Source organism: Sylvia atricapilla, chromosome 6, assembly GCF_009819655.1.
Source record: "Sylvia atricapilla isolate bSylAtr1 chromosome 6, bSylAtr1.pri, whole genome shotgun sequence".
In the NCBI taxonomy this organism is placed as follows: Eukaryota; Metazoa; Chordata; class Aves; order Passeriformes; family Sylviidae; genus Sylvia; species Sylvia atricapilla.
The window spans coordinates 55,369,055-55,513,233 of NC_089145.1; the positions used below are offsets into that span (position 1 = coordinate 55,369,055).

General features: G+C 40.5%; 1 protein-coding gene across 1 annotated transcript; it reads right to left on the bottom strand.

The window, feature by feature from the left end:
* Nucleotides 1–37,786: 37,786 nt before the first annotated feature.
* LOC136362967 (neurexin-3) lies at nucleotides 37,787–119,330 on the bottom strand. Its single transcript, XM_066321976.1, has 5 exons — nucleotides 119,033–119,330; nucleotides 112,190–112,351; nucleotides 79,898–80,336; nucleotides 74,494–74,877; nucleotides 37,787–38,440 (listed from the first exon to the last, which is right to left on the bottom strand). Exons 1-5 carry the CDS (start codon nucleotides 119,318–119,320, stop codon nucleotides 38,184–38,186), a joined length of 1,530 nt encoding a protein of 509 aa, XP_066178073.1. The 5' UTR covers nucleotides 119,321–119,330; the 3' UTR covers nucleotides 37,787–38,183.
* Nucleotides 119,331–144,179: the final 24,849 nt, after the last annotated feature.

Here is a 144,179-nt window from a genome sequence, read left to right on the forward strand (position 1 = left end):
TCTAATTCAACATTTCTAGGCTACATATACTTAGATATTCATAATTTTAGGCTTTTTCTAGAATTTTGTGATATGAACAAAACAGAAAAGCAATCAAAAGGCAGTAAGGCTGTAAGGAAAACTACAGCAGACATAGATAGCCTTCTTCTACACTAGTTGTGGCTCAGTACACACATAAAAGCCAAGATGCATTCTACCTAGACAGCAAATGAACTGATTGAAGCAGGAACCTTTAATTTCATGCTTTTTTCTCATAAGCCATCCAAAACATCATAAATACAATAATCTCAAATCCCCGGGCTTTTTTTACTTTGCTGTTATAAAGATTTCCTGAGTAAGGAACCTTCTTAAAGTTTGTATTTTACGACCAGCTTCAGACCAGATATTGACAAACAAAGCAGCACCCCGTGTTTTCTGCGTGACAAACACAACCTGACTGAATCCTTAAGCCTACAGAAGCACTTGAACTCTTTCTCAGCAAGAGCAGTGCATGGTCCTTCTCTGTGCTGCTAAGAACCCATGGTGGTGTTAATACACCTTCAAATAAACAATCAAAAACCCAGTGTCCAGCAGGGGAGTGTCCCTCATGTCTCTACAGGATAGGATGATCCTTTGCATCACTTGTCTTTTCAGTAAGAAGATATATTGCTGTAAAAGTAATCAATCCACAGAGATATACAGCAGTATTCATAACAGACTGCATCAATCATGTGTTACTGAAACACTTCAGGGAGGATGGCATTAAAAAAAAAAAAAAATTAAAGTGCTTTGAAGAGAGCTATCTCCTCCCCACCACCATGAAATCTCACATCAGTAGCATTCATCTCAGCTTTAAAATTATAAATATGCTTAGAAGCAAAGATTAGTTTCAGTTAATTTCTACTCTCAGTTATTTACTAACACTCAAAACCTATCAAGAAATTTTGTAATTCTATAAACGCTTCTTTAAGAAAAATTCAAATAAACACTAACAAAAAAAGGTAACAGCCTTTGTTTTATGAAACAGGAAACTGAAAAGTGTTAAGGTGCATGAAAATCATAAATTACTGCCTGAGCTAAACTGAAATCAGCTGCCTTGTTTTCTGACCTTTTTCCCCTACCATCAACGTGTGTATTCCTCTGGGAGTGTAATTCTGAGAGTTGTCTCATATGACTCTGCTTTTCAGAAAGAGAAAAGAGCTATCCAAACTTCATTTTTCCACAGAAACAAGGACACTGTTTATGCATCTAGGAAAAAGGTTTAGGAAACAACAAGTAACACTCGTGGACTGTTTACTAACAATGAGAATTGTGAGTCACATTAATGCTTAGAAGAATACACAACACAATGAGAAAGCTGTGCCCAGTTTATGGGAGCCATTCAGAAGATGATGCACATCAGTCTGCTGAGCTAAATCAACAGCTCTTCATAGGAACATGCTTTGAAGAAAAGGGAATAAGCAGGAACAAAGGAAAAAAAAATAATCAAAACTACCAAGTATAAGAAACTATCTATTGGTGAAGACTGAAACCAAAGCCAAAGTGACTTTCAGCTACAGGAAGAGACGTGCAGTTGGATTAGAATGAAGAACAGGACAAAAGGACAGAAATTAATCAACTCTCAGAAAAGTGCCAGCTGAGATTAATTTTATTAATTAAAAAAAAAAAAAAGAAAAAAAAAAAGAGGGCAGATAAGAGGAGCTGCATGTTACATTCCAGTAAAAAATAAAAGCTGTCACGTGTTCTGCAGCACACAGGCAGTGAGTGGTGGCAAGCAAAAAGCAGTATCTGTTTAATTGTGTTAGAACTGCCATCAGTGGAGTTCTTTTCACACTCAGAAGAGCCAAGTAGCAAGTGTTCAAAAAGAAGGATCAAAGGCTGACTACAAACACTGCAAAACAATAATGAGAATTACAGAGCACAAATGACTATGACAAAGAAGTTCCAAGTCCCAGAAGAAGTTGCACCACATGATAATATAACCAGCTTTGGAGGAGACTGGTGGGAAAGACAAAAACTGAAAACAACTAAAGACTAGATAAAAAGGCCAATTACCTGGCATCATTTAGATGTTCAAATTGAGAGGCTCCCTACAAGACTGTTCCCCAACCACATGTGCTGAATCAATACCTTAAAAATGCTCATTCTCACTTAGTACTAGTTGTATTCAAAAGGAAACAGATTTCAAGCATTTACCAGCTGGATCAGCCAGCAAAGGTATTACAGGACAGCAGTGAAACAGCACACAGTACATCTCCTCTAAAGTCTCTACTGAGTAAACATTACAAAAAAATAGCAATGTGACTGTATTGAACACCTGTTTGTAAAAGGAAAGGTGAGAGGTTTTACCCTCTAATGGTTTTTATTCCACAGAAATGCAACCACAACACCTTTAAGACACGCAGGAAACTAACTTGGCTAAACTACATATTTGGTGGGAAGGTGAAGCAGAATATCAAGACTTCAATTTCCAAAAAAGAAAAATTGGATTTCAGTACTAAATTTATTGTAAATAATTCAAGATGGTTGGGAAGAAAATGGACTTCATATGAACCCACCCTACTCTTCAGTTTTTCATCTTTTTTTACTCTTCATTTTTCATGATTGGCTTTTGGGATGTTTTTGGTTATTAATTATTTTGCTCCAGTTGAAAAAGATCCCTTTCTCACTATCAGACCTGAAACATCTCTTTATTCCTTCAGCCTAGCACATCTATTAGCTTCATTTTCATGTCCTATGGTCATTCAGACATTAGTCTCCTGCTGGAGAAGTACATTTTTACATAAAAGCACTCATCTAGTGTCTGTTCAACTTTGCAGTTTGTCACACCAGAACTCGGCAGCTGCATCCCCAGTCTAAACCAGAAAGGTGTCATACAATCTTTCTGGTAAGTTTCTGGTATAAATAAGAAAATATATGGCTGATCAGGCAAAGGCTCGAAGAGGTAGTGCCATACCCCAGAGAACACTGAGCAGATTGAGGACCACTTATGAACAGTGACTCAGACTGTGTCTCAGAGGAGGGTACCTCAAATGAATGAGGCAAGTGTGCTAGCTGCAAAACTACAAGATGTCACCACAAGAAATAGTTCAGGGTGCTGACACCAGAAAACTCCCATGTGGTTCAGATCAACTCCAGCAAAGGGAAGCTTTGTCCAAATACTCTGACAGAAAAAAATTGTAAATTTCAAAAAAAAAGTTAAAGCATAAAATAAAGCTAGTGGAGTATTGACAACATTGCAGAGAAAGGATAAGGGTAGGCCTGATAGCCAAAGCAATATAATGACTATACATCAAAAACATCCATCATTCCAACCTTTATTTTAGGCAAGTTCTGCTCTAAAAATAAAATCCAATATGCTTCACCTTTAGCCAAATGTCCTGAAGAAAAATTATTTGGGCTTTTGCATCTGTCCACTCAGTTTGGTAGTAGGCACGTGGTTATAATGGATCCTTTCTCCATTGCCTGAGATGAGGGGCAAGACATAGAAATATCATGAGGGTCTCACTCTTCTGCAAACACTCCTGCTGTTCAAGAAAGGAAGCAGCCCAGCAGAATGGAAAACTCCTGTCCCTCCTGCACACATCCAAATTGCTCTGAGAGTAAGCACAACACAAACACTCATGCCCGTCAATCCTTCACCTTCAGCGAGCACCCTCTCATTTTCAGCAGCCTCAATTAAAGAAAATTTAAATTAATTTAGTTTTGGTTTGTGCCCTTTTGACTTGACAGTAGCCCACAGCAAAATGCAAGGGTGGCACAGCAGTACTCATCAGTAAGCTTTGGACACTGGTGCCTTCAATATTGAAATAAGAAGTGCCAGTTCTACAAAGGCTCATGCACTGGAGAGGACGGACCACAGAGACACCTCAGTGTTGACTCCAAAATGGAAATCAGGACGTACAGAGGCATCAGAGCAGCAAACAGACATGGTTTTCTCTCTTCAACACACCAAACCGCCTTTCCTGCACAGGTAATCTAGTATTTGAGATATGAACTGAACTGTTTCTCAGCTTGGTGAAAGGCTTGTATCTGTTATGTAAAATGTACAGAGGATTATAATGATTGTAGGTATTATAAACCTGCTAGAAGTCAAAACACTATGCTTTTTTTTCCAGCATTATGGAAACTGCCTCCCCTGGATATTCTGGACCTGCAGAATACAGAAAGTACTACCTAAAACTAACAATTGTTTTCTATACCTGATATACTGTGGGTGAAATTTTAGAGAAAGAACCAACAGCAGTTACTGAAGCTGGATGGAGCTGATGAGTTCTGTGCCAGAGTCTTTAAAGCCCTCTCTGCCTTGTCAGAATTATCTTGAACATTACCCAGGGTGACACAACCTGACTTAAAGCACTTTCTGACACGAAGATTTGCTTCTTCCAAGACATGAGCAGTGTTTAAACACCACAAGGGCACACCACTCATAACCCAGGACTTGCTTATTCATTCACAATTGCTCAAAGATCACAAATTATAGCTTAATGCCATCATCAGAAAGAATTACAACCTTTCCTTCTGTCAGCAAACCCTGAACCCTGACAGAAAATGCCTGATTTCCAGGTGCTTACCATTACAGCTACACCACTGAAGTGGTAAGAAAGTTAAAAGTGACTGAACTCAGGGACTTAGGTTGACCTGCCCTTTCATATCTAAATGCAAGCTTCTTGTTAACAAACCAGTAACAGTACTCACATCTATCATTAATGCTGCTAAACTGTAATTAGAGCTGGCAAGTATCTGGCTTACAGAGAGCAGCAAGCAGCAGGTGTCCCACCAAATGATGCCATGTTCCCACCCCTTCAGTCTTTGCTACAGAAGCTCCTGGCATTGCTGGGTAGGGGCAGACCAGGAGAAAAGTTCTGACAAAATTTTCTGTAGCTTCAGGGAAGCCACACATACAGCCATCCCAGCAAAGAGACCACAATTTCTAGTTCCATACATTTCCTGACAGTATTTCTGCAGCTTTTCTATATAATAATAAAAGCTATTCCGTCACAGCTTTTATGATTAATCATTAAGGTTTTGTAACCTCAGGGAGGCAAATATCGTTTGTTTACACATAAAAGCATCAAGTTTGAACAAGGTCAGTTCCAGAAGAGCCAAGAACGGATTAATACATTTTTTCTGGGTAGACTAAGTATTGTGACCATATGCACTGACCTCCTGACCAATGCAAGCACAGCACTTCAGCCAGTAATTTCAACTTTAGTTTGAAGTAGAGCTTATCTTTTAGAGAGACATTCAGCCCTGATTTAGAGACTCCAGGTGATGGAAAATCTTCTATCCAACAAAAACAATCATTGCAGTCATTAATTACCCACACTGTTAGAGATGGGTTCCTTATTTTAAGTCTCAATTCGCCTAGCTTTCACTTCAGTCATCAATCCTCATTACATATTGTCTGCTCCAAAAATATGAGGAATCAGTCTACAATCAGAGATCTCTTCCCTGAACAAGTATCTGCAGGCTGTCTTCAATTCCCCTCTTCACCTTCACTTCTATAAACTCTGTAGAGTGAGTTTCCTTGTGTCACTACTCAAGTTATGACACTCCCAGAGTACACATCCTTAGGAAACAAGACATCACATCATTTTTATAGCCTCCTTCTGAACCCTTTCAAGTTTGGTAGGAGATGCTACTTTTGACGCAAAGGACAAAACATTAAATCCTTACTTTGTTAATGGTCTCCAATGTCACATCCAAGGTAGTCCCAATGCATGAATATTCCTCTACTTGGACAGCCCAGTCTTCTCAGCTACAGAATTAGCAGGAGCATATGTTGAACTGGCTAAAAGGTTTCTCAGCTCCCTTTCCAGAACTACTGCTTCCAAAGTAAGAAATGCATTTTCTTACTAGGAATTTGCCACAGACTTTATTAAGAAATCAATTACCCAAATGAGCCCACCTCACCAGCTATTCCCAGAAAAATCTAGACTGATTCATTTTCCCACATCAGAATTTGTCTCTTCATTGCCTTTTTTGGTAATTTTAACAGCTGTGTCCTTTATTTGCTTGTAACATTTCACCCATTGCCTCTTCCATGGTCTTGACAAAATAAAGTGGTGCATGTTTGGCCCACATCATCCACAGTGCCTTCTTTCCCCTTTCTCAAGAGTGCCATGGACACTGCTATTAACCAGCACTGCCTTTTATTTTCCATTGTCTAAACTTTACAAGAAATCAGAACTGATATTTTACAGATCAATTGTTTCATCTTAAAAAAAATATTTTTGTAATAAATATTTAGGTCTCAGAAGCTTAAGACTCACATATGCAGTACACATTACACATGCAGGATTTTCCATGATCACTGGCACTGAAGTGTTCTGAGATCATAACTGGCACTTTCCCAAATACAGAGTAAGGTATTTGGTGATTACCATCCCTTTCTCTACACTACAAGTGAACATTTTAGATATTCATCACTCACACTCCATAATGGAATCTTTTTCTAAATAAATCTTTCAGAATTTAAACTCATTCACCATAGCCAAGTTTATGGCGAGGTATTTTTTTTATTATGCTTGTTTGTGTTTTAAATAAATCCACATGTAATTATTTTTCAATTTTTTTTTTATTTTTTCAATTTTTTTAGAAATTCTTTTTCAATTTTTTTTAAAATTCTTTTTCAATTTTTTTTAAAATTCTTTTTCAATTGCTTGCACTGAATCTCCTAATTTCTACTTCCTTCCCTTCAATCCAAAAAAGACCATACTCTAACTCTACCAGAGGACATTTAAGCACCACACAGAAAGCCACAAGGACTTTCACACATTTCACTATGCACAATCAGTCTGAAGTAACATTGTACTTCATCACCCTTCTATGTCCCCGACACACAAAATAAAGGAAAACGCAAACAATTTTTACAAATATATTCCTTCAAAATAATAAGAAAGGATCATGATGTTATAGCTACACAGCCCAGATATATTTGGTTCAGAACTGAATACTGACAAATGAAACATTGCCTGTTATCTAGTTTTGTCCAAACAGAAATCCTTCAACTTCCAAGTCAGGAAGTGACCCAGAGAAACTGGGGGCCCAAATGCTGCACAGCTAGCTACCAATGCACATATAAAATCCTCCTCTGTAGGAAGATTTTCTTCAAATACTATCAAGTTTCAACTACTTCATTCTGTGGATTAAAAACTTTAATATTATCAAAAAACCCTTCAAAACAAAAATATCTGGGATACAGGTCCAGTTAACAACATATCACCAGGCTCAATACAACAATTCAGAAAGTTCAAGTTATTCCCATTAAATACTCAAGAGAGCTACATAAAGTACTTTGGTTTTGACTTCCATATCCAAACCCACTATCATGTTTTCCATTAGGCTGCTCTAGTCACAGCACATGCAGAAAATAAAGGACCCTTGCTCCCTGATGGTAGGGATTCAGTTAAGCTCTACAGGAAGAACTCCCAGACCAGAAGCTAATTATTAAGCCCATTATTTGCAGCAAATGACAGAACACTAAACAAGAACAGCAGCTTACCATCAGGAAAAGGTGAGGGTTAAGTGCAGTTACCTTTGGCAAAAACCAGATTCATACTGGAGTTCACACGTAAACCTTTTTAAACTCAAGGAGACTTTCTGAAACCAGGTTATCTTATTTTCTTCAGGATAAGGTTAAAGCAAACAGAAAGCAATTCTGAAGTGTGATGGCCTATGATACACCAGAGTTCAGGCTACAGTGTCATAATGATTCCTGCTGGCTTTACAATTTATCAACGTGGCTTCAGAGCCACAAATGCTGTTTACACACTGAAGAGGAAAGGCACTCCCCCACAGAGATGGATGAAATCAGTGTTTCATTTTCTCTCCTTTTTAGAAAGTTGAACTAATCTAGTAACATTGACCTTCTATATTTAGCAATATTTTACAATGTTCACAGTTTACAAATTCTATTCTGTTAGTTTTCTTCCCTCCCTGTGTTAAATACTGCTTTACCTGCTTCTTGGTCCCCTTCTCATTCCTTCTCCCTCCTTGTCTTCCTGCATTCATCCCCCTTGTGTTCAACCACCTTTCTCACTATCAAGAACCATTTCCTTAGACTCTTTTCATCCCCATACACACGTGCTACTTAACAGATGATGGGAACAGCAGAGGAAGGAAAAAAAGTACATCTTCAGAAACGCTGTGAGTCAGCAGGGCTGGTTAAAAAAATTACTTCCACTGATAACATGCCACAGGAGTCTCTCAGGCTACTGTCTGTCCTAATGAAATGAGTAACACATGAAAAGGAAGGAGGAAGAGGCAGTTTAGACTTCATGCTCTCAGGTAGGACCGCCTCTACTGAAACAGCCCTCTGAAATTTGCCATTTCAAGCGTAATACAGAGAAAAACGTTGTTTCACCTGTGTGCCTCAAGTAAATCAGAAAGTTTCATGTGTGCTGGGACAGCTCCAGTGGTGCCAGTGTGCACCTTGAGGCATAAGGAATGCAGAGCTCTGAGCACAAGCCCAGCTGTGCAGCCCTCCCACACCAATGTGGAGAAAATAGCCTCTGCTAAGTAAAATTATATAAATGAGAGAGCAGATAGCAATGAAACATTCACCCAGGAAAGCAGGAGGGATGCAGAGAGCCTTAAACTGACTGGGAAGTTTCTGAGTTCAATTGAGAGGGCTGGAAGAGTAAATTCAGTTATATTCAGGACAAGCAACCACAAATTAGTCTCAGAAGTGCAGCACTGGAGCTTAATGAAAGTAAGCAGCATTACACAATAAAAGCAAACACCAGCTTTCATCCATCTAGCATCCTAGGTTATTAAATGTTTCTTAAAAGTTGCATCACAAGAAAGATTAGCACAGGCTAAAGCTCTGAATACAAGAAGGCTTTAAAGCCCCACTTTCACCCCCTGTTTCATCACTCCTCTTGGAAACCCCTCCTGTCCCAGGCACTTGCTTTGAGCCCACCCTTCCCTTCTGTAAACACACAACTGACAGCAAAATGTCCAGTCTAGAAAGAAAAAAGGGGGAAATTCTAACTAAGGCAGCTGAATTATCCTGTCCAAACCACAAATCATCAGCATACCCTCCCTTGCAGACTTACTTTTACTACAGTTTAAATTCTACAGGGGGAAAAAAAGAAGCGGGAAAGAACTGTGCACAGGAGAAAAACCCCACAGATTCCCAGCACAGCCAGACCCACAGGCTCTGCCTGTCTCCTCCAGCCCCACTGACCTGCTGCTGCACAGAGCCTGTCTGCCCACACCTCCTGCTCCTGGAGAGAGCAGACCCAGGTCTCCCACAGGCAGCAGCATCCTCAGTACAGCTCTCCCCAGGGGCCTCAAATGGCCCCACACCAGCTGAACTTCAGCACTTGAGTGTTGCTCCACTCCATCTGCTACTTAACTGGAGAGAAGACCCTTCAAATTATTTGGCCTTTTAATAGCAGAGCCAACAGACATGGATGAAAATGCCTCAGTGTGCAAAAGCAGTGACAATAGCATATTCTAGACAGTGGTGAGGTATTACTGCTGTTGAAGGAGGGGGCAGGGAGGTGGGGAAAAGACAGAATATCACAATGCAGAGACTGGCAGAAGCTCCCACAAGACACAGGCAGTCACTTCCAAAGAAAAGGCAGTCCCTGAATGGCTGGAGACAAAAGAAGAGTGTCATGCCATGAGTGGAAGGCCTTTATGTGGGCAGTCAGGACTTCTATCTCACTTTCCCAGCTGTTGGGGTCATACTTTTGGGAAAGGAAATGCCTACATAGCTTCTGTCCCTACCACTACTGAGTAGAGTTATTCTCTGCATGGTCTGACCATGCAAAAATGGTACCAGGTCCCACCTGTCCCACCTTGATGTCAAGGCATATCCCCATTCACTCCCAAGAGCTATATCAGCACTTGTTTCCACCTCTCTCGGTGTATTCTGACTAGATTCAGGGTTCAAGTTACTTTTCTTCATACCTTGGCAAGATCTAAGTTACAAACCAAATCCCACATTCCTGCAGAAGGCCCAAAGTTTTATCAAAAACCTCAGGGAAGACTACAGCTCTCACTGAAGTCTCTGGTGAAGATCCACATGGTATGGGACAGACTGGTCCAAGCTGAAGACTGCACAGCTTTTTGTAAACTCTAGTTAAAAAATGGCACTGAGCTGGTCTATAAAATGCAGTGTCTGATGTCAAGTCACTAATACACTAATGTATCAAACCCCAGTGGTACAATTCAGGGCACTGCTATTCCAGTAATACTACCAGAGGATCCAAACAATGCCAAAAAGGATAAGCACTGAGGATAGGGTTCAGTGATTATTGGTTCTGAAAAAAAAGGTACATATACAAGATTTGAATAACTTGGACTTAATATATGGCTTTACTACATATATTTCATGTGTAATTAGCAAATGTCCCTTATGATTTCAAGGGACTTGTAAATCCGTATTGTAGATACAAACTTTAAGAGAAATGTACTGAATGGTGATGCATCCAGATACAAAATATTTCTACACAGATGTTTTGTAGTTCAAAGGACATTTAAATGCAAAAATGAGTCCTGTGTCATATGGGAGGTTATATGATTATATATATGATATATATGATTATCTATCATATAATCATATCTTATATGATTATCTACCATAATGGCATCTTCAGGCCTCAAAATACATGATATAAAGCAAATGATAATGCCTGAAGATGTACCAGTGAAGCTGAACTCCTGAAAACAGATAATCATAGGCAATTCAATGTCTACATGTTTTGCAGAAGATGGGTGACTCCATGGAGTATTTAAATTTGTTGTTCATGACCTGTGTGTACTAATGTGGATTATGTGACTTCCACGGTCATTGTCCCAACACTTATAGGGCACCTCACTTGCTCCAGTGTCTTGTACCACACTGAAACTGCTTTTTCCATGATTTTCAAATCAAACTAACAATAAGTCTTCCACTTTGCATTTAAGACTAACTCTGAAGCATAACATCTGAATTTGAGGCTTGCTATTAGTCACATATTCCCATCAGGGTGGCAGTTAACAATTCAATTCCCAAACCTGCAAGGCCTCTTTCTAACAACACTTTTCATAGAATCTCACCAGCAGTGATTCACATCCTTCCTAGTCCTTCTCAGTTTGTGACTAACACAGAAATACTGAAGTACAGGATTACAAGCAAAACTGTCTACTCAATTTGTATGCCCTTCTAATGCAGAGACACAGTCAAGTCTGAATTGTGAGACAGCAGACTGCCCTCAGTTCTTTTTCAGACAAGCTTAGATTATCAAAACTGGTATTTATTTCTTGACATACACAGCCTTAGGAGTATTGAACACAGAAAATCTCCTGACAAAGATGGGAGCTGGAAAACCAACCCCACATTTTGGAAAATGTTGATTCCCTGTCATCCTGAGATCCCCTCTCTAAGTGGAACATTGTTGCATTTTATTTTTAATTTATTCAACATCCTCTAGGTGCTGTAAATGAAAGATTAGAAGGTTGTAATTTAAATATTCAGTGTCAGTATATAACAAAGAGCCAGATTCCTTCTGAGAATAAATATTTTTTAGCAGCAGTAGTTCAGTCTGTGGATTATTTTTTCCATGTTTATGTAAAGGGGGAGCTGCTAACAGATACCACAGTTCAGTGTTTAGCAAGCTACAGAGTGCCAAAGAATTGTCACCAGATGAACTCTGCAGCAGGTAGACAATTGGTTCCATTTAGAACTACCTGCTCTGAAACTTTCTGTCCAAAAAACTCTTCAGAATTCTCGGCTCAAAAAAAAATTATCAACACAAAACCAATTAGCAGCAAAATTGTACTTTCCCAGTTGGATCCCTTCTAGATCAAAATTAATCTAATTCATAGGATTAATCTCTCATTACTCAAAAATCAGGAATTTGAGAGTAGGATCAAAAACATGAAGTATTTTGAGGGAACTAATTCTCTGTCTGTGGGGAGGCTAGAGGGAAGTGAAGAGCTTTGGCATGAAAGGATATTTCTACATTCTTTCTTCTTGCCTTTTTAAATCCATATGCCAAAAGTTAAATATCAGTTTCAAAAATCTTAGCCCATCTGAAAAAACATCAAGGACAGTCTTCTGTCTCACGCTTCTGATCTGACTTTGGAAGGTCACAAAGGTTGAGCAGACAATTCTGCTCATAAAGTCTTTACTTCCTACAATTAAAAAAAAAAAAAGGTATATATAGTGACCAGAACCACAACTCAGCAGGCACCACCTTGACATTACTGGTCCAGAATAAAGCTGCTTGAAAAGTGGAAGGATAGAGCACAGACAGAGAGTGGTATTTCTGGTATTTCTGAACACACAGGGTTCAGCAGGCAGCCTGAGTTCAGGTGTGAGTGCCAGCCCTATGGCCAGTGAAGGAATAACATTGGAAAAAATAGAAAACTTAAATGGACTCCTAAGTCCATTCTGTTCAGCAAGCAAAGTCATTGCTTCTTAGTATTAAAGAAGAAAATCTCCTTTAAAATGACTGAAACAAAAGCTTGGGGAAAGGGCACTGGATACCAGCATGGTGACAGGGGATGGAGGACAGCAAGGATCCTGGAGAACTCGGCTGCTGGAGTCACCTTTGACCTTATTTTTACTAGAAACCCAAAGCCCTTGTCTTTTCACGTGCCTTGATGTACCTGCTTTTAGTTGCCTGCATCAGCACCCCAACTTTTTTCTCAAGCCGCCCAGCAGCTCTAGAAGTTGAACTTCACTGACACTGCCTAATTTATACCTTTCCCTCAGCAAAAAGCAGCTGAAGCCATGGAAGCTGCAGAGTGCCATGGAGAAGGGAAAATTCAACGAGGAATGTTAGGCACAGATTTTTAAACCCGGTGCTTATTTTTATCTAGGGAAAAAACAAAAACAAACAAACAAAACCAAAAACCAAAAAACAAAAAAACCACAACCAACCTTGTTCCTGTTCAAAATCTCTCTGCATTAGCACTCACTTTTTTTGGCTGTGGTTTCAGTGAAACTAGAAACACAATCTTAGACCTGCCTTGAAAAGAAAGGACACGCAAGCTCTCAGCTGGCCTGTTCTAGCTATTTACAAAGCAGTTAAAATGGCTTCTTTCTTCGATACCCTTGGCATGGACAAATCAATAAAAACATAAAAAGATTAGACGGTGAAAGAATAAATGACTGACTGACAAGATAGATTCTGTAAAGACACAAAAGCATGCAGAACCATTAAGGCCCATATGCCAATTATTAGATGCAATCAGTGAACATACACTGTGCAAGAGTGTTCAGCAATTGCAGCAGAGAAATTCTAAAGACAGAGGCTTTCCCAGAAGTCAGGAGGCAAAGAAAAAAGTCTCCAATCTATAACAATAAATTACACACACACACACATGCTGTGGTTTTGAGCATTATTTCCTCTTTTATATTCCAAGGCTTGGATGTTGCTTTGTATGTTCAGATCAAAGCAGCAGCTGTCAGAGCTCTGGTATTGTTTGGCATTATTTATGGAAGGGCAGAGAACAATTATTCTCAAGGTACACGAGGACTCCAAAACAAACAGGTTAAGATCAAGCTGAGTCTGAATTTGGAAGCAAATTTGCCACATGTTCCATATTATACACCCAGATCAGCAGTACAAGTCCTCATTCTCTCTCTGCTCTGACTTGAGAATACTTGTTCACTTAAAAAAAATGAAATTAATATTCTATTCTCATGACCAGATGACCCCCCCTCTCATATATTTCTGATGATTCCCTACAGTGAAAAAATGACTGCACTCTACTTTTGGACATGTAAAATCGACCTTGTCAAAACTACAATTTTTTTTTCTTTATTTTTGGATCTTTCACCTTCACTTGTTATTTAAAACTGGCCTCTTCAACCTCTTTCTATCTCCTCACACATAATTTAGTCTCTTCTGATAAAAAAGTATTCCTTCTCTGCATTTCCTCCTGCCTTTTTTAACTAGCTAATAGACCACATCTCTTCAAACCTCATCCAAGAACTTATTTAATTATTTTATACAGGATGCACATTACAATTCTTTTCCTGATAATCCCTGCCTTTGTGTTTCTAACTCAGATTCAAAATGAATATTGCCTTCTTACTCCAGTAAGAAACAGAGTCATATTCCAATGGGTGTAACAAGGCCCCGTATGTACATACATCTCTCTCTCTCTCTGTGGGTCTATATGAAATGAAATGTCAGGAGGCAAGAGTTAAAACCAGAAAAATTCTGATCATAAATACAGAGTTGATAATCACATGAACACTCCTGTATAGCATGACGATGCTTATGCCATTATTACATAATTAGAAAAAAGTTTCAGTAACAATCCACTTGAGTTTCATCTCAGATTCCAAAACAAAAATCTCATCAAAGCTGTAAAGTTTAATGTCAGCAAAGTTTCACTGACCTCCCACCTCTTGCCAAGGCATGCCACAGGAGCCACAACTCCAGACATTTCCATGAGTGCAAAGAGAAAGCCAACTGAAGAGGCACAGCTTCAGTCACAGCTGCAATGACATTTCCTAGTGCACAGGCCAAAGGGAAAACACTGACATAAAACTCGTCACAACATTTAACAGGGTAAAGAGCTCATACTGTCGTGGCACATGGTCAGCATAATCTCTTAGCTTTTATTTAAGGAATTAATCATTTTTTTTAGCACAGAAGTCAATTTTACCTTTAGTATTTCTTCCTACAGCAACTAAGAGACTGCCACGTCTGTAAGGCAGCTATCTGGTTCTGGAGTACAGTAATGAAAGCAAAACATCATATATGGAGAGTATCATAAACCAGGTAACCTGTTACAATGCAGATATTGCAGCCATCCAGAGGATGCAATTATGTGGAAGCCAGCATAATTTCTTAACGTCAACCTCAGTATTCTGGCCTAATTATTCTGTCAATTTTATGGAAATGATAACTGAATACAGTACATAAACACTAAGCCTAGAGATCCTTACATACTAACCACATTTACAGCTGTCCAGTTCTTGCTGATGCAGGAGACTGAGTATTTGTTTCATTGTTGTTTAAGGATGAAGTTCATCACTTCACACTGTTTCTGAAGATGAAGGGACTGGTGTAAGAAACAGTTATCTCCCTCAATGTGCTTTTCTCAACAAATACACAAAAATTAAAGCAGAGGATGGAGAAACTGCTAAGAACACTTTGAAATTTCATGCTAATATTTGATCATGTATGAATGGAACATTGCACACACTTATTTTTGTAAATATGTCCACATCTTCCTGCTCATTTAAGTTCATTTTCTTTACTGCTGTTTAATCTGGCATTTTTATTCCCATTGGTGTGGCATTTTTCATTGACTTGATGGTATGTCAATCTAAATAACTGCATCTAAAATTACACATATGACATGGATTTGATTTCTTTGATTTTTTCAGGAAACTAATTGCCACACATAAAAGGGAAAAAATTGCATGTTGTGATTCCACCAAGATGAACCAGCTGAACAATCTCGCCTTTAACATTTTGAAAAACATTTCATCTTATTGCCACTTATTACTGTAATGTTGTGGGTAATAAATACATATTCACAATTCTTTCACAGGCACGAAAGATATTTGCACAATACCTTTGTATTTATTATATTAAAGCCATTACAGACATCCATGACTTCAGGTCCTAAAGCCTTCTGGCAAGAAGGTGACTATTATTAGCTGCACACCACTGGAAAGATGCAATCCTGGTAAATAAATTACTTGCCCAGGGTCTTGATAATGCAGAGTTATTATTATTATTATTATTATTATCTGGGGACTGTGCAGCGATGCTGATTTGAGAAGCCTCGATCAGGCAATGCTCCTGACAGTCACCAGGAGGTGCAGGTGGCTCCAACCTGCCCAGAGGAGGAGGCTGACAGCTCACAGCTTCAAACCATTCTCTGGAAAATCTTAGTCCTCTTCACTGACTAGTGTCAACAAACTAAATACTGCTTAATTTAATCATTAGTCTAAATGTGAACGCGCATACACTCTCTTTATGCCTTTTATCCTTGAAAACATTTGGATAATAAAATCTTCAGAGCTGATTCTGTCTCTAAGCCATCCTGTAAAAATATGTGGCTATCCATACCTAGATACTATTCCTATCAGCAAGAACTGAAACTATGATTTTCTTCACACAGACCTGAAGCCCTTAATATCAAACCAGAAGTAGGATTATCCTTCACTCTGAAGGCCCCAAGATGATGTTTTTATCAAAGCAAGGATAGCCTACCTGTCTACTATGACAACATACTGGTATTCTCTCATATTAAGCAATCAGGTTACAGATGTAAATTATTTCACCCACCAAATATCCTTATCCTTATCCTTTTCAAATACAAGCATTCTGGTCTCTCTTGCCTGTGAACACACTGGAGCTGGCCACAGCAGAAGGCTGTGGAAGTGAGGTAGGAACAGGGACACTAGGCTCTGTCCCTAGCCACTGTGGCATTCCTAGAATATATATAGATATAGAATATATCTATATCTATAGAATATATATAGATGGAATTCTCAGTCCTCAAAGAAAATAACTTTGAAGTATGGACCAACCAAACTGGAACAGAGTTGGTGAAGTGGACTGATGATTAAAGTGATTTAGAAATATCTGTCTCTTTAGATCAACAGTTCCACAGCACAATGAACCTTTATGACTGGTTCAATAACAATTATTATAAACTAAGAGTAAGCAGAACAATGTACAGCACTGAACACCACCTGATTTTCCACTGTGAGATTTTCCATACTCAGTAACAACAGACTCAAACTTCCCTACAGTCTCTGATGCTTAGAAGTTAGAGTTTGTTTCACCTCTGTGTTTGCAGCCAGAGAAAGTGTATACCAGTGATTTTGTTAGTACTTCAGATCATTTTCTTCAGAAAGTGCTGATTTTGAAATGTGGTTTCAATGCTCTTGGGAATTTTTTTCCTAGATTCTCCTTTGCCCTTGAAAAATCTGTACAGGTTTTACACTGGATCTACAGCAGTTTCAGAAGACTTACTGCTACTTAGAAGCCAAAGATCTGAAACTATTGTCACCTGAGACGGAATGTGAGGTTTTATTCAGTACTGATGCAAATAAATGTTCACATTTCATGGGTAGTGTTTTATCCCTAACTGATGAGTTTCAGGTATACCTGAAGGTAGCAGCTAAGCACTTTTCTTTCAACCAGTACGCAGCCTGCAGGTTTCCAAAAAGTGCACTGGCAATAAATTCAGTCACATATCCTCCTTACAAAAGTAGAAGTTGGATCCCTCCATATACTATTGGTAAGGAAACAAGAGTGAGTAAGAATGCATAATCTTTCTTTTTGCTCATGCTTCCCTCTCTAACAAAAACTTGTAGAGTAGCACCAGGGTTGAGTGGCTGCAACAAAGCTTTCCATCACTGTCAGAAGTGCTTGAATAATGGTACCATGTTAGGGCAGGGTTGAAAGCCCATAATATCACTGCTACTGCTTCTGCACATTCTGTCCTTCACTAATTCCCCACCACTATTGCAGCCTTGTAAGTATTAAACCATCAGCATCAGTATAATACTCTAAAGATAAAAATTTGCCTAAGAACTTCTTAGAAAGGGTTTTAAATTTTAGGCTGAAATATTAACTCACTATGAAACAGAATCAAATATTCTTTCAGTGCTGTGACCAAAAATAAGGTGCTAAAAAAGGCAATGCCTTTGCCCATTTTCAGATTAAAATACTTGTAAAAAAAAAACAAAAACAAAAACAAAAACAAAAACGGGGGGTTAAACCATTTTACTATTCTTCCCTCCTTTAGTTTATCAGAACTGCAGTTCTACAGGTATCTCTAAGTTCTTCTATATTCCCAAAGCTCTCAGAAAAGTGATGTTTCTGTTACATTTCTGGCCAGAAAAAGCAAAAGCAGAAATCTTACATGAAAATATGCTCATGTTTACCCTTGGAGTCTCAACATGATACAGGTCCCTACAGGTAAATCTGCAACACATTAAAACACACAGTTTTGCATTCAAAGCCAAGTGACTGAAATCCTCAGTATTCTCAGGCCTAAATTGTTCAGAGCACCGTGTCTGAATTATGCATCAAGTGTTCCAACATGAAGACATACTTGTACCAAGAACTTGGATTTACTTCATTTACCTCATGACAGAAAAAATATATAGAGCCTCTAATTTGTCACACTTTCAGTTCTGAAAATTTCCCCATAGTATCTGGGGGTAGATCTGTTAAGGCCTTAAGATTTGATTCTTCACAAATGCTGAACATCTAAAATCCTGTGAAATTTGACAGGGGCTGACTACACTCAGTATCTCTGCAAAATAGAGCTAAAGCAGAAAAACATCTTAACAACCTCCTAATGGACTACTGAAAATCATAGCTTCAACAATCAGAATGACAGAAAACTGGCTCTTTTCCCCTTACAATACAGAAATAATTGACATTTGAAAACTATAAAAAGGGGTGAAAGAAGAGGAATAGATTTGTATTTTAACTCCATTTGAGTGAATTAGACAAAAAGGCTTTGCTTGGAAGGGCAAAGGAGAAAAGTGCCTCTCAGAATAAGGAAGAAATATTTTTTTTATGACGTAAAGTTTGCCTGAAACAGGAAAATACCTTTTACTTTTCTACTACCCATAGTGAGGGAGGTGGCTGACACTCATTCAGAGTAACGTTTTCCCACACTCCAACTGACATATTAACACTTTTTAATTTGACGGGAGAAATTCTCCAGCCCTTTGTGCTCCCTAAACAAATTTCAGAGCCCAAGTCCTTTGTCTTGTTTTTCAATAACTCCCTTGCCAGAGTCACTCTTTGTGCAATGGTGAAACACACTTATTTCTCAACTTTATTGTGGCTCAGCTCAAAAAGTATCAGGCTGAATTTATGGTAAAGAAAAGCACAAGATCTTGTAGAAATTTAAAGTCAGGGGGTTTTGTTACAAAATGAACATCAAATGAAGTTCCAATAATAGCTTAAAATGGACTTCGTATGTATTCGTTAATTACTCCTACTCAGAATTCTCAGAGAGGTTCCAGCTGCTTCAGCTGAGGATTTGGCTTTAAAGCAGCATCATGTCTTCCATGTGCTGCCCTGGGTTTCTACAGCTTCATCAAGGAAACTCCTTTCTCAATTCATGTCTAGTTAGGAATGACTGAATATCAGCTATGGCAATATAACCGGCTTTAATAAATATTTTCTGCACCTTCTTAGCCTAGTAGAAGCCCTCTCCCACACTTGACTGTTCCTATTATGAAGGATTATCCACATTTCTGTATGAGTTTTTATAAAATACTTCAGTTCCGTAAGTATCCTATGAAATTTCCAATCTCAGGAGGTGTTAAACATTTCTATAGGTATTCCAACTGATATATTTTGTTAGGGATATTCTGTGCATACTTATATATGCATACTTTTCTTATTACGTCAAGCCTGATCTTAGTTATCACTACCTTTCTTGAACTTTTGGAATTAGATGCAGATGGCAGAAACCAATGTTTTAAATGCAGTACAGAGTATGTGGATGCAAGCTCTAGGAAAGAATAGTGAAGCTGGGATAACCAGATTTGGTGCAGCTGTCAGAGACACACAACAGTAGTTTCTGCTATGGCCTGGCAGTGCCCTCAGTCTCCATTGTTCTGTTTACAGAACAATGGTATTTAAGGCACCAAGCTCCAGCTGCATATCACCAGCTGTTTTCATCCGAGGCAAAAGCAGTGACTCCAAGGAAGCAGAGCACACAGTTGTTTGCTGTGCTGATCACTGCTGGCCTCTGGTACAGCCCACACTTTGCCAGAGTCACTTGCTTCCTATAGAGCATAAAAGATGTGGTAGCCCAGTGCTACTGTTAAGCACATCTTTGCATTCAAGTCTCACACAGCTCTGCCTGTGAACTGAATCTTCATCTTTGCAGCTTTCTGCAAAGCTCTCTGAACACGCCTTCAAGCCTTTCACAGGTAGAAAACAATAACACAGCAAACAGAAAATGATCCTATCACTTTGGAGATGTATTTAAGCTGCTCAGCACATGAACTGAGGACACTAGAAATATCCAGCTGCACCACGAGATGGTGCTCAGCTCCCTCTCTAAGAGATACATGGAGTACACCAGAGTCAGGAAAGTCGGCTTGAACTGGGGACTGGCATTCCCAGCATAAGCACACATGGGCAGTTGGGCTTACAAATGATTCTTTCTATGAAGCCCTGCTGGACACAGCATTCCCTGAAAAATATCATTGGGCTGCAGAACAGGAAAAAAAAAAAAAAAAAAAAAGAAGAAGAAGAAAAAAAAGGGAGAGAGAGAGAGAAAAGGTTGTGCATTTTTAAATGTTTCTATGTTGCTCCACCTTCTCTGTTGCATTTTATTATGCTTGAAATAAATTGAAGTGTGATTAGTGAGTGAAATATTATAAACCTTTATTACAACAATAAGTGGTCCATTTTATTGGTGCTGCTTTCAGTGACAATAATTTAGAAAGCAAGTATCCTTTAATCTAAAATTATCCTAAGCTAAAAAAATATATAATAAAATAAACTGGAAGTAATGATCTTTCATTCTTTCTAATATAAGAAAGCACAGAACTAAATGAGGCAAGTTTCTGTCAATCACAAAAAAAAAAACACGTGATATTATCCACACTTGTAGCATCGATATTTTGGCAATTCTAGGACTGTGACTGGTATTTTCACAGGAGAACTCAATCTGGTAGCAGAATAGAATATTGTAACAGCGTGATTGGGGTACACGCAAATAAAGTTACAGTATAATGGTAACTACTAGTGTATGATTTGGCCAACTGGGTACTGACCTCTAAAATCTCTGTAGGCCTCTACAAATATGCTTCTACCATCCTGCACTAAAGTTCAGAGTTGCCACATGATGTTTGATACCATCTTTCACAACAGGACTGGCTACACATTAGCAGCAACAAATATTTAATCTGTAAGAGCCCTTATAAACTCCTGGCTTCATTCTCTATCCAACTAAGCAAACATTCTGTATGAGCCCACAAGGAAAAAACCTCCCCCATTTCTACACCTCTTACCAGGGGCCTCTTTGCATTAAAACATTTTTATATTATTTCTGTCTTTTAACGGGATGATGAAACTCCAGCAACATTTGCACGAGGCAGTTTTTTTCTCTTGCACTGAGTGCACAAAACCACTTGGTTCAAATCAGAACCTATTCCATTATAAACTACACGTGTCAAATGTAATGTAGGGAACCTGTTCAATACCTAGAACTCCTCACATATGTGCATGTGGACTTGGATTTTGGGACCATGAAATGTCAAACATGACATCCTTCCCCAGCTCAGGTAAGAAAGCCTCGTGGTTTTGCTTGCAGCAGAACAATTTGGCAAATACTGAAAATTGGTAGATACTCCTCTTGAAGCTATGAGCCAAACTCCACAAACTCAGGAGGAGAACCATGCTAGATGGAAGACTGCGACTTTAAATTGTTGAAGTGCTTTGTTTAACAGCTTGGTAAAGTAGCAACAGGTTGAAACCTAAAAGATGCTCACATGACCCAAAAGCAGTACCATTTAAATTTTTTCTTTTCCTTACCAGTTCAAAACAGTTGGGCTGAATAAATATGATTCCCCCTACATGAAAAAGGGGAACAGAAAACACACTAATCCAAATGATGTCAGCATGCTACTAGTTCATTAATATATAATTAAACCCTTACCCGAACCTACTCTTGCATTAACAGGTAATTAACATAATCAATTCCCTCTTTTGTTTCAAACTTTCTGGTGATCCTGTACTCCGATTTCATGAGCAAACAAAAAAAAAATAAAATGTCCTTAGATGATTAAAAATCTACCTGGGGATTTGATTTCCAGTTCATAGTCAGTCCTGGACATAGGGAAATCCACCAGAAGGAAGAAGTTATTTTTCCATAGTGAAGTGAGCTCACATGACTGTTTAATACAGGAATCACTGAAGTGACACATAATCAAAAAGATATTTAACTCAGAAAATCACTTGAAAACTTCCCGCAGGCTTTCTAACTTTTCACATTCAGAATGAAAATGCTCAGCATATTGCATTTTCCACTAGGTAGAAAATTATTTATGATGACATAAAGAATCTTCACCACTGACCAAACACATTTGTGGCATCTTGGTCAGGTTTCTCCTGCCATCAAGGCATCCCACATATTGTACTTCCTTTGCACAAAAGAAGCAAGAAGGCAACAACTGTCTTCTTGGCCCTGAAATCTCAAGAATCACCTTTTTTTTGAAAGAAGCAGAGGAGAAGACATTAGAAAAGAAAACATTACTGCTGAGAGGTTTGCTTAGGGCACGTTTCCAGAGATGCAGCAGCAATGGAAGCTTGCCATATGCATCATACACCAGGGTGCACCAGCCTGACCGAGCAAGAACCTCTCTGGGAAAAAAAAGGGTTGTTGTGTTCATGATGCCTTTTGTCTCTGCAATACCAGCAGACATTTCTAAACTGCTCCTTTCAGAGGCAGGCCCCAAATCTGCAGCTCACCTCTACCCAGCTCACTTCTCAGCAACCAACATTAAAGCACAGAAGCATCAAAGGATATTTTTTAAGTGAATTTCTTATTCTTACTCCTGTGCACAACTGCAGTTCTCTGCTCCCAGAGAGAATCTTCTAGGAGCAGTGCCTTTTGCCAGACAAACCAGCCTAGCAGTGGAAAATACAGGCAATGTGATGGGTCACAGTAGCAGTCACTGCTGAAAGAGGTGGGGTGTGTGAATATTGTTAAAGCTGGAAAAAACCTCCAAGCTGTGGAAAGGCAACTTTTCTCCATTATCAACCCTCTCACCAGTCATGGGAACAGTAGCCAGTACTGAAGTTCTAACGCAGACTCTATTTGATTTTAAGATGGTCAAGAGCCTGACATCTTAACCCTGGAAACAACATATTTCATACTCTTACACAGCTTCCTGGTGCTACCTCTTGCACAGCAAGTTTGCTCAAACTTAGTGCCTTGTGTAGAAATAGAAAATCAGTGAAATAGAAAGAGAAATTACTGAATACTTGATGGCTGGACACCATAAATGACATTGTTTCAGTCTACCTTTAGCCCTCTATTTCACTGTATGGCAGCAAAAGCATCGCCTTTTTAAGTTCTATATCAAAACGTTCACAAGCTTTCAAGGATGTGTTCTTTTCCTGAGTGTACTGGATCTGGCTGAGAGCAAGTTAATTTTCTTCAGAGCAACACACACGGTGCCATGTTTTGGATTTGTGAGCAAAACAGTGTTGATAACACACTGGCAGGCAGAGTGTGAGAGCAGCTGTGTGCTTCTTAACCACCTACAGGGGTTAAACCAAAACACAGAGCAAAGTGCAAGTGATGGCAGCAGATCTGAAAAGAACACAAATCAATTTATACAAGGAAAGTGGCCAAAATAACAAAATGAGGTGCTTACATATTTTTCTATCAAAGGTTTTTTTTTTTTCCCCCAGGCATCCTGACTGTGACCCTGCAAATATTGCAATAGAAAAGGAAAAAAGGAAACAAGACTGGTTTTTTAGACATGAGAAAGGAAGCTGATAATATAACAACTGGTGGATAAGAGAGAAATGTTGCTGACCATGATTAGTTAATTCAATGTATCATTAAACAAAACTCAGCATCACAAGACTCCTTCCTAGGTTACTCCAAGCTTCACCAACAGTATCTTTATCCTCTAAAACTAAAGTTTAAAAATTTTAAAAAGTTAAAAAAAAACCTACCTCAAAATTTTCATGTTTCATAACCTTTGTTAGAGCATCCAGGATCTCAATACTTAATTAGCATTTCTAACATTAAGTAATGGCTATCTATCTTAGTGACTGACAGGATGATTGGTATGGTTTGTTTTGACCTTCAAAACAGTTCTCCTTTTTAGTTATAATCCCACAGAAGGGGTGAGTTACTACAGGAATTGAAAATTACATATTTACGAATGTACAAAAAACCACAAAGATAATCTCTTCAAACATCAAAATGAATCAAGAAAATTTGCTGGGGTAGGAATGATAGCCAGTAAACCAAGAGTGGGTCACTGATTTCTGACAGATGACAGCGGAGTTTCCAAGGTTAGTTTTCTTTCTTGTGAGGTTTCACCACAGCAATTTAGGTAAAAATAACACAGAACACATTCTGCCAAGCTCTGCTTTCATCATTGCCATCTCTCCATCCTGATGTTTCTCCCTGTGTACTGAAACTGAAGATGCAGAACTGAGACTTTCAAAGCACGGGACAGTATGAGCAGGAAGATGAAGGCTGACTGATGTTAACTAGCAGCTGGGCCCAGCTGAATTCTAGCAAACACTGACCTGTGTTTGTAGCCCAGATCTGTGGCTCCTGATGAAATATTCTGGGATTCAGGGACTCTGTGATAAAGCAAACCACAGTTTAGGATTGCTCAAACCAGTTATGCCAGAGCAAAACCTTAATCTTCATGGCACTGTCTGGATAAGGAGGATTAAAGACACTGTGAAAAGACTGTGCTCATTAAACCCAGTGTTCTGCCCTCAATAATGGTAATCACTAGTACCTCTTTACCAGTCACTCCTTATCCAATATCCACTGATCCTTAAAGCTCACTGATTTGGCCTTAAATTTACAGAACAGGTGGCACCCATAGCAAGCAGTGCTCATGCTGATTGATTTTTGTCTTTATAACTATTTAAAGCCTCATTAGAGATGCTCTCTCTGAGTTGTTCGCAAACAAAATTAATAGCATATAAAATACTGGCTTCCTCCTAGATCCCGAGGCATGAGTCTTCAGTTTTGTGCCAATGCTCTTTGAATAATAAAAAAAGGTGAATGTTCTGGCAACTAATTACACCACGTAATCTACAGAAGACATATTGTCTAGACAATCAGTGACGTGGAGCAGTTTCTCATATGTGCTTTACGTTTTCTCTCTCACCAGACAGAAGATGTCCATGTGGAGCCCAGCCCCAAAAGGGACTTTTACCCTCCCCACTGCAATTGATAATTGCATGGATTCTGCTGCTATCTTTGTAAAACAAGCTCAGAAGCACTACTTCACTTTATAGGGGTACCAAAAAACCTCTGAGTTGAAAATGTGTCCTGGTTTGGATTAAGGACAGGGTTAATTTTTTGCAGTAGCCATGAGGGTGGGGCGCCTGGAGCTGTGGGGGCATAGCCACGGTCCTAATATTATTCAACACCATTTCATGTCATTGCCAGGGCAGGGAAAGGGACTCTTTTTCACTCCCTCTTGGGAAGACTATTCCTTTCTGGTCACAGGGAAAGCGTGGTGGGTGAAGGGTCTGCTTGCCATCGTCTCAGGCTTGGTGGGTATTCTGCATGTAAATCACCCTTCGTACATTTTTCATTATTGACATTGCTGCTGTTCATTTCCTTGTCTCATGGATGATTCCAATAAATGGTTCATAACTTTCCTCTGCCTTTTGTCTCCCACTGAAGGGGAGAGAGGGGTGTGGCTCATGGTTTTCTTTTCAGTGGGAGTACTAAACTGGAGAACACCATTCCTAAACTACAGCATTAAGTCAAGAGGGTATTTTTCCCACTAGAGAACTGGAATGGGCTTGAATCAAAAAAGTCTGAGACAAAGGAGGTCACTCTGTGTTAGCTGCCACAGGGAAGAGGAATTTGTTGTGTTATGAAATAGAGTACATCCATAAAGGAGCTCAGAGAGACAGCATCGGGGGGGAAGCACAAATAATATCTTCCTGGGTAATATCCAGGCCATCAACCCACCAGAGACCCATATGCACAAGCCCAGAGGAGCATGGGGCACAGCAGCAGGTGGGAGCACAAATCACAGACTCCTGAGCAATAAAAACCTTGTCCAGGTCTCTTCCAGGGCTGTTTTGGCCGAGCCATTGGTTTGTGTCCCAGCATGACACTCATCACTATATGATAGCTGGACCAGATCTTGAGATCACCTTTTAGATTAAGGGGACTGCTGCACAGGGTGGCACATACCTAATGTCAGGGAAAAGGACTTTGGAGTCAGACAGACTTACTATGGGATGTTTAGGGAGAAACCAAAGGCACAAAAAGGGAGAAGTTCAGGTGATTTGGGGAAGAGCAAGAGTAGGAAAATAAATATAGGGGTAAAGGGATAAAAAGGGCTGAGCATGTAAATAGTTGCAGGTCAGCATGTTTATCTGATCAGTGCAACCTGTCCTGTCTCCTTATTAAATTCCTTTCTATGTCTTTCCCAGCTGAGAGCTCTTTATTCTCTGTGCATGAGGGTGTACAGGGCTTTGAGTGCTGTGACTGGAGTCAGACCACGGGGCCAACAGGTCCAGATGTTCATGGTGCCAGAGACTGGAAAGATCCATGAGCAGGCATGTGAACTCTAGCAATAGGGCTGCCAAGGACACATCTTCAGCTCCCTACAAATAGAACCTGGGAGCAAGCAGTGGCAGTAGCCTCACCTCACTTGGGTTGATGGATACAGCAGGGCAGGTTCTCCTCTAACAGAATTCTTATCTGGCCACCTGACAAACATCTGGGAGGACTACTTTTGACCCCCTGACAGAAATCTTGCAAAGGCAGGCTTGCTCCCCTATTTTCCCATGCACTGTGGTGCAGCAGCAGCACAAGGCCAGACCAACATCCCAAGTGTGAGACTGCTTAAAGGCAAAAACATTCTCATCTGGGCTGTGCAGATGCTACAGACAGCCACCAGCTCTGCTTTCACCATTACAATATGACATACTACAGACTTGACACTTTTCAGGCTGCATAAGTATTCATTTCTTCCTGATTATGTTCAAATGGAGCTAGGAGATACTACAGTCACAAATATGATGCGTATGCTCAATCACTTTCAAAGGAATGTTTTCTTGTTAGAGTACTATTAAGATTATATTAAAATGAGAGCAATATCACTAAGAATCAGATAAGTGCATTTGTTTTTACAATATTTTGATTAGAGTTAGCACAGCTTCCTATTTACTTATGATGATAGAGAAGGAGAGAAAATTTTAAACCTCTCCCAGAAAGTTACACATCATAGATTCGTATTTTATGTTGTTACAGTGGCACTTAATAAAATGAAGCATTAACACTGCATTGAATAAGACAGGAAACACAGTAAGCAGCAACTGAAACAGGAACACTAAACATATTCTAGCTGCCATTATTTTCAAAACTTAATTGGATTTCAAACAACATGTTAAATGTGAGATCTCACAGAGACACAAAATCTATTGTGCAGTAGTGATTAGACTAATTTTTTATTCTCTTCCATTTATGCTTTTAGCAGCAGGTAAGAGAAGAAGATATGGAAGTTTTGAGGCATCAAAAGTGACATGAAAATAGAGGATGGTTTGCCTGGCATGCTTAAGTGAGAAGAAAAAGCCTCATTATGAAATAACAAGCCATAAGACAGAAGTGTTCACTGTCCCAAAGAGCTGTTTTTGGCAGATCTCTCATAGAATTAGTGTCAAAGTACGCAACTGAATATTGACACACCGCACATAAAAGGCTTGTGAGGAGAAAGAACCAGACCAAGAGTAGTAGCCTAAAAAGAATATAGTGTGAAAACACCTCCAAATTCTAACAAATCTGTAGCACACACAGCTCTGCCCTCCACACTTAATACTCAGTAGAATGCACAAAACTATCTACATCTGATCTGATATGAAGTGGGGTCATGGATAAGAATAACAAAATTAAGGACCTTTGCTAAAACTAAGAAAAATCAGAGCATCAGATGTGACACAAACTATAAAACTACCACAACTTCATCTTTCTTCAAAGTGAGCAACGCATTTCAATAAACAGATTACAAGAGATGGACCATTTTCTTAGGAAATCCTATTAAAAAAATAAAATATATGTAGGCAAAAATCCAAGAGACTTATATTTAGACTATACCGATTTCTCCCCATGAATCCAGTCAACAAAATAATCATTCAAGGCACCTTCACACAGTTTATTTGGAGATCCAGGTCCTGCTTTCGGTTGTGCTGATTTCGCACGATTTCACACTCAGAGGAAAAGAGAGTTATTATACAGCTAGATATGGGTGAGCAAAAGCATTGTTGGGTCCTTCTAAATGTGCAGAAAGAGAAAAGATCAGTTTAGATATCTTCAAGAGTGAAAGGAAAGGATGAGATGAGTATTAAAGTAAGTAAAGAGACAGGTAAAAGCTATGAAACACAACAATGATGAAACACAGAGAGAAGGTAAGAAGAAATGATGGAAAACAATACTTTACATCAGATATACAATAGCCCAAAAATATATAGGAGAAAAGTCCTCCACCTTTTCAATGAAAATTAGGAGCAAGTATAAACGCTTACCTGGGACAATAGGCAAGACTCCTCTCAAGCAGCATGAACTTCAATGCTTGAAGCAGTGGGCTCTTAAGCTACATGTTCCATGACACCCCAGGAGTACATCTCTGTTTACCTTGAAATGATGGACTGGGTCCCTTCTATTCAGTTACCAGTGGTGACTGTTTGACCTGGAACTCTTTAACTGCTGGGAAGCCCATTTGCCAAGTTACTTTAAAACATTTCTGCTCATTTCAACAGACCCTGGCAGAAATATCTGTACGTGGATAATTCCCTCTGCACAAGTAAATGTCAGTGTGCCTGCAGGAATGCTTACAGTGATATCTGGTCTGCTTCTGCCTAACCATATTTTAGTCATTCAAGGGTACAGTTTTCACCAATCCCCAGCAGGTTCTCTTCTAAGAAACAGGACAGTTGACCTGAGTTATTGCAACAGGCAGCAAAAAAAAACAAAGTATCAGAGGGACTAAGAGTAGAGATGCTCATTTTCAGCAAAGCATCATAAAAAATAAATTAGGAAGAGCTGAAGTGTTTTAAATAAAGAAATAAATTTAAACCCTCAGAGGAAGACTGTATTTAAAAATGCAACAGGCTCAACTATTAAAAATGCATGGTAGCAAAATGATTCAAGATGCTTTGATGCTTATGGGGAAACTAACAAAAACATGGAATTCAAACTGTCCTCCCACTGCTTTCATTACAGGATTCTCTTTCCTCTCTTTTTTTTTTTTCCCTTGTTTTTTTCCTTAATGTTTCTTCCAATTAGTGCTAACTTTTTATTTGCATAAAAACCAGATAATTGCTACTTGCTACTAAAGCTGACTCCCCACCTGAAGATAGTCTTCCATAGCTAAGCCTTTCACAGGCAGCTGTCATCAAAAGCTGAAGATGGTGACAACATCAGATTGTTGTCCAGCACCAGAGGAAATAGATCCTCAGATGACAAACATCAAGAACTGTAGGGCAAGTGTTCTGATGGAGTTACAGGTGGCTAAGCAGCAAGAGCATGTGAACTCCTATGAAGCAAAAGATCCTATTTTTATGTAAATTTCCCCGCCACTGCTGTGTAAAATCCGGCAATCTCAGCTCGCACATTCAAGATACTCTTTCCTACTGCACATTCTATCTTGAAATTTAGTGTGAAAACTTTGAAAAGCAAAAGGAATTCAAGACCTGTCAAGATTTGAGTCATACACTGACTAATCCCACTTGTAGCAGTTTAATCCCATACAACAACTAAGCACCATTCAGCTGCTTGCTCCCATCAGTGAGATGAGGAGGAAAATCAGAAAAAGGTAAAACACATAGGCTGAGATAACAATTTAATAATTGAAATAAAGTAAATTATCATGAACAAGCTTTTGTAGCATATCAGGGTTTCTCCCCAGCTACAGGCTCCCAGGGACCACTTCCAAAATCCAAAAAACTAATTGCTCACACTTCCGTGCAAAGAAGGGTCCTCAATCAGCTGGCATCTGCCCTTCATAAATACTTGTACACAAAATCTAACACAGAGACCCTGCCAGTTCAGGAATCTGGTCAGAATAAGTCAAGGTAAGCCTTAAAGCACACTTGAGAGCTAAACAGCTCCATTGTTTGGGGAGTGCTTTTTACTTTGAGGCCTACATCAACTTTGATCAGCTCTTTGAAGCAGAACAGAAAAGATCTGGCTTGCTCAGGCAGTCTAGAAATGGATATGATCTTTCACTATTATTTTTCACAGAAATTTTATAATCCTTCCTCCCTACTTCTACATACTGAAAGGAATCTAGGTGACTGACCCAGAGGTTCATACAGAATTTCTTACAGAAACGCAAGAATGGAAAATACCATATATATACACATATATATGAGGTACATATAATATACTCTAAATGAAAAATCTAGTTTTTCTTTATTCTATACCCACATGAAAACCACCTTGAATAAATATCATGTTGTCACCATTCTGTAATAAAGCAAGAGTTTGAAGCTTGTTTTCTTTGTTTTTAGAAATGCCTGCCTTTTTGTAGTGGAGAAGTGCATACAATACCTGTTGTTATTCTTATGTGGCTCCTTAAAAGTTTTCATAAAAACAACAGGTTACCAGAGAAATGTAATATCAGCTCATCAGGTTCCTCAGGTGCTCTTCTGCAAAGCTATGAAATAACAGTTCATCTCCTCCTTGGAGAAACCAAATAAAAAATTTTCCACATACAATCACCTTAAAGTGTTCCCTCCTCCCTCTCCAGCTTCATATCCCACCCAATCCTTCAATTTCAGAAGACTTTTTTTTTAAAGAAAAGAAAAATAATGAAAAAAATAAAATAAAACCAGCTTATAAAACAGCAAAGAAAATAAAGTTATTTTAATATATATAGAAAGAGAACAAAATGAAACTTGAGGGGAAACTTACTGGCGTTACAGTTTATCCTGATACAGTCTAGATGGGGAAAAATAAATGAAAGATGAAATTGCATCCTTCAAGGTAACAGCTGCAGACATCCAAAAACAATCAGTCCACCCTTCCGGGGACAGACACACGCAAAGAGATGTGGCCATTTTATACTTATACACAGTCTGTACAAGTTCAGGAGTGGGTGTATATGTACAGTATATTCTGTGTAAATATCTGCTACATAAATATATATATTTGTATATATATACATATGTATAGAGAAATATACCAATATATATACATAGCCACATGTTGACACAGAAAGTTCTTTTCTTTTTATAGGAACCTAGAAATCTAAGACTATCTTCCACTCCAGACCATGAACTGATATGAATTACAATTAAAAATTTTATAATTAAGGCATAAAAATCTCCCTCAAGACACAAGTCACACTCAAGTGTCATTTTGCTTTTTAGAGACGTTCAGCAATTTCTCTGAGAAGCTTGAAGCTCAAAGTGAACCTTTACACTTGGTTTCTTTTAAATTAATTTGTATTGTTATTGCATAAAGACGCCATCTGTCAAAAGAGAATACCTGTAAAATCAGCCTACGAGACTTTTGGTGCAATATTTAACCCTTTCCAGCTCTCCTAAAGACAGACCCTCTTCTCATTCCCCCAAAGCCAGCCCAGAATGGTTTTTAATATGTGCACGGCCACGTTTTGACACCGTCCGCTCAGGCGAGGAAAGGGTTAACATACTGCCCAGTTGTGTCCTATCATAAAATGGCCACTTGCAAACAGCTAACCGCACGAACGCCCAGCCCAGATTTCAGCTACTTCTGGAGGTTGGGAATGCTTTTTTTATTGTTGTTGTTGTTGTTGGGCTTGGCAGGGAGAATGGGGGTTTCGTCCAAAGGCCCCCAGCCCTGCCAGCTGCTCAGAGCCCAGTCTCATCTCGCTGTCTGAACGCTGAGACTCAACGGGGCCTTGGGAACGTTCAGGGAGAAGATGAAACGGGCAGTGAAGTGGCAGATCTGGGAACCTTTGCTGGCCCTGCTTCAGTCAGAGGTCACAGGTAAGGGAGGGACAACGAGAGGTGAAAGGATAGAAAAATAAAGAGTTATGCCTGTGGAATCTACTAAATGGTAACTGAGGAGCCTCCGCAAAGAAAGAGGTAGGAGAGCCTGAGCTAGAGGGCTTCTGAGCATTGCTTCTCTTTTAACACACTAATGCTCAGCATATCTCAGGATACGATCCATAAGAGGATCTTTCATTTAAAAATGCCTATTTACAGCCTCGTGAACACCCCCTGCTGTGGTGTCCAACATGGGTGAGAGTTTCATGTTAGTGCTATTACGTATCTTGGGCTATGCTGACCTTCTCCCAGGAAATCAAGGCCATGAATAATAGCACCATGCTAGTGGACATATTGTCTGGACAACCTGAGCTTTAATCACCAGGAATATCTGGATTTATTACAGAGATATGGCCCAGCAAGGGAGATTATATAGAATGGCAGAGAAATATAATGCGGTCTGCTTCTTAACTGGACCAATTTTATGTTTGCTCGGACAGATGTAGGAAAACTATTTCAGCAGCTCAATGTCTCTTAAAAAATGAAGGAGGGGAAAGAACAAGAGTCTATAAATAATAAATAAAGAGTTGTAATGAGCAGGGACATACCAATCACGAGGTACATAGCCAGAGAGAGTCTGTTTTCAAGCAGAACTTCTCCTGAGAAAATCTGGGTTTGGTTTTGTGCGATTAGGTTTGTCATGTGTCGTCAACCGCAACAGAAAAGTGGGAGCAAACAGCCCTGGAGCAACTGCTACGATCACCATACAGTGGTGGCTATATCCCTTTACAGGAGTCGGGTGGGGTAAAGGGAGCTCTGAAGCACATGCAAGGGAACTTCCCTCTCTGACCTGATGAAGAGTGACAGCAAGAGAGACACCCGAGTCTCACCACAGGCAAGTGAGGTCGAGAGAGTTGCTACAGCTGGAACATGGGAATCTCTTAAGGACTAAAGAGCAAGTATGCTGGAAAGGGAAAGACACATGGCTGGTCCTCAGCAACATTCATCAAAGAGACTAAAATCACTCTTGTGTTATTGATGTCTGCAGAGTTTTGTGGGGTTATTTTTTCAGTGATACCACAATATCAATATGTCCTAGGGCTTGGCCTCAGGCTGAGGCACTACTCCAGATGAATGGATAGATGTTTCAGACTGAAAACCAGCGTAGCCCTTACCTTGGCTGCAAGATTCCTATTTCAAAGAATGAGTCCAGGCCACTGAGAGGGCTGCCCTGACAAGTACATGGCACTACTACATCTCCAGACTGTGAGCACAAAGTCTGCAATGCCATGTGATTGGGAGCCAGACAGAAACACCCAGACACCAAAAGAGGCATCCAGGTTTAATAGGTTTAATCTAGCTGGGTCAGTGGGGATCCTGCAGTTGGGCAGCTAAGAGAGGGTATCTGCTTGCACTGTTACACCAGCACCACCACACCACCATCAAAGAATGAGCATAGGCTTTTTTTCCTTGTCTTAAATTTGAGCCTTGCCCAAAGCAATCCAAAAATTTTTCAGCCATTAATACATGAAGCTGTTGTTTCCCTCTTAAAATCAGTTTTTGAAAAGGAAAACATTTATGTTCATCTAAACTAGTACAACAGTACAAATCCAAAGCAGAGGAGGTTTTTCCTGGTGGTGAGGGTGCAGGGTAGCCTGGTCTTAGGTGCTCAAAACAACAGCATCTGGTTAATTCATGAGTAACTAAAAAAAACTCCTTGGGATTCTTCCTGCACAGTACCAGGGCAACAAGACTTCCATTAATCATTATCTGGGGCACTCAGCCTTCTTATCAAGGCTGGCAGGTTTTGCAGATGAATATGCCTGGGCAGCTATAAATCCAGTCACTTGCCAGTTCAGCAACTGGATGAGGAGTGTGGTGGATAGTAGGGAAGTGAAAATAGAGTCAGTTACTGCATGAGGAGCAGTATTAGCTGGGAAGATCTTCTGCAGTTACCTTCTTTTCATTAATTGTGTAATGTAAACCAGAAGCTCCTTCCTTAGTGCTCAGATGAAAGTTTTTCCAGAGCCTGGAAAACGGGCCAAAGACACTCTCCTTCCAAAAGGTTAAATAGCTGAACTGCAGTTAGCTAACACAAGGGATCCATTGTTTGAATGGACATATCTTTAGCAGCAGAGATCTGCAATTTAGGCCTATGTTTCTTACCATTTTTATCTTTTTGTCTGAAAATAGCAATATCTATTTGATGCTGCTAAAGCTTCAGGCTGTTTAATCCTGGAATCAAAAAAGAAAGTTACCTTTACTGTGTGAGGACAAAATGGTTTTTCCTTTGGATGAGCAGCCATAAGTGGCTATGGAAGAGTACATATGGGCCAGTATAGGACAAAAAAGATAATCAGGCCCCAATTGTTTCTAAGCTTACTCTGAGTTATTTCCTATGGGAAAACTAGATAAAGTCCTGTGCATACTTACCCTACGTTATACTGAAGCTCCTTGCCTCTCTCCTACTTGTGCTACTTTTATGTTGAAATGACAAAAGAAACTTTCCCTTTTGGATGGGCAGATGTGGCTCTGACACCCTTCAGGATTTCTCTCAGGAAAAGAGATGTGAAAGACATGATTACATTTCCTTAAATGAGAAGAGGTAGGAAATATTTATCCTAGTCACCAGTGACCTGAGACATGCCAGGCCAGGAAGAAAAAAATCCAAAATACTCTTTAATGAAAGTCAGTAAAACATTATAAACCTGCCACTTAGCAATGAGAGGAAAGATGTGAACGTGGATCTCCCTATGAGACCAGCCATTTCTTTCCCTTTCTGCACATCATGTCAGCATCAAAAATTATTCCCAAGCATGTTCCAAGATATGATTTGCTTAATTTCTATCTCTCTCTCTCTCCTTCCACTCCAGACCTATTTGTTCAAAATCCTTCTCAATAGAAGTGAGGTATGCATCACATTTGGATTTCTATTCTTAACACAACAAAAACTTTTAAACTACTGAGCCTCACGCTGTCAACATGAAGATTTGCAGTGCCTCAGGCACCCACACTGTAAAAGGACTAAAGCAACTTCCTCACCCCCTTCCTTAGGGAATTACTGATTGCTGCTCTTCCTTTCCCTCCCACCTTCTAGAGCAAGCTCCAAGCTGCCCATGCCCACCCACGCCCGGTGTCTCTCTGTCCCCTGAGTGGTGTGGACCCTGGGTGAGGGGTGAGAGGGATATGCCAGCCCCTGCAGGCTGCTCTGTATGCTCTGTTCTCAGGGCTGTTTGCCGTGCGGGCCGCAGGCTTCAGGCCTTTGAAGGGTCGAATACCATCTTTTGATTTACCATGGCTGATGGGCTATGGGAAAGCTTCACAACCAAAACACACAGAAGAGTCAAAAAATAAAAAAAAATAATAAAAAAACCAAACCAAAAAACCCCCCCAAAAAAACACCCAAAAAATTCAAAAAGAAAAGAAAGAAAAAAAAAAAAAACACACCATAGGACAGACCTTAATAAAGACACAGGTGATAGTAAGTAATCGAATGGAATAGATCAAAGAGAAGGAAGAGACAGCTCTTAGTAACAGTATTTAATGACATAAGAAAAGCACAATTAAATAACTCACCCCTCAAAACAGTCCTTTTTCACACACCTCTATCATGGGTTAGATGCTTGGGGGATACTGATATATAGCTAGTCAGCACTAAGCATACTCAGATGTTCAGAGGTGGTGTTGATGACTGTTTCTCATTGGTAAGGAGATTTTGGCAAGGTCAGATAAAGATTTTGGGTTGGTTTGTGACATTTGGGCTATGGGCAGTCTCCGTACAGAATTACTGTGACTTAAACAACTGGAAATGAATGGCTCTGGTAAGGTGATTCCTCCTCAAATTCTGTTCTTCAACAGCAAGGCAACTGCTGTTCTGGTGGAAGGAAAGCCCTGTTTCAAGGACATTTGCTGACAGTTTTATAAATCTGAATAAAGGAGAGGTGAAGCTCAATCTGGGTTCCAGCAGTTTAAACCACCCCTCTGTTCAGTCAGACACAGGAGAGTGCTGACAGGTTTCCACTGATCCAGCCTACAGCCACTCTGGGGAAGATTCAACCTCACAAAAATTTACAGCTGAAAACTGGCAAAGTGTGGCAGACTTCAGTCCCCGCTAATCAGCCTTCAGCTTACACAGAGGTTTGTTTAAAGATTTTGTCCCTGCATTAAGCTGTCAACAACACATCTTTTCTGGACACATGCAGACCATCTGTCAAATCTTCAGCCACATCTTTTAGGTGCCAGACAGTAAATGCTGAACAGTCCATCTCTAGGCTGGGTGATGGCATCACAGAGCCCAGCTGAGTGCTAAAAGTGACTAATGCCAATCAGGCATATAATGTTGACAGGCCCTGAGGGAAAATACTTCCTATCAGCATGATATAATGAAAATTGGAAAGGAAAGAGAAAGCTTTAAAACAAGTATATTTAACCCTAAGTATATTTAGGGTTATATAAATATACCCTCCATAGCCACGTAGGGTCTAAGAGGCTCCAAATACCCAAAATAAGCAATTCCCTTAATTTCCATTCATTTTTACGGAGATATAACAGAATCAAACAAGCGGTACCTTTCTCAGAAGAAAAAGTGACAATTTTTGATGAAGTCTGGCAATTTTCATGCTGTAGTACTTCTCATGTGGGAATATCAAAGGTGATAAAATCAGCCCTTACTAAAATACTAGCACATCCCTCACAGGGTGCAAAGAATTCTCCTTCCAACAAGTAGAGAAACTAACACTTGAAAAGTAAAAGAACAATCTCTGGGCTACAATAGGATACTGTAGAGATGGGCAGATACTCAGTTGCCCCATCACTTCCCCAACAGAAGCACGCCACTACCAGCCTTTCAGTGATTAATTTTATTTTCTGAGAAAAAAATAGCTAGCCATAATTTTCAAGATATGAAATGGGGAAAATATAATCTCATTTTTCTTGATTATTAGCAATAACTAATTAGATCAGAAGAAAATGCAAACATATATAGATAAACAAATGCTCTGAGGTTCTTTGGAAGATTCTTTTTGCACGTGTAGGGAGGCTCAACAGCAGCTCTTTTGAGTTGTTCTCCAGAAAAAACCCTGCAAATCTATGAAATTTCCCTTCTCTTAGAGTTAATACAGGCAGAGATGGCTGTCATCAGAGTGCTGTTTCTCTTTTATTTGAGGAGTTACTGTCAGAGCTGAGGTTCATCTATTCCATCTGTCCTACAGGCCAGTCCTGACAGCACAGCAACCTGCTCTTATGCAGCTACAGACTCAATAGTCCTTTATGCTTCTTCAGTCAAGCTAAGCAGAGCAAATATGCAAAAATATGGGGATTTTTTGGCTGGTGATTTGCTTTTATCTACTAAAAGGCAAGAGTTTCTATACACTTTTAGATGGACACTTTCCTTTTAAGAGAAAGAACTTGTTTGATGCATCTTCTTCCCTTCACTTTCTTATTCAAAAAGTAAATAATAGGGTCTGGCTCACAATTTCAAAGCCAAAAAAAAAAAAAAAAATCCACTAGATACCATTTTAAAAAGCAAGCTAGTTCCAGAGGACAACATATTCTACAAACAAAGCTGCTACATGGTTTGCTCCTGATAGCCACAGCAGGGCTCTGAAGATGCTGATACTATTAGCTTAAAAAATATGAAACTCGTTCCAGTGGGCCTTAGAACTTTAAAGCTGACAGAAGCTTTCATGGACCATAAACATACTTTCATATAAAATAACCTACACATTGAGAGGTATAAGACTATGCACTATTCTGTTAGTTCTGCCCCTTTCAGTCAGAACTTCTTTTTAGTTATATTCCTGAATTCACACGAAACAACAAGCTGCATCACTGAAAAGTGGAAGAAAGCTTCAACTCATGTATTTACAATCTTTAAAAAATTGTCATTCTGTAGAATACCTAAAGACTGGAAGGAAAATTAATTGAGGCTAATCTAATAGCACATTCATTCCCAATTGTTTTTGTATTATAGTTATTGTTAGACTTGTTTCTAATTGTCTTTTTTAATTATTTTCTGGCAAAGTGTAACTCTAAGGAGACAGAACACAGCCCTTTGGGATCAGGGGGTGCATTTTTATTATTGTTAATTTCTTTTTTATAGAGGCACAACAAAAACACCAGGCTTTTTTTATTAGATATATAAAAATATGGCAAGTATCAAATGCTGCCAAATTATGCAAAGGGCAGGGGTTTCACAGGACTTCTGCTTGCCACCACATCCATTTTGTTTCCTTTCCATGTTTGCCTTTGACTGTTTTGAGTGATGCTGGATGAATGAGGGATGTAACTGATCAAAAGATGGACCAAGTAGCATGTTTCACACAGAGCTCACCAGTCCCAGACCAAGAAAGGAAACTTAAAAACTCAAAGACTTAAAAAACCAACACTGTCCATAACGAAGAACCGACAGCAAATCTCCATGCAGCAAAGCGGAAGAGAACGCCCCTCCGCAAGAGAATATAATTATCAAAGTCTCAGCGGTTATTTTCGAAATCAATCCAATCAAACCAACAGAAAAATAAATAATTTTTAAAGAAACACTAATCACAAGCCCAAACTAATAGTGGAGAGGGCAGTGGGAGGTGTGTATACGATACCTAGATTGACCATAAGTTTGACGCGGCCTCCGTCCAGCTCCAGGCGCAGCGTGTCAGCCGAGTCTCGGGAGGTGGTTGCCATCAGCAGCCCATACGCACGCTGGGACATGAAACGGAAGGACACGTCTTCTGCTTCTGTGTGCATGACCATAGGCATGATGATCTTCATGTACATGCTGCCATCATAGCTCAAGATAGAGGCCTCTGCAAGGAATCGGCAAACGAGCGCAAAAAATGAGAAGTGACACCTCTGAAAGGCTCCCACATCTACCATAGAGCACTATGTCTACAGAAACCATAGCACTTGCCACAGAAAGGTATGGAACTGGGGGTAAAATGCAACACACATTTAAACTGCATCTAGAAACCCTGTGGGGCAAATATGAGCAGTAAAGAAAGATATGGTGTTCACTGCAACTGGTGACAGCAGTACCCAGGGACACATAATTCCCAAGGTCAAACATGTTAGGACAGAGCCCTTTTGTGATTACAAGTGAGCAAGGCCTGCATTTTCCACATCTTCCAGGAAATGCAATCTCCTTCAGTGCACTGAAGTCCAGCCTTCCCTAGGACTAGCAGTAATGACTAGAGTAACTAGAGTTCTAATTTGATACTCTTGCTGTTGCTTATTTAGAGAGAAATTTCATTTCATCGATATCACTTTAAAGACAAAAAAGCTGTGTACAGTGAATTTCCTAATAGGTCTTTTCTAAATCAGATTTGTTCCGTTTTGTGATTTCATATTTTTCCACAACTTCCTAACAACCAGTGTTAGCAGAGCTCTGCTGACACAACCAATGCAAATGAAGAAAGGAACAAACTGAACTCCACTCCAAGTGCCATTCAAATGCAGAAAAAGTTAGAAGATAGAGGCACAATGCAAGCCAGGAGGAGGGGAGAAAGAAGCAAAGAAAGAAGTTACATTTTTCTATCACCTCTGAAGATGTCAAAGAAAATTGGAATTTCAGCTGAGGAAACGGTTAAATTTAGCATTCCCTATTTTTTCAGGGTCTTGCCTGTAGAAAGTGATATTCTCCTCTAAGGGGTAGAACTGAAGTCTTGTGTTATAACTGCAGCAAGCACTACAGCACGGCAATCATTGTTTTTTCACGGAATATGCTCAAAAGCATTTTTTTCTGCAAAATTTACAAATCTACATAAATATATTAATGTATGAATCAGAGCATTCCTATTCCTCACAGCCAATCCCTACCAAAGGCAGAGCTGTAGAGATGGCTCCATGTACAGCTTCTACCATAAAACTACAAATCAAAATCTCAGAGTTAAAAAAAAAAAATGGACTGGTTCAGCTTCCTAGAAGCATGGATGGATTGCTCCATAAAGCTCTCTTACCAGCTCCATACCCAGTTCAGTTCAGCTGAAGTTTTCTCAAATTATTAACTGGGATTCTCTCCAGGCACCACCCGTCCCACCACCTCCCAGAAAATTAACAGCCCATCTAATTTAACCAACTGCAAAACATGTCTTTGGAATGCAGATGTTCCCCTTATGTTTCAGCCCTTTGTCCCATTTTTCTCAGCCGATGAGAGCGGAACTTCCATCAGGAAACAGCAAGCTTGGCAGAACCTTAACCTTACATCCTCTCAATGTCTAAAGTTAGATGCTACAGCAGGCTAAATCCATGGGGAACTGAGGAACAGCCAAATGTCCATGCCATAAAGCACCCATGGCAAGCTCCAAAATTGCCAGTAACAGAACTGCAATGCAATAAATATGCAAACGAGGTGGTAAATAAAGATCTACATATCAAGCTGACAAAGTGGCAGAGGAGACATCAATACGGTTCCAAAAGATTTGGTGAGGATCATTCCAGTTGTACAGGTACAGCAACCCACCACACTAACAGCTGGTGTGCAGCCCATCTGCAGCCACTTGACACACAGACACACCAAGAAAACTTTTCTGGGAGCACCATTAGGATGTCTGTGAATACCCCTACTCACCAGTTTTCTTAGCTGCACTCACCACACACTGCCATGGTCTGTACATGGAAAGCTTTCTACACACATCACCCACTCAGCCACTACATGACACACGTCTCTGGTACCAGCTGCCAGCGCTGCCCCATCTTCGTTTGGCCAAGAAACAGAGAAGGAAAAAAAGCTTCTTTTTCAAGGTGGAAGAATAGTTTCTTCCTTTCAAAGTGCAATTTCTCTTCCCCCTCACGTCTGCACCTCTCACTTGCCACCCACAGCTGCAAGCTGGAACTAAATGTACTGTATATTATACATACACTCAAAGGCAATTCCTATGTACACACAAACCTTTCTTGCTCTCTTTCCCCTCTCTCGCTGCAGATTGTATTAGAAAATGCAGCCAAGCATGAAATGGCTCTTCAGCTCAGATGTGCCCTGCATGAAACAGTTGCTGGCCCTAGCACATGAAGAGCTGTGGGAAGGGGGTTGGAGGATATCAGGACTACAAGTGGGAGTAGCTGACACGAGTGTCCCAGCTCTGCTGCTTACTTCTCCACAGTGCCATGTGTTTTAAAACCAGGTGCTTTAAAAACATGAGTTTTTCTGCAGTGACTAGGGTAAACCAAAAGCATGGTAATAATGAGTCAGACTTGTCCTTCAGCTTTAGTGATCCCATTGCCAGATAATTACTGTCCTTAGACAAGAAATCCCAACCCTTACTATTGTATTTAGGTAAGAAGGACCTGAAGAATACTCAGAATTGCTGAAGATAACATAAAAGTCTGGACATTGTTTCAGCTGACCTCACACAGTAGCCTAAATCAGGTATTACTGTCCCTCCTCCAGCCAGTATGCTACAAATATGATGCAATGAAACCCCATAACAATTAAGCAGATAAAATTAAATATCTTGAAACAGTTGACCCAGGCTCCACACAACCCCGGGAGACAATGTTCTGCTCTTGTGTGTGCCCTATGCACTTGACATATTTCAAAAATGACAAGATTTCATTCTCACTTTACAAACCTTCACAGTCTGGGGTATCTGAGAGCCTTTCAGCACATCTTCCAAGCAGACAGTTCCCTCCAGCTACGAAAATACCCCTTCAGAGGAGGGTATTGCCTAGTAGCAGTCATACAAATAAACCTACTTCCTTTTCCTGACACTCAGTCCCCAAAGCTTGAGAAAAGCGTGTTACAGCTGAGTAACACATACAGCAAACGTGCTCAGGGTTGAATGTAACCTGGCAACAAATGCATGACCTCAGCCTCCCAGACACCTCCCAGTGCTGGCAACTTCTGCCTGAACACAGGCATCCATTCAATTGTCCTCAGCCATCTGCAGCAATGGGACTGTAATGCTTTGTTCAGCACCAGAAATACAGGCAGCAGCACAGTTATCCAAGTTTAAAACACATGCACATTTCTGCCACCCTTCTACTTTTAGGGTAGCTATTATATTGGGTGCAAAGGAGCAATACGTGAAAGCGTGTTTGAGACCCCCACAGATTTGTACAGACAAAAAAACTGAGTGGCATTTATTTGTGATCCCAGTGCCAGAAGCTTAGCTGCCATTAGTTTGGAGATGGGAAGAGGAAAAACACAGGTGCTGGTTCAAAACTGCTCTGATATAATGCCAGAAATCTGTGAAAATCAATATGTTATTAGGAGCAATTAGCTTCCCAGTCTTGTGCTCTCAGAACCTGCCAGTTTTAATTTTACACTTAGCATCCAAAGGAGAAATTCATTGCTGCTTCCACACAAGGCTCTGCATAAACTTCCTAGGGAGATGGAACAGGCATATTCTTAGCATAAAGACAGAAAATTATTCAAGACCTCTTCATGCTATTTCTCCTGCTTTCTAACCTCTCTCTTGTATTAATCTCCATTCCTTGTCTCCTTTCTTTCTTCTCCCTTTTAGTTTTTCTGTAGACTCCTGTTCTTCCCTGTGGTCTTTTTCCTATGCCTCCCAGACTACAAATAGTGTCGTTTCTTCCTGAAATTTTCAGGAAGGTGACAGTGCAAAAAAGAATTAAAAATACCCACACTTCATGAAAGTTGAAGTCTCCAGCTACAGCAGTTCAGGGCACAGGACATTTTCCCAGGCTACATTTGCCAGACCAAAACCCTTCAACCAAAGATTTCCACGTTCTTGGGAATTCAAATATCCCTAAAGCGCCTGAGCTTTGTATTCACAAACCAAACACTTTCCTGCAGGCACTGATTGCACAGCTCACCTCCTGCCCTCACATATTCACTAGCAGACAAATAGCCCCAAATAAAAAATAGATTTTCTGAAAACCAAAATTACTCTTTAAAACAAAACAAAATTAAAAAAAAAATTAAAAAGAGCAATAAATCCACTTTCCTGTCTGAGTGGATTCCATACAGATGAGTTTCAACCAAAGAAGCCTGACAAGTAATTTGGGAAGCCCAAAGGATACCACTCAGACTGAATCTGATGACAGCCCAAGGGATAATGCTCCTGTTTTGGTGGAAAAGATATGATGAGAACTTGAAATGCTCACAAGTGATTAGAACCTTGCACATAATCGAGCAGGATGGGTGCCAGGAGCTGTGGAGCTCCCTGTGCCAGTGCCTTGCTGCCCAGGGCTCACACAGGAAGGTGAGTGGGACAGATGTGCAAACGGGGCCAGGTCCAGCTGGGAACCCTCATGACAATGAGGCAGGTCCATGCTCAGGCCACGGGGAAGATGAGCTGCCAGGCAGGGCGACAGTGACAGCGCTGCACATGGGCCTGGCTTGGCCAGCACACTGTGGGGACCTGGAGAGGGGCCCTGCCACAGCATCCCCCTGTGGGGGCTGATGGCCACGGGCACTGATGGCCACAGGGACTGATAGCCACAGGGACTGATGGCCACAGGGACTGATGGCCACAGGGACTGATGGCCACAGGGACTGATGGCCACAGGGACTGATGGCCACGGGCAATGATGGCCATGAGCAGGGTGGGGAGCCCCAGCGGCCAGGCAGGACCTCTGGGTGCCCTAAGCACACTCCGGGACTGCTCCTCGATGACTGTGGTGGTTCGGCATGGATTGTGACTGACAGCTTGGCTGACGAATGGGAGTGTTTCTACGCCTCTGGAAACACAGCCTTAAATTACAATCTTTCAGGTGACTCAGTCTCTTTCCTTTTCCTATCACCGAGAAGGTAACATCACCTCGTGGATGGGGTTGGGCTGGGGCCCTGCCTGTGGGACAGCGTCCAGGGCTGGCCGTGTCCCCTCTGTCCCCTGGCCGTGTCCCCTCTGTCCCCTCCGATGGGGAGAGGAGGAGGAGGACTGCAGACCAGAGTCTGGCCCTGCGCACGGTGGCCATGCTCTGGGCCTTGGTTGCCAGAGCCGCTGGGCTGAAGGAGAAAAGACTTTTAAGAACTTTTCTCCGGAGCGCCAGGAAGCTGATCTGAGTTTAAATCGCTTGGAGTCTGACCAGGGGTGGAGAAGATTTTGTCTATCAATGTTCCTGAGCCTGCGTTCTCCCTTCCTCTCCCCTGACCATCACCTGTGGCCTTGAGTCTGCTGAAGAACAACTCTAAGCAAAGACTTTAACCCTTTTCCCTCCTCCGTGGAAGACATTTGAAATGTAGAGAGAGAGAGAGCATTGAGAAAAAAGTCAGTGAAAGAACTGAGAAAGTCTACTGGAAGATGGGATGGAGGAAGTGGACATTTCTGACCAGACTTCTCTAGATGTGAATTATGGGGAAATGGACTGTTTTTGTAATATCCTAATGTTGCTTGGGGGAATGCAAGTTCTAGCCAAAGGGCTGTGTGTATTGATATACATGGGTTTTAATTAAGAATTTTGATTAGAATATGTCCCCGGCCCCTGGGAAAGAATAAGGAGGTTTCTATTTCTTTTGAAAGAGAAGTGAATTTAGAAATGCAAGAGAATCCCTGTTTTGTACTAGAAAAGCATTCTTAAAATGATACCCCAAACACGTGGAAGCCCATGAAGAGCATGGAAACTGTTATATGGGTGAGACTGCACAGAATCTACAAAAATTCCGGGTGGTTGCAGATCTCTGAAAGTCGCTCAATTTTTTTTTTCTTGTGGCGTGTTCTCCATAACCCTAGAGGCTCCTCTCCCAAGGTGATGTAGAATCGTGTTTAATTGGTGGCAACTGACTGAAAAATCATAGTTTTCTCTCTGTGGTGTGTGGGAAAGTGAACAGTTGCGGGAGGGAAGGAGGAAAGTGAATGTCTCAGCAGGTCTCAATTTTTTTTCCCTCTCTTTTTCTTCAGTGTATATTAATAAAACCTATCTGTTTTTACTTTTAAGTTGTGCCTGTTTTGCCTTTTTCTCCCAAAGTCCTATCTCCCAGCTGATAAACAAAATTTGACGAATGTCAAACCACGACACTGATGCATAAGTCCATGTTTTCTAAATGTGCTATGACACCTTCTGCAGTAAACTGAATTTTTCCTGGATGTCTCCCATCTCAGTGTCATTGGACTTCTCTTGAAACTTAGCCCACCAAACAGGAAAGAGGAACATGAAGGCATATAAATGTAATTCACTAGCACTGAGACAAAAACAGAGAACACAAAACCATCTTTAAAAACCTGCCTAAACTGAAGCATTACATTAGAAGTAAGAATGGGCTCTATTAGTCTAGCAAAATTGCAAACAATTAAGTATCACAAATTAACCCTGCAAACAATTAAGTATCACAAATAAGCCACTGATAAGGTTTACTCTGATAGCAAGAACAAAGCTATTCTGTTTTAGAGATTTCAAACTGACAAGATGTCAATAGTATTATTATGAGTTATCCACTGGAAACTCATGAAGATAGAACAGTAAAAATCTTGGACACATACAGCTACAAAAAAGTAAAGAAATCAGACTGGTTTTGCTGGTATTTAAGCTCTCTAAAAGACCAAAGTATTTTTTCAACCATTCAAGTTTTTCATCTCTTCAGATTAAGGTGGGTGATGCCTCCCTTCTCCACTCCCAAGTGGGTATTAGGCTGCTTTACAAAAGGATCTTTGTGCTGAAACTCAGTATATCATTATTCCAGCTCCCTCACTCTATTTTAGACTAAGTAAACTCCTGTCTACTAAGCTTCTCCTAGCTTGCATTTTCTAAAACCTGCCTCTCCTGCTTCTCATCTCTGGCTTCTTTCTGGTTTATACGCTATTTTCTTAAATTCAAGTCTTCCAATTTGAATAGCATATGCCAGTTAAGACCAAACAAGCATTTAAAGTAGAGCAATTACATAAGACATGCTCACCAGTGCACTGGGCACAAAACAGTTCCAAATGAACAGCAAACAGGAGACATAACAGAGCAAGCTCCAAGGCATTCATCACATTTTCAAATAGAATATTAGTGGAGCAAGAATACTGGTGGAGCAGTAGTAATAGCTGTCACTTATAAGGCCCCTGCTATAGACAAAAATTGCTGGCAGATGTTTACATAGGCCAGATGACATCCAGATGAATATTCTTCACCAAACACATTTTTTACAAAAACTTGCAAATTTTATTTCATAACATTACCTAAAACATCTTATTTATGGGCCTGAAAATAGCCCAGAAGTGTGTTCCTTCATATAAAAGAAAAAATTCCTGAAGAATCTTGAAGTGGAAATCACACCTATTTATTTATCTACAGAGTGAGAAGACAATAAATACTCTATTCACCAATTTTCCTTCCACCACTGTCTCCCACTGTTCCAGTATATACCTACTACCCCTTTGAAGTCTTCCCAAATGCATAATCAAAGCCTGCAGATAATACTATTGACAAAGTATCCACAAAATGGAACACATAAAAAAACCAGGTAAAGAAGGCAAATAAAGAGCCCTAAGCACACAGTACATGTACTATAATGTCCTTCAGACAAAAAAAAAAAATACCTCGATTCATAGAGTTTAGACTTTGAAATTACTTTGGTTATGAACAAAAGCAATTCTGATTTTTTCTTTTTAGAACAGCATTTACTTTCTTTTTTGAGTCCAAAATTAACACTTGCTCTTCTGCTTCAATGTTATACCAAAATCCTGCAAAGCTGTCCTCAGAATTTTCATCTTTAAGTGGAATAAATCTGAAGGAACTATTTAAAACTGTGAGGCTTCTACCATTGTAAGGTAAAATCCTACAACATTTTTGCCTCTCTACAACAGCAGCTTCAATGGAGACCTTCCAAATTTTAACCTGACCTAGGGAAGACATATTAGGGACATGGCTCCCAAATCACTCTCCATTAATAAACCTTTCTCCTACACTCCTGTTGTCACCACATACAGAAGAGTATAAACTAATCAAGGAGTGTTGTCAGGTGGAGAGTTACCAAAAAAAAAATAAATTCCTGTACTCCACAATGAAATAAACTTTGCTTCTCCTTTCTTTGGGCTGCAATCACAAAGAACTGGCCTAGGGAGGAGCTGTAAGAGCACTGAGTGCCACACTGGAAATATTTGCAGACAGAGGAAACTGTAGCTTGTAAATGTTATTGCTAGCCCTGGGAGGTGAGGAGTGAGGTTATATTGCCATACTGAAGCTTGGCAGAGACTCAGGAAAACCAAGAAGGAGCACATGTGCTCTTCAAATCTACTCCAAATGTCACTCTAACATTTACAGAGCTGTGTACAACTGTTTGGGAAGAAATCTCTGGCAAGAAGGCTAAGGGTAAAAGAATTGTTCCTCAATGTAAAGGAGCATAATGGGGAAACATGATACTAAAATGATAGTTTGAGGGTTTACATTACCACGGGTGGCACTTTAGCAAGTGATGCAACTTCCATTTAGTTCAAACACCTTTGAGTCCTCTTCATGGCATTGCCAAGCTGCATGAAGCATTTGATCACTACCTGCTGAGTAGCATTCACTGAGAAAGGGAGATTACAGCAAAAAAAATGTTTGGTTTATCTCAGCGTAAAGTGAAAAAAAGAGGTAGCAGACAAAATTTGTAGCAAGGGAAAATTGACTAAATTTTAAGGAAAAAAATTACACAATGAGGGTTTACCACACACTGCAACAGAACAGCTGTAGAAACCCCAGTCCTGGAAATTTTCAACATTCAAAAGGATAATGTCTTTAACAAAAAAATCTGCTCTTCATGTTATTCTCACTTGAAGCAGGTGGTCACAACAACTTCCAGAGATCCCTTTCAACTGTGGTTATTCTATGCCAAGTGCCTGAACGCCCTGACTTCACGGGATATTGCACCTTTTCACAGGCATCACTTTAAACCTGCAAATTGCTACTGATTTGAGGTGGAAAAGAGTTCCAGAGTCACCACCTCTGGAAGTGTTCAAGAAGCACCTGGATGTGGCACCTGGGAATATGGCTTAGGGGTGATCGTGGTGCTGCTGGGTTGACAGCTGGACTAGATGATATTGAAGGTCTCTTTAAACCTTGATGGTTCTTTTGGTTCTGTGATCATCAGTCTATCATTTTTGAAAAACAGGACTGTAATGTAAACTACATTCATAACATTTTTCAAATCCATAAACAACCTCTCCTCAGTTCTGTTTTTCCAATACTGGAAAAAAAAAAAAAAAAAAAAAAAAAAACAAAAAAAACACCTAACTACTATTGCCTCTGGCTGTTGGTTTAAGGAAGGTGCACAGCATTAGACAACCTTCAAATTCCATTTTCCTCCTTTCCTCATCTGACAGCCCCAAATCCCTAAACCCCAAATCCCAAACTTTGTAAACTCCTGGAAGACGTGCATTAACAGAACAGGGAGCAAATGGAAAACATTGGTCTTCAAACTGTAGGTCAAACTTGTCCACATCATACTAGTTTTGAACAAGCAAAAATGCTTCAAGTGACTCAGTGATTTAGGAAGGGCCAGAAGTCAGACACTGCTGTGCTGAAAATAAGTAAGCAGAGGAACTAGGTAACTATTTATTAAACTCATGTAAGGCAGGGAGCTTCATGGAAACAAGAATGTCACAACACTTGCAAAGGATGGAAAACAGTTCATCTTTGAAGGGAAGGCTGATACAACAGAGCAGGTAGTGATTAGGAGGGTAACAACAGCACACATGCTGTGGAAACATACAGGATGATATGTAATTTGGGGTTTCAGGCTGCAACTTCAAAGCTTAAAATACAAGGTAAACTAAGCTGAGTTTATAATTCTAGGATGTGGAGGAAGGTCCCTTCAGAGCCTTTTCTTTTCCTACCACAGATCTGCTGTCTTCCCTAAAAAAATTCACAAAACCACTAATCTGAGAGTGGTCCCCATCTGAGAGCGACGCTCAGTGAGTGCAGCACAGACAGTGCCAAAATGATGACACTGATTTCCAGGCATCCCACAGACTCCTCATTCCTAATGAAGTCATCAGCAGAGATGCAACAGCCAGATCTGTTCATCCACCTAATTGCAACCACTGTTCAATTATTGGAACAATGATAAAAAGGCAAAGAGAAGTAGAAACGAGTGGCTGGCATGGAATGGCAGTTGAAATGCCAGGATCATGAAGGCTGGAGCTAGAGGTACATGTTCAAGACTGCAAATTTCACTGGCAGATAAAAGAATTTTAGTCTTACTTTCAAGTAACAGATACTGCCATTCGAAAACATGGTTGTACCCCCAACCAAATTCCACTTTATAACTCTGGTATTTGGAGATTAATGTTTATAAAATAAAAGGATTTTCAGATAAAAAAGGAAGAAAAAAAGAATTGGCATGGCTATGTAAGGTGTTTATGTACTAATTAAACCCCCAAATTACATAGAATTTCAGTGTTTGGACAACTACAGGAATGTTCATGAGCTGTCCCTCTCTGACTCCAAAATGACCAAGTGCAGTTTCTTTCTTACAAACCCAGTATCTTTCTGTAAGGATCCAGTTAGAAATCCATAGTCCATAACACTGGTTATAACCATCACACTCCAACAATTATAATTATGGTTCTAATTATTAAACTCCAACAAGCCTATCTCAAATGCCAAAGGCCGTAGTGCAGGATCTACAGTGCAGTACTGTGTACTGGTCCAGCTGCCTACACTGGCATTCAGTGAATGGGTTTACAAGTAACAGTAGCCAGTACAAACCCTCAGCTCAAAACTCAAAGATTTGGGTTCATGGAGAGGAGAGTTCCATTAATCTCTTTCTTCTTCTCTGAGCTCCAAGAGCCTCCAGTGATCTTGATGGGTACTGTAAAGGATAATAAATTCTGCTTCTTTTAGAAGCTGTGAGGATTTAGTCAGCATTGGCAACTTACAAGATTCTCCAGTCAAAAGAATTATAGATATATAAATTCTGACAGCAGCTGTGCCCCTAAAGCTTTCACATTCACCATTGTGCAGCCCATTTTATTCTCTTTGAAATTCAGGGCAGCAGCCAGAACGCAATGAAGAGTGTCATACTCCAAAAGCCCCAGCCTGATGTCACAGTTAAGCAAAACTGAATTTTCTTCAGCTGCTTCTATCATGGACTTCTTGTGCTGCTGAGGCCTGAGACTATCCCTATTCAAAACAAGACCGACCAAATCTTGAAATCACCAGCTATCTTAGACTGAAAATTTCATTTATGAGCAGAAGATTTTCAGATCACCTTCTATGGTGGCTGCGACTTCTACTGAAATGCCTGGATCTCTCCTGCTCCTGACTGAAATTGGAAAGTGTCACATTGTCACCCCGTATCAAGACAATCGCATCCACTTACAGATAAGATGTAAGAATGTACCCACATCCTGTATTGTTTTCTTTATACTAGACATAATGAAAAACTCCAAGTTAAGAGAGCTTTAATGGTGAATAACCAGCTATTTATCCTGTCTGAAGCCCTTCTGTCCACTATAACATAGTCCAGAGGGACATTCACTGGATTGCTAGCAGCAGAATTAACACAGCCTATCAGGGAAGAGGGTCTCCTCAGACCTTTAAACTGCCTCAAATGTAAAATTCAGTGTCTGCTGATCAGTGACCACATCTCCTGATGGACATTACTTTCCAGATACCTTCCCTCAATGCTAGGCAGCACACCTGCAGAAGGAACTTCCTGAAAAGGAACTCTGCCATGAGTGGGCAGGTAATAAAAAGCTTCACTTCACTATGGTCTTCTCAGGTTCTCTAAGTTTTTGAACACTCTATGAGATTTAGAACCTGAAATACTGACAGAGCAACAGCAAGGAATAATTGGTCCCTCACCCACATCAGTGTTTGTCCTTGTACTGTTCAGAAAAGCATTAAGGATGGTACAATCGATATCTCTGTCACAGTGATGGGGTAATATGTTCAAATATCAAGCATTTATTCTTAAAGACCAGAAATTCCTTAAGATTAATTCAGAAATTCCTTAAGACAGAGGGAAATAGGAAATTTGCAATCTCAAACTAAGGCTGGCTTTTCCACATCCAAAAGTCACTGTTTACAATGACCTGCAGGACTGCCTGTGCTCTGAGGAAGTCTGGGACAAAGACAGGAATAAAGCTACCCATCACAAATATGACATATTTGCTAACCTGGGTGGCAGACAAAGTGCAATCTCTAAGAATGGATTCTGAATCCTAACAAAAAACTTTGATAAAAAAATTGAACAGCCACAGTCTTAACACTCTGTAAAGTGAAAAAAACAGTTTGCTTTCACCTAAAATGTCTCCCAGGCCCGTAAGTGCAGAAGATTTGGAACTAGGAGACTAAATTGCAAAACCTGTCCCATTTAGATAAGTGGGATCACAGGTAAGGTCAGGGCAGTTAATCACTACCTATTTGCTGAAAATTGCCCATAAAGGATATTAGATGCATAATCCTTTTACAGCAATTAGCTCTTGTTGATATGAATATGAAATAGGCACCTAGTAAGAGTTACCTAGGTAACAAAAGGAAATTAATCAGAACAAAGATGGAAGCCAAGGTAAATTTGGGGGTGGCCAGTTCTGATATATGTTTGGAGGACTGGAGAATGCTTTCATATGTATTATTTGGCCAAACCTCCAAAGTGTATCAGGGGAAGTGAGATTATCAGAACAGAGTCCAACACAATTTAACAAAGCAGATGGGAGCGTGGCTATCAGATTAACTTTGTATAAAGGCTGTGGCAAATCCATCATGAGGTTTTTCAGGCTCTGAGAAAGCCTGACCAGAACTGGCCCTACCAGCAAATTGTGTTTACTTCAAGGATGAACATTTTCTCTTCCCTCATTATACAACGATGAAAAAGTGGTGGGGGAGAGAGTCTGACATTTCCTACTCCCCAAATGGTATTACTCTATAGAGGTAAAACCCATTAATCATTACTAATTAAAACTGGGGAAAAAAAGAAAAAAAAAAAAAAGGTAATTAGATCTGAAGGCATTCTTTCAGTTTTACCCCTTCTTGTTGCTAGCATCTCCTCTTGGGCTGTCTGCAATCTGCACCCACTGGAAAGGGTTGAGAAAACTGGGCTGCAGCTCTGCCAACACAGCCTCCAGCTGCAGGAGAAGGGTCTGGCTGCTGCCCAGGCAAGCAGGAGTAGTTAGGAACAGTCACACAGATGTGCCCCTCACATCTGCCCACATTCAGAGGAGTCCCACAGTCCAGCCCAGGAGATAACAAGCACTCAAAATTCTACAAGGACAGAGTAGTAAGGGAAGCCAACAGTTGTTACCTGTGGCTGAAGCTTGATAGTGGAACCTCCTGTGAAACTGGTATATCATGCCTTGGTGTCCCAGATGGCCTCCAATTTGGAAAATATTTGGGACATCATCCAGAAGCCTTCCCACAAGGGATGTAAAATTGAATTAAAGCAAATACAAGGAAACAGAAGAACTCATAGGCTGGGGTAGAGACATCCGTGGACAGCAGGGAGAAGGAACTCTGCAGACCTGAGGTATTCTAGAAACATGTGGTTTTATTGCAAGGGTCGTGGGTAAAGAGGGCTGCTGCCAGCCACCAGCCTCGGCTGAAGGGAAACCCCAAAGAGAGAGGGAGAGAGAGGGGGGGTGTGAGGTAAGGGAGGTAAAAAAGCTACAAGGGGTAAGAGAGGTAAGAGGAGTGCCGGGGTCAGGGCAGTAGGAGAGAGGGAGGTAGAAGAAGACCTTGTTCCAACACATTATATCTGCTTTTGTGTTGAATATTCTAATTTACAGTGACCAACCAGTGCAAGATACAAACCCTACAAACTCTGCATGCAACCTATGAGAACTACTAAATTACCATATCATCCTATGTTCTAAACTCTAAAGACTACTCTTCTTGTCTACTTTTTCCTTGATGCCTTGGCAGGGTGGAGAGGGGCTGCATTCTTGGGTCCTTTTGTTTTCTGTCCTTCAACCTATCTCCAGTTAATCACCGTCCTCCTGCCTGCCATGCCTACATCTCAAAGCTGGCCTTCATTTCTATTTCACTCACAGATTTTATATCTCCAGTATTTCTTACCAGACAATCATATCCATTAGCTCTTCCTGTCCCATCTTTCCCAATAGGCTGGAAGTTTCTACACTCTAAAGGATCGTGTACAATTTCAGAAATTATTTAGACAAAAATTATTTCGTAACAACAGACCCTGTTTGAGCCTGACTGTAACAGCTGCCTACTGGGATACTTTCCATTTAAAATTGAGTATATTACAAAAAATAATCTAAACCCAACTATCTGTATGTATTTCACCTGTCAGATTTCCCCCTCCTACTGTTTATGGCATCAAAATATGACATTTATTTTTTTCATATCTTTCGTATTTTTCTTTCTCCTGTTACTGTGCAAAACACATATACAAAGAACAGCAAAAAAAAAAAAAAAAAAAAAAAAAAACCAAGCTACCTGCATCAAGAAATAAACAAAGCACATCAGAAAATTCCTTCATGTAAACTGAAATAAAATTTCATTATAGTTTTCAAACCTATTCTTTCAATTTCCATCCAGCTTTGGAACAAAACAAATCAGAACATGCACAATTTGTGCTTCCAAATACACAATACCATAATCTTCAATGACAGTGAAGGGCTGACTTATCCTTAACAGCAATTTTATCAAGTCAGAACAAGATTCTGCACAATATCAAAGCCAACAAGGGTTGTATCCAGCCACACTGCACCCTTTCCCCTGGGAAACACACATGTACACCTACAGCACTTGGCCTGACACAGAATATCACTTCTTGACACTGCATAAACATCCTCCCGTGTCGGCCAGACTAAATACAACAAAGAGAGGAATACAGCAGAAAAATGCATAACCAAAGGAAGACAAGCAAAGCCTTCACTCTTCCAAACAAAGTCAAGCACTGAATTAAAGCCAGAATTAAAGTCAGCCAGAATTAAAGACATATTTGGACAATACCCTCAGACATATAGGATGATTTTTGAGGGTATTTTTAGCAGGGCTAGGAGTTAGACTCGAGGATTCTTGTGGGTCCTTTACAGCTCAGGACATTCTATGATTCTGTGATCTATGGTGTTAAAACTGCCATCTAATGGTGAAACTGTAACTCTGAGCAGGCAGAGTAGACAGCACACAAGGAAACAAATGCTGCTTTCACCTGCAGCTCTGGATTTGGGTTGACAACCACCTTTTTCAGCAACATTTAATTATATACTGCTTCCTACGGCACTAGCTGCTGGTGAAGCAAAAATGTATGTTTTAGGTGACAAAACATATTTTCATCAGGGATGTGGTTACTGACTCAAACTGCCAGATGTGATTTCCAGTTTTATGCCACAGATAAGAGACTGAACAACAAAGAATATAATAATGCCAAAGTTCAGGCTTGGATCTTTTGAGGACTGATAATGTCATCTTAATTTCTGATGAAAAACCTACCAACACTGAACAAATGCAGAAATGCTGAGTTAAACCATCTAAATTACTCCAGCGATCTAGATTTACTGAACATTTCAGCTATTCCAGAAGCAAATCATTGTCATTCATCTATCATTTAATATCACTGTCATTTATCTATCATTTACCTCATGATCTGGTGGTACAGGTTCCAAATAACTTCCCTGGTGACTCAAGCATGGGCAGAATTTGTGGCCTTGCCATGCAGCTAAACCAAAGGAAACTAGTTCAGACAAGTCAGCATTTCCATTTCCACTTTGCTTAAACTATAATGAATAGTAACTCTTTATTATGCTGCCACTGATCTCCTAATGATTGTAGAATCATAGAATGTTTTGAGTTGGAAGGGATGTTAAAGATCATCTAATTCAGACTCCTACCATGTGGAGGAACACCTTCCACTAGACCAGGTTGCTCAAAGCCCCTAAGAATGTTGGCCTGTTATCTAAAGAAGGACACGAGTCAGGACTCTTCAGACCTATTCAACAAGTCACTTTTTTATTTCCTTATTTGATCTGAAAGTAGGAAAGAATGCAATTTACCTCATTCAACAACATTTTAGATTCTCACTTAAGCAATCATTACAAAAGAAGCCAAATATATTAAAAGGATGTTGCTAATGGAAAAACAGAACCTAATGAATTCTTGTATTGAAGGTACTACGTGTCAGGCAAAACCACCTTTGGAATCCACCTCTAAAAGGTTATTGACATCTAGTTCCATACTATCACCAAAGGCAGCTCAATTTACTCCCTCTTTTAATGTGCAAGTGTGGGCCTGTGAAAGCTGTCAGACTCGTGATGAAAAACAAGTACCTAGGATACATAAAGAAAAAAAATCCTTCATAAAAGTCTCTCTCTCCAAGTCACGCAAGAGTTTAGAATCTCAGTTTAATACATAAGCCATCCATCAGTCCCCATATCACTGGAGAAAAGGGATGTTAAGCTCTTCACCCACAGAGTCAGGCATGTGGCCTCTTTTGCAGAAAGAGAGACATTCAATTTTCAATATAAGGTGGATCACAGGCTCTTACACTGCAGCTTAATCATGACCCTGAAAGTCCAGTACAACATCTGTATTGAACCATCATGATCTGCTTTCTCCTAAAGGTTCCTGGAGGCTGCAGGGGCGTGGGGAGTGCCCAGAGAGTGAAAAAGCTATGTGTGATATGGAATTAATACACTTCAGTCTATTTGAAGACACACACAGTGTCAAGCTTTGTCCCAAAAGGGTTGTTTGCAGGAACTTAGGAAATCAGGTGAGCCACCAGTTGCTGGGTGAGCAGAGCAGGTGATGGGGATGCAGAGGCCATGGGTCAGTCCCAGGGACTGGTGCACTTGCTCACACACTTCGGGGGCAGTGAGGGGCAGATGGAAGTGCTGCCTGAGGCCATTAGATGGCAAAGGAGGCTACAATTGTCCCCTCACCGGTGCCACTAGTGCTGAGAAGTACTTGTTATGTGATTTTTTTCAAGAGCCTCAGTGTGGCTCCTCCCTGGGGTAGGAAAAAAAAGCAGAGATACACAGCAAATCTCAGTCGGTTTTCTGTGTAGTGCCACTGCCACCAGCTGTCACTGCCACTTGCTGGACAAGGCCCCAGGTTTTCACTCACATCTGCATAAGTTCTGGATCAGCAAGGGCTGTTTGAAAAGAGGGGTTTTTTTTTCCTAATTTACACCTGGAAAGGATTGGACACAGCTCTATACCACAAAAAACTGTATTCTAAAATAAGCAGCTGACGTACTCTGAGCAAAGAAGAAAGAGAGTAGGTCTCCTAAGAGGATGGTTTTCCTGTTCTCAATTCCTGTTATTTGAAGTTCTCTACACGATTTCAAAGCATTAAGATGCACTCAGGAATGTCTTTTGAACTGGCCTACTTTCACAGCAGAAACTGAGACAGAAATAGCAGACAGCTCATCCACTGTCACACTGCAAAGCCAGGACTGTGCAGGGACACAACCCACTGTCCACCACAACTGAGCTGCTGCCCCCCATTTCCTGGAGGATCCAAGAGCTACCTGCCCCCTTGCTCTACTTTTCATGAGATGAACCCTGAAAAACTCTCAGAATACCAAACAAGTCAAAATAATAAAGAGGTCAATAATTCCTTTGGAAAGTGGAAAATAATCCACAAGCCTAAAAATAATCTAAATCTGCAACGGAAAGCGGACTGATCTTGACATCACTTGAAACATAGATGGTAAGGCTCTATAGATACAGCACCTGTTTTTCTTTCAGATTCTGCAGATAGAGAGAGATTCAAAAGGGGAAGAATTGAGGCACAAGACAGTTTTTTAAGATTTCAATTAGCCTTTTTTTTGGACTAGGGTTTATTTACTGCAGAGTTAAGCATCTCTCATAGTTACAGATTCTCTATTTATATCTGCTAACTGTGCAAATTTCCTGGTTCTCTGATTCCAGACCAGCTGCTGGGCACAGCTGTGCTCCAACAAAGGCACCAAAACCAGCAGGATTGCTGTGGGACTGTCATACTTCCCTAATTTCATCTGCATCTGGAAGAGGAAATCACAGTGCTTTTCTCACCCACTCCTGACACAGCTCAACAGAAAACCACCAATGCAATTACCAAAAAAAAAAAAAAAAAACCACACCCACACCAACAAAAAAAACCAACAACACACCAAAAAACACCCCTCAGTGATAGATTGCCAGTGTGAGAAGCTCCCAAGCTTCAACACCTTTCAAACGTTTCACTAAAACTTCCTGCACAACATACAAGGTTGTCAACACAAAGAACACAGGAATCTAAGTGAGCAGGCACCTGCAAACATTTTAGACAGAGCAGAGGGGATCCCGTGAGCAATTTGAGGTGGAGAGATCAAGGCACAGAATTGCAAGCAATATAGAGTCTGTCAACAAAGAAGCCTCTGCTTAATGGGAAGAGGAGAAGCAATGCAACCAGGCAGAGCACCCAGTGTCTCACAGCACACTGCAGGCTGTATGACCACATACATGGGGCAGCTCAATCTTGAAGTGGGTTTTTAGAAGGCAGATTTCATATTTCTGTGGGCATCAAGGTCAAGGATGCAGTAAGATCAAGTCTGCAGCCAACAGAGGGGACTGGCACATCCTCCTCCAGGCGCCACTGGCTACCTGAAGCCTGTCCCTGCTTCCTCACCCACTGGCTGTCCTGAGCATCATCCTTACCCAATGGCCATTTCACACTCTGAGCACCTTACCTGCATATTTGGCTTTTACTCTAAGAACTGGTGGGCCCCTAAGCACTACAGGGGGTAACAATGGGGTTTGTCAGGATTTACTGCTTTTATTTTTACTTCAAGATCAAACAAAGCCTGTGACAGAGCAGGACTAAAAAGCAAGCGAACTAAATAGTGCACTATGTCATTGTTGATGTTTTGGGGGTTTGTGCAGATGAACAACATTTAGGATTACAGCCTGTCAGTCAGAAAAGTCTCTGCCTTCCATCTGTCACAAAGATGGACAGTTAGCAGCACACTTGCTGCTTCTGCACTGGCTGGAAAGAACGAACCTTACCGTAGGCTCTCCTCACCAACAAACTGGAAAGAACACCCCGTGCCTCTCCTTCTCACACAAGACTGAATAACTCTTCTAACCGAGATCTGAGCTTGGGATATGAAGGTATTTTGGCAACAGCTTTTCTCTTCAGTGCATTTGACAAAACCTTCCCTAGCTACAGTCTTTTCTCATCTGATACTGTAACACCCACCACATAATATTGTTTCTAGTTTGCCTAAATATGGAGCTTGTTCCACAATACTTTGAGATCTAGCAAAGAAGCTGAAGTATCAAAATGTTGTTATTTTTACACCATTAACTGTTCTACCCTTCCTAATCCAGTACGAGTTATTATAACAAGTAACTACATTAAGAATCAAACAAAATTCCTTTGGTAATCAGTGTCTTGCATGTTGTATATATTTATTCATGTACTTGCTAATTAGGAAAACAGATCCAGTCATTAAGAGGATTTAGAAAGAAATTTTTTTTTTTTTTAAGTTGGAAGACATTTCCAGGTTTTGATTCTGAGGCATACATTCACAGATGGATTCAAGCTAGAAGTAAATCTGCCTACATCCTGGAGCTCCCTTCCCTTCCTGTCCTCTTACAAAGCCTATTTCACTGAAGGGCAGAGCAGCCTGACATTGCCCTGCCATTTCAGCCATCCTGGTTTCCAATGTCTAACACATGGGGTTTCCACCCTTTTCTACGATTCCTGCTAAAGTAAAATTGTGATGGTAATATATTCACCATTTTCCTTTCTTAATTTCACCCAATATTCCATAATAAGTCCTGTGAACTTCCTTACACAATTCCCCTTCCTTGGGAAGGCAGTCCTTCCATCAGAGCTGATTCAACATCCTCTCCTCAGGTTATCATTTACCAATCAGTAAGTACTGAACTCTTCTTTCTCCATAATTCCTTCCTTTAGCCTCCTGATTATATTTCAACTCGTTTGGCCAATTTCCTTCACATTGTTTACTCTAAGTTGCACAACAGTGCTTTCTTTACACCTTTTATACTTGTATTTCTTGAATACACATTTCTACTTGTGTGACTAGGAATACTTCTGACTAGCCAGGTGTAGCTGAGTACCCAATGGCACTTCATTAGTACACAATTTAAGTGGTGAGGAGTTGATATTCGAGCTTTATCATCTTGCCAAAGGTCAGTGGGTAAAACCATTTAAAGCTCCTTTCTTGTGTGCTCTGTAAATCTCATATCACTACTGAGTTAAATACATCCAGCCAATCGCTGACACACTGTACAAGATTTCATCATTTGTTTAGTGCCTTATAAAGGGCAATGAATAATTTTACCTTTTCAATGCCAATGAAATGAAAAAGTTTTTCCCCCCTTGAGTAGATCAAGTGCTACAGCATTTTATTTATAAAAGGCTGCTTGCATATCTAAAAAAAAAAAAAAAAATACAGCACTGTGTCTCAACAGCCACACAAGGATTTCATTAGCACTGCAGGCGTAGGAAAGTAGAGAAGACAGAAAGCTACTGCTATTTTAAAAGAAAATCTCTGACCTTTACGCATTTTAATACACATTGCGGGTCTAGGCAATGCTGTTCTTTTGTGGATATGAACCCAAATTATTAACACACAACACCAAGAGTGGCCTCCATTTCTTCGGATGAAAAAGTAACATACTCTGTGTCAAGTAACAATAACAGGAAAATTAGTTAGATAACACAAAAATAAGTATCATCCATTAAGTTACGTTTCTACCTGTTCCCATGGCAGGATGTCCTTAAAGCTTAAGAAAAACTACAAAACAGAAGGTCAAATATTAGCAAAAAATGCATATTACGCTGGTCTTCAGCTTTTCTCATCACAGAATCTGAAGGCCTTAGTGATTAATTTTTCCACATTGCAACCCATTTATGATTTTTGAAAGTCCTAAGTATCTGGCTTTTTGGGGAGATTTTTGCAGCTGGGGAACATAAGGCACAGAAAAATGAACTTGCCTGGAATTACATAAGCCAGAAATAGAATTCTAAGGCATATCTACATTGTGTACTTTTGCAAAGCACCGAATTAGTGAAGTCCCACACATGTCAAGGCTTGTTTTGTGAGAAGCCCATGTTGGACTTACACTTTTTAGCCCGGCAGAGATGCTCAACTGAGGTTACACAACTCACCACTTATCTGCAGGTACTGCCACTGTTGCAGTCAGCAGATGGTCTTGCAAAGCAAACAAGACCACACACAATTTGGCACAGGATGCTCTGTGCCAAATACACTGCGACACACCTAAAGAGCATCTGCAGGGCAGCTTTGCAAAGATTGCAGAGTAACAGCATTTCTTGTGCTTTTATCCTGGTCCACGGGAAATCACTGGTTTTTAGCCCTTAGTGTCAGATAACATTTTCTTCATCTTTACTTGTCCCTTAAGTTAAGGCTTATACAACTTCAATTTGCCTTATTAGCACAGCTGCTAACTTCTTCCATGTTTTAGCCAGTTGGAGACCCTGGATTCTGATCAGACACACAGGGAGTGATAGCTGAGTGAGCAATGCTGGGTAAGAGAGAGGCTGACCCTTGGGGAGCTGTATGGTAATCAGCTTTTCATTTCTGCATGCTGAAAGGCCAAAGTGACTCAGGAGTGCTCTTCTGAGTGCAAAATAAAAAAGAAAAAGGAGAGGAAGAGAAGATGAAGGAACTCTGGTTCTGATACAAATTATCTCTATCCTATCACAACATATAAGTATTTATCTCTAGAAACTGCTACCCAAATATCCCAGGACTATATTATTATGTCTGCAGAGATCTGCAAGTATTATTTTAGAGACACCAGACAGCTTTTTCAATGTAGAAAGAGTAGCTTAGCGCCCTAAGAGTCTAACGACTAAATTAGGCAATATCTTAGATCCAGACACATAAATCCCAGTAAATTAAATCCTCCTCGAGTCAGGATCTGTGCCTAATTACTTTTGTTATCTTGAATCTTACTGTAAATGCCTTAATAGTTCTATATCCCAGCTTCCCAAAATATAAAATTATGATGATACCAATCTCAAATACTTCGCATACAGGAAAAAATGGCACTTGTTTGTACAGGATTATCAATCCGCATCCTTATAAATAGTCTAATGTGGATTTATTTAACATATTCTGACAGCCCAAAGACAGGCAGAGATGACAACAACTTCCCAGCTTTCTCCCAGCTATGACTTTGTCTGCTCATTTTAAGTTTGAAGGGTTCCCCACAAGTTATCTGTATTCAAAGGTACAAAAATTCACCCAAGTCTCTGTCTCTGGCTTCTACAGAGAGGGAGATAATACTGTGAGATTTGGAAGGCCCCACAAGACTATGGCAGAGAACAGCCTAAAGTCTATTGCCAAGCCATGTTTCAAATGGGTTACTGCTGGAACAGAAACCATCTCATTTCCAGACACAACGCCAGGATCCCCCTCCTGGCTGTATCCGAGTGTTCTTCCTTCCTGCCCTGAAGCTCACCAGGGAGCCTTCACCAGGGAGCTGCCCAAGTGTGTAATCCAGAAGCAATGCTGAAGCAGGAAAAAGCAGGGTTACCTCCAGGCACACAAACAGATGCTGAACTGCAGCTCTTGACATGCACAATCTCTTCAGCACCTAACAGGATACTGCCTTTCAAGGGGTTGACATGAGAAAAGAAAGTTTTGGCTGCCACCCAGTTAAACAGGATTTTATTGACCAACGCTTTGATGGAGCACATAGGTCAAGCATCTCTCCATACTCTGAGTGAAAGGTGTCTAGGAAAACCAGCTCACAAGAAAAGGGACATGGCAGCTGTTTCAAAACTGCTTCTCCTGGAAGATTTACTGACTGAGCCTTGGCCAGTGGCACAGACTAGGGTAGGAACTGTAGGCAACACACACACAGACACACAAAGAAAGGTAAATGATCTGCATTTCAATTTTTACAGCTTCTAGAAAAAAACAACAGCGTAAAAGAGAATAGATGGGCTCAGCAAATCGTCACCAGCCAGAAGGAAAAGACAAAAGAATAAAGAACACAGCAGTGTAAATCAGTCAGGGAGAAATGGCTAAATGAGGATGTTGATTGCTAATCTACATCCTGTCACTCTGACTTTATAAGCAGGTGAGCTCAAGAGGCCATGTGTGCAAATGCAGCCTCACAAAAACACTGTTTTTCCCAATCTCATCTGTATTCATGGTGGACCAGGTTTTCACTTTATGGCTGCAATGTTCCTGTTTCTTCTGCAGGCCCATTAGCACGGTGCACATTGCACAGTCAATACCAATTCCAGCCTACACTTTTCTGCCTTTTTTATTTGGACACAAGTCCTTCTGTCTGCTGGATTCATTCCTCTTTGACATGGCTATTTGTAGTCTCCCTTTATGTTTTGACTATTTTTAAAGCAGCCCAAGTGCCTTTGACTTAAATACAAAAATTAAAAGATAAAGTGAAGACAGTGAGGCATTTAAAAATGTCATGATAAATCATTTCTGTTTCTCTTTACTTTAATCCTTTTGTTTTGCATGATTACTTTACCCGAAAAGCTTGCAGGCAATAAAATGACCTCCGCTTCCCCACAAAAAATACCAAAATTTTGTTTGACAAAGCTCTATTCATTCCTTTCCTTCTCCCCTTTTCCCACATCCCAAGAAATCTTCCAAGACATTCCTAGTTCTTCTGCATCAGACAGGAATGTAAAATTTGATCAAACTGGAAGGTGGCAGAAGGAATCTGACAGGCTTAGGGGAATGGCAGACAAGAATTTGAACAAGATACAGAACCATGATGTCATCTCAATAAAAGAGAGGAAAACAGACTGGAAGAGGAGTCAATCTCCACCTCCTTCACTAAGGTGGCTAAAGGCAGCTCCTTCACACCGCAGTGGTGCTTCAAACATCAGACTGGGACTGGTGAAAAGTGAACTCCCAACTATTACCTGTGCCTTACTTTATTCATACCCTCAGATGACCAATCCCAAGTTTAACAGGAAAAAAAGATGGAATTATTAAAAACACAGCTTCGAGGCAAGGACCTTGGATGCAGTGCTAAATCATTCTCCAGGAACACCTGACAGGGAGAGAAATGCTAAAATTCAGCACTGGTCAGTCCTCCAAGGGGACAAAACAATTAAATGCAAAATAAAGAAAATTTGCACAAATTCTACTTGAGAGCTGACCAGAGCAGTGATCTGTGGGGTTTGTATCAAAAAAAACCCCAGATTGCAACAGAAGAGAAATTCACTGAAAATACAGCAATAAAATAGAGAAAATCCAGATATTTCTATGACCGAGAGTGAGCTGTTAGGCTTCCACCTCTAGGAACTGGAACCTGTACAGTAAGATTTGTGCAGACACTCCAGATACTTTGAAATGCCTTAGTATGCCAAAAACCTTTCCTTTGATCTATTTTTTCCTCTTTGGTCACAAACATTCTCAACAGAGAGATTAAAAAAAAAAAAAAAGTAACAGAACTCTAAAATATTTGAAAGAGTTTCTGTATTCTTGTCTCCTTCCTACTACTTAGCAGGCACATGCCTTTTGCCAGTCACTGTTCGGGGGAGATCTTGTCCTCACGTGGCAGATGATAAAGGCAGCACAAACTGCATTTTGTTCTGCTTAGTTCAAACCTTGCTCTGCTCCCCGGGCTGGGTGCACTAAGCTGCCTCATGGCTCTCTGTCTTCAGCAGTTTCACACACAAAGGAAAGGAAATCACAGCTATAGAAGAAGAGTTGCTCCTTTCACCATTCTACTTTGTAGCTCTACCAAAGGCAAGTCAGAAAGACTGACCTATTTTCTAACCTCTAATGCAAATACTTCTCCAAGAGATGACTAAGGTATATAAAGGAGAGGTACTCTATATATATTTCTCATTCTAAGTACAAGCCTAGGGCTCCCAGAGCTGTCAATCTAACACGCTTTTCAACTGAGGGCTCAATTGTCATTTTCCATTTTACAGATTTAATGAAAGGTAGTGGATAAAAAATCACTGTTTAAAATACCGTATTTTCCTTTCTCAGCAGTTTGCAATGGGACCTGTGGATATTGGGACTTAACCAATTCCACACGACTCCGTTTGAATCCTAAACTCTGCTGCTTTGATACAACTATCAACAGTAATCTCCTTCAACCTTCCCTGTCCTTTCACTCCCTTTAGCAGTATCACAACATGAAGAATTACAATTCCTCCTTGTTCAGAAATGGAAAAACGCTACTGATCACAAGAACACAACATTAGTGTGGTAGGTAACCCAAAGGGTCCAGGCTGACCACAAGAGGACCTCGGCCTAACAGGCAGAACTGCAGAAGTCAAAAACTGAAGGACATAAAAAATGGAAGCATCATGAGATCAACAGCACTTATTATGAAGCTGCTTTTATTGTACATCCTCCTTGTTGCTCTGTCCCTTCAGTGGTAGGACCTTTGCCTTAATGTGATGGACATCTCCTAAGTTTTATGTTTTATCTATCCACTGACTCACAGCCTATAATCATCACAAAGTGGGAAGTCACTCTGAAACTCATATGAAAATTTGATTCATCGGGATGTGTTGGGAAAGGTGAGACAGGAAAAGCCTACAAATATGATTGCCTGGCAAGAGCAACTAAAAATATAAAACCTGTGAGTGAAATAGAAATGAAAGCTAGCTTTGAGATGTAGGCATGGCAGCCAGAAGACAGCGATTAGCTGGTGAAAGTTGGGTGATAGTAAACAAAGGGGCTTGAGGGAGTCGCCCTCCAAGGTATCCAGGAAAAGGTAGATAAGAAAAATAGTCTTTAGAGTTTAGAATACAGAATTATATGGTAATAGAGTAGTTCTCACAGACTGTACGCAAAGTCGTAGGTTTTGTTTCTGGCACCGGTTGGTCTATGTAAATCAGAATATTCAACACAAAAGGAGATATAATGTGTTGTAACAAGGACCTCACTGTTACACCTCTTACCTCACCCTGCTCACCTCCCTTACCCCTGCCACCGCTCTTACCTTACTCTCTTACTCTGCTCTTAGACCTCTTAGCTCTTACTTCTTACCCCCCTCTCTCTCTCCCCTTGGGGCATCCCTTCAGCCGAGGCTGGTGGCTGCAGGCAGGCCCTGTTACCCTCCACCCTTGCAATAAAACCACGTGTTCTATAAGTATCTCAGGTCTGCAGAGTTCCATCTCAGAGCTCCATCTCAGATGCTCCTACAGGGATACAGTTTCCCTCTTGTGCACCTTATCTCCCAATTTTAACCTCTTGTTCTCAAGTACCCAGAGAAAAGAAAAAAAAAAAAAGAGTAAGAAATCAAATAAAAATTATGAATATTATCTTTCCTTTACACATTCTCAGATGCCTCAGCAGTGAGAGTGAAAAGGGTTTCCCTCTGGAGAGCCATGCCTTGGAGTCTGGTACCTAGTAGGAATGGATTCAGTAGGACCACCCTGTGGGCTGCTCTGTGAGATAACTGCATTTGAGACAAGACAGCAAACTGGGGGGAGCCAATATACACCACCAAATAAGATCCTTCCACGCTTGTGGCGATGGCTGTGCTTCTGCATACCCTTTCCATATCACATAATAGCCTCATCCAATCAATCAAAGTGTCCAAGGGACGACTGCCTATCTCCACATGCAGAAAGAGTCTATTAAGGGAGCATCATGAATGCCAAGTCTTTCCTCTCCCCCTGAGATGAATAGAGGAAAAGAAATGAGACAGAAAATGCACTGTGCCAGTGCCTGCCTTTCAGCATGATGGCTGTGACTGGGCAAAGCAGGGAGATGGAAAAAGCTAATTTCACAGATAACATCTCCAAGGTCTATACAGTAATTTTAAATATTGGAAATAATTTTTCATGACAAATGAATCTACTTCATCCTGACTTCTTCCATCAAGATATTCCCTTTAATTGTAAGGACAATTGGCATTCTCAGCAGAAACACAGAATGGTCTGTTTGGAGGGTATGGAAAGGAAGTGGGGTATGAAGCCACAGGGACTGAGATCAGCCACCAAGCCGTAAGAGACTCAAAGATAGAAGTAGTCTGAAGCAATTCTCAAACGTAGTGTCATCAGTTTGTCTCTGGACACTTGACAAATCACAAGAGATGTGGTGCATATTCATAGTAAACTCATTCTGGATCATCCATGTGACATGCTGTGAGACTCGACTATTAATGATTACTCAAAACATTTGCCCATTTTGGGAGGCATCAAGGTGCTTTGCCAAGGCAGGTTTGCACCCCCGGAGGAGGGAGGGGAGCTTTTGGGTGTGTAATGGCTAGTCTGCTAAGACAGCAATGAACTGTCACTGCCTGGTGGCTGCAAACCAGGTTTGGAGGCTGATCAGAGGCAGACCTTGTGGAGACAGGATGGCATCTTTTATCATGCCAAATTGCACTCCCTCACATATCACAGCCCCCTCCTTCAGGGGAGGGTTACATTCACACTGAGGCAGCTGAGCAGGGATCATAAACCATTAAAGACCCTCGAAGCAGCCTCAGACTCATTTCTGTGGCCTTCCACCAGAGGACTGAAATCTCCTCCTCCCAGAGGAGGTACCTGAGTATTCCCATGAAATCAGAATATTTTAACCCATTGGGCTATGTGTTTTGTTGGCTTCTTCCCCACTCCCCTGCAGATCAAGATGGATCAAGACCATCAGTTCAAAAAAGCAGAACCAACAGATGGCAATAATGTATCTTTTTACTCTTATCCTTTCTTTCTTTTCCCTATGCATTTTCTTAAGTAATATTTTTATGCTTTATACAAATATATGTATATTTTCAAGAATTGACTATTCAGTATCCTTTCACTCTTATCCGTGCATAAAGATCTATTAAAACAACCTGTGCTACTCTTGTCTTTGGAGGGGAAGAGCCATAACACAGCATCATGTGTCTTGCAGGGAGTAACCTGGAAAAGATATGAAAAGGTGAAAATGCATTTCCTTCCTTCGTGTTGAATTACCACTTCAAATGATCCAATTATACTAAATTCTGCCTTCCCCTGCGTGCTGATATTTGCTGGGGTAGAGTTAATTTTCTTCACAGTGAGTAGTGTGGGACTATGCTTCGGAATTGTGGTGAAAACATTGTTTACCACACAGAGATGTTTTTGTTACTGCTGGGCAGGGCTTACACAGAGCCAAGGCCTTTTTTGCTTTCCCTACTGCCATGGCTGGTGAGGAAGCTGGGGGTGCATGGGATGTTGGGAGGAGACACAGCCAGGACAGGTGACCCCAAGTGCCCAAAGGGACACTCCGGGCCTTGTGACATCATGCTCAGAATAGAAAGTGGGGGAAGCAGGAGGAGGGGAGGGATGTTTGGAGTGGTGGAGTTTGTCTTCCCAAGCCATTGTTACACGTGATGGGGCTCTGCTCTCCTGGAGATGGCTGCACACCTGCCTGCCATGGGAAGCAGGGAATCTATTCCTTGTTTTGCTTTGTGTACAAGCATGGCTCTTGCTTTTCCTGTTAAACTGTCTTTATCTCAAGCCACGAGTTATCTCACTTTTAGCCTTCTGATTCTCTCCCTGATCCTGTTGGTGGAGGAGTGAGCAAGTGGCTGCTTGGGGCTTTAACAATTGCTGGCTTGGGGTTAAACAATGACACTGTGATATTGAGGCAAAACTGACCTGCTATGACAAGCTTTCCTTCAATCTGAGAGTTATCTGAACAACATTTTGTGCCTTGAGTTATTTTGTGGCTTATATTAAGGAGAAACCATTGTTCTGAACTGTCATTTATAAACCAAGAGAGAAATAAAAACATCACTATAATATTGGTCCTGTAGAAGAGGCCTACACTAATAAAAATATGTTCTATAAGCATTAATCAAATGGTCTTACCTAGCCATCAACATCTTTTTTGATGTTGTTCTAGTGTTCTTTACAGGAGTTGTTAGAACACAAAATCAGACAGTTTTGGTTAATCATACTTCTGGAACTGGGAGGACCTTATGAAAGCTACACTCAGCAATAAACATCCAGAAGTACAGAAGTTTAGAGAAAAACAGCAGAAATTATTATCTCCTTCTGTGCCACCAACTAACATATTCAGATGAGATGAAGAGCACCTGGAGTATAACAAATTCACACGCAGCACGGAAGTCAAGAGTGGCCTTAAATCTCAAAAGCATATGATGATGGAATCAGGATGAAGAAACAGGAGGAACACATGGATAGAAGAATCACACCCATAACATTTTACGATATAGAAGAGACAATCAGTTGGTTTTTATGCAGTCTCAGATTTTCCAGCAGCTCAGCAGATGCTGTTGGAGATTGTCACATCAATGAGATTATTCGAAGTTCAAGTTCAGCAGCATAAACCCCATGGAACAGTCTTTTCCCAAGCAGATGTAATCACCCTGACTGCAGAATTAACTGCACACTCTTCGGTACTGAGGATATCACAAAGACATTAGAGTGCAACAAATGCAGTTACTTGTCCTGGAAAGTACATCTATCCAGAGTGGCTTTTGACTGAATGTACATATCTATGGACAAAAAAGTCATAACGAGTGCTAAGGATAACAGTATAAATCCACAAAAGTGAGAGACTTTTAAATTGTTCCTTAATATTGTTTCTCTTCCCTTACAAGCCCACCTTGGCTGCACTGTTCTTACTGGAGTTAGCACAACATCTCATGAGCATCTTTGGGAATCGTTTGAATGTTAGCACAGAAGCTATCCCACAAAAGATAAGGAAAGACTTTTAAGATGGAGGATACATAAAAGCCTGAGAAGTAGAAAAATCCAGAATTTATGCAACAAACAGCAGCCTTCTGGTCTGACAGTCAGTCTTTATAAGGGGAACTAATCACATAAAGCCAGGCCTGTGTTTCTTGAGCAGGACTGGGAACAGCATCTTCCACAGTAGTAGCTGCCTGGGCCAGCCATAAAGGGATCAGACACAAGTGTTACAAATGGATTGACAGCAAGTGAGAAAATTAACTTCTCACATAAAATGCTCTTAACAAAGTTAACATTCTTCAGATCATGTTTAATTGCGATTTTACCATAAAACTAGTGAGAAAAAAATTGAGATGGGTGGTGTGAAGGGATTGTATGAATTTTTTTGCTAAATTCAGATGGAATTTTTTTCCTGCAGTTTGGAGATAATTTGGGAAAGTGCACAATAGGGGACCTATCTGTTACTAGTAAGTCAGTGAATAGATGAGGTCTTGAACAGGCCTATTTTCTAACATCTTGCTTTGTATCATGAAATCATAAGAATTATTCTTATCTTCTGATTTGCTTAAGTCCTTGACTGTTCAAGATCTAGCAAGATTCAAAGAATTAAAAACATTGCAGCAAAGACTTTTCTCCTAATGTGTCCATCTCTCCTGGGAACCATCAGCCCTATAGGAAAATCTATTCTCAGCAGTTATATAGCATTTCACTGCATACTCAGAACATCTGGACAGTGCAAAAAGCACCAACACTTTTTAGTTACTTTAAACAAACCTTCAAATATGTGATTATTATCAAGTATCTTCACTAAAATTAAAAAGAAATCTAAGCTGCTACCTTTGCTTGAGACAGCAAAACATGCAGCCCTTATCCAGTGTAGTAAATGGTTCTGTAGCATTTCTTATTGCCAGTAGTTTTACAACATCTCCCTTCACTGCATACATAATGGAAAGAGGTATATTGTCATTAAACTGCTCTTAGTAAACACTGCTTCAAAGGTATTTGTCAGATAATAAAATGTGCAGCCCTATGCTGATGTGCTCCTGCTCACAGAGTGTACCACAAAACACAGAAGAAGGCTGCTTTGCTCAGGATGTTATCTGCCCATCTATGAGCCATGCCAAACAGAAACGAGCACTGGTTCCAGCCTTTGGGAGAAGAACCAGAATCTCATATTTCTGTCTTTCTGCAATAAACAGTGGATGCAGCTCAGCAAAGGAGATGGCTGGAACAAGCCCTCCCCCCCCCCCTTTACCTGAAAAGAACTCAGGCTGTGTCTAATTCTGAACAAATAACTTTTGTGGTTTAAAATCTAAAGCTCAACATGTTTTATTTCAGTTTCAAATTATCAGAAGTTTCACACCAACCTGTTTTTTCCAATATTACACACTTCTTTAAAAAAAAAAAATCCAAGCAAACTGCAGTCAAATCATTTAAGTCGGAGAAAATGTTAAGATGTGAGTGATCAATCATGTTTGATTCTCATTGGCCTAAAATTATCTGATTTTCAGTTGTCTTTTGCTTTGTGTCCTTCCTGGGCTCTTGTCCTCTGCAGTTGCTCTCACAGTTTCAACAGAAGGAAAGGGAGCAGAGAGTTTTCAAGATCCACCAAACAGATCTCATGCATCTTCTTGAACCAAATGCATTTTCATATGCTACAGAAAATAGCTCATTTGAATACCACACACATTCCCCTCTCCCTGCTTAGTTAATGCCAGGGATTTGAGGTCCTTTCCAGAAAAGTCCAGGGTTGTGAGGATGTACTTTGTAATCACAGCCAAGTAGTACATCATCCTCCATGAGGCAGACACCAGCTCCTGCCTCTAACATCTTAAGTGCAATTAACAGGGAGTTGCAATGATCCGATGCAACTGATGCCAAACATTAACAAATCACAAGGCCAAGGGTAAAGAAGATATTGAGTACTTCAAAAGACCCACCAAAGATCCCTCACAATTGCTGCACTAACCCACACTTCCCACCCTCCTGCATGTCTGTGACAGCCCTCCAGCCCTTGCTGACAAGACTTACAACTCACCCTAATTTCTCTTAGGTTCAGTTTGGACAGGCAGCTCACATGGAAGCATGGTATCCATTACATTGGAGGAATCTTTTTGTCAATTACCTCAAAGTTTGCCCTGCATCTGACAATCAGGAAACATTTGGGAAGCATTCCCATGGGATTTTAGCTATTTTAGGTCCTTTATTTCAAACCAGCAGAAAAACAGACCTGTTGAAACAAAGCACCTCAGAAGAGAGAGGCTACACTGCAGACATTGCTCTCTGGTACTCTGTTCTTTCTGAAACTAGGATGGTTCAATACTACCAACAGTACAAGCACCAAGGCTTGGGATTTTTTTTCCCCTAATGTCCAGCACACCACAACCCAAAACTAGCAAGCTCAGTACAGAGTGTGAGTATGCACTTGCAATTATAACTTTCATCATAAACCCACTTCATTGTGCCTGTGATTCATTTAAAAGCTATCCAAAACTAATTTCAGTTTAGGAATCTTTCTGACATGATTAAATCTTTCTCTTCACCATATTTAACAGCAGTGCAAAAGAGCTCAGGGAGCAGGGGCAGGTGAGATCACTACTACATTGTAAGGCAGTCAGAGCGTTACAGGAGGAATTGTGTCCTGTCTATCACCTTCTTCTCCATTTCTTTTCCTTTTTTTACTGTATTGGCAACATAGTCCCACTGGGTTAGACTGCTAAGTAGAGAAGCATTTTGGAAAGGTGACAGAGGATGAGAATCAAGCATTTAAGAAAATAACAGTGGGTTACCTGGTCACCACAGTCTTTGGTGGAAAGTGTGAAATGGGGATCATACAAAGCTGCCTTCCAGCATTTGCTGCTGCCTTTCCCCAGCCTCACAGCTGGCACTGAACCCTTATGGCCCACGAAGGCACAGTCTGGTCTTTCCTGTGTCTCACCCCATATCTTCAGTGAAATTTCAATTACCCAAGGAGAAACTACATTACTATTAGAACCTCTGACACTTTCAGACTGCTAACACCTTTGTCTGCTTACATCTCTGCCAATACCAAAATAATGATTAGATACTGGAACTGTAAGAATGAACTTGAGGCCTTGGCAGCAATTCTGTGTTCTGTGCCCTGTCAAACTCCAGTTCCAGCACGGCTTCTCCATCTGCACAAAAGTGCTGCCTGAGCAGACCACTGTAACCAAAGTCTGTGTTGCATCCAGTGTAGCTGCCTGAACATATAGAGGTGCTATTTCACTGACAAGACAAACTCCCACAGGCTTTAGATAGAAGTGACATACCGAATATCATGTATATGTATTGTTTCACCATGAATAAAAGGAACCCAGACTTCTTTTCTAACTGACACAATCAACATCCTTTTTAGTCCCTTTAAAATGTATAATGTTCTTCATATGACAAAGTATAAAATTCATGATAAATACAGAAATATAAATGTAGAAATCCTATACTTGGAAGGTGGGAGGTAGACTTTACCATCAACAACAAATTAATCATCTGCTTCTCTTCCTCGACTTGTACATATGTCCTTCCTATTTTTAGTACTTTAACTAATGTTAAGTATGTGCTTTACTTTGTGATAGTGATTTTCCTGATGGTTTCCAAGCACAGGAGGTTCTTTATTCTAGGCTCCCCTGCCCCTTTAGCCCTTTATCAGACATCTTGGGCTGCAGGAGTTACACTCCTCTTTCAGCAGGACAGAAGTGTAAGGAAAGAATAAAGTGAGAGATGGCAAACTGGAAAAGATGGCCAGTAGCTGTCTCAGATCAGAAGATCGAGCCTGCTCCTTCTTCATTCCTACCCTTTTGCACCAGCCTGGCTCTCCCAGGGTCCTGTGGCAGCTCATCAGTCATCACACAGCAGTGCCACTGTGGCATGGCAACATCTCTCACTTTGATTCCCTGCCCAGTCTCCATCCCAACCTTTCTCCTTCCAGCAGTGTCAGGATCACAGACCAGATCAGGACTAGCAATAATCCTTGGGTGTCAGACCAGGAGAATGAAAAGTATCATTGGTAGCCTGCAATGGTTTTTGCTCATGGAGGCAAAGTCAATGGGCACTAATGCAGTTGTCTGATATACATTAAGCATTTATATCAGAGCAGTATGAGGCTCCTACATTACACCATAAATATTCTGGACTCAAATGCACTTCAATGTGTACAACTTTTTTTACCTGTCTAGTCTCAAATATTTATTCCCTGTGAGCTGCTTCTCACATTGCCAAGGAACATCAGGAATTGCATCCATGCTTTGCATGACACTGGGACTAAACCAGCAATGGGTCTGTGGTTTCTAGTTACAGACAAAATGGGTTACTCAGGATTAGGACCTTTGCATACATCTTTTATACTGTCCTGAACTGTTTCATCACAGTTTTGGTAACCTTAAATACACTCTGCTTCTAGCATATAGTTATTATGACCTCAAGTTCTCATGCTACACATTAATTCATAAATGTATCTCCCTAATTCAGACTGATGCACATCAGAGCACAGCCAAGTTATGGATCTCAGGCCTGACTGGATATTCATTTCTCCCAAATTAAAATGCTTACATGCTTTTAACCTACTGATTTCTTTTCACTGACAATAAAAAGAGTAAAAGCTAACACCATCGATATATAGAGGTACATGACATGAACCCTGTTCTTTATGTCACTGTTAGCTTTGGATTCTCTTCTGAGAGCCAGGTCTAGGAGAAGGACATGAGACAGACTCTCCAAAGCCCTGAATCACAGGTCATTCCTAGCACTAAATAAAGACCAAGGGCAAATATACTTGCAATTTCGTGGGGGAACAATGCATTTATGACAGCGCTTCCTTTTATCATGTTTGTATAAAAACTAATCACACAACTACTGACCAAAAACAATGCCCAAGGCTATGGCTGAGAAAACTTCTGTCTGATGTTTTCCAGAATTTTCAAATCCCACGTAGTCAAAAGAGAGAAGTGCTGAGCTGACAGTGGCATAGCTGATGCCCATGAATCTTACATTTTCACCCATGTTCCCCCAGCATGGATGGCAGTGTTGATGCTTCAGCTGTTTTAAGGCCCACTGGCAATTAACTATGATTGCTGCTTAGGGCAGCATGCAATGAATTACTGACTGTGAGTAGTTTTATGAACAATCACAGATCTTGTACTGTAAAACCTAAAAATCTCATCCATATAGGAAGAATTCTGGTCATTAGCAAAAACTTTCTGCAACGAAGAAAATCCTCTGTCGAGTGAATGAAATACAAATCTCAATTACGCCTCCTATTTTATGCATTGTAGCTAAATTTCATGTTCTTCCTCATAAGCGGCAGGCTACTATGATCAATATTTAAAAAAGCACTAAGAAGGAAAGGTGTTGCTCAAATATTTATAGCAGAAGTTGAAAAATATCTGAATTTCCAGTTCTGTGGCACATGCTATCACCAAGTGAGGTGATATAAAGAAAGGACTGAAAGCCCAAAGACTGCTAATGGCTTACAGTGTAAGTGGGTGTACTGTGAATGCAGTTTAGACCAAATGCAGTGCTAATGGCCAAATATTAATAGAAAGACTGAAGTATAACACCCTCGAAGGAGGTGAAGGGTTTTTGTAACTGATCTTAGCCCCATCGTTTTCTGTCAAGTGATGTACAGTGTAGGTGTGTAAAGCATAGGTGAGTGGTTACTCATCTACCTCATTCTGATGGTGGCAGTAGCATAATAAAGGTAACAACAACTAATGGAACCACCTATGTACTTGAGAAATATATAGTTCAAATATCTTCCCTGAGTAAATCCTTTCCATGTGATCTATAACACGTAGAAAATTTGCCTGCCTACACAAGCATCACTTGGGCCTCATATCTCCAATCACACATCTTTAAATTACAATTCTGGATGAGTACAAATAAGATGCAGAGAATCTCCATGAATCTCCTACATATTTGCCTTATCAGAGATGAACTTGGAGACATGCTGCTTTTAACACTATCCCATTAGTTGGCTTTACTCATAAACAGCCATCAAGGAAATGCAACTACACACAAAAAAAAAGGAAGCCGAGACAGAACTGGGATTCATCATCTGTCATCTTTCCCATGCAAGAAAAATCCCCATAATAAAAGCTCACATTTCGTGAGTTTTCCAGTTTCCAGTAATTTGTTTGAGACTTTTCACATGCCGCTGCATTTTCTACCTCAGGAGATAAACCATACCTAGCCAAAGGAACCTCAAGACAAGATGTTCAGAAGGCTTAGGGAGTGAAGTAGCCAGTAAGCTCATGAAATGGGAGTGGAAAAGACTGAAAGGAAATAATCAGAAAACAAAGTTTTCCTACTCTGGGGACTGGAACTTAGCATTAAGAAGATGACAAGGGCAGGGGTGAGTCTTATAAGAACACTGGATTTTGTTCTTGTCCTCAGCTTTGCGTAACTGAAGTCAGAAAACCCAGCTTACCTCGCTCACACGTTCTACCCCAGTAGCCAGTGCCAGTGCAGTCACAGATGAAGCGGTTCCAGCCATCCTTGCAGACTGCATTGTTCTTACACGGGTAGCTGTCACACTGCTTGGTGCTCAGGCGGGAGCAGGAGGACTTGACCCCGGCGGCGTTCTGCGCCTCGGCCAGCTGCCGGATGTTCTTGCTTCGCCCATCGATGAACAGGTCCCGGATGCAGCCCACATAGCCATAGTTCAGCATCGCTGTCCAGAGCTCTGTGGGCAGGATGAGGCCTGCCCGGTTCTCTGGCAGCCCACCGAGGTACATGTCACCTTCCAGATCCAGGATCTCACTCTCCCCGCTAGCAGTGAACGGGGTGCGCCGGCTGTTCACTGATATAGTACCTAAATGAGCAAGACAAGGAGACATCAACACTTTCAACTACACACTCAGTTTAATTCAATATTTTCCAATAACTGAGTGAGGTTGAGCTGAGCACAGGAGAGTGAAGATTCTTCCCTACCCAAGTGGCATTCTAACAGTGCTTTTCACCCAGCTCCCTGTCCTCCTGATCCACAGGTCCTAAGTACTTCCATGCAGTGACTGATCATCATGCATCTGTATCCCAAATTGCATTCGAAAGGCAGAAGCATAACAATTCAATAGATAAATAACAGCATGTAGAATTAGAACATTATTCAATGGCATTTATCCAGCAAAGCAAAAAACTTATTGAGAACACACAGGAGTTTGATGGCATAAAGACTAGAGAGAAAAAAGATAAGCAAAAGCATTTTAATTCTCACTATATCGCTCTTTCAGAAAAAAAAAAAATTCATCAGTACCTCCAAACCTAGACCTGGATGATGGACCAACACAGACACATTTGTAAGTGACATGGGAAGAATGGCTGATGCACTGGAGGAAGCACTGGGATACCATTTAGAGAAACCATTGCAAGGTGGAGCAAAGGACTGATAGCAATGCTTGACATAAATCAAAACCAATAAATACAAAGTCCTACACCTGAGTCACAAAAGCCTCACACATTAGTACAGGCTAGTGACCAGCTGGCTAAGCAGCAACTGCAGAAAAGGACCTGCAGATATAGCAGACAGCTTAAACAGGAATTAGCACTGTGAACTTGTAGTGGCAAGAGAAACAAGCTGCAGTAAGGTGTCCTAGTTCCAGCCAGAACAGAGGTAATTCTTTGCTAGGAGAGGCATGGCAAGGGGAAGAAAATGAGCAATGTGATTTGCAGAGTCTCAATGGGACCACTGAATTGGAGAGCACCATTCCTAAGCCACAACATAAGGGGATCTCCAGCTCCATAGAAAAGGACATTTTTCACCAAAAGAGTGGTCAAACACAGAAACAGAAACCTCAGTGGGGTTTACCAGACTGAAGGCATTCTAAGCTCAATTGCATATGACCCTGAAGAAAGTCCAAAGTGAACTAGAAATCTCCAGAAGTTTGCCCCAAAGAAAAATATTGTATGGCTTTACAAAGAAAGCTTTCTAGTTTCCATTTTATACAGGAAAATTGAGGAAGAGAGAGACAAACTTTTATCTGAACAACAGTTTTCATTAAAACTGTGATAGCTTCCATATGCTCCAAATCAAATGAGGACATACTGCACTGAGGTCATTCATATGTATTTCAAGAAATTGTCCCAGCACATAAAATAACCAGGACATATAATACAGAAATATAATCAGAATACGTAAAAGAGGTACAGAAAAGCAAAGTGACTTAAGGTCAGACAGTGCATCCAAAGAACAACAGGGAACATAACGCACATCTCTCACATTTCAGAGCAGTGTACTCAGAACGAAGTGCATTCAGCAGTTTCTCTGATAGGGATTTCTGCCCACTAGACACTCATCTGAAAATCAGCAATTTGCTCTCCCTAGCCATAAATCATCACGTCCAATTGCCTTGTCATTAAGACAGTCTGTCTTTAGAGACACTATCCAAGCTTTAAGATAAATTCCACATCATTGCATTTTTATCAGACACCCCTACAATAAGGAAGGAGAGTTAATAGAGTTAACTCTATCTATCATCTCTGTGAGAAAGTACAGTCATGTACATGCACATTTTCTTCAGCTGTAAGAAGTGTCCTCTCAGAGAACTGCACATATGACACAGACACAAGGTGTGTTGTGTGATGTTCAGTAATAATTGAGGAATAACGTCGGAGGCAGCAGAGTGTCAGAAGCAACAAAGGCATTACAAATTACAGGCTCTAAGAGAACCACAGTTATTTGATGAATCATTTTGTATCAGCAAGCTGGAGCACCACAGGCATTTTCTCTTTTATAAAACAAGGAAACAGAAAATGTGACAACACACATACTGTCACGCAGGCAGCATGTCACAGAGCCATGGGAACACAACTCCCCTTCCAGCATCTCCACTGCTATTTCTCAAAAGCAGCCTGCAGAGTACTTATTACTCTAAAGCTTGGAACCAAAACACTGGAGGGCTGAGCTCTAGACAGCTGCTCCTGTGGAGAGGACAAAGATGTGCAATTGCCACAAAGGTAAAGAAACCCCCTAAAAGACAAGAAATATTGATAATACGAAGTGTAAAACCTGGAGAAAGATGGTGAAATGACGAACAAGAAATAGGCTAGACAGCAACCTAAACATTCTGAGTGTTTTGTACCCTCCAACAACTCCTGCAAGGAGATGGCACTAATTTGGATGAACAGCACTTTTAAGACCAAGCTGCTGAGATGGAGAAATTCTGTATTGATCCTAGAAAGGAGCACTCACATAAGCTGACATACTGGGGTTTTTTTTTTCCCTCCAGAATCCTATGTTTGCCACTCTGCTTGCAGTAGATCCAAGTCCATCTTGAGAAATCAGAAGCATCTATGCATCTCCTCTGCAGTGTCATAGTTACTTTGTGCTGGACTGAAGAATAAACCAAAACACCCCACTGAGGGCAGAATAGGCACACCAAACAGTGCACTGATACAACTGTACACCAAACTATCCAGTAAGATTTTTAGGTCCAATCAGATGGGAAGTCATGTATGTTTTGTTGCTGATGACTAACTGAAAACACTGTCCTGTGTGACAAGCTCACTGTTCCCCAGCTAGAAACTGTGACAAGTTTTGTGAACCTGGTGGGAGCTTTCCCAAAGGACAGAAAGGTTACAGGATGTTAGGTGTCCACATCCACACTGCCAGCTTCTGTCAGCGTAGAAGGACAAAAACAGGTTTTGCTGCTCTGGCAGCCAACACAGACCAAGGCATACACAAGGCCCAAAGGGACTAGAGATGCCAGAGGTTACCTGAGCATGACTGCCAAACTTCCCTGCCTTAGTGCACTGCAATAGTGAATATTTGGATTTTTAAGCTATTTTACTAAGATCAGCAGAACCTGAAGTTTTGGACTGTTAGAGAAATGGGGAAAAAAGGAGGAGAGATGACACCAAACATAGGCCTTGCTGCTTTAGTAAGGAGAATCAGAACTTGCAGGTCACTAGCTCATTAACCTCAAATGGGTGTTTTTAGCCCCCATTAAGTAAATTAATTCTTTTAGTTTCCCAAATATAGTCATGTATACTGGGGTAAAAAAAAATCTTCAAGGTGTAACCATTCTCCAGTGCATGTGTGGAAGAAAAGCCAAGTACTAAACAAGAAGAGATCTGGTACTCCTTTCTCACACTTATCCAAAGTGTCCTTGGGTAATAGTGACTGAAGGTATAATGTGAAAAAATCAATGCCAGTATCCTGGTTTTGTCAGGACACAAGACATCAGTCCTTAGGCTCATTAACCAAGTATTCATTGTGAGCAGAGAACACAACAGAATAAAAAGGAAAAAAAAAAAAAAAAAAAAAAAAAAAAGACATCATACAAACATGTTCTTTCTTGTTGAGAAAACTGTTTCTCATTTAAAATCTGTTACCTCTAATCAGTGTCCAGAACATCATAAACCTCCCTGCTAAGTGACAAACAAGTCAGTCCCACAGTGCCATCCATCAAGCAGCAATGTGTCTGTCACACCCTCCTGTCAATGTGTCCAAATGAACATGTGTCCCTCTCTGTAGGGCTTTGCAAACATTCTTTGCATAGGACCTGTGTCATTTCTGTCTCTTCTCCCTCTGCAGCTGCTTCTTCAGGGATGAGACAGTCCCAAAGTGAGCAAGCAAAAGAGAAGTCAGTACGAAACACAGCTAATTGAGTTTATCCTGGAAGTTAATTAAATTTTAGCAATTCTGAAGAAATCAAAGCGCCATTTATTTATTTATGGCTTTCTTTGTAAAACACTCCTATCGATGTCTTTAGGAGATGGCAATATATAACCATACATATTAAGTCCAAGCAGAGCACCCTGCCAAATACAAAGAAACTACTCACATCATCAAAGGCAAAAATAGCTTCAGGCAAAGACCTGTTCAAACAGCTAGGCCTTGCATGGTATCTCAAAGTCAGCTCTTCTAAAAACACAAGGGAAGCAAATTCTAGCTCTGCATTCCCTGTACTGATGGTATTCAGCAACTGGAAATATAAAATTCAGGACTGAAATCTATCATCTGGAGATAACCAGACAAATCTTAAATCCACTGGCAAATGTAAGCAGAATTCATTTTGAAGTGAAGGCTTTGAGATTCCAATGGTTCAAAGAAAAACTGAAATACAATTGTTATTCTCTAGATGAAAATACAGTATCCGAGAATTTTTGTTTTCCTTCACAATTTCAGAGTATATCATGAGTATATTACCTTGATATTCAGCACTGGAAACAAGAAAAATATCTCTTGGCAATTGCATGGTATGTGTACTTTTAGAAATAAACTGAAACTTATATTTGAAAATGAAAAGCTGCAAAATAAGAAAAGAAACATCCACTGAACACTGTCTCAGATTTTAGGACTAGAATCTGTCATCCAAAAGAATAAAGAAATCTAACTCAAAACTACAGGATACTTAAGAAAACAGAATGGGATGAAGATACTGATTTGTTACCATAATTCTGTTACTGGTTGTGCCCATTACTCTTACCTTTCTCACGACATTATCTGAAATGCAGAAACCCAAAGTAGATCAATAAGAATTTCTGAAATTGAGAACAGTGCTTCTGAAGGGCCTTAAACCTTACCACAGCCTACAAAGAAGTCATCACTGTAACTATGCAAGCAATTGCAAAGATAGGTCCAGAATATCTGAGCATTGGGAATAAAATATTAATAGATTGCCTCTGTGATGTGCTATTCAAACTTTACACTAAAAATGTAATGAAAACCATTCACGTCTTTGCCTTGCTGGATAAACATCACTGGAGTAACACTAAGCTTTGTTAAGGAGGTGACTCATATCTAACAGGTTTTGAATGTTCAGAGATTTAATACATAGCCTTAGGTCTGAATCTGAAACATGAATCTACTTAAGAAAAAGTGATAACTCTACCCGATCTTCCATCTCGTTGAATATCCACATGATACCACTCTCCATCATTGGCTTTCTTCTGGGTGGCTTTGACTTTAATGGTCCCAGAGCCCATGTCCAGCAGCAAGTAGAGGTTTCCATCTAGCAGCTCAACTGCAAAGAAGTCTACCTTTGTATTTTTCTGGCTTCTGGTATCTTTCCTCTCCTGAGGCTTGCCGTGGGTGAAAAGGATCAGTCCGTTTGGTTCAGTGGTTCGGAAATCAAATGAGATGGAGCCCATCCTTTTGGTATTCCATTTAGGCAGACTAATATAGGCCTCAGGGGTCTCAAAGCTGATGGGATCCAGTGTAGCCACATTTTCACATACGAATTTCACTTCCCCATAGATCTTCATCTTAGTATCACCAATCCGTGCCAAGCGAGACAGCTCCAGACGAATGTCGTTATTCTTATAAACAACCTGCCAGACACAGGGAAAAGTATCATACATCAATCCTGCATACAATACAAATACCCCAATTACCTTCAGCCATGGGAGATAAACTTTTCCCAAAAGTGGGGAGAGGAAAGGAGAGAGTGCAAGAGTCTGACATCATGACAGAGGGAGGGAGTCGAACCAGAAGAGTGTATAGAAATAACAGCAATGGGTACTTCACAATTACTATAGATTAGATAAGCAGTCAGAAGAAAATATTTAACTGAAGGGCAGTGTGAACAATTGACTCTACCATAGGCCCACTTGGCTGTAAAAACTTCTCTATATAAAATCCAGTGTCTGTCTGGTATCACGCTGTTATATTTGCATAAATCCCATAAAAAATACATAACAAAGTGTAACTTCCATGTCCATCGCTACTAGCCACAGCAGGGAACTTGGTACCACCACTGTCATTTCTCTATTATTCTTACAGGCCTACTTAACTACTACGAGAGAGATGCAAAAAAAATTCAGCAAGTTGCCATGAACTGTTAGTGATTGCCCTGTGAGTCCCAAAGAAAAAATAACAAAAACTTACAATTTCTCTGCCCAAGAAATATTAGATTAATACTGACACAAATTTGCCATGGAAGTACCTCTACATCTTACCCTTGCTTCAAGAAACCAACAATTTCTGCTCTAACACATATAAAACCTGTCCATCTTCAGTGCCTGGACTCACTTTCTCTGGGTTAAGAACTCTGGGCTCTATTGTTGCTACATGGATTGAAATTAGCCAAGAGTCTCAAACAGGCAAGCACACCTGAGCATGTCCGGCTTACTCAGGAGTACAGATCTCCTATTCTTCTTCTTCTCTCAGGTACAGAATTAATTCCTGGAAAGCAGACTCTCTTTTGCCCCATGACAATCTCACAGAGGCAGGGACTGAAGAAGGCACAAAATTGAAATACTTGTAAACTGTACTTCCTCTCAATCATCTTCCATTCTTGCTAAATGCAGAGCTGGCATGTACAGAAAGTAAAACCACTTCTGTAACTAGCACAATTTTTATTGAATTCTTGTTCAGTGATACCACTGAAGACTCTAATTTCTTCTAAGCAGTTATTTTTCTTAAATACTTTGTGTCTGTCACATATAGCACATACATATACATATATTTGATTTCTGCTTTTAAAATCCTATCAGCATGAGCCATCAGCAGTTTGTTACCAAAACAGAAGGGAAAGGAGATTCGCATTGTTACTTCTGCTATTAGGACAGGAAAGTCAGAGAAATGTGTATGCAGTAAATATTGCAAGGCAAATGAGAGAAAGAATGAGGGATAAGCTTACAAATTAGGTAACTTCAGGATGAAAAAATAAATGAAATCACAGTTCAATACATTCATAGCTAGCAAAGAATTTCCAGCCTTCTCTAAGCATTAAAGGAGAATTCCCCCAGTGCAGTCAGGTTTTCCTGTTACAAAGGCAAAAGAGAGTGAAAGGAGAAGCCAGCTGTTAAATCCCATTTTGAGAAATGGCACAAAGCTTGAGCTCTTCCCAGCAGAGGACGGTATTGACCCACAGTAACTTGTTTTGCTCCACTTCCTAATAAAGTGCTCTGCCCTCACAGTGGCACCAGAAACATCACAGCTATTAATATCTGCAACAGAGATAAAATTCATTTTCAATTTATGGGACTATAGTAGTTTTATTCTATAATCGTGTCAAATGCTCTCATTAGAGACCATACACCTCCTTCCACTGACACAGCAAGGGGGTGCATTAGAGCTTCCTCTCTTGCCAGACAATGAGGTGAACCTCAGTCAGACTTTAGTTCTGAGCACTGCATGAAGTCCTGTCTCTGCTTCTCAAGGAGAAAGGAGAATTAATAGAGCAACTAAAAGGATAGAACAGGATGCTTTACGAGGAGAGGCTGAAAAGGCCAAGCTCATATTTGGAGAGGACTGAGAAAAATATGATTGAAGTTTACAGAAGATGGAAAAGGTTAATGTAGAACTGCTCTTTGCCAAACCCAGCAATAACAGAGCTAGAGGCACTTGCTGAAACTTGTATGAAATCAGCATAAAATGGATTTTTGGAAGTACTTGTTTACACAGAGGGGAGTGAACTTCTGGAACTTGCTGCCAGGGGAGGTCACAGAAGTAGGGTGCAACAGAAGATGCAAAAAGAACCAGAAATAACAATGGACAGCAAGTCTGCAAACTGATACTAAAGGGAAAAGAAAGGATTGTGTCTTTTAACAATTGTAAACCAACAGCAGTGGGTGCTGCAGGAATGTAAGGGAATGCACCACTGACAGCAGCCATGGTCTTGTGCTCTCCCTAAATAGCACTTGCACCCCCCACTACTGGAGACACCACACTGGGTGCAGGAATTGACATTCTTCACCAGAAATGTCAATTCACCAACAACTTGGGTGCAACACTGCATTTTTTGGTTTCACCACGGCATGGAGTTGCTTTGGTGGGCGAGAGAATGCCAGGCCTGAATAAGCTGTGGCTTTAATGATCCTAAGGCAGGAGAGCTGCCTTTATAGGATACCACTAACAACTGGTCAAATTAACACTCAGTTAAACTGCATCTGGACCCAGTCTTTCCATACATGGGAGGAGCAGATAGGTAGCACAGTACCCTACATATGACTGATGGGTTGTATCTATCTGTGACTCAGTGACCTGTTTTCAGCAATCTCTGTGGATTGCTGGTAGAGGGAATATCATATGCTGCACATCAGCAGCTCCCACACACAGCCGAGCCACATACAGGTTACATTTCCCTCTTTGATGTATTTGATTCTTGAGTAACAGGTCCTGTATTTTCTGGGGAAATACAGAGGTTTGCCTCTGAGTTTATACAAGTTTTGATGCTGGCTGCTTTGTGTTTCATTAATCATACAAGTACCACAGCTGGAGAATCCTTGAGACAGAATCCTTTCACAGGAAGCACAAAAAAATTACGTAAAGTTAGCTGTAATCAAAAAAGTGACTAACAATGAAGAATCTGAGGCCGAGAATGAAGAGACCAAGAAAGCAAGCACAAAGGCAGACCTGGGGAGCAGATGAGAAAGGCTATTGAATAGATACAAGAGTTCTGAATTCAATCTTTACAAAGAAACATATCCACCCCAATCTGAATCTCTGTTATTCAAATGTTGCTCCAAATTATTTTCTTTTAAAAAACCCCAAAACAAAACACTTAGATTTCTCGAGCTAAAAACACCTGTGTTTATGCAAAAAGTGCAAGTGTTTCAATAGGTGATGAGGTATTATTGACAGACACACTTGGACATCAGCATCATGATGTATCAATAAGTACACCAGAACTCTCATCATAACAATAAAAGAAAGGGATAGAAATAATGCTTGGGTGTAAAACCAACGTGAATCCTGGGCAGGAACGGAGAAATGCTAAGGCAGCTTCTGATAAAGACAGTTCAACTGTTCAACCAAAGGTTCAAGATTGAGGAGGGAATATAATTAAATGACTGATATGCATATCCCACAGTGGAAAACATTCAAATTCATTCAAATTCAGTCTGTTTAATAGGTAGAGGTTAAAATGTGATTCGATTGCAATCTACAAGTACCTGTGCAGAAAATGGAATTTGGCAAGACAGGGCTCTTCAATGCATGTGACAGAGGGACAATGAGATCTAGGGGCTAGAGATTGAAGTTAGAGAAATTCACATTTTAAAATATTATTACTTATTTTTACATGAGGGTAATTTGCTACTGAAATAATTTACTACAGGTTATATTGTGTTCTCTGCTACCGGCAAATTTTAAATTAAAATAGTATCCTGTTTTCTCTAAGAGACATAGTGAGACAGGAATTAATTACACAGCAAATCAGCCTAGATTATCATAATGGCACTTTCTGGCCTCATAACCTATGAATCTTTGTGTTTTAATGAAATAAACAGAGTGCAGTGCAGTTTGCAGGACAGATGAAGCACATCCTGCCAACTGCTAAAACTGCCTGGTAAAGAAGATGCAATTATCAATTCTGGTCTGACTTGTCATCAGTGCCTTCAGTTAAGCTTTTTGTAATTTTTTTTATGTTTGTGATCCTACCTTAACATATACCACTAAAAAGGAAGGCAAGCGAAGTCTTGGAAAAAAAAAATTGATTCTATAACTCAAATATATAAGCTTCAAGAAATAGTTTGTTAGAGTCACCTGCTGCAAACCAGAGAAGACCGATTTTCATGTTTCACTGAGGAAGCTTTCTGCCAGCAGTAGAATCTACCATCTGCACAGCACTTCCTACCTTGATTCTATGAGCAACCCCTGAACTAACTTGAAGGCTCTTCAGGATATGCCAAAACACCTATTGAAACCCACTTCTCCAAATCCAAATGAGGCCCTGACTTTGTCAGAATGTTTTTCATCTCTAGGAAAGTCTTCTAGGGTCACACATGGCTTCCATAGCAACTGAGAAGTAAGCAAAGCAAAGAAAGCAGTGCCCATAGACTTCTCCATTCATGTCAGGTGCCTTCTGAATAATGCCACTCTTGCCTGTTTAAACAGAGACAAGCTTGAATTAATCCCAGGTCTGATAGGTATGGACCAGAGAAGGTCTAAGGGAGTCAAGGACATGATTTCTGATACAGACATACCAATCTTTATTTTGGGAAGAAAGGTGGAAAAGAGAAAAGGGAAGAAAATCATTAGCAAAAGCTATGCACAGAGCTTTTGAAAAGCAACCTTCATTCCTCCAATCTTAAAATCGCTTTACATTGCAAAAATGAAACAAGAATAATGAAAGCAATTGGGTTTTCCTTTTCCACGGGGACTGTTTCTAAATGCACTTTAACAAAGGAATATTGACCATTCGATGCCTTTGTTTAATGAATTAGACTAGTATAAATGCATGGTGAGGAAGGGGATATTCCAGATACACACAGTCCTGAAAATCAGCAGTAGAATTTCATGACATGTAAAACATTTTGAGGGAAAAAAAATATATACATTAAATCATGTTTCCTATAAATCTGCTGATAAAGAAGAGCTTGTTTTAGGCAGAGCTAAAACAAATTCGCAATCCAGTTTTGAGGTTTCTTTAAAATGGCAACTCTGCAATTCTGAAGCATTCAAGGAATTTCTCCAGCTAAACTTCTTATGAGTTTCACTCACGGGTTAAAGACAGCTCTAATCAGATGGCTTTTCACAATGATGAAAAGCATCTCTCTGCAATCAAGTGAAGTTGCAGATAGCGAGGCAGCAACAAAACGGGAGGAAAAATTATGTGCTAAGTTTGGCCAGTAGCCAATATAAAAATTCCTCTCCAAGCTGGTGTTATTAAGGGGGAAACAAGATTTTCAGTACAGGGAGGACACAGGCATGCTCCAAAGGGGAATGGCTGTCAACAGCCTGGCAAATTAGATGGCTACCATCAGAAAAAGAGCAATAACCTGATGGCTGCCTATGTTTAGCTAGCTAGGAAGAGCACTTCTGAAGGCCAGCCAAATGGTTCACCTATTGCACCCTGGATATTGCTTTTTTCTGTCCCAGGCTGCACCCCTTCACCAACTGCCCTTATCAATTCTCACAAAGGATAACTGCTAGATATTCAGGCTAGAGCCTAAGACTTCTTTAAAGGCACCTACACATAACCAAGCAAGTTCCCACAATAAAAAAAAAAAAAATTATAGTTTATTCACTGTTTTTTTTGACCTGTGTTTTCCTAGCCCTCCCTGACAATCAAGTAGAAACAAACACACCAGGTTAGAGCAGCACTTGACTTTGTGTCTGGGGCAGACTATGTATGAAGTGATCCAAGTCTTCAGTGATGTCTATCTAAAGCTCCTACACTTTTTTTAAATAGCACTGTGTGAACTCTGGAGGCCTAGTATAAACATATTCGATGTTCCACTGGGGTGACAACTGTATTCAGGTAATAAACACCATCACCGTGCCCCACACTGAAAATTGCTGGAGATCATGTTCACTTTGGAGAATTGTATTTCAAAAAATGAGTAGAGAAATTGGAAAGAGCCTTGACTAGACCAATAAAAATAATCAGGAGTCTAAGGAAATAGAAGTTTGAAAGGAGACACTAAAGAGTTCAAATAGAAAAGGGCTACTACAAAGCAGTAAGCAACAAACTCTTCTTTGTACCCAAGCTGAAAAGGACAAGAAATAATTGGCAAAATAATAACAGCAAATAAGCATTAAAAAAGAGAGTTTTTTAATTTAAGAACAATGAAGCACTGGAGGAGATTGTCTGAAGAGCAACAATCACTGGAGAACTTTAATTTCAGGCCGAAAAAATTGCTGCCGAAACTCACATAGATGCAACTGGATTTGTTTTGGGACAGTGGAAGTGTGAAGGATTAGATAACTTCTCATGGTCTTATCTTACAGAAAAGCTCTCATAGTTTTATTTTCTATGATTCTGTGTTGGGGGCCAAGGGGAGAGTAGAGGAACATATGAAAGAGCAAATTACTATGTATCTAAAGACTTTCCTATAGTGTTGAAGGACAGGAAGGAAGAATAAACCTTATTGTAGCACAATACTGACACCTCACAAATTTGAAGAGTCTAAATTCATAGATTACCTCCCTAGCAAATGAAGGCTTGACAGTTAAATAAAAAAAATATTAAAAAATTTGAAACTTAAAAAAAAAAAAAAAAAATCATTATTACAGCAGATTCTTTACCAGCATGCAGGAGTTGACTTCAGCTACACTCAGTCCTGTAGTGAGCTTATACAGACATTCACCAGTTATAGAATACTCTGCTCCTCCCAAATGCATCCCAAAATCTCAGATTTGTCTAGCAAGCACAAGCTAAATCTGTCGAGCTTGGTTCAGTGATGATTAAGTGAGGAAATGATTACTGTCAAGTGTCTTAAGAATTTCATCTGAAAGGCTGAGAGGAATTATTTTAGGATGGCCCCATTGATCATTTAAGGCTTGAACCTTATTACACTGAAAAGTCTATCAAACAATGACTTAGCAAATAACACTCCATTTAGTGATTTCATTGTATTTTAAATCCACCTTATGTTGTGCAAGTACAAAAGAGCTGTCTCAGGAAATAAATCTGTTTAGTATGGTGGGTGAATGTTTCCATCAGGATGACATTTTAACACAAAATTCCATTTCCCTCACAGAGAATTAGCAATGAAATGCTTCACTTCAATCTGTAACAAACCAAAATGGCAAGTTTAGTTTTATCAGAACTTTACAGAAAAGCTTTTGCATTAACTTAACCATAACATAAACCAGTATTTTTCAGGCATTGCATTTACTTTCAATTGTGGTCCCCATTTTTACCTCTGGTCTCTGCTTCCTAAAAAAATACTTTCACATGACACAATGTCAGTGTCCCATCTGGTATCAGCAAAGAAACTTGACTGGTTTTGCCACAAAGCAGCTTAACCAAATACTCTGGTTCCTCTGGGAGAATGGGCACAAGGGCCCTACAGGACACATGAACTGCACTGGGGAGGAAAATACAGTTTGTGTTAAACTGGCTCCAGATTATTTGGGGTCAACTCAATAACCAACACAAAATAATTTGATTCAGAGAATATCAGAATGTTACAAATGAACCCAGTTTGGAAGATTTCACGGATTTACATTTTTTAAAAATTAATCTTACCAGCAGCAACGAAAGCAAATAGCAGCTGGAGGAAATTCCTTTGGAACAGAAACTCTTAATTTCACCCAGCTCCTCACTTCAGTGATAAAACGTGTTTTAATGAGAACACTAATGTGTAAAGTCTTCTGTGAGAATACTGAATAGCTATTGCTCACTCATAGATATGCAGTTTTGCCCATAACCTACCTTCCCTAGCCAGTATGCCCTGAGCCTCCTCCACTACAATATCCCTGGAAGGTACAAGAAGGTAATTCAGTTTCCATATTCCAGGCAAGCATTAGTCTCACTGCTGAGGTTTCCAATACAAGAAAAGCAAATTCTAAGCAAATTGTGCCAACCACAGCAGCGTCTTCTGGTTTTTGCCACTTGCCCAGCCAAAAAAAAAAAAAAAAAAAAAAAAAAAAAAAAAATTGAAAATATTTACCACTGCATACGGGAGAGCACATGCTCAAAAGTGAGCACTGCTCAAGTAACAATGAGGTTACAGCCACAGAGGAAGCATTTAGTGGATTTAGTATTGTACAGACTAAGCTTCAAATTTAAAGTGATGCCACTGATGGTGTCACTATTGGAAGCAGGACTCCTAAAGCTGAGGGTGCTGCATCCTAGCCCATGTCCCTTCCCCAGCCTTAGCACAAAGGGCTCAGGGGCACTGACATCTCCCTGCACCTGCAGTGCCAGCCAAAGAAGGAGGAGTTCCTTCAGCTAGGCTCTCCTCATGTGAGGGACCAAAGGCACTTGGGATCTGCTGAAGAACTCCATTGCAGTATGACACTATCCCATGGCTGACACCACCTGTCACAGGTCCAGATACACTGGTGAGGAGGAGGAGGACTGTCTCCATAGGTCTAGCACAAAATAGAGGGGATTCTAAACTTCTCTTTTAATGCCTCTCTTTTTGCCCTATGCAAAAACTTGTCAACACTGACATCTCTTCAGGATCTCTCTGCTCATCTCTCTTCATATTTTACAGCATGGAACAAAGTTCAAAGCCTCCACGAGCAGGATTTTCCAAACATTTATTTGCACTGGGCCTTACATTGTGTGAAAACAGGGATGTGATGGGCTTACTATTTGCTTGAATATTTGCTGTAGAGGCCAGGGAATGTAGTTAATTCCCTACCTAAAAGAAGCATCAAGAGAAAAATACTGTCATCTTACAACCTCCAACCTGGTGTGAGAAAAAGAACCATAAGCTTTTTTTTATATCTTTCTCTCATATGTGTCTAAAACTCTCTCATCTGTGACCTTCATCTCTAAGCTTGCAGCACTAATAAAAGGAACAGGGGGAAATTTTTTTTAAAAAAATCAATCAATACCTGTCTTCTATTTGGGACTGAGCCCCAGTTACCACAATGCCAAAGGGTCTGGTTCATCTATTCATCCAGAAGCCACCCAGCTGCACCAGCCACAGCTTTACTGCACAGCACAACACTGTCTGAGACCAACAGAGGGAGGCTTGGAATGGGGCAGTCCCCTCAGCCCTTCATCTGGTTTTATCTGACCTCCAGAGAAACCCTCACTAACAAAACTCTCCCCTGTGCCCACCACCTTTACAGGTTTCTTGGGGAAGAGTATTAATACATGCAAGAACTCAATGGCACTATCAGGGCCCACTGAGGCTGCTGGCAAAACTTCATCCCTTGCTCTGATCTGGAAGCTGTGTGCATGGAGTGTGAGTCCAGCAGCTCCTGGGGGACAAGGGTGGGACGCACTCAGCACAGCCAGAACTGCTGCCAAAGGGAGGGAACTTGAAGGATAGCACATGAAAGCAGAAACAAAAGCAACAGATGAGGACCTCAGCACCCATTTCACCACCAGATTACACTTCCTTCTCAAAGTAGGTGGGCTGCTGCAATCAGGAAGAGAGAGATCTCTTCAGAAAGGAGGGAGGTCAGGACTGGAGTCAGCACTGAACACCAGACAAAAGAGACACCTGATTAGCTGGTTCCCAGCACAAAGAGAGCTAGAAAAAATATCATGCCATTGTAGAAATACTTTCTATAAGAAATTCCTACAGAGCCGTTTAAGTTACTTGGTGAATATTTTGGAAATAGTTTATTTAATACTGTATTATCTCCCACTCCCCCCATTACACTACCCTTGATTTTGAGAAAGTGAAAGAGGAAACTGAATTCATACAAGAAGTCAATAGATGGCAAGAAAGAATAATCCTTCTTCCTAGTTACTACATTGTGCCTAAGCTGGAAAAAAATATTTTGGTAACACAGATCAGTGCAAATAATCTACTAATTCAGTTTTATATACTCCCTTTCAGTTTTAGAATTCTATAATGTAAATACTGAACAATAATAAACACCTCTCCCTCATTTTGTTTGTTTTTGCTACAATGTCATTTTAATACACCCAGGCATGGGGTTCCCAACTCCTCTGTGTTGAGCTCAAGGAAGACTGACCTCACATCTAAACAAGCTTCTTTGATACAAGACTAATTTACTTATATTTTCTGTTTAGTTCAGTATTGTCTTACTGCTTAAAAATGATCTATACCAGATCTCAAGCAAAGCAATAGAGCTTACATTGCTCAAACACTAACAGACAGAAAACAAAATCTGCCTTAGCCACTCTTTGGCAAAAATTTGCCTAAACCTTTCTGTTTAAGTGGACTTCCCATGCACTTTAGAGGTTTAAGCCCCCACTACCTTTTCTAACCTTAATAGAGCACTGAGGTACTACTGTGACAGCTGCAGTTTCAGAACATGGAGAACTTCCATTTCTGGAGTTAACTCCTGTGGAGGAGGGGGTTGAAAAGAGGGATCTGCTTTTATTACCCAGACCACGTCGACCAGAACATAGAAATGATTGGTCTGTCTACGTGACACTCAAAGAACCTACTGTTTCTCCTCTACAGCAGTTTTATTCTCCTTGCACTGAACAAGCGCTGTCAAAAATAGCAAAATACATAAAAATCAGTCAACCATTCTTTTTCTAATATATCCAGAAAACTTGTCTGTGTTTTACTGGCAGCTGAAGGGGGGGGAAAAAGAGAATAAGAGAAAATGGCTGACAGTCACAAAACTCGAAAAAAATTTCCTGGAAGCAAGGACACATAGATATTCCTCAGTGGAATATTTGGATGTTTGGACATGTAATCACCCTACATGCTACATTTGTTTGCCTAGATGTACTTATACACATTTATATATCCATATATTGTGCACAGATGCATAGGAAAGCATATGTATTTATGTACTCATGTACAGATCTGCACTGGTAGCTACTAAAGGCATATATATCTGGGTTTATACACATTTGTAAACAGTACCTGCATGCACTCTACTGCATGTGTTCATGTGTACTCATTGCTTCACTTGTGCCTTTTAGGCTGTGCTGTTGTGATTTAACCCTAGCCAGCAAAACAGCACCACATGGGATGGGGAGGAGAATCATAAATAAAATAAAAGATAAAACCTGTAGGTTGAGATAAGAATGGGATAATAATAATAATAATGATAACAATAAAGGAGAGAGGAATAAAACCCAAGACAGACAAGTGACACACCATACTGTTGCTCACCACTCACTAACTTATGCCCAGCCCATGTTTATCCAGGACAGTAAAACCAGCATTAGACAAATGCACATCATCTGCATTCAGATCCCCACATTCTGTTCTTATGCAGCTGTGTGACCAACAAACTGCTTGGCATTCTGACAACTGCTTTCCTCTTGCCCTGAAAGCAGCTCACAGAGCAAGAGCATATCTTACTATTGAAACACTGTGCAGGTTTGGACTGAGATGGAGTTAATTTTCTTCACGGTGGCTGGTATGGGGGTGTGTTTTGCATTTGTGCTGAACACAGTGATGGTAGTTTAGAGATGTTTTTGTTATTGCTGAGCAAGGCTTACACAGAGCCAAGGCCTTTTCTGCTTTCCCTACTTCCACACCAGAAAGGAAGTTGGGAGGAGTTGAGCTGAGCCAGGACAGGTGACCCCAAGTGCCCAAAGGGACACTCCAGGCCTTGTGACATCATGTTCAGAATAGAAGTGGGGGGAGCAGGAGGAGGGGAGGAATGTTTGGAGTGGTGGAGTTTGTCTTCCCAAGCCATTGTTACACGTGATGGGGCTCTGCTCTCCTGGAGATGGCTGCACACCTGCCTGCCATGGGAAGCACTGAATCTGTTCCTTGTTTTGCTTTGTGTACATGCATGGCTTTTGCTTTTCCTATTAAATTCTTTATCTCAACCCACAAGTGTCCTCAGTTGTGCCCTTCTGATTCTCTCCCCCACCCTGCTGGTGGCTGTGCCATGCTTGGCTGCTGGCTGGGGTTAAACCATGACAAACCACACAAGTCACCATTAGAGAAAAGACCGGTGAAGGTGAGATTACACCAGAATCCTTTTGACTGAAAATTCAGCCTTTCCACAGCCTCCAGTATATTCAGAAGTAAGATACCAGTTCAGAAGATGAAACTAACTTTGCTGTACGTGACACTGGACTGTGTGCTGAATGGGGCTTTGCAGAACCTAACCATGCTCCTTCATACATTTTCTTTCACATTGGTGTGGTCAAACCTGAAAGAAGCACAGACAAGGGAGGAGGCGAAAAAAATGACAAGGGCTTTCTAATGTAAACCATACTGGACTTGGCACATTATTGCCTACAGTCCAGTTCCAATTCCAAATAACTCAATGTCAGATCTGATTATTATACTATTTCAAATAGGCAATTAAGGAGGGAAAAAAAAAAAAAAACCAAACAAAACCACAAAAAATCACCAAAAAAAACCCCCATGAGCTGAACATTAAGAGGAAATGCTGAAAAGTACATTGTTAGAGAATATATGTTCAGCCCATGACGCTTCTCAGCATCATTGCATCCTGCCATTCCCAGGCAGCCACTGTTCACATTTAAGGCAGTCAGGAGAGTATTAGTGCTCTCAAAGTGCTGCTGTTTTCTATACTGTCCTGGGTTATAGTTTAGGATGTATTCTATCACCATCTTCTGTTAATGGCCCATCAATGCCTTGTGCATGACTCACAGATAACTCCCTCCGGGACTTATCTCTCTTTAATGGGCCATCAAGGACCCACTGTATGACTCATCATCCCATTGTGAGATGCTCTGCCCACAGGGAGGAGCCAAGCATTCTCACCTGGATATAAGCTGGGATTTGGGACAGTAGAATCAGCCCTCACTCACTGGATTCCTAGAGGACTGGAGCTACCAGACCTTTCTATGGGATCACTGCTTCAGGAAGACCGCCTCATCTGGACTGCTTCCATCACCCTGATCAGGTTGTATTCTGACTCTGTCCGTGTTGTTTTTGTATTATTGCACTTATTTTATTTTACTTTTTTTCCTTTTCTTCTCATTAAATTGTATTTCTGACTTGGAGCCTCTCACTCGGTTTGTTTTCAAACCACAACATATACTTTACTATATCCCTTTTTTTTCCCCCTCTTCCTTTCCCTACGGCAACACACTTGGAAAGGGCTGCATTTTTCAGCTCCCCCATACTTCCCCATTTTGCTTTGGGAGCAGTATCAACAGTAAACAAAATAGGCAACTTATTTCTCTAACTCCTCAGTCATTCTGCCAATAAGGTCTGTATGGGTTTATACCACGATTTCTTTGCCATTCAAAGCACAAGAATCTCACACTATTCTGGCATCCACAATCCTGATACCTCTCACTGTAAACCCATCATTTGCACACAGGTCTGGTACCAACTGGTATTACTAAGGGTAAGATTTTTTCCCCAAAAACTTCTTAAAGGAAAGATGGGTTGCAGACATCTGTCCCAGATGCTATTAGTCCCTCGCAAAGCCACAGAAGTTCAGAAGCCAGAGAAAAGTTCTCAGCTGCTGTTTCTGCACTGTGCTACAAATTTGTTTTGTCCTACATAGGCTAACATGCCTCTCAAAGGCAGATCATCAGCCTATTGCCATTTTCTTCCTTGCTTATGTAGGAGTATTAGACCCTGAAAGTCAAACCCTAAAATTAGTTTGAAGCAAGAAAATAAACCCCCTCATATTAATCACATCCTGAAACTTGGCTTGCATGTTCCTGTAAGAAGTATAAGGTGCATAGTCACTGTGCATAGTCACTGTGCTCTAAAACCAAGTTTCATTTTGCCAGACTGAAGATAAAACCTGTGCCACTAAATAAATTAACATTACTATTACATTATTACTACTATCACTACAATTGCTATTGATTATTACACGTTGAAGAGACTGGTGTAGACAGCAAAGAGAGGAGGCAGTAAACTGCAAGTGAGTTTCCACTGACATGGAGAAACATGAGGATTATCCTGTACCATCACCTACCAAAAATTTAGGACTGCAGGCTTATTTTAATGGATCTATTGCATCAAAAAAAACTTCAGGGCAAGAAGAAGAAACACAAATAGATGTATTTTTTGAGGTGTCTTCTAATTTTATTGAAGAATTGTTATTAATAAAGCTTTCCAGGTGCCATAGAGAGACAGACTGAGGCAGCACACTGGGAAAAGTGACACTGCCCAGAAACTTTCAGTCCTACCTCGACTGAACTACAACCACAGAGCAACTTCCAGGTACTACGAATCAGTCATGACACCTAAGATGTTTTTTTGGAAAAGAACAATAAGACAGCTAAATCTCAGATTACTTATCACTTTGACATGAATATAATAGTATATAGTGAGACACATTATTTCAGTTCAGGCCATTGCCAGATTATAGATTTGGGATCAAAGACTGTAAGCAACTCTCACACAATGGGAACCGTATCTAAGCCTTCCAAACAGTGACTATGAAAAGAGCATGCATGCCTTGGTGCATGACCAATTGAACATGAAATGCCTTTGTAAAGCAGCTCTGAAGGAGACTAACTGTGATTCTTCAGTGTCAAAGTATGAAGAAAGTATCAAGAAAGTACAGACAAAAGACACTGATTATATATATAGTACTAGTGAAACCATTTCATAATACTGAGGACTGTGATCTTGCCTATGCTTTAAAAATATGTTAAAAAAACAGCAAAGACGACAAAAATCCCTTAATCTTATACTATGGTGGGTGACCTATGCAATGAATTCCATCTATTTCACCCAAAGGCTGGTTACAAGCTGACCCAAATCTAGACACTACAGGGATCTCCATCTGGCAGAAGAGATCTGCTAGAGTTTAGGAGATAAAAGCACAACAATATAGCCAAATCACAACTATTCAGGCTGGAAGTAACTTGCAATCTTTCCTAGTGATCCAATGAAAAAATTAAGTCTTTCAATCACTATAGGATGCACTAGTGGTTAAAAAATAGTTGTATCTTAATACGAAAGTCCATCATAACACCAAGATGGCAATTGTTTAAAAGGTTCAGCTTATATAATTTATGAAGTATGCAATATTTTTCTCTGTCAGATATAAATACATGAAGAACCTAAGTGTTTATATCACGAGAAGATGACAAAGTATTTTGCAATCCATGAGAATAAAAGAGGATGTTGATCAGCTACCAGGAATAAATATGCTTTATTTTTAATTTCACAGACTTGGGTCACTTGCTCCAATTTCTTAAAAGAGCTGAATGAGGAGATTTATGATCCACTGGGGTTTATTTTTAATCTTGAAATAACAGAAAGATAACAGAAGAATAAAAGAACGATAATGTTGTGTGAATATTTCATAAAGCCAAACAGGACAAGATGTATAACCATAGAAGTGTTTAGCCTGGAGGAAACATCAACCCTGGAGGAAATAGAACAACAGCTTCTATCTGAAGAGCTTAATAAAAACATTAAAGGAGAGGAATACAGTACTTACTGTCATTAGATGTGTAAAAGGAGCTTCTGAAAAAATAAACCTGATATAATTTGAATGACAATGGTGAAAGCACAGATGAAACATTTTTTAAGGTATTTGGCTGAACACCAGAAGACAGCTCTGCTCAAATAAACAGCATATAAGAACAAAACAGGATTTAATGATTGATAGGTAGATAGACAGACAGACAGACAGACAGATTAGATAGAAGGATCATCAGTCCTCAGCTGACAAGTCTCACCAAGTATTTGTCTTACACAGAGCCAAGGGGAATTTCTAATAAGAGGCATTTCTAATGCACCATAAGAATCTATGTTCAATGCAATAATATAAAATATTTTATCAATTATCTAGAAGTAAATATAAAAAGCAGTCAAGCTGATCCTTGAGGGTAACACCAAATTTGGCAGATCACTGAAGAACCTTAAGGACGTGTCAGTCTTACAGAATTATTCATAGAGCATGGAAACCCAGACCCTTTCACTCCAAGTTTTTAAAACATTTGAATATTCAAATATATAAGCTTACAAACATGGAAATAAGGCCATAAACTACAGAACCAGGAACGGGAAGCTGCAAGGGAGCTGCATCTTTGAAAACAATTCAGAAAACATCAGAGGAAATGTGAGTTTCCCCACAGTAAAGCACCGTGGGGCACAGTTTCAGGACAAATGAATAGAATAAGCAATATGCAGCATTCACACCATAAGCACTCTAATCCTAGGTACAATTCTAACATATATTTTGTTAAAGGCCTCTAATAATTGCAAAGAATATATCAAGCAGCTTCAACATGATTTGAAAACTAGAATAAATGTCTAAGCATAAAATATGAGGAACTCCCTTGGTTTAGTTTTTCAAAAGATGAATAAAGAAAATATTTTATTACAGCAGATAAAGGAAAAACACCAGATTTCTGAAGCATCTTTGCTTCAGCAGAAAACTGCATCAAAAGAATCCACATTTAGGGGCCATCGTCACACAAATTCTAAAGAGATTAAAGGCCCAATTGCTTTTGTAGTAGGAGGTGGTTAACCAACACTGTAACTTTAAAAGAGGCCCAAATTATTGGATTTAATGTAGGGAACACAGGAGAAAGTGAGGCTTTGTGTTTGTTGTTTATGACCACTCTGAATCCAGATATAGGTGGGGATGAATAATCACCTGAAGGCTGAGCTAGCTGGGGATGGAGGGGGTTTTGGGCCTTAAAATTCTCTGACATTTTGAAATGCTTACATGTCACGAATCACTTCATTAGAAGAAGAAAATATGACTGCACACTCATTTGAGTATGCATTTGTATTCTGCTGAATTAAGCAACAGATCAGGTGTTGTTTCCTGATTTCTACTCCTGATCCTGCCACTTGTCCATTGTATAATTTTGGCCAGTTTTCCACATGATTCCTTAGCTGAGAAAATCTTTAAATAACTAAGTAGTGCTAATACATGTAGTTCTCCAAATAATAATTCTTTTCAATTTATCTGCTTTTTATTTTCTTATATGTTTACTGTTAAGTCTCCAGTATGGAAAATGCAAAGAAGCCAAGGTGCAAAGAGAAGCCTTTACTTGTCCTTAAGACATCTTTAGCAGCAGTAAACAGAATACAGAAAATGATAGTCACAGTCCTATGGAGAATAACTCTTTGTAGAAACATTTCCCAGCTAATACGCTGAAGGGAACAATGGCACTCCTGGCAGGAGAAGATGGACAAGGTGACCGGACAGATGTTTACTATTTCTAATATCTATTATTCTCTGGGGTTTGTCCCAGTAGGGTAAACACTTATCATCCCTTTTTTACACAGCACCAGTCCACCTTTCTGAGGAAGTAAAAAACGCTTCTTGGGTTTTATGTCTCTTGTAAAAGCTAACTCCAGATGAATTCAGTGCTCAGAAAAGGGGTCCAGTTGGGCAGCATTCAACCTTCTTAACTGTTACTTCCACAGTTCCAGCCACACAGGAAAAAATACAAATGATCACTGTCCGACCATTATTTATGAATGGAAAAATCCCCAAATCCAAGTTAAGGCTTGAGAGCTGTCTGCAGCTACCACAGCCCATAGTGATCCAGGGAAATTTTCCTATTGGAAATCTCCCTCCAAACCTTTGCAGAATTTCCAATTCCATACAGAGAAAGATAATCTTTAATGAAAAACAGATCCTTTTTCAATGCAGCTCAACAAGCAGAGCTGTAAAACTGCTTTTAATATCCTCATTTCCAATCAATTGTTTTGGGGGCCTTAATAACTATAAATGGGGAAAGAAGTTCAAGCTGTTTTGTGCTTCCCTGCAAACGTCTGGGATTCATTTAGCCCTCCTTGTTTTTGTTTTTGTTTTTTCATTTAAAGTTTCATTTTTTTTTCTTTTTTTTTTTTTTCATTTCATTTCATTCATTTCATTTTTTTTTTTCATTCAAATGTAGGCTGCCTACATACATGAACACCTGTTTTTATCCAAAGGGGCACCATCACACCTCCTACCAACATGGGGCACTCCAACCTTTCCTCAACCTTTATGTGTCTGTTCCTCCAGCTCTTCCTAACACATCTCACTTCCACATCTAGACATTGCTGCACAAACCTGCAAGGCAAATTCACACCAAACTGATTCTCTGCTGCCTTCCCCCTCAGCTGTGTACAGCCTTCAGGAACGTGACCTTGCTATGCAATACTTGCAGTAAAGGGATTATGTGTACTATAGCCTCTGATGGGTTGTGGCACACTGTAGTTAACAAGCAAAGCAAATGGAATATCAACTTTTAAATATTTCACGGAGCCTAGAAATGGTGTAGCTGTACGAGAAGATATTTAAACATAAAATTCTCCGTATTACATTGGATCGGTATCCTGCATCTGAAAACCACCTCTTCAAATACCCAAGCAAGTCTAACAGAGCATCTGTGTGGCAATACCCACCCCTAAAACCATTTCACAGACTCCACTTAGCTGGGGCTTGTGAGAGTCTGCATGCAGAAACTTTTGTCTTTGTATTTCATATACCATCAATAATTTTTCTTCTGTGATTTTTCCAGGCACAGTAACATCCCATGGCAAGGACTTCCGTGACCTTAATTGCCATCATATTTCTTTTTGACTGTTCTGAAGCTTGCCCTGCCTTTGTCTTTTCAGCTTACACTTAGTCCCCGTATTCAAAAAGAAACAGAAAATACATTGCGATTCCCCACTTTTCCTTTTTCTATCAGTTCAGTTACAAAGAGCCCTGGGCTGTACTGACAGTTCTTGTATAGGAGCCTCTCTGATGACCTTTGATGATCTTTGTTGCCCCTCACCCCTTTCTGAGATTAAAATGACAGGATGACAGTGTTAAGTGAGGTTGTATTTAATGACATCATTATATTTTGTTTCATTCTTATTCCCTTCCTAGAAATGCTTACTTGCCTAGTAATGATCACTGAGCAAATATTTTTAAGCAATTATTTGATAAAACATCAGAAACAACCTGAAGTCCATCATTGCATATGCATAATACAGATTCTTTTCTCTCCCTACCGTATAAACCCCTCAATTTGTGTTTATACACATTTAATCTGCCATTTATTTGTCCAGACATTCAGCATTACTAGGTCTTCCTCTGCAGCTCTACAGACAATCTTCACCTGAAAATTGCCATATGCTCAGTAAAATGTATGCTGTATCCATTCACATCCCCTTCTACTCATAATTCCACAAATCAATCTTCAGACCTCAGCATGGATCCCAGAAGTCTTTCCACTAGGGCTCTCCCATGGGAATCATTAGTGCATTCTGTTTACTCTGTTCTGGTTTTTACCTTCCAACCAGTTCTTCCACTGTGCCCAGACCTTCTTTCTCTGCCATTACTTTTTCAGTTCCTGAAGAGCCTTTTGGTGGGACACATCACTGGAAGACATTTGAAAGCTAGACTACATTTGCCAAAAGTCTCCTGTCCATACACTTACTGAGGCCTCAATAAAACCACGGAAGCTCCTGGCTGAGACAGCTCAAATACAATGGCAGTACTAGTCTTGAGTCCTTGTCACCACAGCAAAGCTTGTCTGCTGCACTCCAAAGAAGTGGAGTCTGTGGAATGGTTTTAGGGGAGTATTGTATAAAGTCTAACAGCTGACCTGTTAGACTTGGCTGGGTATTTGAGGAGGCAGTTTTCAGATCTAGGCCTTTGACACGGCTCTTTGCAACATCCTTCTTCCTAAACTAGAGAAATACGGATTTGATGGATGGACTGTTCAGTGGATGAGGAATTGGTTGTATGGCTGCATCCAAAGGTCAATGTGTCAATGCCCAAATGGAGATCAGTGACAAGTGGGGCTGTGACTGTTCAGTACCTTCATCAATGACATAGACAGTGTCCTCGAGTGCACCTTCAGCAAGTTTGGAGATGACACCAAGCTGAGTGGTGCAGATGACACACCTCGAGAATGGGATTCCATCCAGAGGGATCTCTACAGGCTCAAAAAGTGGGCTCTGGGGGACCTCATGAAGTTTAACAAGGTCAGCTGAAAGCCCTGGAGCAGGTGCAGAGGAGGGCACAATGATGAGCAGAGGGCAAAAGCACCTCTCCTATAAGGATGGGCTGAGAGAGCTCAAATTGTTCTGCCTGAAGAAGAGATGGCCCTGCAGAAACTTCATTGCAGCCTTTCCGTAGTTAAGGAGAACTTATTTAAGAAAGACAGGAACAAACATTTTGCAGGGTCTGTTGCAATAGGACAAGGGCTTATGGTTTTAAACTAGAAGAATGTAAATTTAGACTAGATAAAAGAAAGGAATATTTGATTATGAGGGTGGTGAGGCACTCACACTGACCTTCAAAGGAGGTGGTATGATCCCTGTAAACATGCAAAGTCAGGCTGCATGGGGCTCTGAACAGCCTGATCTAGTAAAAGATGTCTCTGCTCATTAAGGGGGGCTAGATTAGATGACCTGTAAAGGTCTCTTCCAATTCAAATCATTCAATGATTCCTACGAAGAGGTACCAAGTTTTTTCCCTTAAACTCCAGTTGCAAAACCAAAGAGGAGACCAACATTTAATTGCCTTCCTCTGCTGGATACACAGGCAAATCCAGCCTCCAGGAAAAATGCGGAAACAGCTGGTTTTGAAAACCATCTGTGGTTTTCACACAGACACAAAACTCATAAGAAAGGACTGAAGTGCTTTAGAAAATGCACTTGATGTCAAAGCTTGATGTCCTTTGAATTATTAATGCGTAACTTTAAGTGAAGTTCACAATAAGATGAAAGTTATTAACCTAATAAGTTACATGCATAATTAATTTCTCCTATGATATATGATTTGTGAAGTTGTAACAGAATGTGTCACAGAGGTTGTAAACATGAAAACTAGCCTGAAGCCAGAAGAGCTAAGCATATGCTAATTAGAGAACATACGAGAAATACACAGTAAGAAAAAAACAGAGAAGAGAGAGGAAGTGACAGCACTGCATATCTATGTGGTGTACTAGTGCCAGGAACAGGAACTAGGCTCAGGCAAGGAAGGTGAAGCAAGCACACCAAACCAAAGGAGAATGAAGGCATTCAGTGTTCTCATTATCTTAGATGAGACTACTTTAGGACAAATCAGCCCTGGAATATAAACCAGGGAAATGGAGGAAAGTGCTCAGCTGACAGCTTACCTTATTAGCTGAACATTGAAGCTTCAGAGGAAGAACCCATTCTTTAATATGAAAACACCATATCCTTTTTTAGAGCTTTGTGATTAACTGTTTAACCACTGTCTGGACAGAATAAATAAAGTGGGAACCCCCAGTAACAGCTTCTACTTGAGAGAGATAACAAACACAACAGCCTTTTCCTTTAGAAGTGGCAAGTCATCAGAAGGATCATGGTTTATCAAACTCTTGAGAAAACTTTTCCCTTTGCTATATCTGGTTTTCCTTACAGTTCTATACATCTTTGAGAAGGGTGATATGGCAATCCCCCTTCTTTGGGAGGCTAGAACCAGCACACCAGTCAGTCACCATAAGGGGTTATCTAGGGCAGCTGCAGAAATACACACACGGTCATATCAGCAGCACTAGGAGAACAGATTTCACTTCAGCATCTCACTGGTCTTCTCAAGAAAAACTGTTGTTTTGAAAGTAGCCATAAAACAAGTAATAGAGTGTGAAATGCTCTTAGTTAATTGTCTATTTGTTGGGAAGTTGTCCCAGCACCACTGAAGTTAAAACACAGGCTTTAAACCCATGTCAGAGGTGTGAGAGAACTGGCCCCTACATAACCAGAATAATGATCTCCTGCACCCACTCAGACAGTAGCTACATTGAGCTTATATTAGCTAAAACCTCTAAGTACCAAACCTCAAAAGCTCTGCTCCACTTTTAAGTCAGCAGTTAACAATATGAGGAAAACACTCTGCTTCCCCATTTTGCTGCCCATGCAGGAATCTTGTTAGAGACTGGGAAAAAGTGTGTCATCAGAGCCTGGTCCAGATTGTTCCAGTGGTTTGGCTGATCCAGCTGCAAACATGAAAACAACTATCCTGCCCTCCTAGCATTTCCCCTCAAATGTCTTGAATTCCACAGCCTGATCTTTTCCTCTGACAGAAGTTCAGAAAGCATCAGCATACTTATCTACTTATATTCATGTCGTATTCAGGGCTTGAAACCCACTGGAACACTTCAGAAACTAAAACAAACTGGAAAAGGAACACTGGAAGGCAGCTGAGAAGCAGGATCAGAATGGTATGGACTTGGCCAGCCTCTGAGAAGTCACTGGCTTCATTCCCTGTTGCTGCTGCTGCCTCATGCTGGTAAGTGCATGCAAAGGCAGATTGCCTGCCTACCTCCTGCCCCAATCAGGGGAGCATCTTGCCTCTGGCTGGCATCTCACTGCATTCAGCTGTAGTAAAAAAGGGAAATCTCAAGGACAACCAATCCAGCCAGGATGTTCTGCCAAGGTTGCTGTTCCTAGCTGAGGAAATAGTCCTCTCTATTTTTCTCAGCCAGAAAGAGAGAGAGAATGTACACACACACTCCCACCCCCATTATCCTAAAGCCCGCAGGTGCCAGCAATCCAAATAAACGTAGAGCAATTAACAGAATTAACACAGCTTTAAATAGCTTGGCACACCAGATGTGGACTCCTAGCAGGGTTCTATAAAATGTAAAGTTATTACAGATAAAACCATTAATCATCTGTTCAGAGACTTGTTCTAGATGCAAAACCCATTTCACTTAAAATGGCTAATAATCAGAAAGAAAGGCAGAGATTTAACAGGAACGATTATGCCATTCTCAAGCCCCATTTCCAAATGCCATTTTTCATTTCTGCCATGTTCCCAAACCTCTGTGTTCCCTCTGCTTGCTAACACTGATACAGTAAGAATGCTCTGCAGGCATCACTCACAATTACCTCTCAGGGTGTTAGAAATGAGATGCCACCTCTCAGCCTCTTCCATTTTGGACAGAGGAGGTTAGTGACTTGCACACTGTGCATTTCTGCTTTCCTGGCTGCAGTTGTTACTGTTCAGTTGTGTGTCATCAGCCCCATGCAGCTCACAGATAAGTGATGCTGATGAATTAAGTGTTGAACTGCTAAGATTTGTGCTTAGAAAATATGAGCATTTGAGTTTTCCCCCTTCTGGCAATGTGAAGTCACCAGTAGCCACCATATGCAATATAAAAATCCCCTGACACTCCCTGAGACCTATTCAAATAACTCCCATTTGCTACATCTATGTCTAGACAGCCACAAGAAACGGGGGTCAGGGGCTGACCCTAATTCACCTTTGAGCTTGAAAACCTTGAAATGTTACCATTTCTAACACTCCCACTCACAGAACCACAGCTCCAAGAGCATTAAACCCTGTAAATGGCAATTCAGAGTTAATATTGCATCCTTCCACATATCTATGCTAGTCCCATTGATTTGCTTAGGAATCTAGATCCCGTCTAGATACACTGTTAATTCCAACTGAATAAATGAATTCTGCCTGTGCAGTTTGAAAGAAGGGGGGAGACAAAACAATCCTAAAGCATAAATATTCAGTGCAACAGACAGCATCAACAGAAGTAGACCAAATCCAGAGAGCAGCAGTGACAAAGAACTACAACAGAGAGCATATCAGAGACTCTACAAAACCTGCTTGTATCATATCAAGCCCTCTGCCTTTTGCATGCAGTTCAAATAACAAATGCTGGCCATGAGCTGCCTGCCCACTCCTGTGCTCCTCACACTTGGCAGCTGGCTCACTGCTACAGAGGAGTGCTGCACTTGGGAGGAGTTGTCCAGCCCACTTCATTCAGCATTCAAACTTCATCTTCCTCTCCTGCCTCCCTTGCTGGCACAGCTGAGCAGCCTGGATTTCTGTGGTGGGTCACAGCAGCTCAGTCTTTCCCCACTGCCCACAATACACCAGCACATTTCCCAGCAGTACTCCAACTTTCTGCTGCTCCCTAAGAACTGACACTTGTGAGGTAGCTGAAAGTGCCTGTTTAATACACATGCATAAAACAGGACAGTTTTGCAACTTTTCTCATGTGATTTTATTTATATTAGCATATGGCAGTCCTGACTCTCCAAAACTACTCTCGTTTGTATTTCTGTCTGACTGGACAAGGATGGATCCTTATGAATTTCTGTAGCGCAACATAATGAGCAACAAATAAAAACCTATCTCCTATCTCTCTTTAAACCAAGATTTTACTGATCTCAGTGAACTACAAAAGCAAAATAAGTTCATTTACTTTGAGTCCAAGATGAGCACGTCAGACTTTGGACAGCTGAAGTTAAGATCAGAGCTTCCATTAGGATGGGCCCACATTTGGCTAACAGCGTATGAGAAAGACAGCCAGAAATCCTTGCCAGAGTAATCACCAGAGTATCACCACTGTTCTGCTGATGACTTTGGACTCAGCTATGTTTGTCTATGAACATATCCTGTCTTAGTTTGCTCAGTCTTAAGTGGGAGAGATTAGGCCACATATTTTTGTAAGGATTTTTGAATAGTTACCAACTAACTTCATTATATGCACCAAACACAAGCTATATTGCTCCAATCCCCATTACGTTTTCTGAATTTGTTGATATAAATATAGTTCTACACCTGTAAACACTCATTTTCTGAACCACAGCACATGGCACATCCCTTGCAGCCACAGAAGCTCAGCAGGAGTTAGGTTCATTATGCAAAAAAGAAAAGCCTGATCCTGATGATCCTACTGCAAAGCAAGCACAGATGGCCACAACACCAGGACTGAGAGTCACATGCAGACAGCTCAGTCAGGATTCAGTGGACTGCTCCTTAATGTTGTGACAGATCAGCCCACTGGCTACACTTCCCAGTGGTGACACAACCTCTGCTGCTGGTTTCACCCCTAGGCACCTGCTCCAGTGGCAGCTGAAGGGAGTTGGACTGGGTTAGACCCCACTTTGGTTTAGCTCCATAGATTCTCTTTAGCTTGTAAGTATGGTGGCAGTACATAGTTCAAAGAGCTCTGCAAAAAGGAACCTGTTACACCTCATGCACAGGAAGATCCAATTTCTATGTTTGCTCATCAGTGCTTGCTATAGAAGGTATGCTCAGTGTACATACATACTCTGTTATTCAGACTTTGGCTATTAATTACTTTTGCAAAATTTCTAACATCGCAGTAAGTTTAGGAGTTCAATGCCACTGAACTGTTGATATGTCAATTATCCTTTAAATTAATCCTCAAGAAAATATGTGTGTTAAGGCTGACCTAGAACACCTACAAGATCCTGTTTGCCAACTGATAGGGTTCCAGAGAACAAAAAACTACATTGTAATAAATGTGACCTTAACAAGAACCTGTATTTTTTTAAATTCGCAAATAGAGCTATGAAAAACAAACAAACCAACCAAAACAAACCCCAGAGGTTTTTACTTCTAGATTCATTATGGCTACAGCCTTTGCTATATGAATTGCATTAAAGAAAGAATTTTAGGAGCCTAGAGTTTTTTTTCAGTACACAGTTGATAAAATAACATCTCCTCCATCTTCTGTCCCAAAGCTAAAAACTCAAAACTCAGCTCCTGTCTTTGGACGTCCCATTTTTTGCTAACTGAAAAATAATTCTAACACTTCATTTTCACACTCCATTCACTAAAGATTAATTTCATAAAGCAATTTTAAAATGTTTTCCTGCTTAACTGGAATACTTTTCAAGGATATATGAGAGTCTGAGTAAATTTTCTACAGTGAGTACACTGCTCTTCCACTATTCTATGTATCCAGAAACATTTGTTGAAAGAGATTGATCAAAAACTGAGGTTAGCTTATGTTATTTTGCAACAAACACTCATTTAGTATCATTATGCCAGCAAAGCTCTTGTTATGGATGCATATAAGCCAAGGTAATCAAGCTCTTTTCTGTGCCATGTGTGAAGCAAGGCAATAATGCCATCAGAAGCCTCACTCTGGTAGAGTAGGCAAGGGCTAAGCTACACAAGGAACAGAGGCTTTGAATAACCCTTAGCTAAAGCAAAGCTGCAGCTAATATCAATATCAACAGAAATATCAAATGCAAACCATCCCAGGACCTAAGCTTATAAAGCCTTACCCAACAAGAAAACCCTATCATATTTCCTTCCACATCTATTGGTCTACTCAGAATTCTCTCATCATCTTGCATCCTGTCGTACTGCTCTCAACTTCCAAATGCCTCCAGTCCCACCTCAAAATAAAATCTTTCCAGAAATAAGTGGGCGTCTTTTTCTTATTAGCTTAAAAATGTCATCACTGTTTTATGCTGTTTCATGCTGCTGCAACAGTGGTACTCGAAAACTTTACAAAGGCTTTGTGTTGGATGCCCTGCAGATGCACAGAGAAATTACTGACATTCTTGACTCTCAAGACACACAGGGTATACAGCTGCAGCAGGAGACTGACCCACCACAGCAGCAGCAATGCAACTGGAAGTTTGAGAGTGAGAGGCAACCAAAAATTTTACAGACCTCTAGATATGGAATCTTAGGAAACAGGGTCATAACCATCATCCAGTTTATTTCGAATGCTCTGGCAGAGTATTAATGAGAGACCAAGATAAGAACAAGTAACATTTTGAGGAGTGGAATAATATTTAACCTTTGGCTGTGGTTTGTCTGCTTCTACATAGTGCCACTTGCCTCTCCCTTTCTTTTTCAACTGTTAAATTCATTAAATAATACAGCTAGGAAGCAGACAAACACAACAGGACAGCTGGAGCAGTGGTACTGGATTAACATTCGTGGGCAATTAGTGTCATTTGTGTCGTAACTTCCTCCACTGTACCTCAGTGGAATCCCCACACAGCTGAGTCCTGATCCTCCTCTTAGGCATTCCTAGGACTCTGTTAATTCACTACTGTGGAAGGGGATCTTGGGCACCCAAAAGCTTTTGGGCTTAGGGAGGGGCTCTAACAATTACAACTTTCTCTCTCTGCCTGTTTTCCTGTTTTTCTCTGCCTCCAGTTTTAGGCTGCCTTCCATCTGCACCTTTAGCCTCCTCCCAAGTGTGACACCTCAGTCAGAAAAACTCATCCCCAAACAGAAACCACATCATCACTACACATCAAACAGTCCTGAAAAAGACCTGGCCTGCAGATAGCATCTGAGATTTACATACAGCAACTGGGCACACTCATGAACCATTTTGAAATCTGGCTCCTAGAAGTTAAATTGCAGACAGAAATGATCTAAGCTTTCACAGCTTTCTCCCGTCACAGCCAGATGGTGCCTGACCCCTGTAATAATTTCTGCCATATTCCACCCATATGCAAGCCTCACTGCTTCCATCAAGCTGTTAGTACCAATCAACATTTTTCAGAATTGAGATTTTAATACAGCACTGATAGAAAAATGTGAAGATTTCATAAATTCTCTCATGAATATCCATTCTATAGGGACCACCTTAGGCTCTTCTAAATCATCTCCATCTGTACCATTTAAGTCCTGCTCCAAGTAAATCAAATCTGAATGGCTGGCTCCCTAACCCCAGGACATACTCTGATTCTCTTCCTTCCCTAGCAACTGGATATTGAAATACCATTTTCCCCTCTTTGCCCACACAGCTAAATTCCTACCCTGCTACTTTACATCTCCATCCTTGATTACTATAAAACTCCTCCCTGAAGCCCTTGATTAGATGTAAAACACAGCTGTTTCATGTTACACCTTTCTTGTCCTCTTCCTGGCCATACAAGTGCCATTCAACCCATTAATGAATCCTTTTCCCTTTCCACCATCAGTCAGTGGTTCTCCCTTTTTAACAATCACTATCTGTTAAAGCATTGCCACACCTTCCCTGACACCCATTAAAATGATTTCTGCTCAATTGTCTCAAGATGTGTTCCTGTGTCTTCTCCTATCCCATCTCTATATTTGGTTTCATCCATGATAGGGAATACACCAGCTTCCCCCCAGATTTCCTTGAGAATGAAGAAAATCTTAAGAACGAAGGTCCAAAAAGCCTTGGATTCTATACAACTACAATGCAATATCCGTGTTTCATGTCTGTGTACTACCCTATGTGCATATCCTGTATGCCTATTTCCTAGTCTTCTTGCCTCATTACAGTGTCAGGTATGCAGCAACACTGTCAGGATGACTGTGGAGAAATGCAAAACAAACATCGTTCACCACACTCAGGGAAATCTTTAATTCTGATGAAAACAGAGGGAAAATCCCAACCTGAACTACACATTAAAAATCTGTATTTATGATTTAGATGTATTACTGCTAGCAACTTAGTGAAACCTCTTCCGTCAAAACCTGTAGCTCCAAAGGAAAGAAGAGACATGAGGATCTATTCTATGGTGAAAGGAGGTATCATTAGGTCAGAAATTGTCTGACCTAAAGAAAACATTATCTAGATAATTAGATATTTAAATTAATTTTAGGAAGTATTATATAGCTACTACAGCAGAGGAGCCCTCAAATTCTTAGTTCTTTCTCAGGAATACATTCTTAGACATTCTGATTCCTTCTAGCTAAGGTTTACACTCTGCTCACTCTGATGAAGAATCTACCCTGCCAGAGCTGCCCCTCCTTCCACCCGCCCCTGCTAACTGGAGAAGTCACTAGGCACTCTGCCTCCTGCCACTTGAGCACCTAAATGTCACCTCAGAGGAAGTGGGAAGGCAATGTGCCACTCAAGGAGCCCTCTCAGCCCTGACATGAGCCAATTTCTTGTGTACTCTCAGACTGATGCAGTCCAGATGAAACACAAGCGCTTACAGGGGAAAGGCTGAAAGTTTCACCTCGAAGTCAGCATAAAATCCCTTTACCTTCCTAGGAAAGTGACACATCCCTTGAGGCAAACTTGAACGAACGCAGAGACCATTCTACTTGAACACCTCCAAGAGATCAGCACAGGGCTTGGCAGGATGTTCTCCACCATAACCAACAGTGCAATCCATTCAGGGGTGTGCTGTGTCTCTGCTAACAGGCAATACACAGCTAGGACTTGGCTATGAAAAAAGACCTTTGCTCTACTAGAAAGCATAAACTGAAAGGAACAGTATTTGCTATTAGTCTACCCTACCCATTCATCTAACTTTCTTAGCTTAGAATATTTTTGTTAAAAATTCAAGATCCTCCAGTACTGGCTAAAAAGAGACTGAGCATCCTTTTTGGACATGAAGGAAAAAAAAATTAAGTTTTAAAAAGCTTAAAACGTAAGCTATAGGGACTGATTTATGAAATACACTGACATGCTACACAGAAAGCCAAGTAAAGTTCCCCACAGCCAGCTCTGGAACCAGACAGACACATTTTAAGTATACAAGCACTGCACTAGCCCAGTTCTGCCTCCTCCAGGATCAAACCTGGCTGAAATCATTACTGGACCACTACCATAACTGGGTTGCTTTTAAGCAGATGATAGCTCCAAAGCAGCCAACAAGTCAAGACATCTGCTCAAACACATCTCCTGTCATTGCCTAGTCAAGTGAAGATTACAAGGCAATTCTGATTATCTGTTTACTTCCTCTCCTTCTTAAGTGGTTGCTTGGGTTTTTCTTCTCACAGAACATTATGAGCCTGGGATGACTATGTTGGTGGCTCTTAGCACATTGTGCAAGCTGACAGAATACAAATGATTATATAAATAATAAAGCTGCTGAAGATTTTCTTGTCACTGCTTTCTTTGCTCCATTGGCTTGACTTAGAGCACACATAAAAATGGCCTCTGCTAAGTGTTATGTTCATAGCATCCATAAATAAAATTAAGATCCTGATTTAAAGAGACACTAAGAAGCTGTATCTCCTCCTGATTTCAATCAAACTGGGATGCTCAGTGCCTAGGAAAATCAGGCCCAAGGCTCTATAGATGTAACCAGAAGGATTTGATCTCTGTATGGCAGCTCGTATTCAAACAGCGAAGTTTCATTTCCTATATAAGATGCTCACATGCTCTTCTCTACCATAAACATCCCTTTAATCCAGAGGTCAGGCAGGAGAGCAGCTTCAGACCCTCAACTCTTCCTCACATGAGAGACCTGGCACATAACATGCAAACCCTGACAGCATGAGTTGAGCATCAGTGGGATGATGACTTGTCAAGGCAATTTAAAACTAAAACAACATCTAGCTCAGCATTGCTGCTTCTGTGACTCATGTATAAGCTTTTTATAACACTTTTTGGAGACATCAATATCTATATCCCCATTAATCACAGTGAAAAATCACAAATTGCATTAGGAGAGAGAAGAAAGAAGAAAAAAGATGACTGCAAGACAGCATCAAAACTAAACTGTACCAAGTTTGGGATTTGGAAAGAACTCATCCTTTAACTGTTTTGTTTTGAGTTTATTTTCCAAGGGTCACACTTTCCTGGTTCCTGCTGCTAGCCAGCCAGTCCAATCTCCATTACCCATACGTGAATTTTCTCAGTACTGTGGATTCACTATGTGACACCTGCAGCCAGCCAGAGTAAGACAACACATTTTTCAGAAGCAGCTAGCTCTTGGTGACCAATGCAGCCACCAAAGTGCACCAACTGAGCAACCCAGAGTAAGGACTTAAAGACCATCGTTGCCTGTCTCAAATAGTGTTAAGGCCACAGAAGAACTTTGCCATGAGATGAGCACAGAATGGAGTGACAGAATAGTGCTAACTCCAGGCAGAAGTGAGATTTGGTCAGCACATCCTGGATAATGTGTCCAGACAAAACTTCCCACTGTGGCAAACTTTGTAAAGAAGCAACTTCTACACATACCACTGGTCAAACAAAGATCACCCCAAGTTTTGGGACAAATGGCATCTATGACCACTGAGGGACCCTTTCCACCTCCCAATTCCTTCCCCAAATATGCCTCCATGGATATAAGGAACTTGAGCTGTAAATTAAGCTACCATGACCAGGAACTTGAGATAAGATAAAGGTGATTCTATTGTCCAAGTGTTACCTCAAGCCTAGAGGAGGTAAACAAAGCTGTGAGAGGAGAAAGTATAACTAATAATGGACACAAAGAATGCAGAAATTATGGGCCACAAGGAAAGCAACTGAGCTGAATCAGCTTGGACTGGGTAAAAGGTAATTCTGTCAGGGGGAGAATGCAACCAATGACTCACAACCCACCAACTCAAGAAACCCACCAACTTAAAAAAAACCAAAGACTGAGCATGGGACTAATTAACATTAAAAGTGAGGGAATCATTTAACCAGTAGAATAAAAAATGTGTGTAACCAATGAGCATTAATTCCTTTCTTTGCAAAGATGTATAAACACTGAAAAGTTTTGAGTGACCTCAGGCCTCCCACCACTGAGGAGCCCAGGGTGAAGGAGGACCCAACAGGACACCACTGGATGCATGGGTGGTGACTACCTTCTGCCTAATCTCTCTCTTTTCTCTTTCTATCTCTCTACTTCACATTTTATTGTTCAATAAAATCCATACTCTTGACTTCAGCATATGGTTTGGTTTGTACTTGAATTCAGGGAGAGTCATCTCTGAATAACCATCTCAACACACGGTACACTTCATTGCCACATGCCACAGGATTGTCACACCTCCCTTACACCCTCATGCTGCTTTCTTCTTGGAAAATTTACACTTTTTAGGCTATCTTCAACTGTCATTTTCTGTTTTGTTCTATTTCTGTATCTTGCTGGAACATTTAGATCTAACTCTCTACTCCAGGTGAAATCCAGAACCTTAAAAAGTAATCTAAATAAGATTCTGATTACAATCTTTTCATCTCAAAATGTAACTTAGTAGTCATTATTTTAATAATGGCTATTGCCCAAGTGCCTAGAAGATCATAATGCTTTCTTCTGAAGGGCTAACAGCTTAGAGAAGACACCTCTCCTACTACCATGAGCATTTTTTCTGTAATCCAAGCACTAGAAGTATGATTCTGCCCTTAAGTTCCTAAGTTTTCCAGCCTTCTGACCAGCTGAATGACTAGTTTATCTTCACACAGCATTATAAGTATAAAGTCGGGCACCAGGGAAGGAATTGATTGTGTAAGGCAGGAAAGAGTGATCACTTTAATAAATCAAAAGCACAGAGACAAGAATTAATTTGAAATAGTTACCTCTTTGAGGCAGCCCATGAAGTTATTGCTTACTGGAGACCCAGGCAAATCAGCAGTACTGGGGCTCCCTCCCACGTAAAAGAAGTCATCTGAGCCCAGCATGGTGTAGTCCTCCTGTGTGTAGCCCGTGGTGGTAAGGATGCCATCCACAGAGATTGTCACCTGTTTGAGGGACACAATGGACAAAGAAAATCCCAGCAATGACCTTACAATCCTGAACAGAACAACTTACCTCCCCTATAATTTTATGCCGGTTTTATTAAGGATTTTGTTGAGATTTGGTATGCTTTTTTTTTTTTTTTTTTTTTTTAAAGTTAAGTTGAGCTCTATTTTCTGGTCTGATTTTCCCACAGAGAAATGCTTCAGCATCTGCTTCTCCCCCTTCTGGTGCATCAGCACTCTCAGGCTCATCCAGCAACCTATCCATCCAGATGCTTTCCATCTATTCAGGCCAGAAAATACAACTGTTCTTGAAAGACATTTCTCATATTAGCTGATTTTATGATTAATTAGAATTTATTTCAATGATTACAGTTAGTTATGGTTGTTAGTAAAAAAAAAAAAAAAAAAACGAACACTAATGAAGACGAGGTTGGTATTTTTTATTTTTTTAAGTTTCTTTTGCTCACGGCACACTGACGATCATGCATTCAGGGACTGGGGAGAGGGAAACTCACTTTCAATACATTATGGATGTGCATGCCATGTACCTGGAGAGACACACACCCACCACCCACTGCAAACAAAAAAACAAGCAAAAAAAACCCAAACAAAACAAAGGAAAAAAAAAAAAAGAAAAAAAAAAAAGAAAATTTATAAACTAACCCATAACCAAAATATAAGCAGAAAATAAATTAAAATAAAATAAATCAATCACACACCAACAAAAGTGATAGAAGTTGATATGAGAAAGAAAGAGATACAAAGCATGCACACACACTGCACTTTGACATGTCATGCCAATATATTAGAGGTCCAGAAAGATGACAGGAAAAAAGCAAAATAGAGAGAGAAGAAGAAAAAAAGGAGAGAAAACCATTTCACCCTTGCATGCAATCAAAAATAAAAATACCAAACAAATTCCATAATAACAAAAAAGAAAATGAAACAGAAATGTCCCCAAAATCTCTAACCACAAACATATGGAGGGTGAAGGGTGACAGAAGGAAAGGGTGGGAGAGGAGGAAGTGAATTTTATGTGCTTTTCTTAGATGTTGTTAGTGGTTGCAAGGGAAGATGGAGGACAATAGATCGAGGCCAGGAGGAGACGGGCGAGTCACCAGACGTGGACATGCCATGCAGAGTGTGTACTGAAACAAATAACCGGCTGAGCTCCTGTTGGCCACGCAGAGAGAGGTCAGAGAGAGAGAGAAAGTGAGAGAGAGAGCCAGAGGGAGAAAGAGGAGAGAAAGCAGAGGGAGGGAAGTGGGGGGAAAATCAGGAGAAAGAGGACAACTCTGGCCAGTTTGCCTGTAACAGCCATTGTCACAACAAAAGGGTGAGAGAAAAAGAGAGCCTTCACCACCACGGACTAGAGGCCCTGCAATGGTTCTGATCTAGAAACCTTCAGAGTTTAAAAAAATAAATTAAAAAAAAAATAATAAAAAATAAAAAATTTCAAAGCCAAGCCAAGAAAAGAAAAATAGCCAAATGAAAACAAAAGCAAAAGAAAGAAATCTAAACTCAGAAACAAGGGACAAAAAACCCTGACAATTTATCACCAGAAAGGAAAATAAGAACTAAAGACAGAGGTGAAGAAAACAACGAAAGAAATGTCCAAACCCCATTTCCAGAAGAGCTGTGTTAGTTGCTTTTGATGCTCATTTTTCTATTCAAAAAGAAGAAAAAAAAAAAGAGGAAAAAAGAAAAGAAGAAAAAAAAAAGAAGGGGGAAAACAAGATGTTTTCAATGAAATTAGAATAAAATTAAAGGAAGCTGTAAGTATAAAGGAAAGGGGGGAAAGAGCGGGTAAGGGGAGGAAAAGGCAGGTAACACACGGCAAACCCAAAAAAAGAGACAATAAGAATGATATCTACCAGACAATGTAGTTTGTTTACCATAGCGTGTCCAATGCCTGAGTGCTTTGAGGAAAAGGGGGAAGAAAGGAAATTAAAAAATCGTGAACAGAACGATTGTTAATTAAAATAACTAAAAGCAAAGATGAGTCGTTAGGGTGTTAGTACATTAGTTGGTTAGTAAAAATGACACATTGCATGAATGATCTAGTGTTAGTTTTTCAAAAAAAGGCATGGGGCACCTGAGACACACAAAGTGAGAAAGAGGACAATATGACCAGGACTCTATGGGGAACCATGCCATCTAGACTGTAAAGAAACAGGGCTGCCTACTCTTCCCACCCTGGTATTAGTGATTAACTTCAACCCTCATACATGTTATCCAGACCTGCAGCAAAGTGAAAACAGTGCAATACTTACTCTTCAAATGCTCATCAAGGTGCTTCCCTCAAACAAGAACCTTACTCTCAGAGATAAACACACAGAGTACACAGTTTGCCCCTTCAGCACAAACCCAATCACGACTCCCTTCTTCCACCCACCACCACGCCAGCTCCTCTTCCAAATTTCACTACCCTCAAGTGTTGCAGAATATCACAGCAAGGCCAGTATTTCCTTTGGCTGGAGGATACAGATGAAGAGGAGTCCAAGACTCTGTGTCTTCGTTCCAAGTTTCCCAGTCTGCAGGTTTCTTTACAGCAGCTGAGTTTGTGACTTTCAGGAGAAGCACATAACAGTGCCTGTGCTTGGCTGTTTGCCTGTAGCTCACTTCTGTCATCCAAGATATAGGAATTGAACCTCTCCTACTGTAGGGGAAAAACGTGTCAAGAAATTGTGTAGAAAGAATTGTGTCACTTGTGTCCAGGTTGAAGACAGAAGATTGACAAGATTCAGCATCCCTCCTGTTTCACAGCATCTCTATTACACAGGAGCCAGGAGAATTTATCAGACAGTCTGGTTCAGTAGAACTTTTTTAACCTGTCCCAAGGCACGCAGATGCCAACAATCTACATTTTGCTTCTTGTTTGTGTTTTAGCAGTTAAGGAACTCAAGATCTTCACAGTAGATTTTGCACTGTGACTAGCTTCAATGTTAATAGAGAAGGGCAGCCTGTGGAGGCTTCAAGTCCCTGTTCCAGTGTGATTGAAGTTGGCAAGAATTATCCTAAATTACACAAGCAATATCTATGCTGCCTCATGTAAAAACCATCTGCTTGCAGGCTTTGGAGTTGTGCATTGACAAGGAAAATCGGTTTTTGAAGACTTTGTGGCATTGAGCATGAAGTCCCAACATTATTTGCCAATGGGAATGAAATAGTAATAATAATATTCTGTATTCGGAAATAAAGAGCACAAACTCCTGAATTCGCCATGGAAGGCTTACTCCCAGCAAACTGTCGTTTAGTAAATTAGTAAATTTATTTTTACAACCAAGGGAGTTGAAGTATGGGACAGGGAGAAGAACATGCTAGAAAAACGACAGAATGTCAGCAGCAGACCCGAAGGCAGACACAGGAAATCTGACCTTCAGTCTCCTCTGCTCCTCTTCCCACCAGGCCACACTGCCCCAAACATGCCCTGAAAGCCCTGGTAAAATTCAGCCATGATCCTATTGCTAAGTAAAGGTTTCTCACCAGGCAGAAAGAGGGCTTAGTTTTAACTGCAATAATAAGATAAATAAACAAGAAGATTTGCTTTGACATTAACAATCAACTCAAGGGAATCTGTGGATTCACTTGGTTTGTCTCTAAGGAGATTAGTTGCTGTGATAGTCATTTGATCTAAAAAAAAAAGCAGCCCTTCGTACTCTCCCAGCTTAGCTACAAAACATTTAACAATTCCAAAAAGTACTGGGCAAAAGTCCAACTATTTAAAGTTGCACTCTAATTCTAGAAACAGCCAAAAAAATTATGCAAATCCTCCTCCCCTTTCTCTTAGCCCCCAGAAAAGCAGAGGAAAAGATTAGATGGCATCCTGAAGCTGCTGATAGTTCATTTAGCTGGAATTGCTCAGATTTAGATAATATTCTTGGAATTCCTAAATGATTGCTTTTAAATTTCATTGTAAAAAGAAATATATCTACCTCCAGTGCAATATTTTTAACCAATTGTGAAGAGACTTGCTTTCCTTATAGTTTCAACATTCAGAGGCAATGTATTTTGTTGGGGTTTTATGTTTGGTTTTGGAATGGGTTTTTTTAAGGAAACATGAGCACAGCTGGAAACAAGACTTTCTAGTGAACTAAATTATACTGCAACATTACAGATGAATTTATGTCAGGAAAGACATAGAACCAATAATCTTTTAAATACAAAATTATTTCAGTTATACAAAATAATATAGGATGACAACTACTAAGACTATCATGACTGCTCTGCCTCAAGGCCTCATCAATTCCAATATCTGGACAGCTTTAGGTTCTGGGTCAATATCTTAATTTTGAGACAGATCAAAAGTTAAAATGCAAGTACCCAGGGAAAAGATGTCTAAAAAACAGTCCAGCCTCATGGATGTTTATTGGTTGAACTACATTCTGTCATGTTTTAACTACAGAATTGGACTCTAAATCACCTTTGCTAATTAAATGCTATTTGATTTGAAGACAGGCCTTTTTTTGCAAAGAAACCATCTATCTCATTTAAACATCCCCTCTCTTGCCCAGTCAACTTGGATCCTTTAAGAATTCAGGATGACTTAGAAACACTCACAGTGACTAGATCAGGAGGCTTATAAACCTACAGGGCTACTTAATTGGCAAGGGACTACCTGTTTTCTAGTCATCACCAAAGTACTACCCTGGTCTCATCAAACATGAAAAGGCATAGATGGATTTCCATTTTCCTGGTCCACTTCTGTGGACCAATAAAAAAAATCACTAGCTAAAATATTAAGAAAAGAATGTGACAGCTTCCCATCCTCAGTTTTGTTTGTCACCCTTCACCTTCTGCTTCTCCAAGATCCAAACCAATCCCGGCATGAAGCAAGGATTAATTTTGCTTCTGGCACATTAGCCCACTGAAATTGATTTCAAATGAAAAATAGAAGAAGTATGATTAACTAAAATGGCCAGTAAGTTCTACTGAGATATTTAAGGACCAGCTGTTCTGAAACTACCTAAAAATAAAATTAAAAGAAAAAACAACCACATCAAATAAAGCCATATATTCTGACCTTTCCAGACTGACAAACCTAGACCAGTTGGTGCACCTCCCTCTACTGCATTGATGGGAAAGGTTGAACAAAATAGGATCATTAAAACCCATCCACTGCATAAGAAATTAAATTCTCATCTGCATATAAACTACTGAAAATAGATTGATTTTTTCCATAAGTAAGAATCCTGTAGTCTCATGAAAGTTTGATGACAGATTTTTTTCAGACCCAGACATCCTAAGCATTTAGAAATACAGGGATTTACATGGGGAAGACAAATAAAAAAATCTTCAGCCCCAAACCCAAATATTGAAAAGAAAGATGTGAACTCCTGATAATAGAAAAATTATCCACTGACCTCTACTAGTAGAGACTTTTTCTGATTCCTGGCACTGATTCTCCTAAACTCACAGAAACATTTGCGCTTAGCTAGTGTAAAATGTTACCACAAATTACATTGTATAAACTTATATAAAGCTATTAAAGATTATGCTAATATTGGCATTAATAAGAAAATAAACAGGTCACACTGTATTGACAAATTGATTTTTAATTTAATTTTGGATCTTAGTTTCCAAGCTATTTCTGCTCCTGTACCCATCAGGAAGACATCAAATAGCTCCTATTCACTGTGTAAACCTCATTTATCATGCAGCCTATCAGCCTTAGTGACTTCATATATTTACCAGCTTTCAGAGTAAAGTTATTTAATTTTATCTTATCTATTTATGTCTGGATTTATATTTCATGATAAAGGCTTCAGGATTTTAAGACTAGCCTACTACCAAATACGTCACCTGATATAGTTGTCTGCTAGGAAAAGCAGCCTGTGGATGTGCAAAATTACAGTGGTAAAATCAGAAAAACTTTTCCAAAGTGGAATTGTAGGGTGCTGGATTGATCTGAGTTTGCTTGGGGTTTTTTTGATCCTTTCACTTTTCCAGTCCTCACAGCAAACAGAAGAGTCTCAAGGTAGAGACAAGAAATAAAGTAGAATCTCATAATAGAAACAGGGGGAAAAAAATCAAAAAGAAGAAAAGAAAAACAGAGAATCAAGAAGACTCAGAGAGACTCCAGCCAATTAATTCCAAAGCTATAAAGTTAAAATAATTACACACATACCCACCAGCCTGCACATCTGCACACTCATATGCATACACAAAAGAAAAGGAAAAGAAAAACAAAAGGCCTTCAGAATTAGAATTGTGACATCATGGCAATGGTTAAACCAATTAACAAAACTGAAAGAAAAAGGAGAGAGGTGTAAAGCGTTGGCTGTTGGCAATAGGCTCTATTCCCATAGTAATTAAATGCAACAAGAATATTACTGATAAGATTGAATCATAATTAAGGAAATAATAAAATTTAAAAAGGAGAACAGAAAAAGGAAAAGGGAGATGAAAGTAAAGTTATGTCACAAGTTTTTATTATTAAATAAAACTGGGAAAACAATAGAAAATTAATAAAGTGGAAATGAAGATATTGCAGGAGGGATAAATTCCCATCAACTAAAGTTGGTTTTTTTCACTGTCCTTTAGGCACCAAGATCCAGAATAGGTAGAGAAACTCTAGCAACAGCACTGAGCTTCGCCATTTCTCTATTCCTCTCTCCCATCTGCCTGCCCCAATAAAACAAAACAAACTTCTCCCCAGGACTTTCTCCCCTTCACCATTACCTGCCGCAGGTTGCGTGTCACCTTAACGTCGTGCCACGCGTTGTCATTGAACTTGCCATTGACCGGCTCCACAATGGCCTCAAAGGCCCCAGACCCCAGGTTAATGACCAAGGACACTGCACCATCCTTCAGGGCCAGGTTGACGTAGTCAGCTGACTTGCCAGTGTGCAGGATGAGCCCGTTGCGCTGCCACGTCTTGAAGGAGAGCGTGATCTCGTCGCTGCTGCTCTGGATGGGGTTCTGCGACAGGTCATAGCAAAGGTACTCGGACCCGCGGAACGTGGCCATGTTCTCATCTCGTGCTGCAAAGGAGGGGAAACAAAAGGACATTCAGCAGCCAGCCAAGGAGGGATTTAAGGCTGTCATGAAATTTAGGCATCCCACTTCACTGTCAGCTGTAGAGTTAAATGTTACGGCATGCTAAGAACTGTAGAGCTCCTTTTGTAATATGGCTACCAAGAGAATTAACTGCAGGGTCGTCAGTAGCAGTCAATTTCAGTGCTGTGTTTTTAGTCTCACTGCAGCACTGTCTCCATAGGGACCATTCAACAGTATGCAGTGGAGTCTAGGAAAAGCACATTTCAGGGCTGTTATAAGACATTTCACATCCTTTTGAGGAGAAGGATGGAAAGCTCTACTATTCACAACACATCCACCATATACATGTCAATTAAAAAAGCCCAACATTTCACAAAGATCAGTATTTAGATTTAGCACTACTGCTATCTGAACTTATATTAACCTATCTGACAGGAAATTTCAGACAGACACCAGAACACAATCCTAACAGGGGATTGTGTTCTGGTGTCTCTCTTAAATTGGCCCTTTCTTTCAGCTGAATGAGAGACTTAGTGAACAAGAAAACCAATGAGGCGTCCTACAGATTCCTTCTCTAAGAGCATGAGGGAAGTCCACATAAAACATTTTGTCCACAGATACAGGTAACGTTGCTGCAAACACATCTGAGAACTTTGCCTGTTTGACCACCTTATCCAGGAAATCTGTACTAGATAAGCACACCTTTTTCAAACAGCAAAAAAAACTCATGGGAGAATTACTCACAGCACCTGACATTTAATACTTCCTCACGAAGAAGAGAAATCTCTTATGTACAACAACAAAAGCCACTGCACTTATTTCTCAACAACTGGAAGCAGCATCTGAACACCATGAAAATCCTTTGTATGAGCTAGACGTCTGCTTCCCAGTACCTGGGTTTCCAGTCACTCAAAGCCAGTTGTGCTACAGTATTGTGCTTATGTGACTTGAGCCAGCTGTATACCCCAATTTTATCCAGTGGAGGAAATGGTCCTTGCAATGCAGTCTGTATAGATCTCACCCCCCACTCCATATTGCAGCACCTTCCTGACTCCCAGCTGTGAAAGCAAGGCTGAGCAGTACATAGTACAAGCAGTCAAGCTATCCCTGTTTACAAATCACTGCATAAGGCAAATGCTGGTGCTATTTTCATTGGCATTAATAGTACTTTTCTGCTTCATTTTGTCCCATTTAGTAATCCTAATAAAGATTAGCCAGAATTTATTAGTACAAGACTGAAGGGAAAACACTTGTTGTCACAGCCATTCTTGGAAAATAACTACATGGTAAAATCTGTGTTCCTGCACCATAAAATAATGGTGACAAAACAGCTCAGTATTGCAACTTGCACATATAACATTCTCAAGTGAAAGGTCTGATTTAAGTGGAGACTCTTGCAGGAGAACATGTGTTTGTACTTCAGTGAGTGAGCCAAGTGTCCAGACACTGCTGCAAGCAAACAACCACCCAAAATACTCCATGCAGCAGCACACGTTGGGAGCCAAAGGGCTCAAAAGCAGCTTTTTAGAAGACGACTTGTGGTCCCAGCAGACAAGCTGAGCACAAGTCAGCAGTGCCTGCCCATCCAGGAAAGGCCAGCAGCACCCTTGGCTGTAGCTGCAAGAATGCAGTCAGCAGGCCAAGGGAAGTGATTCTTCCCCTAAAGGACACTTGTGAGATCACATCAGGAGTGCTCTGTCCAGCACTGAGCTCCCTCATACAAAAACTACTTCAAAATACTGGAGTCAGTCCAGCAAAGAGCTACCACCATACTCAGGGTACTGGGGTAGTTGATGTGTGTGGAGAGGCTGAGGGAACTGGGTTCATCCTGCCTCAAGAAGAGACAACTCAAGGGAAATCTTACTGATCTCTTTAAAGAATTAATTGAAGAACATACACAAGACAGGGTCAAATTCTCCTTAGAGTTGTGCAGAAGGATAAGAGGCAACAGATGCAGCTGAACACAAAAAAATTACATTCTACAAAAAAAAAAGTTTCATGTTGAGGATGGTCAAACAGTAGGAAGGGCCCAGAGAGACTGAAATCTCCACCCTCAGAAATACTAAAAACTTGATTAGGCAGAGTCCTGAGCTGCCTGAACTAACTGGACCTTCTCTGAGCTAATGGTTGGATTACAAAGCCTCTGGAGGTCCCTTCCAAATGATTTTGTTCTTTAATCTTATTTTCAATACATTTAACTACCACCAAGAGTTTATGCTTGTGTCAGCATTAAATTAGCCTAAGCACAGAGGGCTTTGATTGACTGTAGTTCTGGAAGCCAGAGCCAAGCAGTTAACAACCCTCTCCCAACACTGACAATTCCCCTGCCTAGTCACTCCTGATCCAGCTGAAGAGAATGTGCTACAAGCAAGTTGGACACACGTTCCATGTACCTGTGGGTAATTATCTCTGGGTAATTCCCATCAAATAGCCAGTGTCTGTGGGCAGGAGCCGAACACAATCATTGTGAGTGAGCCTCTTCTCTACACCTGAAGATGTCCAAAGCACTGAACACACATTTGTGAAAGGGCACACTGGAAGGTTGATTGTTCACTCAGTACAAGACATACCAATAAAGCTAATTAACACTTTCTCAGCCACTTCAATGAACTCTCACTGGTCTACTCAGTACAATGGAGAAGTCAAAGAGTAAATTAGGTATCTAAACAGTAACTTAAGGCAACCACTGAAGATTCACCAAAACAGAGCAGAGCAAATTCAAAGAGATATTACTCCTACCTGTACCACTGGTCTTAATATAAGATGTATTTAACTATGTCATCTGCCTGTTTCCTCCAGTCATCTGCTGCTCCCTTGTCATAGAGGGGATTCTGTACTCTACCCATCCTTCCTGTTCTTGGGAGAATGTCAGCTATTTCCGTTTCATACGTTGTTATAGGGTTTTTCTTCCTCCCGTGGCTGGGCTGGACAACTTTCAAATTTTCATACCACCACACACTAAAATATCTCTGGGGTTCACTGTAAAATCAAAATTAATTCCTGTCCATGCCATGACTCATAAGCACAACTCCCAAGGTCAATACACTTTCTAAGACTGTATTTTCCAAATTGTTGATTCCTCAACAGTTTACCAGTGGCCATGTGGTTTAGCAATCTCATGAAAGGCTTCAGCAATTGGAGCCTAATAGGTGGACTAAAGAGCTTGACTGTAAAATTCTCTGCTGTTGCTGGGATTTGCAAAGATCCAAGATTTGTACAAAATTTTGGACTTAAACCTTCCCATATTCAAGATGCAAAAAAAAAAATCACTTGAATAGAAGCTAAACCCAGAATCTCCAAACTAGCACAGATATTTTCCTGGGACGAATTAGTCACCCATCACTTTAACAGGAAAATGTTACCCTTTTCTTACCAATCCCTAGCAGACACACCCAGCACATTAAGCAGTTACCATCACCACCACGCTGCAAAGCTTGTGCAGGTCTCGGACTTGTACCTGCTTAAAACCCAAACCAGCCACCTGCACATATCAGAGGCTGCGTGCAGGACCAGAAACAAAAGCACAGCAAACAAGTGGCTAAGTCAAGCTCCTGGCTCTTCTCATTCCTGAGGAAACCCCAGAGTTTGCTGAGTCTCAGGTCTCCAGGAGAGGGTAAAGACCTCAGGATCTTTCCATACAATATATCGCTGTACTGCCTCTTCAGGAAAGCCAGAATGACAATTTTAGCTTCAGTTTTTGTGTGTAATGTTGTTGCTGATCCTGTCAGAAAACTTGGCATTTTGATTTATATATGAGGAAACCAATGCACAGACATTTTAATGGGTTTACTCAGAGCCACCAAGAAAATCATTAACAGAGAAAGAATTTGGGTTCAGGAGCTCCTATCCCTCCAGCCTGGGCTCATTCCAGAGGGAATTTGTGGAGGGACAAACATACACATTCCCTATGATGAACACAACAACTCCATAGACTGGTGGAGGGAAACCAACATCCTATTTTTCTCTAGTCTTTCTAGTATGTCATCCCAGCTAAGGTGTAGAGAAAGCAGCCTACAAAGTTTTGGATGATGCTCGAAAAGAAATACTTCATGACTCAAAGCCAAAACCAGCAAACCTTAGAAGCACTCGTTTTGCTCATGGGCATGACGTTTAATACTCAACAGAAGCAGCATCTCATGAAACAGGAATTCTGGTCCCAGATACAAATAAGAAATATTTAGAAAAATACAAAATGGGCAGTGGCTTTCCTGAAGTCTCCTGAAGTAAACCTCAAGTAGTTCTAAAACTATGGGTCAGCTGCTCACCCCTCTCACCTTCACTGCATTACAGATGTTCTGGGAGACAGTCTCTGTCTTACTGGGGTTTGGTTTACAGTCACCATTATGTGACTGAATGTTAAAAATAATGAAAGACCTCAGAAGTGGTCAAAGCCTATTGCCCAGACTGATGTCATTAAAACAAACCTCCAAGCACTAGTAGTGGTTTAGTAAAAAATAAGGGTTTTATTTTAGAGATGGTGACAGAATCCAGTAGTTGCTAAAAGCAGATTACTGCCACCTCCATTTATCCTTTTGCTGCATCCCTCCTTTCCAGCCTTTGAACAGGAAAAACAATACACCCAAAAAACTGATTTTTTTTCTAGTCTAACCATTCTTCACACCACCTGATCACATCAGTAACACCACTCACCAGACTCTCTCATAAGGTCCCATGCCTTCTCCCTCACAAGCACACTTCTGTTGCCTCAATAATCAAAAATAAATACTGGTTTTAAAAGTCTTAAAGACATTATTGAATTATTTAAATACATTGGAAATAATTTACAATACAATCTTCAGTGCATGAAGCATCTTCCAAGAACCACCAACAGTGATACTGATATGTGGAAGCTGTGAGAGCCATCTCAGTGTCTGCATTTATATTCCACAAAGACTAAAGTAAGAGCATATAAGTCATATTAATGTCATAATGAGATGACTGAACTGATTGCATTGATTGAATCTTAGAAAAAGAAGATGACTACTAACCTCGAGGAAATTATGGGAATAATTTTTCAGAGCAAAAAAGAATTTTTGCTGTTGGAAAAAAATTTGTCTGTAGAATCACAAAATGATGTTATTGTGGATAAAATTAAGTGCTGAGCTGGAGTCCTACAGCAAAAAGAGTAGTCTCTTAAATGCTCACTAACTTCAGACCATTCTGGGAAATGTTACATTTTTCAGCAATAGTGTCATTTATTGTTTCCTCAGGCTCCTCATGCTCACTTACTACATCTACATAATTTGTAACTGGGAAGCAGAGAGGAATCAGCATATCAGAAACAGTGTGGGCTAGAATCAAGGCAAGACAATTCCCATCGTGTTTAAGAGATGCAAAGAGTCCACAGCAAAGGTGAGATGCACTCAATGGCCAGTGCTCTTTCAATGCCAAACTCAAATTTTGCACGTAGTGCAGCCGCTCTAATCTTATGCAAAAAGCTCTTTCACCTCACCAGTAAGAGCAAAGGAAGCATTAAGGTTCCACCAGAGAACATCAAGTGCCTCGCATGAATCATGCCCTCTACTCTCTTATCTGCCACTTTACCCATTACCCTTCAAGTCTAAAGCAGAATGCTTGGTAAAAGGTCCTCCAATTTAAGCCAGAAGAGACCGAGGAGACTTGGCAATACAATGAATGTTCAGCGGTTTTTGTCAAACCTGACTAATCTATTATTTCCCTGTGCAGCTAAGCTCTTAATGAAAACAAGAGGAAGAACTGCTTTATCTGAAGATACTGCATGAGAGCTCTGGAACTGCATGTTCCACCTCTGCTTTTGTCTGCCTGTGTCCTTGGATGATGCTCTTTGGGCTGGCTCCAAAACAGAGGAGACTCTGACCTGTGGGACTGCAAACCACGCTTAAGAGGTCCAGAACCAGCCCTGCAGTGTGACTATTTAACCTGATGAATTTGGACCACTGCACAGCAAAGACTGAGTGCAAGGGAAGGAAGAGGGATCACAGTGCCTGAATCTTTAGCCCAAAGAAAAAAGAAATTTTTCCTAGGCTCCTGATCCCCAAGTTGACATGTACTAAATGCATAAAGCAGTTTCCATACATCACTGTCACACACCAGTGTCAGAGCTTGCAGCCTGTTAGAAGCATAACTGCCCTATATTTCTGAAGTATGTGCCTATTGAATATACAGTTAGAGATGGTATCATCTAAATAAATAAATATGCACCTAAATGAAAAGCTATTTTGCTTGTCAATGCTGGGAATGTCGTTTTCACTCAACAGTATATTGCAGTCGTTCGACAAAATCTCTTCTGAGAGGAAAAAACAAAAATCGGTTATACCACACAAAATCCCCTACTTAGTCTACACATTGAGCATAGACAGATTCTTTTTAAACTAATTTTGCCAATTATATGATCCACAGGTTCCTGACTCATTTGCTGAACCATGTATTGACTTTTTCTAAAGAGAAGCAGAAAACAGAAGTATCTGAACTCCTCCAATACGGCACACAAAATAGCTGGAAAACACAGCCATAAAAACCTTTTAGCTAAAACGTTTTGATGACAAAAGTATTAATACTACAATAATGAAAATGAATAAATGACATGTCTGCAAAAGATTATAGCATATGTCTGGTAACATCATTATTTTAAATTGCTCATTAAAATTGATCTAAATGACAAAGCAGAGACATGGAAGTCAGAACCCCAGCTCTTTATCCTCAACTCTGTCACTGATTCACTGTGCAACCTGAGGCACTTAATTAACCTCAGTTGTACTATAAAGATAACAAAAATATAGGTTAAGTCCTTGAGATCTATGGGAAAGGAACACTCTGTGAGTTTAATAAAACTCTGAAAACCAAGAAATGCTCCACATCTGTGAGGAAAAGCCCTGCACCAATCCAGTGTATATGCAATGTACAAAGTGTCCTGAGCATCCTCTTCTCCACCTATTTTCCATTGTTTGCTAAATACAAACAACCATTCTGTTATCAGTGTGTGATGTTGCATTCTCTGTCAAAGAAATGATAAACTCCAGGTATTGGTCTGACCATGGCACTGTGTACTTAGAGCTGTGCTTGTTCTTTATGTTCTGGTTAGCTGACCATAGGGACTAAAAAAACAACTCTGTGACCATGTCTTCCTTAACTCAAAACGAAGTTTAAAAATTTTGGTTTACACGTCTTTAAAAATACATTTCTTAAAAAAACCCTAGAGCTCCACTTTAAAATGAAAGCATGAAACATATTTATTTCAAAATAAATGATGCTGAATAAATCAATTTTTTAAATAATTTGCCTGAAAGAATTTGATATAGTCATATAAATTCACAATTTGTTTTGCTTGAACAAAGTATACTTTCCCTTTTCATTTCTCTGAACAACTTTGCTACTCTCCCTCCTAGTTCCAGAAGGTAGAGAAAAAGCAAAGTATTGCTACAAATTTTGTCAAGAGATATGATGATGATTTGCTGAGCATACGACTCTAGACTCCTCAATGCTAAGCATGGGTGAGGACAATTCCCACTGCTTCTGTATTTACTTTTTCTTATGTTTTTATTTCACTCTGAAATTTTTATCGTTTTCTTATTTTCCTGCTGCATCACTCTAAAACATAAGGATGTCAGTCACAGAAGTCACTGAACACATCACCCAGTAGAAATGTTTCCTCACAGGCTGAATGTTCAGCAGAGAGCAAGATGACAAGAGAGAACATCACAGTGCCACGACCACAAAATTCCAGGTGTAACATATTCACCAGCTCTCACAGAGGTGTGTCTACTGCTGGGCTGCATCCTGGCCCATCTAGCCCTCTGTGTAGAGCAAACATGGCAGCACAGGTAAGTGTGTAAGCATATAGCTGAGCTCTTAATTCATCAGCTTTTTTCTTTTTTTTTTGATGTATTCTTTACACAGAAAAAAAACCAAACACAAACTACACCACCACCAACACCATATTGATTCCCCAAGAGAGATTTACTGTTCTTCAGCAGCAATCTGAATCCCAGCTGCCATTCCCAGTTTCACACTACCCTTACTGTTCAAGCCTATTAAAAACCAGAAGTCAAACACCAAATATTAATCTTGATTTGTAAGCATTTAGACCTGTTTATTACTGGCTGCAGATTCAAGAGCACTAACATTCAACTATTAAAATGGTGCATTTGGCTTCCTTACCACACTGAAGACAAGGTCTCTCCAAAATTTTCTGACCTTATTAAAAAGCCATACCATTAGAGAGAAGAACATTAGGTAGGTTCACAGTCCCCCCTACATGTGTGGTATGTTCAGTCCTGTTGGGAGAAAAAACCATGAAGGCTGTCGGAGGGAGTCTTCCAAGAATGAACAAAATTATTTACACCAACACTGAGAGGGAGCTGAAAGAGCATTCAGAACAAAAGTACATTTAAGGAGCCGAACAGGAGGCAAAACTCCTTCTTCTGTTGAACAGCACTATTTTAGAGAACTGCTGGAAGCTCACAAAGAAAAGGGCAGAAGGGAGAGAGGCAGCACTGCCAGAGTGAGAGTGTGCTGCTGCATGCCCACGGCTCTGTGCTGGCAGCAGCCTTCCAGCAAGCGTCGCGCTTGCTGCTGAGCAGGGAGCCCCTTGGGCATCCTTCCAGTGGGAAGTGGGAGTAGAAAAACAGTTACCACTAATCACTGTAATAACACAATAATGATCCACAAAATTATCCTTTTCAATACCAGTGAGCAGTACTGAAAGCCGTGCCCGTGGGAAAGGGGAGATGAGAAGCAAGGTGAAAAGCAAAAGTGCAGTGGAAGAGAGATGAGAGAGGGGCAGAGCAGCAGCGGTATCACAGAGACTGCAGTCATGTCATCTTCCCACAGCCTCTGTGTTACTGGAGAGTGGAACCCCAGAACTGCCAGGATGTCAAAATACCCTGCCAAACACTACTGCTGCCCTTCATTTATGCTCGTTGTGAGACATCATTAGGATCACTTATGCAAGTAGCAGTATCCAAACCCAATTTGAGGCAGAACTATTCTTCTCAAACAAAGCCACAGGCAAGAGACTGTTACAAGCTGCCAGAGCAGCTTTGACCAGTAATTATTTAGGGGCAAAAATGTGTGCATTTGTATGCAATAAGAAACATGTTAGACTTCTGCTGTGTGTATACAGCAGCAAGTTCCATGTGTGCTTATCAGGTCAATGGACACATATGTGCAGCATAGGAAGGACAGTTGCCTACACAGCATATTTCTGTGGAAAGGCAGACAAAGTACAGCTGAACAAACACAAGAGACAGACATGAAGTGGAGGTGTGCCCTTTGATACAGCATCAAAGGAAAGCGACCTTAGTGTGAAGAGATTCGCAAGAGCAAGAAACACACAAAATCAGGTTGAAGTGGATGCACTTGTATACGTGCAAAACGTGGGATAATCAACATCCTTATACAACTTACAGTACACATCTGAGGGCAGGAATGAAATGCATTTTCCCCACGTAACTTCCGAGCACACACATGAGGACTTACACCCACAGGTACGTACACAGACAAAATGAATGTGTGTCTTGCCCAGGTGTAAATACTGTAAATGAATGTAAATACTGGAGAGAACGCACACAAGCTCAGGCCATTAGCACAGATGTCCAAGGTGCACAAGGATGCAAGAAGTGTGGTGGTAGTGCACAAAACTGGCATCATGCACAGGGCTGAGAGGGAGGGTCTGCCAGTGCCTCTGGCGCATGCTCCAGCTCCATCCTGGGCTTTTCTCCTTCCTGATTTAGCTTTTTTTTCTGCGGCAGAGCAGACTCCATGTCTACAGGGAAGGTGCTTAATGAGTCAAATCCAATCTCTCGAATGCCTTATCAGTTGTGGACAGGCCTGTTTCTGACAGCTGACCTTTCTCACTGCACACTGCTGAAAAACCCACACACCACAAACAATTAACGCGATGCTGAAAACACAAAGCTGAAGGAAGGGAAGACTCTAGATCACTACAGACAGCACTACATCAGAAGGAAGAGAGTGATGCACATAAAAATGACAGAAAGCATCTATATAAGGGTTTCATTCCACCTTATTTTGCCACGAACGTACTTTATTACCATCTTTACAGCTTGGCTGTGGCAAAGTTATGTGTAAAAACAAGGGTCATGTAAAACAAGAATGAAAAATGTAGAGAACAGGGAACATTTTGTGATGTGTATGACATTAAGCCCATGCACAAATAAATACATGTCTGAATAAATACATCCACTGATATAAAGAGCAAAGTTTCTTACTATAAAATAAAACACACAGAGCAGAGGAGGTAAAAACAAGTATCAGCCTGCCCTCCTACACCTCTGCTGTTATGGGACTAATTCCAAAGAAAACAGACATTAATACATTTACTAAAAAACCTAAAGTAAATATTGCCTGAATCAGAAACACCTAAAATAACAAAACTGTCAAATAGTCTCTTCAGTAATGACAAGGAGGCTCATTCCATAAAGAGTGCAGCTCCAGTTCCAGGTAAGCAGGAGGGTGCATCTTTTGGGAGGCAAACACCTAAACATCAAGTGAACTGTCTAGCCTGTTCTTCAAGAAATTTGTTTCTTAAAAAACGGTCAGAAAAAAATCTGCATGTTTTCAGCTCTGCTGCCAGGTCAGCACAAGACTCGGGCCAACCATACACATTGCACTTTCTGAAATCTCTCTTCACTATCAGACTTTTCTGCAATAGGTACATGCCACCAACATGCTTGAAAATCAAGACTAATGTATCTCAGATTTCAGGAGCCGATCCTAGGACACAGAACTACATACATCTATCTTTTGTGCAGTATGTGCAGAAGAGCACCATTATCATGCTTTGGTTTTTTACTATTATTTAATGCAATAGTATAACCGCCAAAAGAACACATCTTTCCATCTTAACAACTCCTTAAGTGTTCAAAATAGGAGCTAGATAACACTGAGGAAAGCTCACAGAAAAAAAAAGTTTGCTGGACAGCTCACAGAAAAAAAGTTTGCCAGAAGCTCCACAGAAGTCATCTGGATGCAGCATCTAATTCATCTAGACATCTGTGGAAAACTAAGCATGCTTTTGAAGATTTTGTATGCAAAGAAGACTGACACAAGAGTGGGTTAAACAGTACAGCAGTGCAAAATATGTGTCAGTTCAGCATCTCTGGCTGGTAGTGATGCTGATGAACAGAAAAGGTATTTAGGCAAAAGTATTCCAGTTAATCACTGAAAGTACGTAAGATCTCTTCAAACCTCAACAAACCAAAAGAGATTTTAAGAATAAATATTTCATTATAGTACAGGTTTTTTGTATTCACATGAAAACATTATGTCATGATTGTAATTCTTTCTTAGCTATTTCCATGTGGTCTTTTAATGTATACGTATTTTGGCCATTTATTTCAATGCAATAAAAATTGATGCTTAGTATATACTGTAATTACCTTTAAATACTTATCAGCTCATCTGCTTTCATAAATTTCTGAAATTATCTATGCTATTTGGAATAATGGGTAACAGCTATTCTACCAGCTCATTCAAAATTAGTAACTTCATATCATCAATGAAATTACTTTCATAGCTTGATGTGACAGCACCAAAAACAAGCCCAGCTGCTTTCATTAGTTCAAGCTACTGGGTAGCACGATCTTATTAAAGCCTTATATGCATTATCAAGACAGTATATCAACTAAAAACAATAAAAAACAACAGCCAAACCAGTGCTTCTCTTCAGTACTAGAAGCCAAATTCTGAACTCGCTGGCCTTGATAAAAATAAGGAGGAATTTTATGGCAATCAGTGAGGGTACACTGCTGGATGTACGACAGCAATCATGCTGGTATCCATGTTCATGTTATTTTTCCTAAGCCTGTTACTAGAAGGTCAGAACTGATGTAATTCTTACTCTTACAAGCAAAGCCCAACTGTTATAAAAATTATTTTTCAAATCTCTCTGCAGGAGATGTGACACTGCTCTTATGCTACAACTACTGTTGAAAAACCTGTTTTTCTCTAAGTTCAGAAAGGTGCTGCCATTATTTTCCTGGACATGAGCTCACCCCAGAGAGTCTTGACCTCTGTGGTATTGGGGTTTGGAACTTGGTTTCTTTTTTAGTAGCAAAGACTCTCATTCTTATCTAAAAATCAGGGGTATTTGTATGTTTTATAAATATTTTCCAATTCCTGTTTTACTGAAGTGTTGTCCCCACACATTAACAACTTCATTAACCCACGGACACCACAGCCTTGTCATTTCAGTACTGAAATCTGGTTAGAGGTTTTGGGAAGTTAGGATGGCAGTTTTGGTCACGACCCAGAGAGCAAACCCTTGTATATCCCATGCACGTGGCCAGCATGAAGATCATTGAAACCCTTGCTGTGTGAAGAACATCACTGTGTTTAAAACACAAGACAATTCTGAAAGTGCACTCTGCCAGTTTTTAACCTCAAGAGCCTCCAGATTAATTGTCTCTTGACAGCTCTCTGGTCAAATGTGCACATTCCAACAAAAAATAAGTGTTGGTGTTTTTTTTCCCCTGTAACTTTTATGTCTGCCACTGCTTTGTAGAATCACAGAGAAGCTGAAATATTTCTTCATGCTGTCTCCAACAACACAATTTTGTCAAAACAAGTTCTACCCATACCTTCATAATGCCATGATCTATCATGGGGCTGCTGAAAAAGGACTGTTGGCAAAATTTGGCCTTCACATTGCAATTTTAAGAGCTTTCCTGTTAAAGCCTGTGTCACAACAAGGTATAACTTGTTTTCTCACAACTCTGTTGGCTCTGCAGAACCAAAAAAATAAGAGGGATGAAATCATATAACATTATATTAACTCATATAATGGATCTTTCATCTATCTGTATGGTTTTATCATTATACACAGATAATACAAGAAAGTAAAGACACTTCAATAAATATTTTTCCCCGATTTTACGCATTTTTTTTCTTCCTTGCCACTATACATCAATCTCACAAAGGTACTGAACAAAAAACAACTGTATAACTTAATTAGTCTGGGAAGACAAAGGAGGAAGAGAACATTTAGTACATCACAGTATTTAGTACATACCAATTTTTACAATTACCTGACAATTTACTACATTAAGCTTTACCATCTGCAGCCCACAGAGGATCACAATTGTTCCTGCTGTTGCCTGTACACTTTCTTGGAGCACCACTTCCCTGTTTCTTTGTCCTACAGATGAGCAGATTTTGAAATTCTGTGATATGCTTAGCTTGACCATATGATGATGTATAAATGATAAGACATAGTTGTGCCCTCCTCACCTGGGAAAGTCTTCTTAAATGGCCTCCACAACGAATGCTAGTAAAAACAAGTTCTCAAGCTGCAGAAATAGCAGCAGACAAATGTTAGTGCTGTCCTCAGTATTTCATATCATCTAGTAAACAAGACTGTTGGCCCCACAGATTCTCTTTCTCAGTGAAGGTAAATTAAGAACTCATTTCCAAGTTTTTCTAAGAACTGCAGTAACTCCATAAAATTCCTTGGCTTGTGGGTGGTTTATATATACATGCTAAAATTGCTTCATCTGGCAGAACTGAGGCTGTTCAGCCCCAAAAGACAGAAATGATCTTTGACAGGAACTGTTATTTCCCACCAGCTACAATTTCTGATCGTCATGCAAACACCAGTCAGAACAGGCTGTGGTCAGCCCTGCTGATCCTTCAAGTGGTCACAGCCCTGCAGGCTTATAAACCTCCACACTCCACCTGTGCCTGCTTTTTCACCTCTGTGAAATAAAACTCTGTCTAATGGTTGTAACAATTACTCCTTCCAGAGGAGAACATACCTTGTATGTACAGCTCTGCATCAACATTCCATAACCACTGAGGACTACAACACAAGTGGGACATGACCTTTCTTAGCTGCAAGGGGAGTTTTAAAGGGGCAGAAAGATATTACAGCACTGGGAAACTTGGCTTCTATGCATCAAGGAGCAACCCTGACTGAGAGGCGGGGCCCTTGTGCCTCTGTGCACTGGGCAAACATGTGGAATACATCACATCAGCTCCTTCATGGCAGCTGCCCACATGCATCACCTTACTCCTCAGTAAACCCAAGGCAACTCATGCCTCAATGTGAACACACTAGCTTAGCTTGCTTTCCCTTAGAAATAAAAGAGTACATGTGTTTTGGTTTGGGTTTTTTGGGGGGTTTTTTGGGTTTTTTTGTTTTTTAATAGGTAAATTCAGTCTAACTTGCTTCTTAATGATTTGTTATTATGGTAATAATCTAAGCCAGCTACCTCCCTTCCAGCATCATCCACCTGGTATTATTTTAAATCCTTTCAGCATTTTGGTTTTTCACTGAACTCTTCTCGGACTCTTCTGAGGTTCCCTGAAAGTGCTACAGACAAATACACCATTTCCTGGGTTGAACTTCAAATGTCAGTGGCTCCAGCCCTCCATCACCTCCCTGGCTGCATCCACTACAAATCACCAACTCATAAACACAATCCATAACCTGTAACATCTGAGTTTATCAGTTATTTTCCCAGTGCTGCATCTGCCTGCCTGAGGTGTTAGGCTTCCATTGGGATTGACATACGCCTCTGATAAAGGAATGTTTGTTTGCTAACTGCTTCATATTGATGTGTTTACACTGAACACTAGCACAGAGGGAGAGGGAATAACAGATTAAGGACCAGTTCAACCAACTTATTTTATAAAACTTATAATATTCATGTGTTACAAACAGACTTCATGGCTTTATTTCAATGGGGAAAATTAAAATGAGGTTTGTTTTTTTTTTACCAACTGGCATCACACCATAGCAATCAGCTTTAAAGGCAGAAACGTTAGAAGTAACTCATACTTTATGTTCCTGCTTGCTTCTAAAAAAGTAAAAATGCTCTTCCACAGTGATGAATAAAAGCTCAGATAATAAAATCAACAGATGACCACAAGAAAATATGTCCAGTTAGTATTAGAACATCAACCTCATTGCAGATTTTGCCAGCCAGTTTGTTAGATCTTACTCACAATCTCCTAGAGGTCTCTAACCTTGCCTTCTGCTGACTACTGTTTCTGTGGCCCAGGCAGTGCACTGAGTTGCTTACTTTTTAGCAGTCACATGCCTGTGTGGGAGCACATCACCGGATAAACGGCACATACGTGATAAATGTGCATCAGAAAACAATCAGCGTAGCCCAGTCACTGATTGTCTTAGCAGAAGCCAGCAACTGAACGAACTATGGATATTAAATTCCTCTCCAGAGCAACTTTTTGAGCCAGACAGAGCTCTGATGCATACCCATTAGCCATCTGTATGGCGTTTCAGTCAAAGATGGCTCTCTTAGCTTCAGACTCATCTCCAGAGTCTGTTTTCTGTTTACACTGTTAATGACAGACAGGGAGCATGAAAAACAAAAGGTGAAGGAGACAGAAGAACCTTTAGTGATGGAAAACATGTTAAAAGCCAGAACTGAGCTTGCCTTATCCACCTAAATATAAAGCCAGTGGAAGGGCTCTCTGTAGAAGGCAGAGCCTCTGTTGTTTCACATGTGAGCACACGACTTCATGAGTGCAAGCACACACACACAGCTGGAGCCTCCTCTCTGCAGTGTCTCCATGGTGCCTCCAGAGCAGCTCTCACCAAATTTACAATACATTCTTCAGGGCATGAAGCATCTTCCAAGCATCACCAACAGTGATACTGACACGTGGAAGCTGTGAGAGCCATCTCAGTGTCTGCATTTATATTCCACAAAGACTAAAGTAAGAGCATATAAGTCATATTAATGTCATAATGAGATGACTGAACTGATTGCATTGATTAAATCTTAGAAAAAGAAGATGACTACTAACCTCGAGGAAATTATGGGAATAATTTTTCAGAAGAAAAAAAGAATTTTTGCTGTTGGAAATAAAAATTGTGTGTAAAATCACAGAATGATGTTATCTCACCTTAGTGCACACTGCAGGTGGGCAGGCCCCCAGACATGAGGCACCCCACATGCACACAGGTACAGTCCTCACAAATGCATGCAGAGCTGGGTTTGCACCTATGCATGTGGTATGTCTGCACATGCAGGTTCATGCACAATGACACACGTGAACTGGTTGCACAAGAGCTTTTGAACCTGCATGTGTACACAGTGGCCATATGTTTGCATGGGCTGGGCAGGGTTCCCTTCTCCCTTTCTCTCTTTTCTTCACTGAATGGGAAAAGGCTGTCAGCAATTTCCTTCTGTCAGCAGCTGGGAGACACTTTTCTGCAGTTAGCTGCAATTTGTTTCAATTATGTGTATTAATCACAGCCTGCTCCTGATGGGATTCTTCAGAAATGAAAAATTTTTAAAAATCAGAGCTTTTCTTTTTAACAAGCCGATTCCTCTCTCATGATGGGACTTAATGACTGCAGGTTTGTTGAGAGAGTGAGGGAAAAAAAGAAAAGCAAAAACAGGAAAAAAAACCCCCTTGAGATACTTACATGTTAGCTTATTTCATTAACAAGCACCATGGCTCAAGAAGCTGGCAGGGCATGCAATTGAAATGGGGGTCAGTTCACTGTCATTTCAACTGTGGAGAAAGAGCTCTCAATAGCCTTTATACATAAAAATCTCCTGGTTCAGAGAAGTGGTGGAATTACGTCAATTAAGGATTTTTGGACTCCAACTTGCTTTCTTTGAAACCTAAAGCAGAAATCACCTTCCTCCTGTTTCAATATCTTACAGCAGTGATTAATTTTAAAGACACTGGAAAAGGTGGTGTACAACTGGGAAACCCATAGCTGCCCAAGAGCTGCACCCAAAGTCTTCTGGAACATAACCAAAGTATCAAGTGAGGATAAATGTTATTTTACCACTCAAATGCAAATCAAGCTGCGGTGGCTCAAAGTTGCCTATTTCATCTGCGAGTCGTAAGAGGACTTCTGAGAATCATACTCTACATTTGCAGTGAAGGAGGAAATAAAATCAGATACTTAGGATGTATGCTGATATTTTGGATATATTCTACTTAAATAAGTTCCTCTGCAGAGATTTGAGGGTGTACCAGGACATAAGCCAAAAGGATCTTTCCTTCTTTCTCATTATCTGCTTTCCCCTAGCAGTTAATATCTTACCTGCTCTTGTATCAAAGATTCCCTCTACCCTGATTCATCAAAAATCACAGCAAGAGCCCACAAACTTGGAAAACTTGGGAGTCATCATACAGATTTTACTCAGAGGTGTAAATATTTCTTGGGAAACTGTTAGGATTCAAGCAATGGGCACTTAGGCCACAGCCCTCAAATTTTAAATCAATAACTATCCAAGTACCAAAAATGTAGATTTGCCAGTAATGATCAATGTATTTTATCAAAGACTGCATAAGAACAACAAGGCTGTGCTAGAATAACAAGGGGTTCTGGAAGATTGGTACTGTTTAAAACTGCATTACAATGAGTCCTTGCAAAATTTGCTTTCTAAAAATCTGCTTAGCTAGATTTGCTCACTCCATCACACTTAGGGAAAAGAAGAATGATCCCATTCTAGGTCCATATGGCACAATTTGTAAAATACATCTCTTAGAGAATTTAGACTTACTCCTACCTTAAGATTTAATGGCACAGACACCAATTTGGTGTACAAAAAAAAAAATCTATCCAATATATCCCCTGTAATCATCATATCAACAATGACTAAATCATGAGTGAAGATGTCATTACACTGGCAGAAAACTCAACTTTACTAATTTTAGTTTTATTCGTTAGGGCTCAAGCACACTAACAGAAGAATTTATTAAGTACATCTATATTCAAATGAGCTCTTTGATAACTAGGTTAATAGTCATAGATACAAGCAAGTCAAGTCAAACAGGTTCTGCATCAGGCATGTTTTCCAGGACACCAACACGAGGCAGGGATTGATGTGATGTGATTGTGGACACAGCTAGCTGCAGTAACTGGGGACTGGGCAGCTGCCAAAGCTCTGCCATATCATGTGATTAGGAACTCATACTGCAAGATGGTGTACATTTTGTGGGGTAAGATGATTGCTCCTCTACTCTACCCACCAAATGCATGTCTAGACCCTGATGATCTGTGGAGGTCATTCCCATGGATGCAGCTACACCCACATGATTCTATGTCTGTGAGAATTTCATGGTTCCTTGCAAGAAAATGTGAAGATAGTCTGTACTGAAAAGAGCATGCTTTCCTGCATGAAGTGCATCCAGAGACAGCCCTTTTACTAATGTCAGAGCAGCCTTTGAGTCCAAGCAATGAGTTTCATGGGTCTCAATTTCTTCAGCTAAAAGGTAGATACCTGAAAGTTTGTTTAGTTCAAAGCTTTATCTGCAGAGGGTTTCAAAATCCTGAGAGAGAATCATTTGGTGTCATCAGTGCCCCTTGTTCTCATCTCAGATTTGCACAAGCAGGACATCTAGAGAACCTAAACCCAGAGCCGTTACTAAGTGAAACTAACCCTGAATAATTCAGATGTGAAAGAATCACAACATAAGGAATTGTTTAGAACTCACATGGTCCACAACCCAGATGCAAACTGCACAACCTCCAGGCACTCTGTGGTCAAATTCTGGCACCAAAAGAAGCAATACATCCCTTCCACCAGAACTTTCCTCTGCATTTCCATCAAAAACTTCCACTACATTGTGTTCTATTTGCCAAATTAAAACACAGCCCACAGAAATATGTTGGAAGAAGGCTCCACCAGAAAACTTCATCCTCACTGGAGTCATACTGACATGTGCACACAGAAAAAAGGGAAAACTAGGAAGTACATGGGAAGTCTGAAAGGGGTACAAAAAAGCCTGGAGCTTCACAAAACCCTTGGGCTTCAGACACAGCAATTTTCAACACCAGGAACAATAAATCCAGAGAACATGATAGAGAAAGCAAGAGGAAAGAGAGGGAGGGAAAGGAGAAAAATAAGAAAGAATGCATACAATTAAATAGAGGAAAGTAAAAGGGACAAGTGGAAAAAACAGGCAGAAAAGGGAAAGGAGAAGAAAAAGAAGAGGGAATGAGAGAAAATGATAGACAGAAGGGGAGAGAAATCTCTGCTGGTACAGTAACAAATAAATCCCTGCAGCATGACAGGCGTCTGCTGAAGCATTTCATTTCCCCGCAGCATAATGGTGTGTTATTGCCCATTATCTGTTCTGTCAGTGCCAGAGTCGATATTAAATGAGGGGCAGCTGCATTTAGCTGCCATTTTTCAGCTGTCTCTCTGTTACCATGGAGACACACTTGTTTTTTTTTTGATGAACCTGGCTGCGAGCAGAGGGGTGCATGCGCACGAGGGGGAGGCAGGAGCACCACAGAGCAGCAAAGGACCAAGACAAACAGAGCAGGGACACAAGCAAGGGGAGGGCAGGTCCCTTGTACCCAAGCACCACCGAGACAGCCATTTCAAAAACCTTTTAATATGCAGAGGGGCTCACAGCCGAGCATACAGACATTGCTCTGACTTTCACAGATTCCAGCAATTGCTCCTTCATCCCTCTGACCTTTTCCTTTCCCAACACCCTCTGTCCCATAATGATAGCAATCCTCCCCTTCTTTCTGGCATCTCTGCAGCAACACCTCGAACACTGTTAGAAGTCATGATTAATTAAGCTTCTCAAAGACCATGCAGCAGGTTGATGAGCATTAATATTGCTAAAATACTAATCAGGAACATGAAGCTCAATGAGATTGGATTTGCTCCTCTTTCCCAACAAGATTTATGCAGCAAGCTGCTGCCACACATGGATGCTGAAATCTAGATAACTTCACTCACCATCTTCCTGCTTCAAATATAAGGATGTTCCCTACAGGGAAGTGGATGAGAGACATCTACGCAGCAAACTGGAATCAAATAAAAGATACCTCATTTCCTATTCTTAACTTCTTAACACAAAGCCTCTCTAGAGGAAAGACCCACTGGGGTCACCCTGCACCACTTATTTAATGGTGACAACTCCAAACCCTGCACCCAGCACAGATTTGACCTCTAACACTGTTGGCTTTAGACCCATAACCAGCAAAGCCCATCTCCCGTCCTCCAGCGGCATCTCAATCATCAGCATCAGAAACTTCTTCTTCAAGTGTTGACCACACACAGCACCAGCCCTAAGCATTCCAGTTCCAACAGCATTTTCAGTTTACTTACATGACTATAAGCTATTTATCTCTGCTTGAGGGCCTTGATTTTCTCAAGTGCTTGTAAAAGGTTTTAGAAACATTTGAGACACTGACATGGTGGAAGTCAAACTAAAAGACTATATACCAACATCAACAAACGAAATGGAGCCTGGGTGTACTCCTAGACTCTGGAAAATGGTAGTTTGTAATTCGAAACTATTAGAACTCTCTCCAATACAATTTTCTCATTTAACTAGAAGTCTTCCAAATTATTCTGAGCACAACTTAGGGATTAGGTTATGCCCATGACCATTTCCAATGCCCAGTTTTCATACAACCATCCTGTTCTGCACGTTTATAAGCACGGACAGACCACCCTGCAATGGCTGACCTCAGTGCCAGGAAACATTTCAACACATGCTCAGCTGATTAGCAGAGACAACCAGGCAATCCAGCTTGGAGACAGCCAGGACAGTACTCTGTGCAGTCCAAAACTGCAAGGATAGAGGTCTTGCTGACATATCCTAGCTCTGTCCATCCTAACTCTCTGTCAAAGGGCTGACTTGCACAATTCTGTTTATCATGCAGCTGGGATGTACGCACAGAATGATGGAGTCACAGCTCCTCTCTAAGCCACTCAATACTTGAGCCATAGGTCTGCTGAGATATATCCTCCTAAACAGATAAATACAAAAAGAAGACTAATAATCCCACTCAAGCTGACAAGGATAATGGGATGCCCAAGAAGTAAATCACAGACTTAAGATATATACCAAGAGCACTTTTGGGGTCTCAAAATTCCCTAGCACTAAACGGGAATATTCTGCTGCTACATTCTGAACTTGCAGAAAGCCTCACCTCTAGATCAACTATCATGATACCAAAAGGAATTGTTTGGCATGTAATGTTTATGATTAAGGCTAAAGATGCCCAGAGGACATTTACTCCTCAAAGGTGAATGCATGATGCAGAGGTGCTGTCAGACACTGAGAGCATTCAGCTTCTCACAAAGCAGCTTGCTCTTTAGATGACACCTACATTTGCCTTGAATTCTGATCTACAGCTTCCCAATCCATCCTCAGATTATGTTTCTCAAAGCACAACCTTTATACCTTCCTTAAACCTCTGTCCTGTCCCTTTGCCCCAAACCCCCAGAGTGCAAAGCAACGAAGTCAAACGTCTTTGCTTGCAAGTTGCAAGCAGAAGATGCAAAGGTGCCCTGGCCAAATTCTGGTGTGCAGTGGAATGTCCCATCTCCTGCTGTTTAATCTCGGTGCACTTTAAACAAAAGACATACCGATACAGAAGTAACACCAGGAAACACAGCAACAGTGACTAGTCTTACTTTTAAAATCATAATTTGCTGCTTCCTTTTAGCTTAGAGCACACTCTTTTCCCAAGCCCCTGCTTTCCCAACGTTTTTCATTGAATCTTTTTATTTATTTCTTCATGCTGTCCAGCATCACCTAACAAATAAACTTCTCACCACTCAAACACTCAAGTAGGAAGCTATTGTTTTAATAATTGTAAAAATTGCAGCACCTTCCAATGATCCACTGCATTGTCTTCCAGTGACCCGCTAGTATAGACAATTTCAGTGTCTGACTGTAAAGCAGCCTTCTTCCTTTATTCAACATATTTGCTTTAGAGAAGCCATTTAAAAGTCCCTGTTGCTCAAGACCTGCCTAGCTCTCCCTTCTCTATGCTGAGACAGTAAAAACAAATAATCTAAGAGCATCATTGTAGTAACATGTAAGTCCTCATCTCCTAGTTGCAATGTACCCATATCTTGTCATTTTCTCATCCGAGCCCCTTACTCTGATGTTTTCCCACTTTGGGCCTTCTGGAACTTGACAAAACTTCTAAAAGCAGACTCTAAAGAAACTCCTCAAGTGATATTTAATTGGTACAATGCTGTTGATCTTCTCCAGGACTGACATCTGCTACCTTTTTCTATGGCAGTTGCCTAAAACTGCTCTTCATGCACCTTTTCTTATATCTTACAGACCACTGGTTTCTTTAAAATTTCTGATTGTCCCACACTGATGAAAAAAGTTCTGCCTGAATTCCTTACATGCTATTCCTTCCTTTAGCTTCTATCCACCACTTTAATAACCTTTTGCTTTTGAATATGGAACTATCTTAAGCACCACAGAGTACCAGACTGACATTGGATTTGCAGGACCTTTTTTCTCTGGGGGATGCCTCAGTTCAGAGCAGTCTGATTAAAGTCATCTTTATAGTCCAAGAGAATTTTGCACACAGTATGGAAACAAACAGCGGATATACATGATTGAAGATAGGAATGCTAATGAACTACTTAATCTGTTAGGTCAATGACACTAGTTTTGGGTTCAGGGAGGCAGAGAAGCTAAAGGGAAGAAAGAAATATGCTCCAATATTAAGAGATTTTGTTTTAATGTAATCTCTGGTCAGCAAAGAGTATGACAAGAGCATTGACAGAGCAGTTTTTGAGACAAATGGGAAAACAAAGGGGGAAATTATCCTGCAGAGCTCTCACAAACAATTCTGTGGTCATTTCAAGGAGTTTCTAGACTTGTGCCAACTGCAATTGAAATTAGTTTACATAGCACAGATAAACTGGCTCCAGAACCTGCCTAAACTGACCCATTTGAGTTAAGGAATACATTCAGAAGAGCGAGGGAATTTGGAATTAATTCCTCTGAACACATTCCCCACACCCAACAACTCTACTGGGCTAAGAAACCAACAAATGAAAAAAGAGACAACAAAGATGTAAAAGAAACCTAACTGCTAGATGCCACAGACAGATCATATTTATCCAGTAACCATTTTTAATCTAAAGTATTGATTTCTAACGCAGGGATTCTTTGTGGAAAGCTTTCAGGCACACAAAACTACCACTTAAATTTCAAAGAAAGAAAGATAGATAGATCTATCTTTGGACATCTTTGCATCTTTATTTTCCCCATTCTCTCTTTCCAAAGAACAATACCCATCAGTTTTCTCCCTACAGCCTACTGTCTCAATTCAGTCAGTGAAAAATAGGTGTGTCATGTTTGGCTCTAATTATTTGCATTCATGTAGCACAAGGCAACATAGCTGAGGATCAAATCCTTAATGGCACAAAGGCTGCCACAAAAGTGCCCCTTTAGTTCTGGCACTAAGGGGATAGTGCTCCTGATGATGGTATTCCTTAATTGGACACCTACTGGTGAAGGAAGGGTGCACCTCACTCTGCCAACAGCAGGTCTGTGCATTCAAACAAGATCCAACCTTGACTATTTCAATACTCCAACAGAAGCTGGGACAGCTCAATTCCCAAAAATACAGGTCCAAGGGGCAGAAATGTGAGGAGGTCAGAGCCCAGTGTCACAGACAGCTTACCATGAAAGTGTGGCCTCCGTTTTGACTATCCAGCAACAGATTTGAAACCTCAGCATCCCTGGTGCTGAGCACTCCTTATGCATTGCCTGTTTGCAGGCCAAGTCATTCAACTGCAGAGCTGGAAAGAAGGTTGAGTCCTCCAGATGCAAGCTTTTGGCACTGAAGCCTCTCCTTTCCTACTCTATATTGCCCCAGAAAGGGATACTGTGCTTTGCAGAGGACTAAACCAGTCATAAGGAGTATAAGGAATGAAGGGTATTTCCATGTCACAACAGACTTTATTAGCATAATTCCTAATTGTGACTGTTTAGAAGCCCCATAAGAGCGAGAATAATTATGTTTAACAGGCAAAGTGATAAAGAGACAAGTTAATTCTTGGGGATGGCCCCCTCCCCTTCCCAATTGCTACAAAATCCTTTTTCTTTCATCTGCCTCTGGGAAACAAGTACAACAGAATGTATTCTACAGGAAAGAAATGGCCATTTCTAACCTGCCCAGGAATCTTCTACTTGTAGCAACTTAACACTGGTTTCCTTGAGTGGGATCTTACACACACTTACAAGTAGCAGCATAAAACAAACACAAAATTTGGAACTCTGTTAGAAGACAGTCGAAAAGAAAAGGCAAGATGTAACTAAGCAGAGGGAAGTATTACAATACACTCCAGAATTGCACACTGTGAAAAGAACTCATCTTTTAGATACAAGTTGCAATTTCCACCACTTTTAGTACCGAAATAGAAGACAAAGCATTTAATCATGAAGCATCACTTCCTAACCTGCCCCTGGGATCTGAAGCACAAATCAAGTTACCCTGAGCCCTTGCCGTGCAAAACCACTCAGAGGATAATCCAGGAGTGCAGAGACTGGAGCACAAACATTTCTTCTGCTGTGGTAGGAGAGGACAGGCTTGCAATGGGGACTTGCCAAAAGTACAGTCCTGTTGGGCTTATGGATGAAGGAAGCTCATCTTTGCAGAATCCAATTCAATCATTATAAAGATAGTGGCCCTCCCAAAAGCAGCTCCTTCTGGGTACAGTGGCCTATCTTGGATATTACTGACTTACAAAAACACGCAGGAGACTCAGCAAAGGGAGCCTGTTTTAGTAAGAAAACAATGTCTAACACAGACAAATCAGGGTCCCGAGGACACCCAGACCCTGGGCTGGGGACTGTCCCCTCCCAGTCTGTGCAGCTGCCTCTCTGGAGCCAGTGGGACATGCCCTGGCTGACAAGGACCCTGTCCAGTCACTCCAGTGGCTTGCAGCGGCCACCCAGCTGTCAGCCCCCAAGGTGATCTGACACAGCAAAAGATCTTTAGATGCCAACTGGTACCACCCACAGAAAATCCAGACCTGCTGTACCAACAAACATGAAATGATGCAGCTATTCCAACTAGCAGCTTTAAAATATCCTTCTAATATGCACTACA

What these genes read in the sequence shown, in the direction of transcription:
- LOC136362967 (XM_066321976.1), bottom strand. Translation starts at nt 119,320, where the DNA reads ATGGCCACGTTCCGCGGGTCCGAGTACCTTTGCTATGACCTGTCGCAG. An exon ending in TCAACGAGATGGAAGATCGG is followed by an intron (nt 74,878 to 79,897) that starts GTAGAGTTATCA and finishes TTGCTCATTTAG; the next exon opens with GTACTATATCAGTGAACAGC. An exon ending in GGGTAGAACGTGTGAGCGAG is followed by an intron (nt 38,441 to 74,493) that starts GTAAGCTGGGTT and finishes GATTCCTTGCAG; the next exon opens with AGGCCTCTATCTTGAGCTAT.